Genomic DNA, 144,179 nt, shown 5'->3' with positions numbered 1-144,179 from the left:
GGGTCACGCTGAGTGTCACACCACCTTCCTCTTGGGCTCAGGGAGGACTCCGAGCACACTCACTTCCTTTTCCTTATTTTATATAATATCAGAAAATCCCCAAGAGACATAGGACAACTGGCATTTTATAAGATAATTTTAGGTGGTGTATGAATAAACACTTTTTATATTAATAGTTACATATTTTATCTTATTTTTTTAATGATTTCATTTCTTTATTTGAGAGAGAGAGTGAGCAAGAGAGAGAGAGAGTGTGAGCACAAGTGGGGGGAGGGGCAGAGGAAGAGGGAGAAGCAGACTCCCCACTGAGCGGGGAGCCCGATGCGGGGCTCCATCCCAGGACCCTGAGATCATGACCTGAGCGGAAGGCAGATGCTTAACTGACCGAGCCACCCAGGCGCCCCAATAGTATGTAAATATTTTAAATATTTTTACATATTTTAAAATGTATATTGGAGAGTATTCAGCCTTTGAGGGTGACTCATAATTCCCACTTTACAGCTGAGAAAGCTCAGACACAGAGAGGTAACCTGTGCCATGCCCCAGGTTACCCAGTTGGACAATACCAGAGTTACAACTCAAACTAGGCAGTCTGGCTGCAGAGCCTGTTCTCTTAGCCACTGTAGTTCCCTTGAATAAGTATTTAAGTAGAGAATTATTACAGTGTAATGGTGAGATATACAGCACCTTTATAATTTCTTTATTTCTATTAATTTTTTTAAAGATTTTATTTATTTATTTGAGAGAGAGAGAATGAGAGACAGAGAGCGTGAGAGGGAGGAGGGTCAGAGGGAGAAGCAGGCTCCTCGCTGAGCAGGGAGCCTGATGTGGGACTCGATCCCGGGACTCTGGGATCATGACCTGAGCTGAAGGCAGTCGCTTAACCGACTGAGCCACCCAGGCGCCCTATTTCTATTAATTTTAAACAAGTATTTATTATTGTTCATGCATTGGTGAACTGCCGAGGGTCGGCGGACCCCAGGGCAGCTCTGCTCCATGTGAGGCGGCCCCTGACCCTCCCCTTCTCCTTCCCATGGGAATCAATGTTTCCAGTTTCTTGGGTATCCTTCTACTGGTATTTTGTGCATAAACAAGTAAAAAATATCCCCCTCCCTTTTAAACACAATTGTTGTATACTTTACACACTGTTCTGTACTTTGAAGATTGATTTTAAAGGAAAGTTAGCGAAAACAGTACGGAAATTCCTCAAAAAAATTAAAAATAGAATTATCTTATGATGCAACCAGCCCACTTTGGGGTACATATACAAAGGAAATGAAATCAGCATCTCAAAGAGATATCTACACTCTTACATTTATTGCAGCATTGTACGCAGTAGTCAAGGAAGGAGAAAAGCCTAAATGTCCGTTGATGGGCGAATGGATAAAGTATGGTATAATTTATATACAAAGGAATATTATTCCACCTTAAGAAAACAAGGAAATCCTGTCATTTGTGACAACATGGATGAGCCTGGAAGACATTAGGCTTAGTGAAATGAGCCAGATGCAGAGAGACAAATACTGCATTATCTCACTTATATGTGGAATCTAAAAAAGTCAGACTCATGGAGGGGCCCTGGATGACTCAGCAGCTTGATCATCTGACTCCAGATTTCAGCGCAGGTCGTGATCTCAGGGTCGTGGATCCAGCCCTGCATCGGGCTCCACACGCAACACAGTCTGTTTGAGGATTCTCTCTCTCTCTCTCTCCCCCACCCTCTGCCCCTCCCCCTGCTCTCTCTCTCTCTCTCTCTCTAATAAATAAATAAAATCTTTAAAAAAATAAATAAACAAGTCATACTCACGGAAACAGAGAGTAGAACATGGCTGGAGTGGGGTAGGGGGGTGGGAATAGGGAGATGTTGGTCAAGGGGCACAAAATTTCAGTTAGAATTTAAGTAAGTTCTGGAGATGTAATGTACAACACTATGACTACAGTTACCCATATTGTATGGTACACTTGAAATTTGCTAAGAGTGTAGATCTTAAGTATTATCACCACACACACACACACGCACGTGGAGACATGCTATGGCTGCAGGAATTCTGAGTCAGGGATGAAATGGGGTCCTGAACGTGTATTTCTAAGAGTTCCTCCATATGATTCTGTTTCCTGGATTAATCTGGGAATGATTTCCTACTGATATTGAGAGCCTCACACTCCCAATCACAAAGTCAGCTCAAAATGTGTGCATCTATTAAAATCTATCTCATTAAAGAATACTTAAATAGGTAAGTGACAGGAAGGAGAGAGACAGGACAGTGACCAGAAGCGAAGGAACTACCAGGCTAGGGGTGTGGCCTCCTCTTTGCTTTTTCTGGGACAGGGGACACTTGGACCTGCAGGATGTGAAAAGGAGAGCGGGGTGGGGGGTAGGGAGTAAACCTAGAGAAGGAAGGAGTGTGGGGCAGTGCGCAGAGTGGAGAGCTGGGGGGCAGGCTGTCCCCCACCATGGACAAGTTGAGAGACATAGAGAGTTACTTCACCGTTCTTGCCGGTTTTACATCCATTGAGTGGGGGCAACGACCCCTATCTGAGTGCGTTGCTTTGAGCGTTAGACTCGAGAGAAGGTAGGTAGCGTGGTCAGGGCTGGGCCAAACTCTAGGAGGCGCAGATAAGCTGGAGCTGTTGCTGCTGACAATCCATGGATGAGGGTCCTCAGGATGTGGAAGGGAATGTCCAGGGCTGGCGGAGGGGCCCTCCTGGCAGGGGGCTGGGGTTGGGGGGAGGCAGGTTCCCATCAAGAAGGGCAGGGGCAGGGCAAGGACTGGTGTCTCCCCATTGCCCAGAGGGGCTGTTATCAGGTGACAGGTCATCGACACCCCGAGATGAAAAATCCTGTAGGCATTAGTCTCATTTTACTCTTGTCTGTTTCTTCCACATTGCTTCTGTTCTTTAGAAAAATTCAAAATAAAGTGTAAAAAATACACATCCGAGGGTTTCACGCAGTAGTTGCAAATCCAGATTTGAATGTGTGAGGACTACAGCGTGTGCCTAGCGTTGTGCTCAAATCCCAGTCATTCCTGTGGCCGTTTTAAAACTTCAGCTTATTCTCAGAACATCCTGCCTGGGAGCAGAGTGTCGTTTGCCGCCCAAAGTCCGGGCTTTGCCTCTGAGCCTTGGTCAATAAAGTAGAGCAAAGATAACGTAGGGTGGGTGGCCCATGGGGCATGGCTCAAACACTGGGGGATTTTTCAGAATGTCTTGGCTAATCGGGAGGTCGTGTGCCCTCTATCAAAGTGTTCCCTATTTTTGGTGGTCTCTGAGCTCCCTACGGGCTGGGGAGTGTGCTGGCCACACAGCCTGCGTGGAGCGGATGAGTGATCTATGCCACATTTCTTACTTCCCGGGGCAGACAGGCAGCCATCTGAAAATGCCCAGTGTGGTGCGCGTGCTCCCAGCTGCTAACGACACGACCTGAAGTGCAACCATGCACTCTAGGGCCCAAGGAAAGGGAGCTTCCAAAGTCACTGACAAACAACAGAGATGTCACACGGTGATCAAAGCATTTACAGACCCCCTGGCTGCACCCATCACCTCTGGTAAAATGGAGTGTGCATTGAGGTCCTTTCAGAAGAACCACTGGGCCTGTCGTATCATTTCTTTGTGCCTTTTCCTCTGTGTCTCTTTTCTGTAGAAAAGAGAATTGCATTCAGCCTTTGTGACCTACCTATTTTCCCTTACAATGTCTGTTCTGGAGGTATTGTCCATTGTCAATTTCAGGGTTTAGGCGACTGCCTGGGGTTTTTTTTGAGGGAAGGGAAATCAATTTTAGCAAGAAGTGATGTGACAGCAACATAGTAACAGGGTGCAATTGATTAAATTACCCACGGAAGTCACCCACTGGTACCAGGAAGGGGTTTGTACCAAACTCAGGGTGGGGTATGAGTCACTATGAGTCATGAACTACATAACCTCATAGAATTCTTCAGGTTGGGATCACATTACCTTATCAACAGGAAAGGTGTTTGCCTGGGAGTCTGTTTCTCTCTCGACAGAGATTATATCCAGCTCCCAATCAGCCCAGATGAAGAAATGTAGCCATGCGATAGATGGTCTAAAGTGGCAAATAATTTAAAAATGTCTGTGCCCTTTGCTTTCAAATATTGAGTGCTTTTTGGGGAGAGGCTGAGACTGTTTGCCCTGTCAGGGTGTTCAGAGAGAGGAAATCTCTAGAGCAAATGCTCTAAAGGGAGGGTGAATTTAGCCTGTACGAGAAATAGTAGCAGGGTTCATGTGGCCTCAGCAGAACGGAAGGGAAGAGGAGGGACAAGGTGAAGTTGCAGATGTAGTAGGCAAGGGCGTGCTCCTGCTGGCTTCCAGATGGCACTCAAAACCTTAAGACTAGACAAGGTATCACCTTGGGGGAGAATGGAGGGAGGAGGGAAGGGGCGCAAGGGGGGGAGCAGGAGGATCTGACAAAGCCAGCTGAGGAGAGGCCAAGGAGGAGGAAGGAGGGGAGGCGGTGTCAGGGACCCCGAGCGAGGAGAATGTTTCAGGGAAGAGGCAGAGGTAGCTGTGTTGAGCACGGCACACGGGCCAAGGAAGATGGTTCTCGATAAGCGGCCGCAGGATTACTCTAGGTGCAGGCCATTGGTGACCTAGACAAAGGCAGAGGCCGCCCATGGAGAGTTGGGGACAGAAAACTGGCTGAAGAGCGTTGAGGACACATAATGAGACCCAGAAGTTGGAACAGGAGTGTAGAAACTCTTTCTAAAAGTATTGCATTATCGGGGCGCCTGGGTGGTTCCGTCCGTTAAGCGTCTGCCTTCGGCTCAGGTCAGGATCCCGGGGTCCTGGGATTGAGCTCAGCGTGGAGTCTCTCTCCCCCTCTCCCCCTCTTTCTGCCCCTCCCCCCTGCACATGCTCTCTCTCTCTCTCTCAAATAAATGAATAAATCTTTAAAAAAATAAAAATAAAAAATAAAGATCAATAGGAAGATGAGACCGTGAGGTCACTAAGGGTCGGAGTGGTCTTTGACGCAGTTTGAGCTCTCAACCACTATTCTCTTACCGCCTCTCTTTCCACCCCAGCCTCTAATTCCACAGCTGCCTGGGCTAAGGAGTAGCCATATAGGGTCATCTAGAGGAAGAAAGAAAACAAGTGAGGGGAAATTTCTCTTTAGAATGGCGGCGACCAGGGCCGTCTGGAGGGGGGATGATGTCACTGAGCTGGGGAGGTATAGGCCGCACGGTGGCTCTTCCAAGCTTTCCTTCTGCAACTCCACAGCAGCCCATTTGTCATCCCCTTATCTTAAACAAACTGTCGCAAAGTCTAAAAAGAATGACAGCTACATTCCAGAGGATCCCGTTTTGCAGTGTAGAGTATAGACACCATGGCCCGGGCCTTGGAAGAGCCCAGCAAGGGGGATGATTGAAACTCGAGGGGTCTGCCTTTATATATAGCTTTGCAACAATAACATGAAATCTCGGCAATGCCACACTTCCCATCTAAGCTATCCCAGAAGAAAGGAAAGCAGTTTGACCAAGCGAGGTCCTCAATGGGGGCAAGAAATAGGCTAGGGATCGGCACTCTACATATTATTCTAGAAGGAATTACAGATGCATTCTTTCTCTGTAAAAACCGTTGCACAGGAAACATAAGGCTTGTTCTTCTTTTGTAAAAGGTGAACTCAAAAACCACATCAGAGAAGTCTCATCTTCCTGGACAGAGTTTTCTTAAATATCAAATGAAGAGCAAAGATTCAATATCTGGTTTCAGATATTTTTTTTACCCCTAAGCATGGGCTCCTTTTTTGAAACCAAAATTTACATGGCACTCCAATAAATTTATGTCAGTGTGAACAGAATGTGCCACTCCGCCTACATCAAAGAGAGTCTTGGAATATATTCTCCCAAGTTCAAGTACAGAGTCCAACACCATTCCTCCTGAATGAAGGGCCACTTACAGTGCGTGTGGCTTCATGTTCAAGGCAAGCAGCCTCAGGTGGGTCAGGGAGAGACAAACACTTCTGAGCGTTGTGATAGTGGGTTCCTGTGTACCCCAAGTAGCAAGGGCCATTGCCAAGCCTAGAGGAGAAAGGCTATTCCACAATGTCTAGGGTCTGCTAAGAGGGGCAATAGCCTCCTTTGATCCAGAGCTGCCTGGTTAACTAGTGTTCTCCTTGGCAAGGTTATTCCTCAACTCTCCTCCCCCAGAATGGCTGTTTCTAATAGGAGGCTGACCCGGAAGAGGGGTGCTAGCTCTCCTCCCAACCTCCACCTGCAAAGCTTGGAAAAGGACCTCAGAGGGCCCAAAGCAATTCGAGGGCAAGTTACCGGAACCCAAGATCAGAACCTTGTCCTCCTCCTTTTTTTCTGTAAATCAAGTGGGACAGCAAATCCCAGAGTAAGGACTTGAAGGAGAAAAGGAAAAGGGGAGTCCTCTTCTGGAGAGGAAGTGAGGTTGGGAAGGAGGTGACAGCCCGGGGTGGGGGGTGGCTCTTTCTTTGCAGAGGGAAGGAACTGGAAGGGCCATCTTTGGCAAAGTACAGAACATCTAGGCCAGAGAGAGGGCAGCCTGTCCTAGGCAGCTCTGCGGCCCTGACTCCTAGCTGGCCTTTTAGTACAGAATCCCTCCACCACGGCCTTGCCAGTCAGGTCGGAAGGTGGCCTGGAAGGCAGGCTGCCCAGGGAAGCCACGGTTTTGTACCAGTCCTCTGGGAGCGGATCGAAAGGAGCTGGTGCTGCCTGGGCACCACTCCCTCTGCCTGCCACCATATGGACGCACAAGCGCCCTCTCCACTCACCTGTGGTAACAAAGAAGGAGGCACACACTCGAAGTGAAGAGGAGGGGTCCTGCCACTCTGGAGTGAACTCTGATTGAACCATGGGTGGGGAAGCCTCGAGCTGCGCTCGTGTGGCCAAGCTGACTCTAGAAGGCTCGCAGGCAGCGAGCTGGAGGGGCACAGTGGGCACAGCTGTAAGGAGCAGAAACAGCAGAGGGGTGGGGCACAGGCTTCGGAGTCAGGCGGCCAGAATGCAAGTCTCAGTTCCGGCACTCGGGACTCTGTGACCTTGGACAACTTCCCCGGCCTCTCTGGGCTTATTTGCTCACTAATAAGAGAGGGGTAGAACTACAGCCACACGGTTGTTAGGATCGAAGGAGCGTATCTATAAAGGAGTTCCGATGTAAAGCGCTTCCAAGAGGGCCTGGCAGGAGTGAGTGGGCCCTGCCTTGTCTTCTATCGTCTCCATGCAGCACAGCAAGTGCATCGCTGATGAAATTTTATGTCTCGAGAGGTCGAAGGTCTGCCCAGCCTACTATGTGGTTCTACCATGGTTCTTGCTTCCCATCTGGTCTTCTATGGGTCCCCTCAAAGAACCTTTGGAAATCCCCAGAGCTCTGCAAAATATAGTTTGAAAATAACTACACTGGATGATCTTTAGTGTCCCTTTCAGGTTTAAGGGCCCATGTGTGGTCAAGAATACCTCCATAATGTAACTTAGTCTAAATCACCCACTTTGAAGGCAAAGGGTATCCTCTGGGTCCTTCATCAAAAAAGCCACATTCAGCACCAAGCCTAAACAAAAAGGTGTTTTCCAAACTTCCCTGGATCCCTAGTTGGTCCCCTCCTGGCTTGTTCGGAGACACCCTGGCCACCGCCATGCCCTGGTTGTCCTGAGCACCCACGTGGACCTCCCCAGACCTTCTTCTCGTTTCATTTCTTCTGGGGCTGGGCGTCCTGTTCCTCCTCTCCCAGCTCACAGCCACAGTGGGCGGGGCCAGCTCAAACCTGGGATTAATCTCCCACCCCCCAACGGGCTCCCTCACGTCCAGCCCCACATCCCTCAGTGGTCTCCTTCCCAGTGAGGCCATACGGCCTACTCTGTGTAAAGTGTCAACCTCTGCTCCCACCTCCAAAGGGAGGAATAGCAAGGTCAAGCCCACATGGGTGTTTTTCCTTCGAAGTGGTGGCTTCCCTGACCTGGAAAGAGTGTGGCGATCCTCCTTGCTTCCGTGAATATTAAATGCCGCCAAACCCCTCCAGCATTAACATGAGTGGATTTGGAGGCTCTATTTCATAACCCATTTAAGAGAAGAAACACAAAATCAGAAACTGCTCCCAAGGTTGTTAGGGTTTCCTCTGAAGCCCATGAGCCCCTCCCAGAGCTGTGGCATCGCCTCATGAGAAAGGCCTGCATGGGGTGCATGTGTGAATCACCTGCAGAGCTTTGAAAACCACTGATGTCTGGCAGAAGGCTGAGGCTGGGGGAAGCCTGGACAGCAGGGTTGTTAAAGCTCCCCAAGTGATCAAATTTGCGGCTAAGATTGAGAACCACAGACCTAGTGATTAAAAAGTGCTGATGGCTACTGGGTATTTACCCCCAAGATACAAAAGTAGGGATCCAAAGGGGTACGTGCACCCCGATGTTTATAGCAGCAATGTCCACAATAGCCAAACTGTGGAAAGAGCCAAGATGTCCATCGACAGATGAATGGATAAAGAAGAGGTGGTATATATATACAATGGAATATTATGCAGCCATCAAAAGGAATGAGATCTTGCCATTTGCAACGACGTGGATGGAACTGAAAGGTATTATGTTGAGCGAAATAAGTCAAACAGAGAAAGACATGTATCATATGATCTCACTGATATGAGGAATTCTTAATTGCAGGAAACAATCTAAGGGTTGCTGGAGTGGGGGGTGGGGTGGGAGGGATGGGGTGACTGGTGATAGACACTGGGGAGGGTATGTGCTCTGGTAAGTGCTGTGAATTGTGCAAGACTGTTGAATCTCAGATCTGTACCTCTGAAACAAATAATGCAATATATGTTAAGAAAAAAAAAAGAAGAAGAAGAAGGTAGCGGGAGGGGAAGAATGAAGTGGGGGAAATCGGAGGGGTGGACGAACCATGAGAGACTATGGACTCTGAAAAACAAACTGAGGGTTCTAGAGGGGAGGGGGGTGGGAGGATGGGTTAGCCTGGTGGTGGGTATTGAGGAGGGCACATTCTGCATGGAGCACTGGGTGTTATGCACAAACAATGAATCATGGAACACTTCATCTAGAACTAATGATGTAATGTATGGGGATTAACATAAGAATAAAAAAAATAAATAAATATAAAAAGTGCTGATGGGATGCTTAGTAATTATTTGTTCTTCTGAGATAGGCCTGTACAGTAAGTTTTTCAAAGTACCCTGGGAGGGGGTGCTTCTCATGCGCAGCCAAGGTTGATAGGATCATGGCTTTGACCAGTGGTTCTCAAAGTGGGGTCCCCTGTCCAGCAGCATCAGCATCACCTGGAAAGTTGTTAAAAAGGCAAATTCTCTGGGGCGCCGGGGTGGCTCAGTCAGTTAAGCGTCTGACTCTTGGTTTCAGCTCAGGTCATGATCTCAGGGTCATGGGATTAAACCCTGCATGGGCAGGAGTCTGTTTGGGATTCTTTACCTTCCCACTCCTTCCCCCTCTGCTATTCCCCCTGCTCGCACTCTCTCTCTCAATCTCTCTCAAATAATAAATAAATAAAATCTTTAAAAAAAATGCAGAGTCTCAGGCCCCACCACCCCAGGCCGACTGGCTTAAACTTTGATATGTGGTGGAAAACATGTTTAACAGGGGAGACACACCATATGTATTTACAAATCACAACGTGTCCTTGTCTATGCTTTTCTATAAATAGAAAAATAGGGGGACTCCCTATTTTTCCAGAGGCCCCCTCCCTTTTTCACGGGAAACAGACATGCTTCATCATTGACAACAGGTAAAGGAAGGTTTGGCAGGAGACAGATTTGTTGCCCACCCACAGACAAGTGAAGGCTTAGGGAAGGAAAAAGAATTTGACAGAAAGTATAAATGCAGAGGTCTGGGCATTTCAGGTGGCTTTCCTGCTTGTACCTTTTTCCAATTCTGGAACTTTTCATCTGCCAGGCCCATCTAAACATTTAAGTGCATCTGGCATTTTTACGTTTTTAGTGTCAAACTGATTTTCTTGGAGCCCAAGCCAGACTTTCCTGGTAACTAGGTAACACTTCCAAACCACGGGTAACAAGAGATACGAGCCAATGTATCCCGATTGGGGTCTTTCTTTTGCATTAGTACCTTTTGAAACACTACGATAAAAGCTGGGGGAGGAACATGAGGGAAGAAGACACAGAGAGGACCCATGGGAAAAATCCAGGTAACACTATAAACTCTGAAAGCCAAGTTGACCCAGAGCCCGCCTCTGTGAGAGCCTCACGGAACGGGGAGGATAGGGGGTCAAGGCACTGGAAACTCTGCACAAGACCCTGGTCTCTTCCTTCCTTCTTTGTTAAGGGGACAAATCACAAGCGTGGCTTCCAGGATAAAATGGACTAAACCGTGCTAAGATGCATCCCAAATCTCATGTTTCACAAAATCGCAATTAAAGCAAAAAACTGTGTTGACACCCCTTTAGGGATATGAATATCCTCCTTGACGGACTGCTCAAAGACATTCTACAAGCAAAGCCCCTTAAAAGGAGTTTTGACACAAGAAGCTTGTGTTTTGAAGATGGAATGTGCCTGAAAACAATTCTTGAGCCGCTTTGATGCATGGGCTCCCTGATGGTTAGTGAGAGACCTGAGCCGGGACCACGGAGCCCTCTGGTGTCAGAGGTACAGAGAAGTACCTGCCTCTCCTGAATGGTGGGGAAACGTGGTCACCTGAGAAATTCCTTAGGATGCAGGTTCTTGCGTCCCTGCCTCAAAGATACTGATTCGGGAGGCCTAGGCTAGGACTGCGGCATCCACATGTAAAGAAATTTCCCACTGACATTGATGTTGATGGTTTGAAGACCTCCCTCTGAGAAGCAGTGATTTATGTGAGTTCTACAGAATTGGCCCTAAACAGAGGATTGCCGGATTCATGGGTTGTCCCCCAGGCCATGCCAGTGGGGCATAAAATTGGAGAATCGACATGGGTACCATTATCATCTTCGTCACCATCAGGGTCTCTGCTTCTGGCATTCATTTCCCTCCGTGGTGGGGCCTTTCCCCAAAGCTTTCTGGAGCCCTGGGGAGGGTGTCCTCATGTACCTGAGATGATCTACCTGATCTACCTGAGGTCTGCATGTCCTCGTCCCTATTCTGCTCCCCTCAGGGACCCAACCCTGGAGCCACCTAAAGGCCATCACAGGCACGGTGCCAAGGTGTGGGCTGCCACCTGCCTCCCATGCTGTCGCTGAAGCACCTTTGATGTTGGAGAACTGCTAACTCTTCCAGTTTTCACTGGTGACCCCGCTGTGCCCAGGGCCAAAGAGCTACCGCTGACCCACGGCATGAAGAGTGGCTGGAAATCCCTTTACCCACCTTGGTGACTATGGCCCAGAGGAGGAGCACCAGGATCCACGAGGTAGCGCAGAGGCAGAAGAAGCTACAGGCTTGACTCTTCTGCCTGTTACCCAAGGGGATGGGGCAGATCCATCCTAAGGAGACTTTGCTTTGTCAAAGAGAGCATAGGAAGGTGAGGCCAGACCTTCCTTTTCCTGTTGCTTCGAAGAGAAGCTAATCTGCTCTGCTTTAGAAAGTAAAAGGGGTCGAGGGATATTGAGGCTGGCAACACTGAGTATTTGCTCAGCGCCAGGCAGTTAGCCCTGTTATTTCATGGAGTGTCCCCAACAGGCCTGTGACAGAGCCCCTGGTGTTCCACAGCCTTGCCAACAGTTGGGGTCTCAAGACTCATGTGTGCCAGCCTGACAGCTATAAAATGGAGGTGGTATTCGGTATTTCTCTGATTGCTAATGAGGTGAACTCTTTGTAGAGTTTGGCTATGGTTGTTTTTTAGCATTTCCTTCTCTGGAAGAATGTGATGATTTCACTACTAGTTTATCCTGTACTTGATGATCACTGACTTTTGGTTTTCTCCAGCCAGCCTAGGAGAAAAGGGAAGGGGGAAGGGTGGGGATATTTCTAGACTTCAGAGAGAGAGAGAGAGAGAGAGAAAATTGGCAACGGACCGTTCTGAGGGAACCAGAGCGGCCTGGCCATGGGCTAGGGCCAGAAGAAGGCCAATGCCAGGAGACTGGCTTGGCGGACTCAGTAGGACTTTAGGGAATGTGATGCCTGATGTCCAATCATGTTCCTTGCTTAATGATGTAATTCCATTATTACCAAAGTCTTCTGCAAGCTGCGAGCTCTATGAACATAGTTGGGGAGAAGTAGTGTGGAATGGAGAGGGAGTGGGCTAGGTGGAGGCGGTGTGGGGAAAATCCTGAACACAATTTTGGAGTAAGCGGTGAGAGGCCCCCACCAGGCCATGTCAGCAGCCCTACCCCTTGGGACTGTCAGCACTACTAGGTAATATACAGGACATCCCACTGTCAAGGCAGAGTTAGGGCTTGATGCTCAAAGAAAGGGCACCCCAATAGGCTTCAAGGACAAAGTTACATGGGGAAGGTGGGAGTTAGAGACAGATTTATTCTTTGAATCATCCTTCCCCGTGACTTAGCAGACAGAGTGTGCCTTCTTTCTCTTCTGGTAGGAGCAGATCCTTTCCCCAATGGGGGCTCAGTCCCCCAGGCAGGCCAGGCCAGAGTCCCCAGGCAGGCCTGCACATGTCTGAGTCCCAGCAATGAACCAGCATAGGCAAAAGTAGGAGGCTCACCATGGGTTTTACTTTTAGTATATGTCCTTTAAAAAAAAAACAATTTGAGGCAGAATCCACAGAATATAAAATTAGCCATTTTAAAGGTTACGATTCAGTAACATTTCGTACCTTCACGGTATTGTACGACCATCACCACTATCTCATTCTAAGATTTTTTTTTCATTTTAAATAGACTTTATATTCAAAAGCAGTTTTAAGTTCACATCAAACTTGAGCAGAAACCATAGAGTCCCCCTATGCCCCAGCCCCCCACATGCCCAGCCCTCACCCCCCACTATTAACACCCCCGCCAGAGTGGTACATCTGCTTCCACTCATGAACCTCTGCTGACACATCGTTATCACCCAGAGCCCAGGGTGTACGTTAGGGTTCACTTGTGCCAAACTGCAAAGTGAGCAGGAACCAGGCGGCAGACTTAGAGAAGGTGCAAAGCAACCAAAGGAAATTATTTGATTGGCTATGGCTCGAAGACTAGCTGGCCATTTGTGATTAGCTGTCCTTCAGCTTCGATTTCGTAAATTTGAGGCATTTATAGGCTTAGATTTTGGTTTACTTCCTTAGGCCACCACAGCATTAGAGCTCTCTCAGTCTAATGGCCTCCTTGTTTAATTAATTTAACACCCTAATTCCTGACAACCCCTGATCTTTTACTGTTGCCGTAAATTTGCCTTTTTCCAAATATCATTCAGTTGACATCTTACAGTTTGTGGCCTTCTCAGATTGGCCACATTCCCTTAGTTCTATGCATTTAAGGCTCCTCCATGTCTTTCCATGGCTTGATAGCCCATTTCTTTTTAATGCTGAATAATATTCCATTGTCTGCATGTACCAGTTTATCCACTGAGAGGCTGAATATACAAATGGGCAATATATAAAAACAGACCAAACCAGACCTTATATAAACAAAGAATTTTGACTCAAAATGTACTACCTACCTGGGAGACCAACCTCTTTATGTACCATAAACAACCCAGGAAGCCATCCTGCTATGTTAGACTTGGGGAAGCTATCTTCAGAGACGATCCACAAAGCTAAATAATAGCTTCTATAATAATCTGCCCAAAGTGGCTAGGATTTAAAATGACAGTTTTCCTCATTTTTGTCCAGTTTAGAACCAGGCAGAACATGCCAAATATGCACCCCTAATCAATCACAAGGCTGCCCCACTTCTAGTTAGCCCACCTATAGCTTCCTCATGCCAACAACTTCCTCTCAGAACATCCTGAAGCCTTTTTCCACCTTTTTTCCACTTTTTACCTCTGCTTGCCTTTGAGTCTCTGTCAGAATGTAAGTGATGGTGGCCATTTCCCTTGCTGTAGCAAGTTGAGAATAAATAGTCTTTACTCTTCTCCTTTGGTTGGTTTTCTTTTATTGACACACCATTCACTTACTGAAGAACATCTTGGTTGCTTCCGAGTTCTGGCAATTAAGAATAAAGCTATTATGAAGATCTATGTGCAGATTTTTGTGTGGACATAAATGTTCAACTCCTTTGGGTAAATACCAAGGAGGATGATTGTTGGATTGTATGGTAAGAGTATGTTTAGTTTTTTAAAAAACCATCAAACTGTCTTCCAAAGTGGCTATACCATTTTGCATTCCCATTGGTAACGAATGAGCGTTCCTATTGCTCCACATCCACACCAGCATTTTGTGTTGTCAGTGTCTTGGATTTTGGCCATCCTAAAGGATGTGTAGTGGTATCTCATGGTTTTTTAAATTTGCATTTCCCTATTGACAAATGATATTGAGCATCTTTTCTTTTTTTTTTAAAGATTTTATTTATTTATTTGAGAGAGAGAGAGCAGGAGAGGGGGGAGGGCCTGAGGGAGAAGCAGACTCCCTGCCGAGCAGGGAGCCCGATGCGGGACTCGATCCCGGGACTCCAGGATCATGACCTGAGCCGAAGGCAGTCGCTTAACCAACTGAGCCACCCAGGCGCCCCAAGCATCTTTTCATATGCTTATTTACCACTTGTGTATCTTCTTCTGTGAGATGTCTGTTCAGATCTTTTGCCCATTTTTTTTATATAAAAAGAGAGAGCGAGAGAGCGAGTGAGGTGGGGGGGATGGTTGGGTAGAGGGAGAGGGACAGATAGAATCCCAAGCAAGCTCCCTGCCCAGCACAGAGCCCAACATGGGGCTCGATCCCAGGACCCCGAGATCATGACCTGAGCTGAAATCAAGAGTGACTTGATTGAGTGATACTCAACTGACTGAGCCACCCTGGGGCCCCTCTTTTGCCCATTTTAAAAATCAGTTGCTTGTTTTCTTACTGTTGAGTTTTAAGTGTCCTTAGGATATTTTGAATAATAGGCCTTTATCAGATACGTTTTTTTGCAAATATTTTTCCAAGTCTATGGCTTGTCTTTTCATTTTCTTGATAATGTCTCTCACAGAGCAGAAGTTTTAAATTTTAATAACGTCCAGCTTATCAACTCTTTCTTTCATGAATGGTGCCTTTGGTGCTGTAGCTAAAAAATCATCACCATACCCAAGGTCATCTAGATATTCTCCTATAAAACATTTTCATCATCCCCCAAGGGCTATATGTTCTATCCATTTTTACATACAATTTTCATATGCCCACATTTGAGCAGCAACATGCAGATTCTTTTCCCCCAAAGGGTCAAATTTTAGTTTTGGGAGGTAGTGCACTTCCAGGCTTTGTCTTATATTTTTTGTTGTTTTACAAACATGGGAAAAACAATGCTCACTGCCTCCCAGTTTCTGCCTAGGATTATATCAACAAAGAAAGGAGAGTTTGTACCAAGTCTGAGTAGAGCAACTATGCTCCAAAGAGGGTTTTTCTCTTTGACATTTGGACCTTTTCCCATAGGACCCAAGATATGAGAGAGCGCTATGAAAATGCTCTTCCTCTTCAGAGCATTTTAAAATCCAGAGGAAAGGGGAGCAAGAATGAGGTGAACAGGAGAAACCCATCTTAGAGTCATATCATTCCAAGTGTGTTTATTCTTTCATCAGTAGTAAAAAAATCTGCCTAAAGCATTTGTTTCTTTATGCTTCTGTTCTTGTCTTATCTATTTTTCATTAAAGCCTAGATCTTGATATTCCTATGATATGTGGCATCCCTTAGTGGAAAGCAAGTTAAAACTGAGCACATGGGACTTTATGGCAGAGGTTCATGTTGGGGATTGGGGTAACATGAGGGCTGAGAGAGGAGGTTAAGTAACCTGTCTTCACATTTCTATAGAGGAGAGGGGACAGCTGTTCTATTCCCCAGAGAAAAGAGCTCTGGAATAATGTTTCTGGTCGCTCTTCTAACCTTCCGGTCTTCCTTCTGTGGGGAGACTGATTCATCTGGTTGTTGAGATGACTAGAGTTTGACATCCACTGGTCCCTGGATGTTCGTGTTCTGTGTTGGGTGAGGTTAAAGAGTTAGAGGACTCTCTCTTTTTGCTCCTTCTCTCAATCTCCTTAGACTCACAAGCTGTGAGTCTGATCCTCCATGCTGCTTTTCCCATGCCCCAGACTAATTTGTCTGAGGGTTCAGATCATCTCTCCAATCAGCTTGGCCATCAGTGAGTGGATATCTTGCTCCCTATAGAACTCCTATCTACTTCTTAAAGGATTCAGAATCTGGATGGCCAAAGAGAAAAGGCTGTGATTAATTCATACCTCAGAAATCCCATTCAACAGACCTGGACGATCCTCTGTCAGCTACCATCACCTCAAGGCCCTCTCCATGGTCAGTGGCACACTTGTGGGCAACTTTAATTTTCAGCCAATCCTCCCTACCCCATTCCTTCTTGTTTCTGATCCGTTCTCCCCCATCCCTACTGTAGGCAATCATAAGGCTTCAGTTGGCTTTTTATCAGGAAATTCTTGGGAGATTCTTGATTTGCTATAAATATGTATTGCTGAACTTGAAAAAGAGCACCTCTGGGTACGGAAGCCACATCTTACGGGGTTGTTAGGAGGAATTAAATCCGATAATGCATATAAGCTGACTGGCACGATTCCTATGTAGCACAGTGCTAGCAGCAGATGCTCGGTGATTAATAGCTGCTCTTAATGCTGCTGCTGTTGTTGTTATTATTATTCAGCCTCCTATCTGTCGCTTCTCCCCATATGTGGCAGCACTAAAAAAACAAGGCTCTGATCATTGTCTGTGGAGACTTAGACTGCTGGATTTAGATGCCATTTTTGTTAGTTAAAGTCATTCTTCATGACCTAGCTATTTGATTCCTTAAGCCCAGCTGGAAGAATCTGTGTCATTTGAGTTTACCAATGATTGAGGAAGAGGGCTTCCTACAACTTTTGAAAATCGGGTAACAGAAACTGGTCAATTCCAGAAGAATGTGTCCCCCAGAATTCTCTGGACCTCTAAGGAAATTGGAGATCTGTCTTCAAAAGATGGAGGAAATAACCCCACCTTTCCTCCCCAAAAAGGATATTGGGTATTTGAGCAACTTGGAAAGATTTCTCACTTCCACCGCTTTCCCAAAGGTAAAAACGCTTTACCCTGGATGTGCATTTGTGAACTGGAGCCTATTTTGGAGTAAAAATTTCCACTTCTTACGCACAGATTGTGAATAGTCCAACTATTGATTAAGATATTTGAAGCTCTACAGGAAATTAATCAAGTTGACATCTTCCACTGAAAAGGAAATAGAGAAATTAAAGCGCAGAAGAAATGTTTGGATGTGATGTAATCCCACATGTGAGGGGCTACGTCTACTTGTGAGATTGGGGGGCATTTTAGGATTTTGGAAGTAGAGCCCTGTGCTATTCCACACACAGCTCTTCAATCTGGAACTCGGAGGATCACTGAACTCCCTGAAATTGTCTGGAAAGTTTTCTTGGGTATCTCTGCATACATTTTTCTGAGGAGAAAAGCTGTCTTGGCCGAGTTCATTCCTCCGAAGCAGAGCCTAAAACAGGGATTCCAGTGCACAAAGGAATTACCTCAGGGAACAAGGATTAAGGAGAGCAGGATGGAGCACAGGAGAGACCCAAGAGAAGATGTGGTCTCAGCTGAAGTCCAGCTTCAGGTGGCCTTGTGGGGCACTCTGGAGGGTTCACTGCACCACAGCCTTGCTCTTGGTTTTGTCCCCTGTGTCAGTCAGGGCTGTTTATTTTTCTTGTTGCTCATGGGCAGTGATGAGAGGAGGAATTTCTAAGAACTTGTCAGGGATAGTCATGCTGTGCTTCATGTACTGAGAGCAAGGATATGTCTGTCTGCAGAGAAGGACTTAATAACCTACTGGTGGTACGGGATCAGATGCTATTTAAAGAAAATGGCTGTAATATACTCAATAATAATAAATACACATCTTCGGACTACTTGGTGCCAGACCACGAGCCAAGCATTTTCCATATTTATCTTATTTAATTTTCTCAACAACATTGTGAGGAAAGGGGGAGGGTTATTATTATCCTCATTTTGAACCAAAAAAAAAAAAAGGAAAGAAAAAAGTTAATTAATATACGCAAGGTTCCATAGCTAGTATGTAGAGGAGCTAGAATTCATTGACCTCCCCCAAACTCAAGCCCTTTTCCACTCTGCTATCACTGGCCATCCAGTGTGCTAATAAGAAGCCATTTTTCTGTTTCCTTTTGGAGCTGACTTCAGAGCCTTGCTCTAGGCCTGTCTGCTGGGTGATCAGAGACCTAGAGACCATTCGTGAGCTTGGTCCCAGTGCTGGCACTTATCAACAGCTTTCCCTCTCCAGTTGTTAGGAGATACCCAAATGGCAAATTTTCCACCTGGTAGCCCCCAAGAATATGGTAGCACCAATGTATGGATGCCATCTATGGTGATGAGCTGCTGAGGAGCCAGGGTGCAGGAGAAGACCGGGAGTGGAAGCACTAATGATATTAATAATAGTAGTGAATCAGGCTATTGTCCTATTAAGATCCATCCCTCGTTAGAAAGAGCTAAGGCAAGTGATCTATTTACCCAAAGCAGCCACATTAGTGCCAACCTGGTTGTCGCCACCACTGAGCACCACTGGATCTGCAGCAGGGAGAAAACATCTGCAAGAAGAAAATACTTCCCTGAGCTCTTTCTCGTGCTGCTCTGACTTGCGTTTGGCAGGTGTCTGCCCCAGCGGGGCGAGCAGAGCAGGGTCTCCTGAAGAGCGCTCTTTCTTGGGCAAAATGAGGTATTTTCATCAACAAAAACGAGATCAGCCCACCCTGTCAGCTATACGGCAAAAAAGACAGCCAGGACATACCAGGGTAAAAAGAGCCAGGTGCTGATCTAGACTCAAGGCTAGCTCCTTTATCAGAGAAAACAAAGCAAAGCAAAACAAGCAAGATCCTGGCAGATTCTGAGCAGCAAAGAGTAAGGAGAACAGAGCTACTAATTAGGGCAGAAAAAGGCAAAGGGGCCAGCGTTCGTTAACTCCCTCCTTTGTGTTGAACCTGTAGGAACCGCAAGTGTCTGAATAAACAGCAAACTGGAACAGAGGTGAGTCCCCATTTTTGAAAGGTTGAAGATCAAAAAAAAGATTTTGATCAAAATGAGAATAGAATCTTTTAGAAATGTAAATGAAATAGACAAATGTCTGTTATATGTATTAATTTGAAACCCAGACGTATTTATTACAAAAGTTCCAGTAATTTAGAAACATGGCTTTTCAACATTCCCAATCTCACATTCAGGAAATAATCTTTCATAAACTCTGACATCACCGTCTTGGTCCCAAATAAAGTCACTTTTGAACCATCTAAGATTTTTCCAAAGCACGTCGACTTGATTTCCAGCTAAATTGAGATACATTGCTTTTTAAATCCATATAATACGCTATTAATGAAAGTGTACCCTAAGCCCCTAATATCCATTTCTGTAAGATTTAGTACAGTTGGTTTTTTCACTCATTCTCTAAATGTGTATTAGTGATATCTATAAAATAACCCCATCACTTTGCTTTTTAAAGTGATCTATAAAAAACTGTTTTCAATGATATCTTGTATTTGCTATTGTGAAATCATATCCCTAGATTTACGACTAAAACTGTATTATCCCTAGATGACTGTTTTATCCCCTTATGACTGACTCTGTATTAAATTTGCCTCTTTGGAAAAATCCATTGCATCAGGCAACTCCTATAACCACCCCCGACTGCACTGACTGAACATTGTTTCCGAACAATTTGTCTTCCTCAACTAATACTTTATCAAAAAAAAGAAAAGAAAGAATTTCTTGGTGTCTCAGCCAGGGTTTGCCGTACGTGTTGCCACCTTCTCGGGGAATGCAATGGCAGGGAATAGGAGTGAGGGGACCAGGGAGAGAGGGAGTGTTGCTGAGCTGGCCACCTATGGGGATCAATGCAATCAAGTGCTCCATCCTGAAGGACCGCCCTCCGGGAGCCTTTACGATTACTGGAGGTGGTTCAAGGCTCCTGCTTTGAAGTCTATATAATGAAGTGTCAGTCTTCCTCTCACCTTAAATTCTCAAGTTCCCCTGCCCAGAACATGGAAGCCAGTGAGTGTTTAAGACCAGACCTGTTCCTGTGTACACATGTGTAAATAGATTCATGCTGATCGAAGCTATGAACACTGTTCTGTACCTCCTTCTCTCCTAACAACGTACCTTAGAGATCACTTCATATTAGCACATTCTTTTTCTTTTTCTTTTTCTTTTTTTAAGGTTTTATTTATTTATTTGAGAGGGAGAGACAGAGATAGTGAGAGAGAGCAGGAGTGGGGAGGAGAGGGAGAAGCAGGCTCCCCGCAGAGCAGGGAGCCTGACGAGGGGCTCCATCCCAGGACCCTGGGATCATGACCTGAGCCGAAGGCAGACCTCAACCGACTGAGCCACCCAGGTGTCCCTAGCACATTCTTTTTAAAAGCTGCCTGACACTCCATGGTACAAGGAGACCATAATTTATCTAAGTGGCTCAAAAACAACGGACGTTTAAGTTATCTACCATCTTTTGTTACAGTGAACTGTGCCGCAGTCTCCGTCCTCGTACCTGTGTCGTGCCCTGGCTGGTGAAAGCATGACACAACGGATCTTTGACATGCCTCACGTGGGACCTGGCTGGAAGGAAGTGCTCAGTGACTGCTGCCCCATCCTTTGTCCCCTCCTGAGGGAGTGGTCCTCTCTCTAGAGCTCTTTCCCCACCAAGGATGCCTAGTTCTTGGAGTATGGAAATACCAGGAAACACATAACGTGACTTTTTTTGGAATCCAGATGTGCTGGGACACAGATTCGGATCTCCTGCCAGAACTGAGATAATCTCATTCAGTGCCTGAAAAATACTAAGCGGGGTGGGGGGGGGGGTGGGGGGGGGGGTGGAATCCGCCTCTCTTGTCCTCGGACTTAAATCTAAACTCCCTCAGGACATTATCTTCACCTGGGGATGGCTGGGTGGGGCTTGGCTTGGCTTGCCTTTAATGCCATTGTTAAGGTCCTGAGATGCCTTTAAAGGCAGGGGAGCCAGGAGGCAGACCCCAAACACTCCTCTCAGGAGACAAGGCTGAAAATCTGAACTAGTGGTGAGAAGTGCAGAGACCTGCGTGTTCCCTGACGCCAGCTCGCTGGTCCACCCTCCGTGTCTTCCACGTGGACCTAGAAGGGAGCCGGGGTGCAATGCAGGCCTTAGGTTTGCACAGGCACTATTTTCAGGCCCTGGGATGGAGGAAGAATTCCCTGCAGGAGGGAGAAGGTGGTCAGAGCACATTTGTTGGTGAGAATTCTTAGCTGGGTGTGTAGCTTGCTCTTCGCACCTCACTCATCTCCAGTCTCAAAGCAGGTGCGCAATAAATTCTTGGGGCATGAGTTTGGCCTTGACCTGGCTACACTCTGTTCCATCCTAGTTCATGAGGTGCATCATAATAGAAGTGCCGAGTACAATTTGATTCTTGGGGTTTTAAGTAGACTCAACATACACTTACGGAGTACTGTGTGCTGATCAGGGCTTAGAGACAGAATCAGCATGAGCGTAGTCTCTGGCTTCAAGCAAGTAAGAGAAAGGCGGAGTGCCGTAATGGAGGATTGCTGGGGCAGATACAGGTGCACGGAAGAGGGGCCTAGAACTCTAGAGGTTCGCAACTAGACTAGGATCCGAGAAACTTCCTGGAGGACGCACCATCTCAGCTGAGTCTGGAGAGAAGTGAAGGTTGAAGAAAAACACAGGCGGTCCCGGCAGCAGGTGGGGGCACTGAGAGCCCTTAGAGTGGCTTTACGGAGCCCAGTGTAAGGCTGGCAAAGGGCTGGGGTTGGGGGGGCTGGTGACTGCACGGGAGGCAGGCCACGGAGGACCCGTGTGCCAGGAGGAGCCCTGGCTTCATTCGGAGAACCACAGGACCCAACAGGGTTTCAGCAGACAGGGATGCCCCCAGCAACTTGCTGGGCGCTCGCAATACAACCAAGCACCACAGACCTTTTTTTTACCTTCCTGGATGGAACTTGTTTTCTGTGGAAGCAGGGACAGGAGGAAGGTGGCAAAGGTGAAGTCCAGTTTTTCTATCAGGTGCCTGGGTAGCCAGGGGTGACTTTTGCTGTTGTGGGGAATAAAGGAAAAGGAGCAGGTTTTGAAACGCATTTTTAAGTATGGTAACCTGCCCTTACCGAAAGGAGGGCAGCTTGAGCTACTTTGAAAGGGCCTCCCAATGCCCATTTTCCCATTCCCCCAGAATAAGAGAACCATTTACTTTCAGCTGGGCCCACGGCTACCCAGAAGAATACCAAACTACACTTTGGAGCCTACCTGGAAGTTAGCTGTGGCCATACGATTAAGTTCCAGCCCAAGGCGTATAAGTGAAAGGGACATGTGTGACTTCTGGACCTGGTCGGGAGAACTGGGACAGGGCAGTGGACCTGGGGCAGCCATCTACACCGTAGGATGGAGTCACAGGACGTGGGTGGCCGGGCAACGGGCCAGAACGAGCCTGGGCCCTGACAGCTTCGAAAAGGAAACTGCCGTCCCAGTGTGGATTTTCACATCGAAGGCAAGTAAACTTCCATCTTGATAAAGCCGCTGTTGAATTTGAGTTTCTTTTATATTGGCTACACTCAGTATCTTAATAATAGCAGATCTGACCCAAGCAAAACTGTGAACGAGACCAACTGTGAGCTGCATCTCCTTTCTCTCCACCCTCTTGCGTGTGAGCCAACCCCGGGATCTCCAGGATCTTCCCTTGCCCCCAGCTTCTTGTTCGTTAGCCAGTGCCTTCCTGCTTCCAATACGCCCTTGCCCCACTCACTGACAACCTGTCAAAACTTAACCTGCAGGTTACAGGGAACTTTCCTCCTCCCAACTTCCTGGGATGGGGATGACTCTTTGATCTGAAAATACAAAATGCCAATAGCTAATTATAGCTTTATGTATTAGCTAAAATGGGGATGCGGAATCATACTATGGGTTTAAATCTGAGTTCTGCTCCTTCCCAGGGGTATGAGCAAGAGGGCTTTGTGGCTTCAGCCTCATTTATAAGACGGCCATAATACTGGCACTGACTTTATAGAATTGTTATAAGAATAAAATAAGATAAAAATATAGCACTTAGCACAATTCCTGGAAGAGAGTGAGGGTCAAATTACTCGCCTCGCTTCCAGAAATGTGTATTTTCATCCAGGTGCAAGCCATCCAAGGAAGATGGTCATTGATCCTTCTTTTAGAGACCTCTGCGGATAGGGTTTCCACAGGCTCCCACAGCGTGCTTGCTTAATCACCCCTGCAGCTTGGAAATCTTTCCTCATGTCTGCCAACCCCTCTCTTCCTGGCACTGAAGCCTTGTTAGCCATCTGTGGAGGATACGTGGTCAGCTTCCCCTTTGACATTCTTTGACCTCATCCTCTCCAGGTTAAAAAGCTTTGAGTTCCTTATTGTTATGCCATAAAACCCATCATCTGTTTCTGGGACCATTTTGTAATTTCTCTTTTTAGGAGTCAGAGTGAGGTTTTGATGGTATTCAGCTAGGTGCCCAGAAACACGCAATTTATAAAAGAAAGCAAAATATGACCCTATCATAAGCTGGGCTTGTGCCTGTGAAACTCTAGGCCGGTGATTTTCCTAATGCGCTTGCCAGCCAGCAGCATCAGCGTCACCTGGGGGCTTATTAGAAATGCAGATTCTAAGGTCCCACTCCAGACCTACTGAATCAGACCTTCTGGCTGCAGACCAGCAGTCTGGGTTTGCACAAGTCCTCCGGTGATTCTGATGCTCTTAAAGTTAGGGGAGCACCTCTCTGCAAAATGAGAGGGAAAAGGGTTGGAGAATGTGGCCAACACCCGAGTCCTGAGGAGGGAGTCCCTTAGTTTCCTCCAAAATGCAAACCCAAATCTTAGGTGTTCATCACCTTCTAGCTGGCAGCAAAGGAGAGAACCCCCCCCCCCCCGCACGGCCTCTAGAGCAGATAAGAAGAGAGAGTTTGCCAGGCTCCCTCCTGAGCTGGCCAAGACCTCAGGGCTCTCCCCACTGAGAAAGGAGGATGAGGGGGTCTGCCCTGAATCCGTTAACTGCTTCAGCGACACACAGAAAAGAAAGAACCACTCACTCCTAGCATCCTTGTCCCTGGTGAGTGCTAAACATGACCTAGTCACTCGGTGTCTTAGGACCTGAACAACCAGATGAGCAAGTCCCAGGGAGCCAGGGAAGGTGGGAGTGAATGGAAAGGTTTCCCCTGTGGGGGAAAGAGCAGAGCAAACATGTCTCTTCCATTTCAAGATCCTAGAGCTCTGCTCGTTTCTCCCCGCCTCACTTTACTGTGGGAAATCAAGTCCTTTTGTTGTTTTTAATTTATTTATGTTTGGTATGGTGAACTAAAGTACCCTAAATTGTGTGTGTGTGTGTGTGTGTATATGATGTTATGATGTGTGCCGGGAATTATTAAGCAATAGATGCAAAAATTTTCCCATATCAAAAGCTCGGGCGTATTTCCAAGAAAAGAACTTTCCATAGCAAAACATCATCTGTTTTCAAATTACTCTAGAGGTCAGAGGAAATCAGTGTGGAAGATAGTTCGGAGGCACCAACAAGGGACCTGAACTGGTAGCACAGGTCGAGGCCCGTCCCTCTCGCAGCCTTCCACCACGCATGCTGGCCAGTGGGCATCTGTGGGCCGTCGGGCGAGCAGATATTAATAAAAGCCGCTAGTAAGGACGCTGTATTATGTTCTTTGCTTTATTTCTTATTAAAGTATAAAGCTAGAACTCTACTTTCCCCAGCGCTCGTTTTTTCACACATCAGTAATATTCAAAGTTTGGGATTTTTAATACTGAATAGTTGAGATCTTAAGTCTCTGTGCTCTGGATTTCAGCAATGAAAAATATTTTAAGCACATGAAGAGGAAAGTCATAAACGTCATGTAAAAAAGTTTATGAATATTATTATTGTTCTTTTTTTCTTTGGCAAATTTATGCCTTTTAAAATTCAATTGGCGTTCGTCAGAGGCCATGTGCAGCGGGTCACCGGTTTCCATAGCACTGTCGGCTAGAGAGCTGCAGGGTAATTATTTCTCCTATTTTGTCACAGGAAGTGCTCATTCCAACACCACATCCTCTCAAACTCTGCAGCAGCCTAAATGTTTCAAAATAGCTACATTTTGAGGGACCTTTACGTAAATCTGCTCTCTTCTAAATGATGCCCTGTCTTCCTGCCCGATTTTACCTTGACTCATTCATGACGATTCTGTGAAGGGGGCTGAGACACAGAGGATGTGCGGGGGGCAAGGGGGGGGGGTGAATCGATGTCCATGTTCTGTTTCTGAAAATGATTCAAAAGCACCAAACCCCAAACCAGTCTCCACGGAGGTGAGACCCGTCCTTTCCCCCAGGACTAAGCAGCCTGGCAGGTGCGGGACGGGGGGAGGGGGCTGGGGGTCAAAGGCCAGAGAGCAGGAGGTCCCTGCTAACGGAGGCCTAGGGCCTGAACCTTGCTCAGTCGGCAGCTGTGTGCACAGAACTCTGTGTCAGGCTCTGCAGCAAACGCCCGGATAGTACTGCCCTGTCCCTGCAGCAGGGGACCTCCACTGGGTCTGCAGACGCTGGGTCTACAGACTTGCACTCGGAAGCCGCCAGCCAGGGTCGCACCAGGAAGCAACAGGAGACTGTGTCTGAGGGAACGCATCCATTCTGGGAGGTAGTTTTTCCCCCAGCGTGGAGAGGAGGCCTGACCGGGGAAGGGGTGGGGGGCGCCTCAGAATTTCCTTCCTCTGGATTAGTTTGGAGTTCTTTAGGTATTTGGGCAGAGGGCATCCTCTGTACTCCTATCCTGGGCTCAGGTGAGGGTCTCTGGTTGTGACTCACATTGAAGGGACCTGAGAGTCACCAAGTCCAGACTTAACATTGCACAGATGAAGAGCAAGCCCAGAGAGGAGGTGAACCTGCTGAGAGTGGATTCAGCTCACTGTTGGCTCAGAAGGAACTTGCATTTCAGATGTCTCTCCTGCTGCATTCCTCCCCCAGAAGGCTTCTAGAAGACCATCCATGTCATCCCAAACTGTTTCCTTCTGAAAGAGAAAAAGTTGCCCCTCCTGAAGTACAGGACAAAAATCCCAAGCTCTTGTTCAGATGGGAAGCCACAACTTTTTCCCAAATTTCTCTCAGTGAGGCTAAGAAACCCCAACAGGCCAGGGGATGTTCTGGAGTCATTTTAAATAGTTTCCAGGAAAAAGGAATGATCTTCTAAGCAACAAAGTAGGAATTCAAAGTCCTGGTGATGGACCCCCCCTCTCTTCTAGGTTCTGGGGACAATGAGGTCAGGCAGGCCCTGTTCCTAAGAGCTAAGAGTTGAGGGACGCCTGGGTGGCTCAGTAGGTTAAGTGTCTGCCTTCGGCTCAGGTCATGATCCCAGGGTCCTGGGATCGAGCCCCACGTCATTGGGATCGAATCCCACATTGTGGTTGGGCTCCCTGCTCAGCAGGGAGTCTGCTTCTCCCTCTCCCTCTCACCCTACTCCTGCTCATGCTCTCTCTCTCTCAAATAAATAAATAAAATCTTAAAAAAAAAAAAAAAAGATGAGTCTAGTGTGGGAGGCAAGAAAGGAGACCAGCGATACTCTGCGCAGGAGAGCATGCGCAACACTTGGGGCCCCCAGCTGGAGAGGCACCTTTCTCATTCCCCAAGGGCATCAGGTGCTCCAGATTCAGGCAAGACCTTCCAGGGGTTATTTGTGAGCTGGACAGGCAGAGGTAAGGAAGAGTGATTCAGACCAGTAAAGAGATGCAACCAGTTGCAATTCAGGACAATTTCCAGGGTCATCAGAAACTGGAAAAGAGTAATGAACACAGTCTTGGATTGACCAAGATAAGAACTTACTCTTAGCTTCTGATACATGATGTGCAGCCTACAAACTTCTCTCAAAGATGAGCAGTCGACAAAAGGCTAGACTAGGAACTCACTGCAGAATTTACTACAGCTTCTGCAGACTGGTGTTTTGATTTCAGAGATGGATTAGTGGTGGGGATGGCAACACATTTCACACAGCATTACACATAGGAAAGAACTCACAATGTGATATTCATTGAATGGACAAATCACTTTTCTGGACCTTTTTTTTTTTTTCTGAAATGTCATTTGGGAATTTTTGTTGTTTGTTTTTGCTAAAAACTAAAGAAAAAAGATAATATAAAAAGTAAAAATGATCTATAATCCCAATACTCAGACATACCTACTGTTAACTAGTGGTGTTTTGTTTTGTTTTGTTTTCTAGTGGTGTTTTATAATTAAGCTCATACAATTTGACTTCTGCTTTATTTATGTAGCAAAATGTTATAAGCATTTTCAAGGTAATTACAAATGCATCATGAGAATCATTTTAATGTCTGCATAATGTCTTATAACTTATACAGCATTCCTTTGCTGATGTACTTGTAGTTCTTTCTAAAATTTTGCTATTATAAATATCATTGGCATAAGATATTGAGGATGAAGTGTCAAGATATTGGCAACTTTCAAACAGGGCAAAATGCTATTAATAGTTGAATCCAGGCAGACAGAGTATGGGAGTTTGTTGTACTTTTCTTTAAACTTTTCTGTGTTTGAAATTTTTCATAATAAAATATTGTAAACAATAGTGCAGTGATCAACACTTTTGTATATGATTTTTTTTGTCCATTTCTCTGATCTAATTGTTTGATTTTTGTGTTTCTGATGAATTTTTAAAATAGAGCCATTGGGTCAAAAGTCATGAGTATCTTTAAAGACCCACTACACATTCTCAAACTAACTGTGCTCTTGGAGGGTTGCACCAACAATGTGTGAAACTGTTTATCTCATTCCATTCACACCATCCTCAAATTATATGAATTTTTATTAATATCTGCTATTTTCATAGAAAAACAGTATATCACTGGATTTCTTTGGTTACTTATAAGTTGGAACGATTTCCTTATTTTCATTAGATTTTGTATTTCTTCCTTGAATCATAACCTTGACCCCTTTTTCCATCGAAAGCTTATGTTGACTCATGTCCTTGAATGAATATTTTAAATTTAATGTTTATTTTTTCTGGGTAATATATGACCATAATTTAACATTTAACAGTTAATTATAATATGAACTACTCGCAGTTCCTGCCCTACCCATCCCCATCACCAGAGAATGCCTCTTTAAGAGGTTTCTTTAAAACTGGGCGATAGGCATTAAGGAGAGCACGTGATGTGATGAGCACTGGGTGTTATATGCAACTGATGAATCATTGAACACCACCTCTGAAACTAATGATGTACTGTATGTTGGCTAATTGAATTTAAATTTTAATAAAGCTTTTTTGGCAAAAAAAAAGAGCCATTTCTCCTAGTTTTCTCTAAGTAACATGCTTTATTTCTGCCTTTTTCAAATTCATAAAGCTATAATTTACACATAATAAAATGCACATATTTTAACTGTACTGTTAAATTTTAACAGTTCAATGAGGTTTTTTAATGGAATAAAAAAACATAACATAAAATTTACCTTCTTAACCATTTTTAAGTATAGTTCAGTGGTGTTAACTGTGTTTATATTGCTGTGCAATAGATCTCTAGAACTTTTTCATCTTGCAAAACTAAAATTCTATAAGCATTGAACAACTCTCTATCTCTCTCTCTCCCCCACCAGGCCCTGGCAACCACAATTCTACTTCTGTTTCTATGACGCTGACTAGATATCACATATAAGTAGAATCATACTTATTTGTCTTTTTGTAACTGGTTTATTTCACTTAGCATAATGTCCTCCAGGCTCATCGTGTTGATGCAAATGGTAGAATTTCCTTCCTTTTTTAAGGCTACATAATATTCCGATGTATGTATATACCACATTTTCTTTATCCATTCATTCGTTGGTAGATACTTCGTTTGTTTCCATGTCTTGGCTATTGTGAATAATGCTGCAATGAACATGGGTGTGCAAATATCTTTTCGAGATCCTGCTTTCAATTCTTTTGAATATATACCCAGAAGTGGAATTGCTGGGTCATATGTTAATTCAATTTTTAATTTTTTTTTTAAAGATTTTATTTATTTGTTTGACAGAGAGAGACACAGTGAGAGAGGGAACACAAGCAGGGGGAGTGGGAGAGGGAGAAGCAGGCTTCCCATGGAGCAAGGAGCCCGATGTGGGGCTCGATCCCAGGGCCCTGGGATCATGACCTGAGCTGAAGGCAGATGCTTAACGACTGAGCCAACCAGGCGCCCCTCAATTTTTAATTTTTTGAGGAACTTTCATAATGTCTAAGTAATTTGCCTTTACAAATATTTCTTACTTTTTTTAATTTCAATTTTATAGACATTATCTACTGACTTCATACTCTGGAATATAAGCTTTATTATACTTCTCTCCCATCTCAATTTCCCTTTACTATTGTCTTCCAAATATATTTATATCCTAAGTTTTGGTTAACTTACTATTTTGTGTTTATACTTTTACAACTATGCAAGTGTTGTTTATTTAATTTGCTTTGTTATAGGACTTCTTGTTTTTCCTGGAGTTGAGGATTGTGCTGTTTTTAGTCTCTTAGGGTTTTTAAAAAATTTTTAACCAGATTCACTTACAGAGCTGTAAAATTCCCCTCAATATGGTCAAGCACATCCTGACCTATTAATTATGCTTTTCTTTTGGAGACGACCACTGTACTTTTTCTCCATCTCCTCTGGTTTCTTTCTAGGCAGAGCAATTGTCCTGAAACTAACTTCCACCATCATGCTGATTATTCTCTTCATCTCTTTTCTGTGTTGGAGGAAAGCCTGGAGCCTATGACTTAGCTCTCCTCAAGTCTGATGATCCTTGGCTGCTTATTTATGTTTAAGAGTGGAAGCTGAATGTTTACAGAAGGATTGACAGTGAAAAGACCAATCATGTAGCATATCCCAGGCACTATGGAGCCCGTGGGGCTTGAAAGGGCAATAAGACTCCAAAGGAAATAAATACAAACACACAATGATAAATCTAGAACTGCTGATGTGACTACACAGTATATATACAAGGGTGAGTAGTGGCACAAAGGAAGGAGGAATCAGCTGCTCTCGGGCAGCTTTCCCTTCTGAAATATACTAATAATGATAACAATAGTGGCAGTGACAATAGCTAACATTTGGTAAATGCCTACCCTGTACAAGTACTATTAAATATCTATTTAAGACCAAAACTTCCTTTGGTTTTATAGTGATGACTTTTTCTGAATTTTCTGAATAGAATTTTATTACCCTGTGAAGAATGAATCATACATCAATAATATTTGAAGAATCAGCACAGGTTGACAAGTGGTGTTTTGAATGTCTGTTTCTCCTTCAATCTGTATTCATCTTTTAAAATGAAACAAAGTTACAGTTTCATTAAAAGAAGCACGCTGGGGGCGCCTGGGTAGTGCAGTCGTTGGGTGTCTGACTCCTGATTTCAGCTCAGGTCATGATCTCAGGGTGGTGAGATTGAGCCCCAAGTTGGGCTCTGCACTGGGCGTGGAGCCTGCTTGGGATTCTCTCTCTCCCTCTCCCTCTGTCCCAACCCCCACCCCACGTACTCTCTCTCTCTCTCAAAAGAAAAAAAAAGAAGAAGAAGAAGTGCCCTTGAGCAGGGCAATATGTATATCATTTGTGTAGAAAGGGATGTATGATACATACTTTTGCATAAATTGCGTGTTTGGCAAACACTTTTCTAGAAGGACAATAGAGCAATCCCTGGGAGGGAGGAGATACACACATATATGTAAGTTGGAGGAGAGTTTTTAAATAAGCTTTCTGGGCATCTAATCAGTGTGAACTTTTAAACTATGTACATTTATACTGCTCTTATAATCAAAAACTAATTAAAAATAAAATAATCTCCTCATGTAAACATGTAATCATAACGTGATAATAGAAGAATGATTATAGTGGAAAACCCTCCACTAACATAATTCTCCTCAGTGCTGTTTTCAGGACCAAAGGGCTCAGGCCATCCATCAAGAGCAGTGACAGAATGCTGCATGGTCAGGGAGGGGAATGAAAGAAAATGTGGCCAGATGCCATGAGGGCAGAGTTTTGGAGAGTCTCCACGTATTGATCAGCCTGTCAGCTCTCGGCCCCTCACTGATTGCAGCCCATGGGTGGAGGCATGTCTGTGGGTCAGAGCTTGAGTCTGTCCAATTCCACCCGGTGGTCACCTCTCTCTCCCTTTCCTCCAGAGCAGTGCTCACAATCTGGACTCAAGCCAGGGCTAGTTCACTTGAGTGTTGGGGCTGAAAACTGGGTCAGGGGTCGAAGAGAAAAAAATCATAGACTGACCAGGCCAAAACAAACCAATCTGACAGCAAAACCAGTTGCTCAAAGCAGGAAAAGCCAAGGTCCTGGCTACATCTGTGAATGCAGAAACCCAAGCAAGGGTCAACACCAAGGAGAAGCAACAACAAGAACACCTCAGAAGGTGTCACGCACTTCATCGTCCGTCCCTACAACTCTATGACATCGATAACACTCTAACTGCCATTTTATAGATGCAGGCTCACAGAGATGTTGTGATTTGCCCATGTCATACAGATGGCAGGTGTTGGAGATAAGATTTAAATCCTAGTAGTTCAGCTCTGGAGCCAGGAACTATGCTAATAATGGGGATAAAACACTATGTTAACTACTTACCACCAATAAACGTCTGATCACAAACTGGGTTGAAGAGAAGCAATGCAACCTGAAACTAAAATACTTGACCTACACTTCAGAGTTAGGTAAGGCTTTCCTGGTGAAGAAAACTGGAACTGAGATCTAAATATTGAGTTACTTAGATAAAAAGCTGGAGGCTGAGGAGTCAGCAGAAGAGAGTCCCAGATAATAAGAGCATGTGCAAAGGTCCTGTGGCAAAAGAGAGAAAGCCAAGTTTGAGGAAAGCCAACATAAAAAGTGCTGACTGGTCTTGGGGACAACATGAGGCAGTGATAGAATGTCTTGGAGGTTTGTGGAGATTGATCAAAACCTGGTAATTGCCTTCACACTTAGGATTTGGGGTAGAGAAGTGCTCTGGCATGAAGAAGCCAGGATTTTTGTGGGAATTTACTGCGATCATGTGTATCAGCATCAGGCACAACGCTTGCCCATGCACTGATATATGCTAGTTTTGTTCTTCCTCTCCCAGGCCCCCATTCTTCCCTTCTGCTACATTTCTGACTCTGTGGCTTAGACAGAAGTGTGCAACAATGCCCGGCTTGCACAAAGACCTGGGATGTGGTGGCCCTAGTTCCTCCGCCCTCTCTGTAAAGAGGCCTCCTCCACCCTCCCTCCCCCGCCACACCCACCACAGCCCAGTGGAGAATGACTCACCATAAGCAGACAGCTGAAGTGCATTTGGCGAAGACCAATAGCACATCGTGTTGCAGAGTCTGCTGGCTTTCCCTACCCTGAGCTTTCAAAACAATTCAAATAAGAGATGAACCAGGTGCCAGGGTCCATTGATCTGTGTCTGTGAGAACTGAGGTGGATGTCAGCCGTGTCCCCATTTGGCACTTCCCTTCTAGACTGTGCCAGGAAGGTGCTAGAGAGTGCCTACTGGGTAGGTGATGGAAAGCGAGCTGTCTGGCTTGCATGCTCTTTGTTTATCTGGGTCTCTGCACAGTGGCGTGGCCTCCATCCACCAGAGACTTGCCATGCTCAGATTGTTTGACTTTGGCATCTTCACTTGTTTTTCATTTCCATGAGTAAAAGATTATTCACTTAATAATCAGAGGGCAATTGGTTATTCAAGAACATCCTGTAAGCATTACCGGGATCAGTCCTTGACCCTGAGGAAGAAAGGGAACAGACATTCCTCAGAATGGTGGAGAGATCCAGCTTCGGGACTGCAGTGAAAAGAAAGCAGTCAAAGCAGCTTTGGGGGGTTCATCCAAAACTCCCTGGAAACTGGACTGGCTTGACAGAGCTTGGGGTTGTTAACAGCAGAGTTGTTTCTCTACCTGTATGGAATCCTAAACACTGAAAAATATCTGAGAGCAATACCTACTAATCACACACTAATCACTACTATTAATCACCTAACATGAGCCCAGCCCTGTTCTGGGTCCTGGGATTCCAGAAGGAGGGGCTCCCAAAGGAGTGGGGACAGATGTTGACAGTCGGTGACCTCAGGAGTGCCTCCAAAGACTCTAATGGAGGATTGCACAAAACATGCTGAGAGCAGAGCAAAAGCCAGCCACGTTTGCCTGGAAAGGTCAGAGACAGCCGCAGAAGGTGGCGATCTGGTCCTTATACCCCTCTTCTGGAGGGCCTTGCTTCGAAGAGAGTTTGTTTACAACACTTTACGATTTTAGGGTTCCCTTCTCTCCTTCGATAGCTGTCATCACTGCTATGTGTCGTTTCTGACTGGGCTCCTGGCTTAGTGGTAATAGTGGTAACATTTATTGAGTTCTGATCAGGAGCCAACCAGGAGCCAGTAAGCCCTAGCTCATTCAATCTTCGAACAATCCCAGGAAGCAGCTTTTATTCCCAACCCCGCTTCTAGACATGAAACCCAAGGCTTGGAGGGATTAAGTAGAATGCCTACAGTCCTGCAGTGAGAGGCACAGAGCTATAAAATGGGCAGTCTGATGGCAGAGACCTTGCTCTAAACCAAGAATCAGCAAACTCTCGCTAGTGGGCCAAATTTGGCCCACTATTTGTTTTTGTTAATAAAGTTTTATTGGAACATAGCCATGTGGTTTTTTTTTAAAACTATTGTCTATGGCTTTTCGCATGTTGCAAAGGTGGAGTTGAGTAGTTATGACAGAGACCCCATGGCCCACAAAGCCTAAAATGTTCACTTTCTGACTCTTTTCAGAAAAAGTTTGCTGAACCCTGCTCTCAATCACTACGCCAAACAACCTACCTTCCAATTAAATCAAAGTCTCCCAGAGGGCACAGGCTGCCTTATTCATGCCTGCCAGCCCCTCAGCCTCCAACCTGGGACATTCCATTATTGATGGTTACACTTCAGTGGGCCTTAAAATGCTTGCTCAATTAAATGGATTTAATTTGTATTTAAGCAATCCTCATCCTTCTAAAAATGTAAAACTTCAGGCAAAAATCATAGTCGTTGCAACTTTCATTAGGTGAGACAAATCCCGGAGGTCAAGACCGACGGCTATAACAGCATAACAAGGACAGCCTTAAATTAAAGTGCACGCTACATCTGCAGCAAGCTCTTGTAAGATGTGTTATTCTGTGAGTGGCTCTGCAATAAGCTGCCCGGTTAAAAATAAGGACAATATATCTTTCAGCATTTTAGAAACTGGAAAGTACACATAAGCAAAACCTCAGGGAGAAAAGAATAAATAAAACCTATGCTAAGTCTCTGGCGTCTTGCAGGCAGCCCAGGAAAAAGAAGCCAAGGATGAGGGTTGAAGTGAGGGTTCCCTTCCGGCAGTGGGGAGGGGATATGGCCAGTCGGACCTGGAAAGGGCTGTCTGTGTTGGTGGCGGGGGGGTGCCTCTGAACCAGGTGAGACCACACACCACAACCCTACTCAGTGTTTCCCATGGGGTTTGCTCAGTTTGGGGTCACCGGGGCAGCAGGTGTGGGACGAAGAACATTCAATGGGGATGGGAGGTCTGGGGTCAAGTCCCAGCTCTTTTATCCCCTGGTCACTTCCTGACCCAGAACCTGACACTAAGCGGGTAAGTCATGAATGTGTGTTGAGTCTAGTGAGATGAGCACAGTCCTGGAGCCGGGTGGTCCCATATTTAAATCCCCACCCCGCCTCTACTTGCAGTGCTTTATACAAGGGACTTCTGTAATAGGCTAAAAATTCTTTGGAGGCCAGGATGACCTGTCATTCGTCCTTGTATTCCCAGCACCTAGGAAACAATAGGTGCTCAGCCCCGAATGAATGAATCGCTTTGAACCTCAGAGCTACTGTGGACATTAAATGAGAGAGTGAATGTCAAGCCTAAACCTTTAGCAAGCGCTCCGTAAGGAGTACGGAGATGACAGTGGGAATGATGACAGCAATGTGAATCAGCTTTCTTCATGCCTCATTTCCTCGAACATAAAATGGAATAATAACAATTGATAGAATCACATGTTCATAAAGAATTAAGGATGGAATGAATGCAAAAACAGTTTCTTCCTCTCACGGAAGTTTTTGCTTCTTTTAGCTACATGACAGTCACCTGTTTCCAATTGCTTTCTCAGCACAGTAACTGGAAAATAGTAGGTGCTTAATAAGTGTATGCTAGGTTGATAGCTTTTGCAATAGAGAGTAGCATAAGCACAAAAAATGACACTAGACAGACATAACTTTCAATTTTCAATGTAGTGAACACTCCAGTAATGCTGTAAAGAATCTTTATAAACAGAAAGCAAGTGGTTTACAAATTACATATTTCATGCAGTGCATACATTAATTAATATTCTCCTGTAGTTGCCAATTTCTGGGGGTTTTCCCATCTACAGAGTCAGCATTTTAGATCAGTGTGCCTTCTAGATATTGGTTCATATCTTTCCTGAAGTTGAAAATAATTTTTGGTTTTTGTCCAGGATTCTTCCATCTTTGATATCATTTGAATTATTTCACCTTTGTCACTAACATTTCCAAATTTGGTTAACTTCATAAATCAGTGCACTGGTCTTCCAGGTCATATATAAAGATGGTTCCCTCACAAGCACCTACTAAGCACCTCAAGGCAGTTAAGACATTGCCGCCTATCACCTTCTCCCCTCCAGCCAGTCGTCAGGTCCCATAACAACCTTAGCTGAACCAATTTTATGAGCAAACATTCTAAGAATCTGTATGGAACAAGATACAGCTAACTTACAGCATTTGTAAATTTTGCTAAAAAACAAAACAGTTAAGGTCCTCCCACCGACAGTAAAAGTGGACATTTAAAGGAATAAGACTGTGCCAGCCCTGTAGAAAATGTCAAGCATGCTCAGGCTTGGATCAGCTCAGGGTCAAGGTCACCAAGACAGAGCTTCCTGCCTCATTGTTGGTAGATCAATCAGTTGATTGGTAGATGGCAATCAGTCAGACCAGACCAAAGTTCTGAATCTCCTTTTTTTCCTAGGTGACATGAAACAGTATGCAATTCCAGTTGCATTCTCTGCAGCTCCATTCTTTCCCCCGCTCCTGGAAGCACTTCCAAATGCAAGTGTGTTGGAATAGCCATTCTACTGGGAGAACCTGGAGACCACTCTAATTTATAAGTTAGCCATTGGCAATATTAGTGTATACTAGTAACAAGTTAATAATTAATTACCATCCATCCTGCACTCGACTGCAACCCATCAATGTGTCATAACTCTGTAAGAATCTTCAAGAAATGTTGAGATAATTGAGTAGAATCGATAGGGCACCTGGAACGCTCAGCCTGCAGCCAGTCCATTTCACCTGGAGGGTGGATATTCATTTCCTCTAGGGACCATGTTTGTCTGGTTTAACCCAAAGTGTAGGTTAAATTAATGGTTTTAAAAATCCACCTGCCTTGTATTTTGTTATACAACCCAGCCACACTAGTGGACTTGGTTTATCTACTTTTAGTTGGGTTCTTAGAAACATCTCACAAGATATTATAACAAGTGCAATAGAGTCATGAACTTAACCTACTCTATAACTTGAGTTTGCACCAAAAAAAACCACAAAAAAACTAAATCATTTCAGTTAGCTCCTCTTATGTAACAGACCACCCCCAAAATTTAGTGGATTCAAAGAGCAAATATTTATTATTTCTCAAATATTTACTACTGGTTGAGTGGTTCTTCTTATCTGGGCTGTCTCCGTTGGAGTTAGATGGTCTAAGATAGCTTTACTCATGTCTGGAACCTCAGCTGGGAAGGCAAGGGTTGTGGGACAGCATGGGGTCTGTCAGAAAGAAACAAAGCCAGACATGGTTAAAAGCGGCGAAACAGATTTTATTCAATATCTACTGCGGTAGGGAAAAGAGCAGAGCTCCCAGTTTTGGTTTGCACAGGAGTGACCGGGCATATAAATGGGAAAATGAGGGAGTTGGGAGCTGGGCTAACGCAGAGTCAGGGAGGTGAAAAATTACCAAAAGCGGGTAGGAAGGATAGTTGGTGTAAATGTGGTTACGCAAAGTGTCTGCTAACTGGGCTTAGCGAAGTTAGCTTCCTACCCTCCCACAGACTGGGAGACAGAGGTCCTGTCCTTCCTGATGATTTCATTTTAAAGGAATGACTTTCAAGTCCTTGAGGAAGATACTCTAGACTTGATGAGATGTCTGTACATCAGAAAGGGAGGGTGGAAGGATTCACAATCATATGCTTTTTTAAATAAATGCTCTGAGAAAGGGAAGTCAGGGACCTATCTTCAGGTGTTGGCTGAAGCAAAGGGTCAATTCTTTTGGCAGCCTTGAACTTTTCTAGACAGGACCTCAAGGGGAACAGGAGGCTGCTAGAAGCGAAGCTAGTGTTTGGTCAAGTCACATAGTACGGGGTTTGGACTGAGTCGGTTGTGCGGAGAGTTTTCACGATTCCCAGTTGTCTCTGCAGCTTTCGTCTCATCCTCTGATGGGCTCACCTGGCTTGCTCACACGGTGTCGGAGGCCCTCGGATGAAAGCGAAGGCGAGCCCCAGTGCTTGAGCACATTTTAAGCTTCTGCTTGCTTCATGTTTGCTAATGTCACTTGGCCAAAGAAAGTCAGACGGCCAAGCCCAGACTCAAGGGGTGGAGAAAAATATTTCTTCTCTAGATGGGAGGAGATGCAAAGTCACAAGGCAGAGGGGCACCCATACAGGGGTGGGGAGGGGGCCTTGCAGCCATCTTTGCAAACCATCTACCAAAGATTTTAGTCTCGCACCGGCCTGGTTTCCCCCCAAATTCCTATTCTTTAAGCAGGAAGAATAAAACATTTAATCATATGGCTATCTCACCTTAAAGCTTAGTGCATTCTGGTCATTTAAATAGTCCATTTAGGTAGATTGAGTCCCCCTGGAATCATAATGCATAGAGACAGCCTAACTCTTCCTAATCCTGAGATGGTACCTGAGGGTAGGGATGTGGCCGGGAAGAGACACGGCATGGCTGCTGTGGTTAGTCTCTTTGGGTCTTGAACCAGGTGCCTCAGTGTGGTGGGAGTGGGGGTCTCCTTCTAGCCCATGCCCTGCTTGCCAAGCCATGACCTGGCTGGAGCTGCACCAGCCTGGAGAAGGGGCACCTCTTTCCAGTTGGTCATCCCAGACGGATACCCTTTGTCTTCCCTCTGCCCACAAAGACACCTTCTTCTAATGTGCATGAAGGCCCCACATAGGCTAGCACTTGTGTTGTCTGCCTCCACCAGTCCCTCGGGGGGCATCCCTTAATTAGCTAGTTACACCCTGCGCTCTTAGCTCGTGTAGCAGGAGCCTGCGGCTGGAGAACCCATGTGGTCAGGACACGGCCCTCTCACAGCTTGCTGGGATCCAACAGCTCGTGCCAGCCAAATCAGTCCCCTTCACCTCTTACATCGTTGAAGACCTCACTGAGGCCTGGTTGTGATCCCCCGTTAGAACCTTTCTGGGCAGCTGCTCAAGGAAATGATTCTGGGTAGTATTCTTGGACGAGCTATCTTGATCCTGCTACGTATGGGACCAGTCTCTCATACACTTCTGGGTCCCATCTATGCCAGAGCAGAACCACAAAATGTGATCGGTGCCTCCAAGTCATTGTGGCTACTCCTCAGACTGTTCAGGGCAGGCCTCTGTGGGTGGGCTCTTCCCAGAATCCCTTAAAAACAAGTATTCCTTGCCTTGAGCACTTCCCTCTTTTTATCTTACACCCTAGGCTGGCGCTCAGCAAGCAGCAATCAGGGACACACATTTCTCTCATTTTCCATCTTCTTCCTACAATCTCTGGGCCTGGAATCAGGCAAGGCTTCCCCTTATCATATCTTCCTTGCTCTGTGTTCCATCTAAGTCTTAATGGTAGGCAGGGCAATTCCCTCTACTCTGTAGACAGGTGTATCTGCTAAGTGCTTTTTATGTGCTAAAAGAAGAGACAAATTCCCAGATATGGAAAATGATTTCTCAAGACAGTAGTATGGTTTGTAAGACTGCTGTCTTACTGCCTAATTTTCTTTGCATAGTGGAAGCGGACCGCGATCTTCCTGCTGGTTTAATCTCCACCACCCTCTCTCCCGGGATAGACGGATGGGCGACTGGAGGAGTGCTTCCATAAGCCAGGTCCAGCAGCATCTGCATCACCTACAAACTTGTAAAAATGCAAATCTGCAGGTGCCACCCCAGACCTACTGAATCCGAATCTTTGGGGGTAGGGCCCAGGAATCTGTTTTAACACTGCTGGGAAATTCTGATGCCCACTAAAGTTTGAGAAACACTGGGCTAGCATATAAGGCTCATACTATACTCAAAAATGCAAGTGAGAAAAAGGCATTAATCATGCAAATTAGGAGAGGTTGGCAACTCTTGTCACAGCATGGCACCACTGCTCACCATTATTCCACAGCTGCAGGCTTGTCGTTCCGTTCAAATGGAAGGAGCATCTCACCAGAAATCTAGGTCCCCAGAACCCGGCCCTCCTATTGCCACTCAGTGCGTGTCCTGGGCAAGTCACATAACCTTTCCAAATCCTGTTTCCACACCTAGAAAACCAGCATTTGGAGGAGACCATCTCCAAATTTCCTCCCAGCCTCGCACCGTGTGATTCTGATCATTCATTATAGTCTCCAAATGTGACTGTTCCTTTTTAGTGCTAATTACAAAAATATGAGGCTAAAGTGGTTGATTGACTTCTATGCTGGTTGGTACCTCTTGACAACACAGGAGAGCATGAGAAGTTGACATCACAGGAATGGAGTTAGGACTGCTACTTCCAATTGGCCGTAGAACAATTTGCCAGAGGGCTGAACCTGACCAAGGGCTGTAACACTCAGAAGTCAAGTCCAACCACCAACTTTTCAGCATTTTCAATCCAATCTGCATCCAGATACTGTGATACAGAAAAAAAAAAAAAGCTATTATTCTGTATCTATCTGCTCACTCTCATTGTTCTTTCACCATTGGAGTTTGGGAAATAACTGTTTTTTTTTTTTTTAAGATTTTATTTATTTATTTGACAGAGAGATAGAGAGCGCAAGTAGGCAGATTGGCAGGCAGAGGGAGAGGGAGAAGCAGGCTCCCCGCCAAGCAGGGAGCCCGATGCGGGACTCAGATCCCAGGACCCTGGGATCATGACCTGAGCCGAAAGCAGACGCTTAACCGACTGAGCCACCCAGGCGCCCCGGGAAATAATTGTTTTGAATTAAGTGGTCAACCTATCTGCCAGAAAGGGCTGCTCATCCCTGCTCCCAAACTCAGAAGTCCTTAAACCTTTACACATTTCCAGCCTGTGTTTTATCCAAGCCATGCCACTCTCTGGGCTGCCGAAAGATCCTCAAAGACCTGAGAACGAAATATGTTGCTAGATAAGAATAGTGCTCCCCCCCAACAAAGACCTCCCATCCCAGTCTCCGGAACCTGTAAATGTGTTACCTTACATGCAAGAGACTTTGCGTATGATTAAATCAAGGATTTTGAGATGGGAGATTATCCTCAATTATCCGGGTGGGCCCAATGTAATCACAAGTGTTCTTCTAAGTGAGAGAGGGAGGCAGAAGAGTCAGAGGAGACAGGAGGGTGGAAGCAGGGTCAGAGTAACATAGGGCCCGGAGGAGGAATGTGAGAAGCCTCTGGAAGCTGCAAGCAGCAAGGAAATAAAGTCTCCCCTCGACCCTCCAGAAGAACATCTTGATTTTAAGACTTCTGGCCTCCAGAACTATGAGATAATACATTAGTGTTGTTTAAAGCCACTAAGTTTAAAGTAAGAATAGGAAACTAATAGAGGTGCCTTCAACTCATTCTTTGTTGAGTGCTGACTATGCCCACAATGTCTCTGTGTTCACTTTACAGGCTTTATTCCTTTTCATCCTGAACAAGATGTCATAGCTGTCCCAAGTCAACAGCTAATCGTGCAGTCTGACCCAGAATCTGAACACAGGACCATTTGCCTCATTATCTGTTTGTGAAAATAAATGTTTTTTGATGAGGGTGGCAATCTTATGTTTTTATTACTTTAAAGATAGTTTTGTGAATAACTAAAAGTGACTCCATCATAACATCTGCCATAGCACACAGAGAACAGAACACTTCTTAGACATTCCTCCACCCACAGTAATCAGAGCACAAAATGAAATGCAAATTTGTCAAGGAAGGGCCACTTCTCTCTGGTTGACATAATTAAGTGGATAATTTCCTTATTATCAGTGGAACTGGGGATTTGTTCATTCTCAATGAGATTATAGATGGAGCCTCATTTCAATTTGGTGCTTTAAAGATTCTCATGCTCTTCTCATGGAAAATTCTGGATCATTTGCGATGAGGATCACTACAGTGCTGCTTGTTAGTGACCGTCCATTCAAGAAATGTACCACTTCTCGATAATTGATTCCACATGGCAAATGCAATAAACAAAGGATCTTTCTCTCCCTTCTGTGTAATGGTCTCCCTCAGGATAAAAGCTGATAGGAAAAGGAGGTCAGACATAATCCAGTGGATTTCAGTTACTCAGAGAGAAGATTATGCTCCCATGATTATTCATTTGCCCTCCTACCCTTCTATTTCTGTCCTACAGAATCCCATGTGGGAGAAGGACAAGGGTTTTGGGTAATCAGGCCTTACCCAGTGCTTATGCAACACGTGTGCAGAAAAGCCCCAGGCCCGGAGGCCCTGCTGTCTCAGACCTGGGTGCTGCTTTTAAGCAAACAAACCTAGTGGGCTTTGAGCCTGCACAGCAACCTGGATCCTGGTAGGTCTTTAAAAGTACAGATCCAGCCCGCCAGGAGTTAATTCTGCATCCAGATGCTGCAGTTCCATTTGGGATGACTAGAGGGCAGCAGAGAGTCAGATGCCTCGCAGATGGCTGGGAGGTGAAGGACTCTACCTAAGGAGCAGGGAGTTGCAGGCCAAGGTGGCGAGGTCAAAAAAGCTGGCAATGACGAACAGGCCATGTCAACAGACATGATGAAAACACAGGAAAGAGTCCAGGGCAGTTGCTGAAATATCACTGGGAGGAAATTTTAGAGTCCAGAGCAAAAGTCTCTGAGCTAAGAGAAGCCAGAATGGAGGTTTGACATGTAGAGAGAGAATGAGACCCGTCAGCCAGAAGGAGACCCAGGCCAGAAATAACAAGCTAATTCCTATCCCCGATGGTGGGCAGTGTGCTCGAGGGGAGGGTGTTGGGGAAACCTAGCCGTAAGAGCACGTCCGGTTCCTCACATGGCCTCGGTCTCTGAATCGATCCATCAGTTTTGTCCCCAACAGTCAGCTCTGTTCCCACTGCCAATTCATCTAGTTCACCCTAGAAGGCTAAAGATGAGTGAGGCAAAGCTCTCAAGCAGATCTGAAGTGGAGGTACCCACATCGGATGGAGGCTGTTGCGCGCCAGCCAGCACCAGGCAGAGGTACCAACCTGACAACTGTCTTTGGGGTCAAGAGGAGAGGAGAGACCTCCAGGGAAGGGGTAGCTCTGCTGTTTGAGAGGCACTCTCCGGAAAGGTGGTGCAGGGGTTCATAGCACGCACTTGGAAGGCCAGGGAGAAAGCTCACAAGATACATCTCCTGTGTCCTTGTGTTACGGCATTGTGGGGTACTGGGTTCTGAAGCTGTCTGTCACAGGGGTGTGACCTCCGGTGGCCACGGCCTTCTGCATCTCCTTAAAGGGAAGATGATCCTTCTTGTGCCAAAAGCTCTAGCAAACACCGTCTCCTGTTTTCTTTCCCACCTCCCTCAACAGCCTAAGAATATTGTGGCAAGCAAGGGAACATGATCTTACACATTGCGTACTAGAACAAGAAAGAAAACCAAGGAAGGCATCACCTCTAAATAGTACTGCCAGGAAGGCTCCTTACAAATGACAACAAATGATCTCAGTGACAAGAGAAAGTCTGTTCAAGGACAGAGCCCTCTGAAGAAGGCCGGCTGGAAGTGCGTCTGCACCACGGGCACATACCTCCCTCCCACGTCCAGTGACATCACACGGAGGATGGAGCAATAAACAAGGCGTGAGGGTCCCTGTCAGTACCAGCCAGACCCGCCGAGAGCAAAGCACGCAGCTCTGACTGTCGGCAGGAAAGCCTACATCAAATGTTTATCTGACGTTTTTGTTTAGCTTTTCAGGGACATTTAGGATCTGTACACAGAACCTCAGAGCTCCTAACCAATTAAGTTAATGCAGTAAGAAGAAGAGCATTGGTCTCAGGGGACAAAGTAACCAAACCAATTCTTTGATATTCTATTAGGAAAACAACCATTACATTTTTTTTTTTAGGTTTTTTGTTGTTGTTGTTCTTTTTTGGGGGTGGGGTTTTTGTTTTTTTTTTTTTGGTTTTTTCAACCAAGTGTTTGAATGTCTGTTTTGGTATGAAGTTATCAGAACATATGGCACCTACCAAATTCACCCTGTTTTACTTAACTAGGAAGTAGCTGTACCCACAAGTGGAATACTATGCTGTTACATAACTATGTATTTGCAGACATGGGAAAATACTTAGTTGAATATTATTAAATGCAAAAAAGCAAATCACAAAATAGTTTGCATTGTATGAGCCCTTTGTAGGAAAAGACAAAAATATTTAGAAGGATATGAACTAGTCTCTTAATTAGGCGGGTAGGACAGCTTTTCTTGTTTTCTTCCTTTTACTTGTTGACTTCCAATGTTTATAAAATTTTTATAAAAAGCCTCCATATCCTTTTGTAAAGTTAACAAAAATAATCATTTTTTAAATATCATAGCATCAGGGAAAGGGCCACTGTTAGAGAATTTTCCAGAGTCGTGACATAGTCCAACATTGCTTCACAGACTAGGTCTCAACTATCAGCAGGCACTTATAAAAAAAAGTTATTTCTGGAATAGCAGGAATACTTCTTGTAATAAGCCAGAAGCTCAAGGAAGCCTGAGAAGCATTTGAGAGAGAGCACATGTTTTAAAAGTCAGACGGGAAGCATGCACTCTGAGAAATGTCAACAAGTTGGCTCAGGGGGACACCTGGAAGCCAACAGCCCTGCCTGTTTCCTGTCACTCTCCGGAGCCAACAGTGACTGGGTCCCCAGGACGTGCCCTCAGAGAGTGGCTTCATTTTTGGTCTTTTCCTGATTCACTGTGGCAGTTCACTCTCATTGTTCTTAGGAGCCTTTTACAAGACCAGGACACCGGCAGTGGAGACCAAAGTGGTGAGAGAAGGGGTGGGGCTGGCGGCAAATAGACCTAAGGTGGATGGAGCTTCTCCGGTGCTAGGTCAGGCCCTGGACCAGGTCCTCTCCTTATATATGTTATCGGGTTTCATCCTTTTGTGATCCATGTGGAGCCAACTGGCTTTTGCTTCCCCATTCTATACTCAAAGAACCATAGATATGGAATTTTAAAATTGTAATGTACTTTAAAAAAATTCCTTGTAAACTGCTGAATGGACAATCCTTGAAACATCTCAGAGATGGTATGAGTAGCTGCCTTACAGGGATGTTGGGACTACTAACTATTTAAAATAAAGCATTTAGCATAGCACCCGACATATAAGTCATATGATCATAAATGCTAGCTGCTGTTAAATGTTATTTTAAAAGACAACTTAGGGGGGGCGCCTGGGTGGCTCAGTTGGTTAAGGGACTGCCTTCGGCTCAGGTCATGATCCTGGAGTCCCTGGATCGAGTCCCGCATCGGGCTCCCTGCTCGGCAGGGAGTCTGCTTCTCCCTCTGACCCTCCTCCCTCTCATGCTCTCTTTATCTCATTCTCTCTCTCGCAAATAAATAAATAAAATCTTTAAAAAAAAAAAGACAACTTAGGTGTTACAAACAAACTTTATTTAACACCTCAGGAGGCAGTCAGTCTCGGTTCCCAAGAGTTCAGAGAACTGCAAAATAGGGCAGAAAGTAGGAAGTTTTTATAGGATAAAGAATAAGTAACAAGAAAGAGAAAAATAGAAAATGAAGGAACAAGGAACCAAGGCTAGAGCCTCGAGTTGGCTTGGCATTCAGGGTTTGGCTGACCAGATGTATACGATGAGTTTCCGGTCAAGCAGAGCATTGACAAGGATTCCGGAATTATCTAAGTTTTGGTTTGCTGATGCAGTACCCCGGGGCAGGAGTGGCTTCATCTCCAGCCTAGAAATTTATTTCAACACTGCTAAGAGTGTCTAACTTAATTTTTTCTTTTTTTTTAAACACAAAATAAACTTGCTTATATTCTAAATCCTGCTTATTTTGAAGAGTTAAAATGTTTGTTTGATGGACTCTTGTCCTATGGAGACAGAGAGAAAGAAAATTCTCAATCATCCAAGAGATGATGATTGAGCATCTCAGTCATGCTTAATTTGAGTCCCAAGGCATAAATTCCTTTCTGTTTCAAACTGATCACCCTACTTGATTTCACCCGGGGCTCAGAAGTTTGGAGAGTCCTTGCAATGCTACCTGGTTCTGCCAGTCTTAAAATGGGTCTTTGTGTGCTAGGAATGCAGGAGGTTCAATCTTACTGCTTTATTCCTTTCAACTTCCATTAGTGTCTTTCTTCCTTTTGAGATCCTGTAATTGTAACCTACTTGGATTCTGGATGGGTTAGCCCAGCGAAGTTTGCTCCAGAAGAAGACTGTTGTTGATGGTCTGCTCTCTCCTAACTGCTGAATGATATAGGAATGAGACTTCTAGAGACAACCAGCGAAGTCCATAAATAAAAAGTCTGAGCAATTACCAGCAGTGGCATTCCATTCCAAAGATGACTCCAAGTGACAGCTTAGGCAAGTGTTAGGCAAGTGATGGATATGTTTTTTGTTTGCGGAGGTCTCTTGGGAGAAACAACCCTCCCCAATCTCAGTCCTTGTGGTTCAGCCATCTGTGACCTGGGCCTGTCCAGAGTTCTCCACTCCCCTGGTCACAGTTATTATAACTCAAGCAGGATACATCGGAGCACACTGGACTTTTTCTGGAACTAGTAACAAAAGAAGCCCTCCTTTCTTTTTTCATTAGGATCACTAACTGTGAGAATTATGTAAGCCTAGAGCTGCTGATGGCTCTCTTTGCCTTTACGCGGAAAGGTGGGGGAAACATACCCAAGAATGAAGCTAACACAGAACTGAGAAATGGAAAGACAGTCCCCTGAGAGAAACTTATGGGCCCCCAGGTTTAGCCCTACAGAATCAACCTTTGTCCCAATCTTCATAGTTGTATGAGCCCATGAAAGTAAGTCTGAGTTAGTTTCTGTTGCTTGACAACTAATTACTACAAAGTTTATTGAATAATATTTATTGATACCCGTCTTTGTGCCAGGCATCGTGCTGAGCTCTATCTTGAGAAACTTCCATTCTACTCTGAGGCAAATGAAACAGAAAATCTTCAACAATGATGAGTCAGCTTCCAAGAGCCCACGGAACACAGAAATACTGCTTGACCTAATCCCTGGATATTCAGTGAATCTTGAAATGTCAGAGACGTACTTCCAATGACACACTATCATGTTATTTGGTTTAACCAAAAAAAGAAAATCACATCTGAAGCATTGCTGTTTCCACTGCAGAGCTTCTACTGCAATGCACCGTAGTGTGGTACTTTTAAGAATTCTCAGCTGAACCTGCTCCATCACCTTGGATATGGAGTTCCCATGAAAGGATACGGAGTTCTCCAGGAAGCCATCCGTATTAGCTTCCTAGGGCTGCCTAACAAAACAGCACAAACTGGGTGACTTGAGACAACAGAAATTTAATCTCTCACAGTTCTGAAGGCTAGAAGTCTGAAATCAAGGTGTCTGCAGGGCCATGTTCCCTCTGAAGGCCCTAGGGAAGTATCCTTCCTTGCCTCTTCCTAGCTTCCGGTGGCTCCCGGGAATCCTTGGTGTTCCTTGGCCCACAGCCACATCTCTCCAGCCTCCATCTTCACATGGTCTTCTTTCCCTCCATGTGCTTCTGGGTCTTCACATGGCCTTCTTTGGATATATATATACCCATCATTGGATTTAGGGCTCACCTTAAATTGGTATAACCTCACCTTAACTAATTATATCCTCAAAGACCCTATTTCCAAATAAAGGCATATTCTGAGGTTTCAGGTGGACATGAACTTTAAGGGGAAACTATTCAACCCAGGATACCATCCTACAAAAGCTCTCTGTGGAACCAAACTTTCAGATATAAGGGCACAAGGAAAATCCCTTCTGGTGAGATTATTTCTCTACATGTCACAGAAATTAAAGGTAAAATTTCTAATAGAATTCTATGCTTTTAGAGTGAACAAAGAACTCTCACAAACTGGGCCAGCAGAACCTAAGAAATATAAACTCTATTATACCTGCATTTATAGTTAGTCAAACTAGTTTCTGCTCAGTCAACAAATAGTTCTGTTTGCAGATTGTGGGAGAGAAAGGATAATCCTGAGAGAGATTTTCATTCAACATAATTACTCATCATGGAAATACAAATTGGAACTCCAATGAGATACAACTGTACACCAAACAGAATGGCTAAAACCAAAAAGAATGACAACATCAAGTGCTGACAAGGATGTGGAGCAACTAGAACTCCCAGTTGCTACTGGGGGAAGTGCGTAATGGTACAGCAATCTGGGAAAACTGCTTAGCAGTATATACAAAGTTAAACATATGCTTACCCTATTACCTAGCATGTCTACCCTAGGCATATACTGAAGAATGAACGTGTACGTCACAAAAGGACTTCTCCAAGAATTCGTAGCAGCTTTATTCATTGTGGCTAAAACTAGAAATGACTCCAAAGTTTATCAACAGGAGAATGGTACATAAATTGTGATATATTAGTGTAATGGGATATTATATACTAGTAAGGAAAAAAGCTAAAGACATAGAAAGATATGAATGAACCTCAAAAACACTTATATTGAGTTAAAAAAAAATCCAGACATAAGAGAGTATGCATACTGTCTGTTTCCATCTATATGAAGTTCAAGAACAGGCAAAATTAATCTGTAATGATACAAAATAGAAATATTGACTAGGAAGGGACATAAAAGAACTTCCTGGAGTGGTGGAAATGGTCTATATCTTAACCTGGGTAGTAGATATGTGGGTGTACATGCACAAAAAAATTTCCATCAACCTATGCACTTAAGATTTGCATATGTTTATATAGGTAAGTAATACCTCAAAAATAATAACACCAATAGTGAAGGATATGGTTCTTGCCTTCTTGGAGCTTCGTGATGGGTACAGGAGATGAACATTAACAAATTAAAGACTCAAACACATTATTATAATTATTATAAATGCTATGTTGAAAAAGACAGTGTACTTTGAGAAAGAGTAACAGAATACAATTTGGATTGGGGAATTATTTTCCAAATAACTCCATATGCCCCTATTTCTGCCTCAGATCTCTCTTGCAATCTCAGATAGTGTCCATTATTTTCAGGCATACTAAGTAGTGCTTGAAATCCAACTGACCCTGGTCTGTTTATTGGACCCCAGGAACCCTGGATCCAAACACATTATCATTTCCAACAGTGAGTCAGCGTTTCATTCCAGAAAGTTTAAGATATTTGCAAATGAGAATCTTATACCAATTGTCACTGGCACATCTCCTTTCCTTGAGCCAAGGTGAGACAAGAGGGAAAGGTCACTTGACTGAGGGCTACTATGTGGACCTTTGGAGAGAACTGGATGAAATGATGTACATTATTCTCTTATTAAACATGCTCATCTACACTCAACCAAAGTATTAATTTTCACTGAATTATTTATGGAGCAATATGTCAAGACATAACCACTTATAAGAATGTTAATAGTGAAGGGGATGAAGTGGTCACTGACTTACCTAATAGGAAGTTATTGATTATTAATTACATTAAATACTTAAAGAAATGAAAAGCACTATAGAATTGAAATTAAAAAAAAAAAAATACCTCCTTGGGATGCCTGGGTGGCTCAGTAGGTTAAGTGTCTGCCTTTGGCTCACGTCATGATCCCAGGGTCCTGGGATTGAGTCCCACATTGGGCTTCTTGCTCAGTGGGGAGCCTGCTTCTCCCCCTGCTTGTGCTCTCTCTCTCTGACAAATAAATAAACTCTCTAAAAATTTTTAAAATTTAAAAATATGTCCTCAGGGCACCTGGCTGGCTCAGTGGGTTGAGCCTCTGACTCTTGATTTCAGCTCAGGTCGTGATCTTGGGGTCGTGGGACCAGCCCATGTCAGGCTCCCACTCAGCAGGGAGTCTGCCTCTCTCCCTTTCTCTCTCCCTTTGCCCCTCCCCATGCTTGCTCTCTCTCTCTCTCAAATAAATAAATATATCTTTAAAAAAATACCTCCTCATAAAAGGTATAAGAAAAATGAAACTAAAAGGCTAAAACTTGAGAAGGTCATATCCTTGTAAAGGGTTTAAAGAAAAGGAAACTTAAAATATCAGATAAAAAGTCCCAGCAAATGGGAGGCTTGGAAAATCTTATAGGCAGGACAGATGAAGTCTGTCTAAAAGAAAGAACCCAATCCAAAAATGCTAGTCTGATTACTAATGTCTGGGGTGGAAGCAGTATTGAACCTCAATCAAAAGTCTATTAGCATCTCATAATCTCAGTTGTTCTAAGGCGCCCCTCTGCGTCCTGGATTTGGTGAGTAAATCCTGTGAATCAATCAATTCAATATAATATGTCTTCAGTGCCTGCTTTAGAAATGGGTGGTGTCTTGTTTTAATTTTGTGGAATCTCTGTAATTTTGTGGAATTCATACATATGCACATATATGTCTAATTATATTTATTGAGTTAAAAATGTTCATTAGCTACATCTAAGTGGACACCCCAAGGGGAAGCTAATGAATCTGTCACGAGGACTTTTGGGGCCAAGAGAGATGTGTTCTGGGTGCATTCTTGTCCTAAGATACTGCTTTTTTCCCCTACAGGTGTGAGGCTTGTTCTTAACCATAGAGTTAGGTAAGCAAGAGTATCCTTGCCTCTACAACCAATACTCCTGACTAGTGTTATATGAGGTCAGAACACTGATAAGGATGTGTGTCACCATAGTGATCAACTTCAAAGGCCACAGAGACCTGCCCACAAGAGAACCCCTGGAATTTCTGTTGGTTGGTTGGTAGGTTTTGTTACATTTCAGAAGGAAGCAACAAATTTCTGAATACCTCTTCTCTGTCACCTGATACTTCTGTACTCACTAGAATACCATCTATGAAATTAGAATGAAATGTCCAATTAATAAGGTTGGTTGCACCTACATTTTTTTTTATTTATCACGTGTACAATTACTATATTGTTGTCTTGGGAATAGATACCTATGGCAGAACTAAATGACTGCACACTAACATCTTCCTTCAGACTTCCCTTGAGCTCACCAGCTCTTACATCTCGAGAGTATACTTTCTCTTTTTTTTTTAAGATTTTATTTATTTGAGAGAAACAGGGTGAGCATAAGCAGGGGGAGCAGCAGAGGGAGAGAGAGAAGCAGATTCCCTGCTGAACAGGAAGCCCAACACGGGGTTTGGTCCCAGGACCCTGAGATCATGACCCAATTAGAAGGCAGACGCTTAACTGACTGAGCCACCCAGGCTCTCCGAGTATACTTTCATTTTAATAAACTTCCCTGCTTGCACTGTTCATCCGCTGTGTCTGGTCTGTCCTTGAATTCTCTCTTTCAACGAGACCAGGAGCCTCCAGTGACATCACTGGGATGGGCTGGTGGAGGTCTCAGGGCCCAGGGTCTCCCCAGTTCACCTGGCAACAAAATGACTCTGTATAATCCAAGGCTATTCAAGAAAGATTTCCTTAAGATGAATTTTGAGCTGCGTCTTGAAGGAAGGGTGGAAAAAAAATGGTAGGCAAAGAGAAAGCAAAGACAGGTGGAGAGAACAGTACAAGGAGACAATGAGACCAGAGAGAAGAGTGGAGGAATCTACTGTGGGAGATTAAGAGGACTGCCATCAAGGAGGTATTATGGGATGCTGTTTTCCTTTACTCCCAACTGGGAAACATGAGGAACGTGTCTTAGGAGCAGGCATTTGAGCCAGATGGGCTTGTAAAAAATAACCCATTCTATGCTTTGGAATGTTCTAAATTGGAAACCCATACCCAAGAATGGATTATGAAAAACAGTATTTTGCTATTTTTAGAAGCAACCACCCTCTTTCTCTGAGTAATAAGCCTAATGCTCAGACTTATGACTCAAGAACTACAGGCAAATGAAAACTATATCAGATTAATATTTTCAAAATATTGTTCCTGTTGTCTTTGCAGTTCTGCTCAGGATAACTCTGTCAAAAAGGATTTTGTGAATCATGAGCACACGGTTTCATTTGCTGGGTTTAGCAAAGAAAGAGGAGTGAGGGCCCTGGGGGTGCTGATGTAGGCAGAGAGCTTGCCAGCTGCTGGGCCGAGCTCTTGCAGCTATAGAACCACCTCTGAGGGCTGCTGCCAGGCCCTCTGCTCCCCAAACACAGCAAGCACAGTGGGAGCCCCCCCGCCCCCCCCGCCCCCCCACCCCCGCCCCGGGTCAGCTTCAAGGACACCTGTGCCCAATGAAAGTCTTAAGGAGGTTTCGGGATGGTAATGATGTAGGGTTTTTGTCCCCTCTGTTGAAGTCTTGTCCCACAGTGCTGCTTGATACCAGAAATTGCCACCTTTTTAGAATGTCCATAGGATCACACATCTGGATCTTGAAGCAGCTGGATCCAGAATAAAGAGAGTTTGATGGGAGAAGGAAAAAAAGAGAGCAGTAATGCTAATGGGTACCATCAATTTAGCACTCACTACCTGTGCTGTTGTGATACAATAAGAAATACGTATTTGGTCTTTGTTCCTTTCCTGGCAAAGAGCTCCTAAAACCCTTGTAATTTCCTAAAACCCCGTGTTGGGCTTCCTGTTCTGCTTCTCCCTGTCCCTGTCCCTTATTTACCATAAGTGATAAGTGCTATAAAGGCTGGAGGGCAATCTTTTGTTATACATAACAAGTCCCTTTCAACCACATCTGAGTTTACGTTAATGAAGTGATTTTTGGAAAGCCAAGAGGATGGGGGTTGGTTGCCGAGGGAACCAACCTTGTGATTAGAGTGTCGGAACTTTGAGCCCCACACAACCCCCACTTCCCAGAAGGGGAGAGGAGCTGGAGATTGACTTTAATCACCAATGGCCAATGATTTCATCAACCATGCCTATGTAAGGAAGCTTCTGTTAAAACCCCTCGAGTACAGGGTTCAGAGAGCTTCCAGCTTGCTCAACATGGAGGTGCTGGGAGGGTAGTAAGCCCTGAGAGTGCGTGGAAGCTGCACACTCCTTCCCTCGTACCTTACTCTCTGCCTCCCTTCCATCTGGCTGTTCCTGAGTTGTATCCTTTTATAATAAGCCAGTACTTTAATAAGGAAACTGTTTTTCTGTGTTCACTAAGCCACTCTAGCAAATTATCAAGCCCAAGAAGGCCAGGGTGAGAACCTCAGATTTATAGCCCAGAGGCACCGATGATAACCTGCGCTGGTGATTGGCATCCAAAGTGGGGATTGGGGACACTCTTGTGGGACTGAACCCTTAACCTGTGAAATCTGATGCTGTCTCCAGGGAGATCGTGCCAATAGAATGGAATTGAGTTAAATTTGTAGGACACCCAGTTGGTGTCCACTAAGAATTAGAGAATTGCTTGGTATGGGGGAGGGGAACCACACCCCCAACACTTGGAGTACAGAAGTATTCAGTGAGTAGTGAATATAGGGAACAAGTGTTTTCCTTTTCATTACCATATTTCTTTTAACCCTCACATAACCCTGATGGGTTCATGGAATCCTGGCAGAGGAAACTCTTAGTTGACCACTCAGCATCCATTTTTCCCTCTCCTTTATCGGTGTCATGTTTTGTTTTTGTTTTTGTTTTTGTTTTTTATTTATTTGACAGAGAGAGAGATAGCGAGAGCAGGAACACAAGCAGGGGGAGTGGGAGAGGGAGAAGCAGGCTTCCCGCCGAGCAGGGAGCCCGATGCGGGACTCGATCCCAGGACTCTGGGATCATGACCTGAGCTGAAGGCAGACACTTAACGACTGAGCCACCCAGGCGCCCTATCGGTGTCATGTTTTGTTTTTCCCTAGCGCAGCTTCAGGAAAACCAAAAGTATTCCTGATCCAATGAGGGGCTTGATTTATCTCAGAGTAAGTCCACCCCTTCCTGGTGGTTGGTTCAGGAATGGCTACCTTAGGGGCCATTTGTAGGCAACAGGCTTGAACAACGGAAACCTGAGTAAGGTAAAAGGGCCCACAGTGACCCCAACCCCCTGGCTGAAGACAGGCCCAGCAGGTGACCCACCTCAAAATAGCCATAAGCCCTAACTGACCAATGGGCTACTTACAACCAGGCACAGTTACCAAAAAGGAGAAAATTCCACAGGTCCCGATACCCCCTCACGTTCCTCCTTTAAAAGCAGCCCCCACCCACCGCTTCATGGCAGACAGCCTCGCCTCTGCTGTCCTGCCCACAGCTCCCTTGTGGTGGGTCCAATAAACTTCTACTCCTTTGTTCTGCCTCACATGAATCCTTTCACCACCCGTGCCACTGGCTTCCCTCACATTTGGGGGCCCCCATCCGATCAGAGACCCCTCAACTTGAAAGTGAGTTGAGAGGAGAATGCTCCTGGGGAACTTCTTAGAAAAGTTTCCTTAATCTTTGATGCTTAGATCACCTGCAACCATATAGCTAACAGCTTGGGCAAAGCCAGCATGAGGATGACAGAGCTGAGAGAAGTCAAGACCAGCTTCCTTGATAGTACAATTGAATTGCTGAATCAGAAGAATTCAGAATCAATGTCCTTACTGCTTAAGCCAGTATGAATTGGATTATTTTGCTACTTGTGGCCAAAAGTATCCTAACTGATACACTGCTATATTTTCCCACTTGGAAATCTTGACTCAGACAGCTAAGTAACTCAAGCAAGAACTGGAGAGCAGACTGAGGTCTCTCTGACTCTGATGCCAAGCTCTAATCTGCTGACTAACCTGAGAATGGGCCATTCATGGCCGTGGAGGAGAACCACAGGAACAATGAGCCAGACAGTGGGGGCTGCAACAGCAGAAGGGAGCTAATGTGATTCTTCTTCAAATGTTCCTCCCCAACACAGGGGGAGGGATCTGAGGCAGAGTCTCCTAATCAGCAAGAGCGGTGTAACATACTAGACTTAAAAATAACATTTTCTCTCTCTCTCTCTCTCTCTCTCTCACACACACACACACATAGCATTATCACAGTGTTTTTCTGTGTACAAGGTGCTTTTCTGATACACAGTTTTAGCTGATCTCATTCTTTTAAGGATTCTGTTGAGGCATGCAACCCACTTTAGAGATGAGGAACTGAGGCTCTGTGAAGTTACCGGATTTGCTCAAAGTCTCTCCCCTACACGGTAGATTTGCAGCTTAATACAAAGTCTGATTCTAAATCCATGCTCTTTCCATGTGTTTGTCAATATGACTCTTGTTCCTACAGATGACATGCTTGAAACCATGTACTTCAAAAACATTCTTGGCAACACCTTGGGGAATGGTGGCCTGCACAGTTCATGCAAGGACAGAGTGAGAGGGAGGTCTGCACACCCACCCGTTCAGAGTTCCCAAGCATACTTCAACCCTGGAGCCAGGAATCTTTTTGTCTAGAAACAAGCCCTTTAAGGAAGGCTGGAAAACCTCAAGCAATGAGCCTTTTAGCCAAACCTCCTGCAGGATTAGAATTCTGCAGTGCATTGACCTTTAATTGAAAAACTCTTTGAGGGTGCCTGAGTGGCTCAGTCCATTGAATGTCAGACTCTTGAGCCCAGCTCTGGTCTTGATCTCAGGGTCATTAGTTCAAGCCCCATGCTGGGCCCCATGCTGGGTGTGGAAACTCCTTTAAAAAAAAAAAAAAAAAGCAAAGCTCTTTGCTCTCCACTAGTACCCTTAGGCCATGGAAGAAGACATTACCAGTATCTACCTCTCATGGTAACTGGCAAAGGAGCCATGCTGAGACAACCTGTATCATAAACCAGAGAAGAAATTCAAGCTCTTGGTCTCCTAATATTACTGGCTGAGGGTTCTCTTTGGTTGTTTATAAAGATGATTATAAATTGGGTTTCCTCAAGCAAGCACCCACCCACCCAGAACTCTTCTGTTGTCTTCACTAGCAGCTATGTGCACTGGGGGATTCTGTGTAGAGCCCTTCCCTGACATTGCCATGGGACGGCACTAACTCCATGACTTGCCTATATGACAAGGGTAGCAAGAGCAGATTTTGTGGCAAATCTTGTTTATGAACCATCAACTATGCATCCATATTGTGCTAGCACTTGGTAGAATCAGGGTTGCCAAAGATCTGGTCATCAGTGAGCTTCCAGTCCAGTAGAGACAGCTGTTATGGCAGAGACTTCTGGTTGAAATCTAATATTCACTCTTCCCTTCTTCTAGAGAGATAGAATTTTTAAGTTGGTACATGACTACCAAGCTAAATGCTGTATTTCTCAGCCTCCCCTGAAGCTAAAGATGGCCCTGTAACAAAGTTCTGACCAATGGGATATAAGAAATGATCTGTGCAACTTCCCTGTTGTGCCTTTAAAAAGAAGCGATGTCTTCACCCTTTCCCCTTCTCTTCCCTCCCACTGCTTAGAATGCAGACATGATGGCAGGAGTGTGAGGGGCCATCTAGAACCATGAGGTGAAAGCCACATATTAAGGATGGCAGAGCCAGGGTGCCTGGCTGGCTCAGTTGGTGGAGCATATGATTCTGGATCTCGGGGTTGTGGGTTCAAGCCCCAAGATGGGTGTAGAGATCACTTAAAAATGAAATCTTTGGGGAAAAAGTAAAAGTATGGCAGAGCAGCAACATAGGAGTAGGTAAGGCCCTGATGGTGAAGCTGCCATACTAGCCCTGGACTATCTCCCTGAACTTTTACCCATAAGAGAAGTCAACTTTTCATTTAAACCACTGTTCTTTAGGTCTCTTTGTTGAAGAGGCCAACTTTATATGTCAATGAATATAGATGTGAACACCAATACCTGTAAACCAATGTCTAATAACTCAGTAGCCCCATCTGTGTAATGGTAGAACCTCAGCAAGATGTTCTCCATTTACTCCAGGGAGCCCTCAGAAAACTTCACAAGTGACCTACAACCAGTGTGTGGATATGCACACTTGCTCTGTTCTTCCCTTTCTACTCCCTGTCATTGACATTGCCTTCCATGTGGCAAGCCTGGCCACAGTCACAGCCCATCACAAGAAGGCCATCACCCAGGCCAAGAGTAGTATCTCGTCCACTTCCAAATCTCTCAGGCTTCTGGGTGAAGAGAGGTCCAGAAGTTCTGGCAAAGGCCAGAGGGACTCTTTTACAATTCTGGTCACTCTGTGTCTGCTGGGGCATCTGGGCAGCTCTACCTAGAGCCCCTCCCAACACTCACATTAGCTTTGGATTCTCCCTCTTCACCATAGTGCACACTCAGCCCAAAAGGCCATCCCTAGAGGAACAGATACCACATTATCCCTTCCAAGCAACTCCTCCTCTTCTCCCTGCCCCCACCAATGCCTCCTCCATGGCTCACCAACCCAAAGTTCACAACCACATGAATAAAGGCAAATAGACTCCAAGATGCATTGAGGGTGTGTGTAGGGGGAACACTGACAATAGGCAACTGAAGTTAAACCATATATCAAAGGTGTGTGTGTGTGTGTGTGTGTGTGTGTGTGTGTGTTAGGATTGGAGATTCTGTTATCAGCAGGAGTAACTATGGAGGAAGCATTATCTCCAGACCCAGGCCAGTTATAGGGACCTCAGAGAGACTTCCAATTTCCCATCCCCTCCAAATTCTTAACAGGTAGCCAGATACAAGAGCCAATAGGTAAGTGGATGGATAAACCGAAGAGTCTGTTTTTCCTCAATCCAGTTGCTTTGGTTCATTCGTCAAGAGTTCATAAAACAAAAGTGCCTAGAGGGACCATAAAGAAAATGTCAATGAGTAAAGTGAAAAACATATGTCCCACCCAAGGGACCGTGGATGCTCAGATCCTGCTAACTGTTACCATGTAGGAATGGGGACCCAGACCAGATTAAACCAGACTTGTCAAAGAAAATGACCAAGACATCCTAGTTTTTTATGTGAAATATTCCAATTTAAAAAAATGTTTTTTAAATATCCCAATTTTTAAATACTGATCCTTAACTCAAATTTTTTTAAAATCACTAAGTGGGCCAAATTAAATACATCTTTGGGCCATATTCAGCCTGCATTCTGAATTTTGAGACCATGTTTATATCTGTACTTAATGTTTGCTAAATACTTGTCTTGAGCAGGGCACTGTATTAGCTCCAGGTTGTATGTGTATATATGTGTGTGGGGAGAGGTCTAAAAACAAGGTCATTGCTCTCAGGGAATTTATAATCTATAAGGACAGATACGAAGATGTGACACAGACACATGCAATTGCGGGGAGGAAGAAGTCCCATCTTATTTGGGGAAATCTGAGACAGCTGCCTGGAGAAAGCACTACTTCCTGGAAGGGAAGCCAGAAGAAGGAGAAGAAATTTGGGAAGGGTGAGGTGAGTCAACAATACCAAATGCTACCCAGAGATTAAGGAGGACAAAATCAGGGAAACATATTGACTTTGACAATCAGGAGGCCATAGGTCACCAAGGAGTAGGTATTTTTAAAGGGTAATAGGACCAAGGTGATGAAACTACCTGTGATACCATTTGTTGGAGAGACTTGATCGCCGCAGGAAGGGAAGAGGACAACAGCTCAAGGACTAGCAAGACTAGAAGAGACAGGGAGTCAGTGAGATTGTGGGAGGAGGTCATAGGAGAGGGAGCCATGGGTGATGGTGGGACAGAAGACCAAGAGTAGACTCTTGGAAAGGAGGGAGCCAAGGGCCTGGGTAAGGGGTTAACCTAGGTCAGAGAAGGAAAGCCTCTGTGAAAGGAAAGAGTCATTGCTCTGAGGACATCACAAATCACAAGACAGTCCCCAAAGGTCCCATTTCTGAAAAACATCAGAACAGAAATCCACGCTGAAGAGTTGTAAAGAAGAAAGGGGGAAATGATGCTTAAAATTATTTCCATGGAAGTTCAATTAAAGAATAAATCTTTTTGATTGCAGGAAACGTCTTTGAGAAAATAAGAACTCAGTGACAAGTTTTAAACAGGGTTGGAGGCAACACAAGTAAAGATGCAAAAAAATTCACTTTGGCTACAGATGAAATCAAGGGCAGGGTTAGCGTTAAGTTTATCTTGGGGAATGGAAAAAATGTTCTAAGAGTCCATATTAATAGAGTGGGGTTATCTGGGAGGCAGAAAGAAAGCCAATGACTCTCCAGTCACGAAACAGAAAAACAAAAGGATTAGACCACTGAAGATTATTTTAGAAAGAAGTGGGGAAGTCTGTTGCACAGTCATCCCCTTCACATTCTCTTAGACTCTTCCAGCCATTGTGAGAACTCGGCGCTCCTTCCTCTCCCGAGCTTGCCTTTAGTTGTCCATCCACACTGGCCCCGAGCCTGACTTGCACTTGCTGCTTCTCCTCAACGGCTTCCTCGAAAACCCATCACTGCCTCCCCTGGCGTGTCACTACCCCACTAACTTGGTTTCAATAAGAATATTCAGTGCTTTTATTTGTGCTACTTCCCTCACTCAAGAACCTCAACAGGTTTCTATAATTGTGTCTAAGGTGATATCGTGGGCAGAAGGTGACCTAGAAATAACACCTAGCACGTGTTAGGGCACACACCTACTATGTGCCCAGCAGGGCTTCCCATACAGCCATTATGGCCTTCAGTCCTGACAGTAACCCTCTATCCAATCTCTGCCCCTTGCCCGCTGTGTGATCAAAGGGAAGGTTCTTACCCTTCAATTCCTTTCTCATAAAGTGCAATAATGATAATAATAATAATAAAGTCTATGTCATCGAGTTGTGAAGATTAAATGAGTTTGACATATTTAGTGTGCTTAAAATAGTGTTTGGTATGTAGGTCACCTGGGTGGCGAAGTGGGTTGAGTGCCTGACTCTTGGTTTTGGCTCAGGTCATGATCTCAGGGTCGTGGGATCGAGCCCCACGTCAGGCTCTGCACTGAGCGTGGAGTCTGCTAAAGTTTCTCCCTCCCTCCCCTTTTGCTCCTCTCCCTGCTCACTCTCTTCCTCTCCCTCTAAAATGGATAGACAAATCTTTTTTTTTTTTTTAAAGATTTTTATTTATTTATTTGAGAGAGAGAATGAGAGAGAGCACATGAGAGGGGGGAGGGTCAGAAGGAGAAGCAGACTCCCCGCTGAGCAGGGAGCCCGATGCGGGACTTGATCCAGGGACTCCAGGATCATGACCTGAGCCGAAGGCAGTCGCTTAACCAACTGAGCCACCCAGGCGCCCGACAAATCTTTTTTTAAAAATAGTGTTTGGTATGCAGTAAGCTCTCAACAAATATTCATTATTATGATTTTTAAGGAGGGGCCATTGTTATCTTTATATTACTTGTGAGGAAACTGAGGCACAGCTTGTTTAACTTATTTCCCCAATGTACACAGAGCCAGCTGGGAATGATGCAAGAGTCTTCCTTTTTTTTTTTTTTAAATTTTTTTTATTTATTTATTCATAAGAGTCAGAGAGAGAGAGAGAGGGGCAGAGGCAGAGGGAGATGCAGGCTCCCCACCTAGCAGGGAGCCCGATGCGGGACTCGATCCAGGACCCTGGGATCATGACCTGAGCCGAAGGCAGACGCTTAACCATCTGAGCCACCCAGGCGTCCCAGAGTCTTCCTTTTTATTCAAGAAGCCAGTTAGAATAGTGAGCTAACAGAACTCCCTGCGTGAAGAAGGAAAGCTAAGTCGGCCAGTCATTTAGGAAGGGTGTCTTCTGTGTCCATCCTTAAGTCCGTAGGGCCACCACTCTTTGCTTTTAGGTGAGAGACTGGCTGCAAACTGATCTTTAGCAATGACGTAGTGGTATTTCTTGAGATAAAAGAAAGAAACCCAGGTCTATTAATACAAACTCCTGACATAGTACATGATGGCAGGAATGTGCTTGGCTGCTGGAGGGCCTCAGGTCCACGCCGGCTGTCAGCCAGAAACATCAGGGTTTTTTGTCATGTGACACTCCCTTCAGGGCAGCTCACAATGTGGCTTCCTCCAGAACAAGCAAATGAGAGAAAGAAAGTGAGAGGACAGCCTGGGAGAAGAGCCACCGAATTTCTGTTACCCAGTATCAGCAGTGATGTCCATCCTCTCTGCCAGATTCGATTGACTAGGATCGGGTCACTAACTCCAGCCCGCACTCATGGTCGCGGGGGCACACAAGTGCGTGAATGCCCCGGGGGCGGGGTGGGGGGCGCAATTTCAGAGACTGCCTACTGAATGAGTCTCGGATGCAAACTATAACTATTATCATCCAGATTCCCCTGTGTCGTTAAACGCACTTGACCCTTACCGGTCAGGTTTCCAAGGCACCTGACTACATTTGACCTTGTCAACGGCTCACTCTTTCTTACAATTTTCTCCTTTAATTTTTGGCAACACCTCAGTTTGCAAGGTTTTGTCTTACTTTTACTTAGCTGCTGTTTTTATTTTCTTTCACAGGTCCATGTTACTCTGCCAAACTTCAAGTTTTCAGTTATTCTCTTCATCAAGTGTCATTTGCCCAAGGATGGATGCATCACTGAAATGACCATTTCCTGAGCATCTACCATGTGTTAGATGCCCTGACATTAACTACTCTAACTGGCAGAATCATTTACAGATTAAACTCCTTTGAATCAGTGGCCCAGGACTTCTAGATTCACATTACTGGCTCTGAGGATAAACATACCAGAGATTTCCTTTGATTCCACTTCTGTATTAAATCTGAAATCATTTGTATAAGCAGGTGGAGTAAAAACAGGCCATTCTGCTTTATTGTTTTCCATTTTGCTTTTGGAACCTATGATGTACTTTAAAAAGTTGGTAATGTTTGTCCCGAATTTGCTCATCTGAAAATGATTTCAGTTGAGAAATTTAATGATTGGAACATTTCAGAGCTTTTTCCAGGGCACCAAAACTCTTAACATGGTTTATGAATTCTGCAGCCCTCTCTGGCTGACTGTTCCCAGCTGTCTCTCTGTAACGCCACAGATCTGGCCTCACGAAGGGGTTTTCATACCCTTTATTTTCTTAAAATGTTTTCCACTTGATCTTAGGATCAGGTTCTGATCATGGTAAAATACGAGAGACAGAAATGATCCTAGGTGGGTAAAAATCATTGTAAACATTTACTTAGTCATCATCAGATCGAAGAGTCCTTGAGCCTGGAGTCTGGGAACATCCAAGATTCCTTCGGAAGACCTGACAGGATTCTGTTGAGCAAGACAATTAACGAAGAGAAAGCTGCAGGAACAAAGGCTATAGTGGATGTTACCACGACTTACCACCGGCTTCTTAGGGATAAAGAAATAATAAATAGTCATTTGTGAATAATGCATGAATCTGAAGAAGATGATTCTTAGCTAAATTCAGAGCATCTGAATTCTGGGAGTCCATATCATGTCAGCCACCAAGAGGACTCTTTCGATAAAGCTCCCATTGACAAAGCAGCTTCACCAGGCGCTGTCAGGGTGAATGCTCCCTCACCCTCAACAAATGTTTCCTTCCTTTTCTCTCCCTCACTCTGAGCATTCGCCATGCTTCTTTTATATTCTAGACAGAATTTTAAAGCTGTTTTGAAGAGCTGGACATATGTCAAGAAGAAAACTATTCAGGGCAGGGTTCCAGAAAATACATACCCAAATGATTTCATTCCTAGCTCCATCACATGGTGTTGTCCTTGGCTGAAATGTGGCGATTAATATTCCCTTCAAATTCTGAAATAGCTAGAAGCTTCTTAAAGGGTTGAGGTTTGTGGAAAAGGGTTTCGCTTAGATTTTTAGATTGTTGTTCCATTATAGCAGAAAGTTATTTTTAGTTTATTCTTTTGTATTCTTGTTCAATAATGTCTAATCTTGAGCAAGGAGAGGCTCCCCAGATTAAGTCACAGATCAGTTAAGGTTAAAATGAGATCTCTAGGTTCTTTAATAGTCTTTGACAAGGAGGACATGGATTTTGGTTTATATGGTTAACAGGTGACAACCTTTGGCTCAGGTGAATTGAGGCAACTTGCTCTGCTAAAAAGAGCAGAGAACCAAACTTCCAGAAGGTCTTAGAACTCTTTGGTTTAATTCAACATCTACCAAGAAGTTGTTCATTGAAGATTCCTTGCTGTCAGCAGAATTGCAATGATAATAAGACATGGTCTCTTGCCCTAAAGGATCTGAGAGTGTGTGCTGGGTGGGGCGGGGGGCAAACACATGAATAAATCATAAAAACAAGACTTGATACTCTATACAGAGACATCCTTCTAGAGAAGTAAGATAAATAGATGTCTGTTGAACATCAGGCAGAACATGTATAAAATGGTAACCAGTCTTTTTTAAAATTATACTTTGTTTTTATTTTTCCCTTTATTTTCACACATAATATCATAATCTTATTTCCACCTTACTTTTTCTATTGTTCCTTCTAAATTCTATTAATTCTATATATACAGTCTTTTTTTAAAGTTTTTATTTTAATCTCAGTTAGTTAACATACAGGGTTATATTAGTTTCAGGTGTACAATGTAGTGATTCTACACTTCCATACATCACCCTGTGGGCTCATCACAAGGGTCCTCCTTAATCCCCATCACCTATTTCACCCATCCCCCCACCACCTCCCCTCTGGGAACCATCAGTTTGTTCTCTATAGTTAAGAATCTGTTTCTTGGTTTCCCTTTCTCTATTTTTTTTTTCCCCTTTGCTCATTTGCTTTGTTTCTTAAATTCCACAGATTAGTGAAATCGTATGGTATTTGCCTTTCTCTGACTGACTTATTTTGCTTAGCATAATACTCTCTAGCTCCAACCACATCGTTGCAAATGGCAAGATTTCATTCTTTTTTATGGCTAGTTAATATTCCCTTGTATTTATATATACACACCACATTTTCTCTATCCATTCATCAGTCAATGGACACTTGGGCTGTTTCCGTAGTTTCCATAGTTTGGCTATTGTAGATAATGCTGCTATAAATATCAGGTTGCACATATCCTTTTGAATTAGTATTTGTATTTGTATTCCTCGGGTAAATACCTGGTAGTGCAATTGCTGGATTGTAGGGTAGTTGTATTTTTAACCTTTTGAGGAACCTCTATACTGTTCTCCAGAGTGGCTGCACCAGTTTGCATTCCCACCAGCAGTACAAGAGGGGTCCTTTCTCTCCACATCCTCGCCAACACGTGTTGTTTCTATGTTGTTGATTTTAGCCATTCTGACAGGTGTGAGGTGATATCTTATTGTAGTTTTGATTTGTATTTCCCTGATGATGAGTGATTGAGCATCTTTTCATGTGTCTGTTGGCCATCTGGATGTCTTCTTTGGAAAAATGTCTGTTCATGTCTTCTGCCCACTTTTTAATTGGATTATTTGGGGGGGTTTTGGGGTGTTGAGTTTTAGAAGTTCTTTATATATTTTGGATACTAACCCTTTATCAGATATGTCATTTGCAAATATCTTCTACCATTCCATAGTTTTGTTGATTATTCCCTTCACTGTGCAGAAGCTTTTTATTCTGATGTAGTCCCAATAATTCATTTTTGCTTTTGTTTCCCTTGCCTCAGGACACATATCTAGAAAGAAGTTGCTACAACTGATGTCAAAGAAGTTACTGCATTTGCTCTCCTCTAGATTTTTTATGGTTTCAAGTCTCACATTTAGATCTTTAATCTATAAAGACCTAAAAAAAAATCTTCAAAATGTATGGTGTGGAAATCAATGAAATTCAAAGTTCTGCAAGTACATAATTCAGTGAGTGAATCAAATTATGTACTCTATTCTATCTCTGTGTGGGAAAAAAATAACCAGGAGTAGTTGACTGAAGACACTATAATTGGTGAGATCCATCTCTACTTCTAAAATCCTCAAAGGATTTCTAAAATAAGGGCATCTGAGGTCCTTTCTGGACACTAGAAGTCATTTAGTCCATGATGCACAGTAAAAATGAGAACAGAATCCATGATGGCTTCCCCAAAACATCCTCATTCCCAGGCTGAGAAGCCATATGAAAGTTCAGTCCCAATATTGTGTTCAGTCTCCCAAGGGGTCCCACAAAACACCCCAGGGACAGAAGCCTGGACAACTGGCCATCAGGACCTTAGCCCGCGTTCCAACAAGTAGAAGGAGAGAACGGTATAAGGAAATCTAGGACAATTCCAGATACTGAAAATGAAGGTGCTTCAAACCTGCAGGGAAGAGAAAACTATTTTTTGTCCTCCCACAGACTGGATTTCCTCCCCACACTGGTTTTTCCTCCCTGGCTGTCCCTGTCTCTGAATTCTGCCTGTCCTGTTCAATGCACACATCAATCTCTCCATTCTTTGAGCAGCTGAGCAGCTAACTCTTTTCTGTGTCCTAGACATAGATCTTGGCTCCACAATCAGATTCTAAGCTAAGCCATTCATGCATTTAAAAACTGGAGCATCTACTACACTCCAGGCATCATGCTCAGTGCTGGGACACAGCAGGGAACAAGGTCTCTGCCCCTAAAAAAGCAGGCTAATAGAGGACACAATTATCACACTATGAAGAGCATTAGGAAGGAAATTAACAGGTGTTATGATAGAAAGTAACAGGCAGGACATCTCAGAGGAGGCAATCTTTACACCGAGACCAGCCAATGTTGTAGAATCATTAGCTACTATATGGGATGAATAAGTAAAAGAGCAAACTAACTTTGACAGCCTTGGGAGCACAGGCTCAGCTCTGCGCCCCCACTGGTTGCCTCCGCCCCCACCTTTGCGATCACACCCCCAGTCAGCGACCGAGACAACAGGGGCTGCAAAGCTGGGTGGTTCCGATCCAACACAGGCTCCGACGGACAGACAGTCTTTGCTTTGGGGATCGACATCTGCCCCCCCACCCCCACCCCGCCGCCGCCAGACTCTGAAAGCCTCACCACGCAGAGGCCCCACATTCTTCCTATCCATCTTCCTTCCTTCCTCTCTTCTTCAACAGCTCTCAAACTTCTATCCTGCTCCGGGGCTCCCTTTCCTTCTCTTACCCCTCACAGGCCTGTCCTCCCATCAGTCTCTTCCTTGTCTATTTCCACCTTGGCCTCTGCGTCGCGGAGGGTCTCCTGGAGAACACGCCAGTGCCTCCCTGGACCCACGCGACACTTCTGCCTCTCCTGCCTAGACAAGCATGGTTTGGGCCGCCAGAGGACAAGAAGCAGAGCTGAGACGATGTGGAATAGCCCAGGGAGAAGGCAAACCCGCTGGATGCCTTACCTCCGTGCCATTCGGCACAGGCTATGCCCGGATTTCAGCGAGCTTGCACAAGGCCACGTTCGCTTCCTGAGGAAAATCCCTCCCCACTCGGAGGCCCCAGGAAGGCTCACTGAAACCCCACTGTAAAAGGCAAAACTAAGTGGGGACCCTCAGCCACAGCCTCTCTGCTCCTGCCCTGCAGTGGACTTGAAAACCTCGAGAATATTTTCCTGGTTCTTCTTGTCCTCCATCAACCAGGCCATGCCTCCCTTGGGTTGTGTCTGGGCAGAGCCACCAGAAATTCTGTCGTGGGGATCTTTGCTTGGCCAGGAGCCAAAGAGGCCCAGTTTTATATTCTGTTACCAAGAATAGATTCTGTTTCCTCCCTTTCCTGTGCTTAATTCAAGAGTAACTAAAAATGCTAGGTAAACACACAGGCTATTTTTATCCGCACCTCCGGTGTTCACACCCTCCTCCGTTTCCAAATGTAGCCTTTCAAATCCTGGACTTATACATCAGCCCAGTTGTTGTGATGGAAACACTGAAAATGCTTTCTCTCAATCAGATGAACACTTGCTTCTGTGGCCTGCTCCTTCTTCGCTTGTCCTTCCTGTCTCATTGCCCACTCAGCTGCTTCTCTCAGGACCAGGACCACAGGGGAAAAGAAGGCTTTGGTTTCTGTCCAAAGAAACCAATGGCTATTGTAGACAGATAACTCTGGAGGCTCAAGGACGGCTTCTGCCTTCACCGGGGACATTACCAGGCCTGCACTCCAGGATCAACCCCGAACCCTAGAAATATCTACCATCTCAAGAGGCCTCGGTGCCTAAAGGGCCCAGATGGCTTACGAACGACTAACGCATAGCACGGACTCAGGAAATCATTTTGAAATGTCAAATGGGGCCTGTAACGTGCCAGTGTGTAAAAATGGAAAACCAGTAAAATGGAAAAGAATTGTTTGTGTTATAAAAAACGTTCGTTTTTTACATGGTCAGTAATATTTCTTTACTTAGCCAACTCTCCAAGCACAGACACAAGAGGGTCACTTTAGGCAGACACGCCTTTTTAGAGTAATGTTTGAGAGCTGAATCTATGGCGAAAAGTGCGGCATTGGTGCTCCCTGCCCAGCTCTGGCCTGCGGACAGGGCTGCTTTCCTGCAGCTGAACCGGCTTCTCTCTTCGCTGCTTCTCGGTTGGGGTTCTCAGGCTCCCAGGTGATGGCAGAATGACCTGGGTCTGGACCCACCAGGCTGCTCTTAGTTGAAGGGTCTCTGTGGGCCAAGGAATGACTCTCCTGCCAGTGCTAACCCCCCACCCCCCTGAGCTCTGGGTCAGGTCCGTGTTTGCACCTGGGAATGGGTCTCGGCAGGGCTGGTTAGGATTGAAGGTGCCCAGAAAGTTGAAAGGACTGGGGAGCCAAGGTTCTGAAGAAGAACACTGATTGAGACCCTAAAAACGATCACATTCCACACCACCCTGGTACTGACTATGCCCTCTGGGGATTGTCCAGAATAAGGGTCCTCAGCTGGGGTCACACATTAAGATTCACTCAGAGAGAGTTTTTTTAAATGCTGAAGTTATGGCCCTCTGCCCGGAGATACTAATTAATTGGGGGATGGGGCCCCAGAATGAGAATTTTTTGTTTATTGAAATTGAATTAACCAACATATAGTGTATTACTAGTTTCAGAGGTAGTCCAGTGATTCATCAGTTGCATATAACACCCAGTGCTCATGACATCATGTGCCCTCCTTAATGCCCATCACCCAGTTACCCCATCTTCCCGTCCACCTCCCCTATAGCAACCCTCAGTTTGTTTCCTATAGTTAAAGTTCTCTTACGGTTTGTGTCCCTCTCTGATCTCATCTTATTTTTCCCTCCTTTCCTCTATGATCCTCTGTTTTTTTTTTCTTAAATTCCACATATGAGTGAAATCATATAGTAATTGTCTTTCTCTGATCAACTTTTTCGCTTAGCATAACACCCTCTAGTTCCTTCCGTGTCGTTGCAAATGGCAAGATTTCATTTTTTGATAGCTACATAATATTCCATTGTATATATATATATACCACATCTTCTTTATCCATTCATCTGTCGATGGACATCTAGGCTCCTTCCATAGTTTGGCTATTGTGGACAGTGCTGCTATAAACATTGGGGTGCAGGTACCTCTTCGAATCACTGTTTGTATCTTTTGGATAAATACCTAGTAGTGCAATTGTTGGATCATAGGTTAGTTCTATTTTTAACTTCTTGAGGAACCTCCCTACTGTTTTCCAGAGTGACTGCACCAGCTTGCATTCCCACCAACAGTGTAAGAGGGTTCCCCTTTTTCCGCATCCTCGCCAACATCTGTCATTTCCTGACTTGTTAATTTTAACCACAGAATGAGTGCTTTTGAAAAACTGCCCCAGGTAATTTTAACACGCATCCACTGAGAACCCCTGTAGTAGACAGCTGGTCATCCAACAGCTGACCACACTTCTTGGGACTCAGCCAGAATGAGAGAGGCTTTTGTGAGGAGAAATTTAGGAGCAATGCCAGTGCATGTGGTGTTTAGGGAACAAACATATCCACTGTATGGATATCTTCACATGTGTCTAAAATGTATATTTAAATGTATACGTGTGTGACACATAGGGATACAGGCAAAATCAAAAATAGCATTAGTCTTAGTCTCCTCCTGAGATAACTTTGAGGTTTGAATTCTATTTTCTTTTTCTTTCCTGTTACTATTTTAAAACATTGATATTATGGACAAACATGGTAGGATTCCATTTATATGAGGTCCCTAGAATAATCAAATTCAGAGACAGAAAGTTAGAATAGTGGTTACCAGAGGCTCAGGGGAGGAGGGGATTGGGGAGTGATTGTTTCCTGGGTAGAGTTTCATTTGGGAAGATGAAAATGTTCTGGAGATGGTTGTTGGTGATGGTTACACAACCATGTGGATTTACTTAATGCAAATGAACTGTACACTTAAGAATAGTTCAACTGATTTTTTAAAAGTTGAATTGTAAGATACTGTATCTTTTTGGATAACTTTTAAGGTTCCAAGTTTAACAAGCTTCCATGATGCATATAGCATGGCACAGAATCCTGGAAGTGAATTGGTTCCTTCTTACATTAGATACATCAGAAGTCATCTCAGCTTCCTGACTGTGGGTTGTTTAGACTATGGAGCAACACCTGGAGATCTCCACTCTTAATTTACTGCTCCCCAGAAACTTCTGAGACATTCTATAGAGCTACTCACCAAAGCTGCCATCTATTTCTCCCCCCTCCACCCTCAGTCTCACAGCTATTTCTTAACCATGCAGAACTCCTCAGGGGATTTTTTTTTTTTTTAAGATTTTATTTATTTATTTGACAGAGAGAGACACAGCAAGAGAGGGAACACAAGCAGGGGGAGTGGGAGAGGGAGAAGCAGGCTTCCCACGGAGCAGGGAGCAGGCTGAGGGGCTTGATCCCAGGACCCTGGGACCATGACCTGAGCCGAAGGCAGACGCTTAATGACTGAGCCACCCAGGTGCTCCTCAGGGGCTTTTTAATTCACAGACCAGTCAGCTCTGAGGACATTTGCATGGAGCATCAGGGTTTGTATGTAGGAGGAAGAAGGGTGGTGAAGTGGGAGTTTAAGGTGTCTTTGAGGATACAGTAGGTGAACCCAAAGAATGAATTCATTCCAATTTTGTCAAATGGGTGGCACTTAAGTGACAATAGCATGAGTGGCCAAAATGAATCAACTATTTCACTTACACATTCTTCAAAAAACTATGGAGGAAACACTATGAGCCAAGACTTGTCATAGTGGCATTGAAAAGATTCTGAGAAGTCTCAGACTAGTTGCAGAGATCAAAAGATCTCTAATTGTAGAACATGAGAGGGACCATATGCAAGGTTCAAATACCATTCTTTTTGTTGCAAGGACCAGAAATCCATTGAGCTTTAAGCAAAAAAGGAATGTACTGGCTCACAAGATAGAAAAGGCCAGGGCAAGGTTGCCTTCAAACACATCTGGATCTTGATACTCAACATCTTTTGAATTTTCTCCTCTTATCTCTTGACTCTACATGGTCCTCGTTCAGGGGCAGGCTCACCTTTTGTGGTGATCAGAATGCTCTAAGTTTACTTCCTACTAGTTTAGCAAATTCCACTTAAAGAGAGCGATTTTTAAGAGTTTCAACTAGAATTCTAGAAGTTTTAGTGAGATAAAGTGCCTATCTCTAAAGCTGGAAGGATGAGGAAACACAGGGGGTTGGCTCTGCCCAAAGAATATAGGTAGGTGAGGGGAGGAAGAAATGTTTCCCTGTGGAAATAGAACTACTAGAACTGGTAGAGGAAATGGATCTTGGCCAAACAATCTTTCTCACCACAGCATGGAAGTTTAGATGAGGTAATGACCTGGTCTCCTGTAGGAAATCTGAGGTTTCCCAAAGGGACCAGCATTTAAACTGCTCTTTAAGACCTTAAGAATGGGTAAGATCTGGTTGTGGAAGGAAGAGAAGGTTGAGAGAAAGGGCCAGCCCGGAAAAAAAAAAAAAAAAGAGCAAGAAAAATATGAATACTAATCAAAGATTTTAGATGAGAAGGTTCTGTGCGATCAACCTATTATTAGGTGGTACAAATTGGTCCAGAGAGAATAACACTGAATTGAAGAAGGATAGACCCCTGAACCTACCTCAGCAGACTTGCCTTGGACTACTTTGGTCTTTCAATAATGATAATAGGATTTCTTGAAAATAATGCAATGATGCATTTTTCTGTGACATAAATGTCACATCATAGCCACTCTTGGGCAAAAACACACAAGTTAGGGGCGCTGGAGTGGGTCAGTCAGTTGGGTGTCCAACTCTTGGTTTTGGCTCAGGTCATGATCTCAGGGTCCTAAGATCAAGTCCCGTGTCAAGTTCCATGCTCAGCAGGGAATCTGCTTGGGATTCTCTCTCTCTCCCTCTCCCTGGACCCCTCCCCTGCTTGCCCGTATATTCACTCTCTTTCTCTCTCTCTCAGATAAAAAAATCTTGGGGCACCTGGGTGGCTCAGTCAGTTGGGCATCTGCCTTCGGCTCAGGTCATGATCTCAGGGTCCTGGGATCAAGCCCCACATTGGGCTCCCTGCTCAGCGGGGAGTCTGCCTCTCCCTCCCCTTTTGTTCCTCCCCTCTGTTTGTGTTCTCTCTCTCAAATAAATAAATAAATAAATAAATAAATAAATAAAATCTTTTAAATAAATAAATAAAATAAAATAAATCTTTAAAAACAAGAGCACACAAGTAAAATACTTATTGAATTTACTGATAAAGTTAGACTATTCTTTGGGTTGGGGTATAACTTGTGAAGTAAATTTGCTTTTGGTGCTCTTGGATTTTGGTTTTTGGGGGGGGGATTTTTTTTTTTATTTTATCTTTTAATGTACAGTGAGACAAGGGGAAACCTTACCCATTATGAGGTTTTCAATGAGCCTCATGTGAAAAAACAGGTAAAAGAGTCTGAAGCACAAGATATTACACAAGAAAGCAATACTGAGGTCTTAGAGTTTGGATATTTTCTTTTGCTTTAATTTTTTGCCTATAAAAAATACAATACAAGTCCACAAAAAGGATTATTTATGAAAAATAGAACTTCATGGCCTGCTTCAGCTACCATTGTAAGAGCACCTTTGCAGATACAAGTTCTTTTCCAGAAAACTCTTGAAAATTCTGAGAGGCTTTGTAATGTTGAATGTTTTCAAGGTTCAAAGCATGGGCCAGACAATAATAGTTCCAGACCTAAAAATGCTTCAAATATCTAAGGTTTTCTTATTCAAAATATCTGTCTTGAACCCAACCTATGGTCCTGAAAGCAGTGAACTTTTATTTTATTGTAGACTCCTCCTTACAGACTAGCTCTACATGGGAGGCAATTCTGGTCAAGGTTAAGTAATCATTGTTTACCAGATATTCCCTCAACAAATGCAAAGAACCAGGAAGCAGAGCCAAAGAGCCCAAGAAACAAAACCACAGTCAACATTTATTCTTGATTTTTGTCACTACTTTTTCCATGTATTCTTATTTTCTTTCACTGTTAAATATACAGCAACCAAAACTTTATTAACATACACATAAGGAAAACATGTGCAGAACATAAGCATGGTAGGTAGTAAGTAAATCTGGTCAGTGGTTGGTTTCTGCACCAAAATTTATGGAAGTGGGCCTGTGTGGTCTGTGGTAGACTTGTGCCATATCCAAGTGGAAGAATCTCAAACGAAGAGCAATATGAGCCACAGTGAGTTAAAGAAGGCTAATAACACAAAATAGTTTCTGTTCACACCAAGGGACAAGGCTTCCATTTTATTTTTTTCTTGAGACTTAACTTTGTTCTTTTCTCCAACGAATGTTTTAAAATTAGTGCAATACCAACTGAGACATGAGGAAGGAGACACAGGATGGAATTAGAGAAAGTATAAATGGAATCCAGGAAGTTCTGTGGTGGATGACTGATAAATCTTGATAAGGAGAAAATGAACAGAATATTTCATCAGTCCATCTTTCCCTAAAGGGAAAAAACACATACATTTTTTTGTTTTGGATAAATAGCTAAAGCTTTTGCAGAGGGGAAAGTGTCATGGGAGAATGGGAAATGTCTCTAATGTCTATAGCACACAAAATATCAAAGAGTAATAAAATATTAAAGGGCAAGAGGGTATATCTGTAAAAAATTATAGTGCACATGCTGGATAAAAAAGTAAAATTATGGGATTAAGTGGCTGTGTTACTGAAATAGCACTCAGTACATAAACTCAAGCATTCCTTTTCAAATTCAGTTTTTCAGAGGTTGGGCTTCAGATGCCTGAGCACTTTCGACATTATCTTTGCCTTCATTCTTCTTTATTCGGATAAACACAACTGCTAAAATTATACCTAAAAGAGAAAATGCAGGGTCAAAGAGATGGAATCTTAAAATGTACTATCACATTCGTTTTAAAGTAGTACTGTGGTAGGAAAAAATGACTCATGTGACTTCATTTCTTTCTGTGGTTCAACAAAGTTTTGTTGTCCTGGTGAATAAGGGATTCTAGGCATTGGCTTTCTTGGATTCGTAAGCTTATCATTTATTTTGTTGTCAGTATGTATCAACTCCCAAATCATATCTAAGCTGGTGGATATCACTGGGTCTTTACCAAGGAATATAGGATCTAACATATGCTGAAGACGATGTGTATAAGCATCTGATAGAGTTCCTGATCTTTGGACATAGTCAATAAATGTCTATTCCAGTCCTTCCTCTTCTTTAGAGGAAATAGTCCAATCAGAACAACCAGAAAGCTGTTCTCTGACCTGTTCACCTACCTAAAGCTTAGGTGTGTCCACACCAGATACCACATTTTCTTTGGTGCCTTCCTCATGGCTCCAGCTCTAGTAGACTCCCTAACCTTTCTGGTTTCTCTTATCTCTGAACTCCTACAAAATTACATCATGCATTTTAGCACTAATTGCATACTATAAACCAGATACCAATATGGAAAAGGGGAGTTGTTTGAAGGAAATTAACCTGGCAGTAAATTTACAGGAGGAATCATGGCAGAAAAGACTGGATGCTCAGAGACTGATTAAGAATCTTGCACTAAGGGGCGCCTGGGTGGCTCAGTCAGTTAAGCATCTGTCTTTGGCTCAGGTCATGATCTCCAGGTCTTGGGATCAAGCCCCACTTAGCAGGGAGTCTGCTTCTGCCCCTCCCCCTGTTTGTGCTCTCTCTCTCTGTCTCTCTCTTTCTCTCTCTCAAATGAACAAATAAAATCTTTTAAAAAATTTTAAAAAAAGAATCTTGCACTTATCCCAAAGCTATTTTGAAAAAAGTAAGGATATGAAACTGTAAGATCCTATTACTTCTATCTTTAGATATCCCCAAACTCATCCAATCTTTAATGTGTGGCAAAAATTATGGGATTAAATTGTCATGGGAGAAAACTATTTGGTGCATAAGCTCAAAAATCCTTTTAAGATGGGAGAGCGGACAGAGTAAGAAAAGGCCTAGAAGGCAGAAGGGAGCTTAGTAAGTGAGTGAAAACTCAAAAGGCCAGCTCAATTAGTATGAAAGGTGTGTACCAGCCTGTGGTCAGGGATAAAAGATGATCCCCATGCACATGTCAGGATGGACTGTGGCTACGTCACAAAGGTCCTTCCCTGTCGTGACAATGAGAAACTTGAATGGAATGGTATAAGGAAATGAGATCCCTTTTAGACCTGTGAATCAGAGTCCAATGTGACAGATTGGGTCGTGGCCGAAAAGACCAGATGCCAAGAGAACAATGAAGAATTCTTAGAAGAATCCCAGCCCTCCTTTTAAAAGAGAAAGGATGTGAAATGGTGTAAACCCCTTCAGTCAAGTGGATCTGACTTGATGAAGGATCTATCTTTAATATTTAACTTACGGTGAGGAAAACAGTTGAAAGAGGACGATTACCACAGTAAGCACTGCGCTTTTCACAAAAAAAGAAGATGGCTAGAAATGGGGACTCTGCTGTCTAGCTTGGCCAGGGGCCAAGGCAGAGTGAGGCCTGTGATAAGCTAGAATTGTTCTGGGGTAATAAAGAATCAGAGTCTACAGTCATGAAAATATGCAACATTTCAGGTATGTGAGCATCTCCACTGGAAAGCGGATTCTACCTATTCCAACAATGGTAGACTAGACTGTGAGCTCTGTTGAATGTAGGATCTGGTATGTCTTGCCCATCACTGTATCCCCCACATCGAGCACAGTGCCTGGCACATAGCAGGGGCACATCACCTGCATTTCTTTCTCCTTCATCACAAAACCTCAGTAACTAGGCCCAAAATATAACAATTTATGCTTTAAAGCCTCTTGTGTTATATTTCCCAAACCAACCAACAAGGCAATGATAAGTAAAGGGTTGTACGAAGGCAGCAGTCCTCAACTGGGAAAGTCTCATAATTTGCTAGTGATCTGTGTTCCTGGCTATTGCATAGATTGCCAGTGAGCAGCCATCAGACCAGTCCTGAAGAGAGACCCTGAGGTAAGGGTTTCAAAGACCCAGAGCAGGAATCCTTGAATCTGAGAAATTATACTCACCAATAACCAAAAAGGTGGTCAGGAGTATACCAACTGCCATGCCCACGGTGGGCATTCCAGACTGGTGACCTGCTGGCCGGAAACAGCTTCCTTCCACACACTTGCAGAAAGTAACTGAAAAGCAGAGCAGTATTCAGTAAAATACATTTTCAAGTAAACAGTTGCAGAATTCCTTATTAAAGATAAAAATTCTCTCAAACTACCCATGGTGACAGACATTATCCCAAGTTGCCTGGGGGATAATACCTACCTGGTAAAGACACTGTTCCTATCAAGGGTGGCCGACCACCATCACTGATGTGGATTGGGATGTTGTAAACTCTCTCCTCAAAGTTCGTGTGCCTGGTGGAAAGTTTGGCATGAGTTCCTGTCAGAATAGGGAAAAAAGAATGACATGAAAACACAACCTCAGAACTATGTATCAACGGGAATAAAGCTCATCTTTGCAGTACATACTAAGGTTGACCAGGAAAAGATTCGATGTAAGTATGAGTTAAACTACCCAAAGTATTACCACTCTACGTGTACTTTTCAGAATGTCAAACAGGATGCCAAAGCATCCTGTGATTTCTCGATCATGACTTCTCTGTAGAATGAATACTACTGAATATAGCTGGTTATCATTATTCCCTATCGCTATGATTTTTCATAAAGTTAAACTGAATTAAACACTGAATTAGGAAGAGAAAAAGTATTTGAAGAAAGAACTGCCAACTGTTTTTCCAAATTTGATGACAACTCTAAATCCTCAGATCCAAGAAGATTAGTAAATCCCAGGAAAAAGAAAAACAAACAAAACTACACTAAGGCATGTAATAATCAAATTGCTTAAAACTAGTGGAAAAGAAAATCTTAAAAGCATCTGAAGAAAAAAAGATACATTACATTTAAGGGAACAAAAAAGAACAATGCAATCCAAAACACAGTAAAAAAATATCTTTAAAGTACTGAGAGACAAAAGTCCCAATAAATTTAAAAGTATTCCAGTCAAATGTTCTCTGGTCACTATGAAATTAAGTTAGAAATCAATAATCAGAAAGATGTGGGAAATCCCCATATATTTGAAAACTATATAATACACTTCTAAATAACCCATGAGTCACAGAAGAAATGTAAAAGGAAATTAGAAAGTATTTTGAACTGAATGAAGATGAAAACACAATATATCAAACTTTGTGGAACACAGCTAACATGACACTAAGAGATAAATTTATTGCACCAAATGCCCATGTTAACAAAGCAAAAATTTCTAAATTAATTGCTGCAGCTTCCACTTAATAAAAATGGAACAAGAACAACAAATTAAATACAACATAAGAAGAATGAAGGAAATAATAAAGATCTGAGCACTGAAATACAAAACAAAAAATAGAGAAAAACCTATGAAATCAAAAGCTGGTTCTTTGAGAATATCAATAAAATTAATAACCTCTAGCCAGATTGATTTGGAAAAAAGAGACAATTTTCCAATATCAGAATGAGGTGATGATATCACTACATATTCTGTAGATATTAAAATAATAATAAAATAATATGGCAAATAACTTTGTGCCAATAAATTAGACAAATCAAATGAAATAGATAAATTATTTAAAAGATACAAACTAACAAGTTCAACCAACAAGAGATCTATAACTTAAATAGCGCTGTATCTATTAAAGAAATTGAATTTTTTTTTTTTTAAGATTTTGTTTATTTATTTGACAGAGACAGCGAGAGAGGGAATACAAGCAGGGGCAGTGGGAGAGGGAGAAGCAGGCTCCCGGCCGAGCAGGGAGCCCGATGCGGTGCTCGATCCCAGGACCCTGGGATCATGACCCGAGCCAAAGGCAGACACTTAACAACTGAGCCACTGAGGCGCCCCGAAATTGAGTTTTTAATTAAAACTTCCTATAAAGACAGCTCTGGGTCCAGATGGCTTTACTGGTGAATTCTACAAAACTTTAAGAGAGAAATAAAAAACAATTTTACATAAACTCTTTCAGATAACTGAAGAAGTAGAATACTTCCTAACTCATTCTATGAGACCAGCATTACTCTGATACCAAAACCAAACAAAGACATTACAAGGAAAGAAAAATATAGACCAATATTCCTCAAAAATACAGATAGAGAAATCCTTAAAATTTTAGCAAATCAAATCTAACAATATATAAAAATGCTAATATTTCACCACCAACTAGGCATTATACCAAGAAGGGACTGGTTTAAGATCCAAAAGTTAATTGATATAATTCACCAATCAACAGACCAAAAAAAAAAAAAAAATCAACAATACAATCATCTCAATAGATGCAAAAGAGGTATATGAAAATTTTAGCATCCATTCCCAGTTTAAAAAAAGAAAGAAAGAAAACCCTCTCTGCAGGGCGCCTGGGTGGCTCAGTTGGTTAAGCGACTGCCTTCGGCTCAGGTCATGATCCTGGAGTCCTGGGATGGAGTCCCACGTCAGGCTCCCTGCTCAGCAGGGAGTCTGCTTCTCCCTCTGACCCTCTGACTCTCTGACCCTCTTCCCTCTAGTGCTATCTCTCATTCTCTCTCACCCAAATAAATAAATAAAATCTTTAAAAAAAAAAAAAAAGAAAAGAAAACCCTCTCTGCAAGTTAGCAATAGGAGATAAATTCTTCAATCTGATAAAGGGCATGGACAAAAAAGCTACAGCAAACTTCATATTTAATGGTCAAAGACTGAATGCTTTCTCCCCATATCGGGTACAAGCCAGGTTATTTCTACTCTCACTACTTTCATTCAACATTCTACTGATAGTTTTAGCCAGTAATAAAAAGCAAGATAAAGTAATAAAAGGCATCCAGTTTGGAAAGGAAATTAAAATGTTACTATTCACAGACAACAGGATTGCCCACATAGAAAATCTACGGAGTCATAAAAAAAGGAAAAGAGAGAGCACAGCAAAGTGAGGTCTGCAGTGTCATAGGATATAAGATCAAAACACAAAAACAATTATTATATTCCCATATCCTGGAATTACTTAAAAATTAAAATTTTAAATGCCATTTAAGATAGCATCAAAAATATGAGATGCTTAGGGGAAATTTTGCAAGAACTATACACTGAAAATTAAAACACTTTGCTCAGAGAAATTAAGGAAGACCTAAATAAATGGAGATATATAGCATGTCCATGGGTTAGAAGATTCAGTTTTGTTAAGATGTCAATTCTCCCCCAGATTCAGCTACAGATTCACATGATCCCAAATCACAATCTCCACAGGCTTTTTTGATAGAAATGGACAAGCAAAATTCTAAAATTTATATGGAATGCAAAAGACCTAGAATAGATGAAAAATTCTTGAAAAAGAACACAGTTGGAAAAATTACACTATCTGATTTGAAGTTTTATTATAGTGTAACAGTCATCAAAACAGTGTAATATTGGTATAAAGGTAGGCAAAGAGATCAGTGAAACAGAAAAGTCCAGAAATGGATCCATATACATGTGGTCACTTGATCTTTGACAAAGCTGCCAAGACAATTCAATGTGAAAAGGATATTTTCAATAAATAATGTCAGAACAATTAAATAGTCCTATTAAATACAATGAAACTTGACCTTAACTACATATCACATACAAAAATTAACTTGAAGGGCACTGGGGTGGCTCAGTCAATTAAACATCGGACTCTTGATTTCGGCTTAGGTCATGATCTCAGGGTCATGAGATCCAGCCCCATGGCGGGCTCCATGCTCAGTGAGGAGTCTGCTTGAGATTCTCTCTCTCTCTCCCTCTGCCCCTCCCCCCCCGAGTTTTCTCTCTCTCTAAAAATAATAAATAAATAAAATTTTTTTTAAAAATTAACTTGAAACAGACCATGGTGCTAAATGTAAAAGCTGACACTATCAAACCTTTAGGGGGAAAAAAATTAGAAAACTTTAGTAACCTTGGGTTTGGCAAAAATTTCTTAAATATTACACCAAAAAAGTCACAAATTACATAAAATTTAAAAATCAATAAATCAGATACCATAAAAAATTTTAAATTTGTTCTTCAAAAGGCGCTGTTACAAAATGAAAACACAAGCCATGTCCTGTGAGGAAGTATCTATTAACATATTATCTGACAGGGACACCTGGGTGGCTCAGTCCTTAAGCGTCTGCCTTCGGCTCAGGTCATGATCCTTGGGTCCTGGGATCGAGTCCCACATCAGGCTCCCTGTTCAGCCAGGAGCCTGCTTCTCCCTCTCCCACTCTCCCCCTCCCCCTCACTCCCTCTCTGAAATAAAATAAATAAAATCTTAAAAAAAAAACAAAAACATATTATCTGACAAAGAATTTGTATCTTGGCTATAGAAAGAATGCTAGGAGTCAACAATGGAAACCAAACAGCCAAATTTTTCAAATGGGCACACAATTTGACCAGACGCTTCACCAGTGAAGATACATGGGTGGCAAATAAGCACATGGAAAGATGCTCAACACCATTAGTCTTTAGGGAAATATAAATTAAAACCAAAATGAAATGCTACTGCACTCTCACTAGAATGCCTAAAATCAAAAAGACTATGCATAACAAGTGTTGGGGAGAACATCGAGCAACTAGACTTCTCATGCGCCCATAGGAATGGAAAATGTTACAAACTGGAAAACAATTTGCCATTTTCTTAAAAATTTAACCATGCAGCTACCATATGGCCCAACCATTCTACTGCTGGGGATTCAACCAAGAAAAATGAAAGTGTATGCTCTTACAAAATTCTTGTTCACAAATGCTTATAGCATTGATGCCAGGTGAAAATAGCCGACAAAAAAGAATACATACTGTATTACTGTATCTAGATAAAATTCTTGAAAATGCAAACTAATCTATAGTGACAGAAAGCAGATCAGTGGTTACCTGAGGATAGGGGGTGGAGGATAGGCAGGGTGGGGTGGAAAATGGGATTTGCAACTGGAGCATGAAAAATCTTGGGGGGTGGTGTAAGTGTTCTTGTCCTTATTGTGCTGATGGCTTCAATGATATCTACATTTATCAATTTTTATGAAATTGTACACTTTAAATATGTGCTGCTTATTGGATGACAATTGTTATTTCAATGAAGCTGTTTTTAAGAACCATTATGAAATCTGTTTCTCAGCTGCCATTGGAAATTTTGCAAATGCTGTTCAAATTGTTCAATTATCCAATTGTCCAATGTACACTAAAGGGGATGCTGTGTGTTAATCTTTCCTCCCTCCAAAGCCCAGGGCTTTCTTCCCTCTGAAGAGCTCCTCTCTACAAGTTTTCTTTCAGAGCATGTACCTGCAGCATGGAAGAAATGCAAATAAAAACTAATTTTAATCATTGATCAGTGCTTGTTTGATGTACTTTTGACAACTTACCATTGATTTTGGAAACTTGCCAGTCCTTTTGTAAGATTTCACTGCCAAGAGAAAATTCAAACTGTGGACCCCGAAATGACTGCTGGTCATCATCAGTGGCCTTGAAAATAACACTTCCGGTTGTTTGGAGGGGATGGCACAGAAACAAGCCTGAGTTGTCCTTGGCTAGCCGAGGGGGGTTGTCGTTCACATCCGAGAGGGTCAGGTGGAAACTGGCTATGGAGCTCAGGGAGGAGCCACCTAAGGCAGTGAGCGATTGAAACATGGTATCAGCTCTCTCATTTTCCTCTTAATGGGAAAAAGATACTTCTTTTTCTTAAAAAAAAAAAAATACACACACACACAGTTCAAGCAGTTGGGTGTACTGAGGTAGTAGGAAGATAGCAAGATTTTAGAATCAGACCTGGCTTCATTTCCTGGTTAAAAAGTCTCAGTGATAATAATAATAACTAAGATTTATGTGCTAATATTTTTTTATTTAAATTCAAGTTAGTTAATAGATACTGTAGTATTAGTTTCAGGAGTAGAATTTAGTGATTCATCAGTTACATACAACACCCAGTGCTCATCCCAACTAGTGCTCTCTTTAACGCCCGCCACCCATTTAGCCCACCCCCCCCCCTTCCAGCAACACTCAGTTTGTTTCCTATAGTTAAGAGTCTTTTATGGTTTGCCTCCCTCTCTGTTTTAACTTACTTTGTTTTTCCTTCCCTTCCCCTTTGTTCATCTGTTTTGTTTCTTAAATTCCACGTATGAGGAAAATCATATGATATATGGCTTTGACTAACTTATTTCGCTTAGCATAATACCCTCTAGTTTCATCCATGTCATTGCAAATGGCAAGAATTCGTTCTTTTTGATGGCTGAGTGATATTCCGTTGTATATCTATACCACATCTTCTTTATCCATTCGTCTGTCGATGGACATCTGGGCTCTTTCCATAATTTGGCTATTGTAGACACTGCTGCTATAAACATCAGGGTACATGTACCCCTTCAAATCTGTATCTTGGCATCCTTTGGATAAATACCTAGTAGTGCAATTGCCGGGTCATAGGGAAGTTCTATTTCTAACTTTTTGAGGACCCTCCATACTGTTTTCTAGAGTGGCTGCACCAGTTTGCATCCCCACCAACAGTGCAAAAAGGCTCCCCTTTCTCAGCATCCTCACCAATACCTGTTGTCTTCTGAGTTGTTCATTTTAGACATTCTGACCGGTGTGAGGTGGTATCTCATTGAGGTTTTGATTTGGATTTCCCTAATGCCGAGTGATGTTGAGCGTCTTTTCATGTGTCTGTTAGTCATTTGTGTGTCTTCTTTGGAAGAATGTCTATTCATGTCTTCTGCCCATCTCTTAACTGGATTATTTATTTTTTGGGTGCATGTGTCCCTTTGAATCAGCACTTGTGTATCCTTTGGATAAATACCTAGTAGTACAATTGCAATTGATTTTGATGAGTTTTTTATAGATTCTGGATACTAGCCCTTTATCCAATATGTCATTTACGAATATCTCCACCCACTCTGTAGGTTGCCTTTTAGTTTTGTTGATTGTTTCCTTCAATGCGCAGAAGCTCTTTATCTTGATGAAGTCCCAATAGTTCATTTTTGCCCTTGCTTTCCTTGCCTTTGGTGATGTTTCTAGGAAGAAGTTGCTGCGGCTGAGGTCGAAGAGGTTGCTGCCTGTGTTCTCCTCTAGGATTTTGATGGTTTCCTGTCTCACATTTAGATCTTCCATCCCTTTTGAATTTGTTTTTGTGTATGATGTAAGAAAGTGGTCCAGTTTCATTCTTCTGCATGTGGCTGTCCAGTTTTCCCAGCACCATTTGTTGAAGAGACTGTCTTTTTTACGTTGGATATTCTTTCCTGCTTTGTTGAAGATTAGTTGACCATACAGTTGAGGGTCCATTTCTGGGTTCTCTATTTTGTTCCATTGATCTATGTGTCTGTTTTTTGGGCCAGTACCATACTGTCTTGATGATGACAGCTTTGTAATAGAGCTTGAAGTCCAGAATCAAGATGCCTTCGGTTTTGTTGTTCTTTTTCAGGATTGCTTTGGCTATCTGGGGTCTTTTGTGGTTCCATACAAATTTTAGGATTGTTTGTCTAGTTCTGTGAAAAATGCTGGTGTTATTTTGATCAGGATTGCATTGAATGCGTAGATTGCTTTGGGTATACATTACTTCAAAACAACTCCGATGTGTGTTTACTGATGACAAGACTGAGGTTCAGAGAAGTTGTGTGACATCCCAAGGTCACACAGCAATAGAAAGGCTTCCACCCCAGGAAGTCTGACTCTAGAGCCCACAATTTCTCTTCAACACTGACCTAGGCATATTTGTTAAGTTTTCTACACATCGTTTTTTCAGCTATAAGATATGTGACTTTGTGAGGATCCCACACATAGTGTTTGTTGAAAATAGTAAAGGGCTGCACAAACGTTATTTACTATGATGTAGCGGTGAGAGATTTTAACTCTGTAGCCTTAACAGATGGTAGCTGTGTGATTGTGAGCAAGTTACTTCACTTCTCAGTGCCTTGACTTCCTCATCCATAAAATATGGTCAAGAATAGCACCTACCTATAGTGTTGTATGAGGATTAAGTTATTACACTAAGTGCTTAAAACCAGGGCTGCCAGTGCAATGTAAACACTGACTCTTCTCATTCTCCCTGACGTCAATCAGATACAAGTTCCACAGTTTCCCTGACCCCATCTTGTTTTAATTCCAGTGAACCTTGTCCTCTTGCTTTGCTTTTCAACTGTCTTCCATGGCCCTGACAACACATAACCAAAGGAGGAAAAGCCACGGTGCTCTTGAAGTCATTTCATCTATCTGCACCGTTTCAGAACCAACAAAGGGAACAGGGCTTGGGATCCTGGCTTTGATTCATGGAACTTCTAAAACGTGAGAGGTCTCTAGGACACATCCAAAGTGAAGTGTTGATCTCCACAGTATGTTGTAGTGGAATGTGAGGCATAAAGGCTCAGCCGGAAACTTCCTACTGATTAATCAGGAGCTTTTAAATCAAGAGTTCAATGTATACAATGTGAGAGTGGAACGTGCTCGTCCGGAAACAAGCAGGGGAGAGAGCGAGTCCCTGATCCGCCTCAGCAAGGCGTGTCTGCTTGCACACAACTCTTCCAAATTTGGCACAGACTCCAGCATTTCTACCCTCATTGGCTTAACTTGACTGTGGCACTTTTGTTTTTCTTAATCCTTTCACATGCGGGGGCCATTTTTATGATTCCCATCCACTGGAATGTTCCCCATTCCACCTCCCAATTCCTGGGACTCACATTTGGAAGTTTATTTTTTTGGTCTAAAACTGTATTTATTTAGTCCTAATTTGTTCCATTCTCATTTTTCGGTAAACCGGGCAGATGTATTTGCTACTCAATTAGAGGATTCAACCAGCATAAGATCAACAGAATTTCTATGCTAAGTTGGAAAATTCCATTTAAATGCAAAGAAACCTAATGTTTTATCACTGGTAAGCATACTATTCCTATGGGTGTATGTTTATTTTAATTTTTCAAGTTCCCTGGAACTCCACATTCAAAGTCAGAGAGGAATATATATCACCATGACCAGATTAAGTGGGATGCAAGGATTATAAGGATGATTCAAACATCCTTGGCTTATCTATATAATAAGTCTTTCCTTTCAAAAGCTTACCCAATTTCAGCAAAACAGAGATACCCAGGGCCACCCAAACCTAGTGAATCAGAGTCTCCAGAGATGAACCCCTTGTATCTGATCGAACAAGCTCCCAGGTGATTCCGGCACATATGGAAGTTGAGAACATGGCATAAAACATTTTCTGTTTCAGAACGGATCAGCCCCGAGCCACTGCAATTTAAGGCTGAAGGAGCAAGTCATAGCCTAGGTCAGCAGGGCAGTGGTTTGGCCCTGCTCTCAGGAGAAACCCACAACCGCCTTGGAGGAAGGGGATGTAGTTCAGCAGAGATGCAGGAACCTTCCCCAAAGCTGTAGCCCCCACAGGAAACAAGAGCAACCGGAAAGAGCACCCCTGCAGCCTGGCCAGCCTGCAGGTGCACCCTTGCCGGAGAGATGCCGGTGGATCCCCCCCTGCACCAAGCCAGGAAGGTGTGAGCACTTCCCTCCCCTTCGGTACCTTTATCATCCTTCCACTAGAAGATATTCTGACAATCGGATCCAGTGAACTTTCCCACCCACCTCACCTTCCCTCCCATGTCTATCGGTGTAGCCCCTAATCGTTCGTTACTTTTTTTCCTCACCTATTTCGGTGGCCACCACTTGCACCCGATAGACACTCTCAGCTTCCCTGTCGAGCCGAGCCACAGTAGAGATTTCACCCGTGACGGGGTCAATTTTAAGCCAGCCTCTGCCATTGTCTCTCAGGGAATAACTTCATAAGGTGAAAAGAGCAAAAGAAAACCCACATTACTCTGTGCGAAGATGCGAAGATAGTTTAAGATCATTATGCTGTTCTAAGAGCCTCATCCCTTGCGTATCCCTTACAGCATATTTAAAGGATCATTATTTTATATTATTGATGCTTTACTTGCATACCGTCCACCTTCAAAAGGAAGATTTGCGCATCCTTACAGAGTCGTAGTTATATTTGTTTTATTAAAAAAGGTATAGTCACAAACTCCAGAGGAAAAAAGTTCAACTTTCCTGGAAATCAAAGGATTCCAATTAAAACAACCTGGAAGCATCTTTGAAAACTGATTAGCCAACCACTCCCTCTAAGAAAACTCGGACACCCAGGGGTGGAGATGTTAGGTGAATGGGTGGATACTCAGGCTGCTCGTGGCACAGTGAATTAATTGCTCATTCTACAAACATCTACTGAGTGCTTAGCAAATATTGCGCATTAGAAAAAGAGAGGAGATTACCCAAAAAGGGGGGGGGGAGCTCTTAGGCCAGTGGAAGAGACAGACACAGAAATAGATAGTTCCAATAAAATGTGGCAAATACAATGAGAGGGGCCCTGCGGTATCCCGGAGAAGTCTTTCTGAAGCCGAAGATGTTAACTAAGGCAAGAAAAAGAATGCTCAAGAAGGAACAATTGTGTGAGCTAGTGCGGAAGAGGCCAAGGACTAGCCTGGTGGTGTGGGGGAGTCGGGCATTCCAGCCGTGTTGGGATAAAAATGGGAAGCAGTGGATGGCAAAAGATGAATGAAGCCAGGGAGGTGGAAGGAGCCAGATCATTGGAAGCAATGGGCAGCAACAGAATGCTGTTAAGCAGGAAAGTGTTCTAGTCATATTTGTGTTTTCAGTGGAACTCATTGGCAGGTGTACGAGAGATGAATCTGAGATAAGACTAGAACCACCAGAACACCCCAATTAGTGCAGCCCTTTGGGAAGGAATACAACATAGCCATAAGCATGTCCATGTCTTCAGACCACAGAATACCACCTCTGGAAATTGTCCCCAAATAAAAAACAATTTAATTGAAGTTAGAAAAGAATTACATTCATACATAGATTCAAAATATTTTATACAATAAAAAAAAATACTGGAAACAACCTACATGTCCAAAAGCAAGAGCATGATTAAAAAGTCAGGATGTGTTCTTTCATCAAATTAATTTTTTTCATAATATTAGTATGTTCTATATGCCAAGCACTGTTAGGCCGTGTGTACGGGTGATGAAGAAGAAATCCTATGTACTTGGGATTTCATTCTGAGTAAGATGGGAACTCTTTGGAGGGTTTTCGGAGGAGTCCTATGATCTGATCTACTTTTTTAAAGGACCACTGGGTGCTGATGGATTATGAGTTTGCCGAACTGAGAGAAAAAGAATGAACTCAGGCCAAAAACGTGGGAGTCATCCTTAATTCTTAACTGACTTATTACTAGCATCAGAACTATTGATTGATTATTCCTCATTCTTGAAAGCCTCTTTTCATTTGTCTTCTTACAGGACACTCCCCTTCTCTGTCTTCATCCTCATCTTCCTGATTTCAATTTAATAGGATTTTTGGTATACCTTTTCCTTGATCCAAGAACTTTTCTTAAATGTTTTTGTTTTGCCCACTCATAAACTCAAATTTCTATTTACTTGTCTTTGATGATTTTTATAGCATTCTCGTGCAGAAGGCAGAAGCATTTGTTAAACAATAAATGGTTGTAAATTATAAACATGTTGTGCCCCATCATACTTTGTGACTCTGATGTATACAGTAGTATCTACTCTAAACCACACAGCGTAGCCCCCACTATTCTTTCTCTCTTCCCTTTGCCTTTATGGAACATAGAGAATGAAACAATAGGTAGGAACTTTACTCCCTGACAAAGAAAAAGGTCTTAGAGGTGATTTCACATGCCTAAATGACAGCTCACTGGGAGGCAAGACTCCCCTGAAATGTTTTGAGGAATTTCAGGAATTGGCATTCGGGACCATATGCAATGGGTTAAGCCAATGGTTTAGGCTGAAGTATTCGTTAGGCCACGGACAGTAGTGCCAATGTGATAAAACAGAAGCAAAATATCCGGGCTCAAATCCTATCCGTGTGCTTATTAACAAAAAATCTCAAAGAGGTTATAGATATTGATGTATACACAACATATATATCTTGGGCAAATTATCATTGCACATGTTTAAGACAAATCTGTGTAGGTCCTATTGCACTGGGGAAAAAATGATGGAGAATTGCTAAGATGGAAAGATTTGCACATTTTGTTTAACCACCTCAGCCTGAGCACTAGCCTCTCCAGGGGTAGGCTCTGGAATGAGTCTTGTCACCCCAGACCTGTTGTCTGGAGAGCCAAAGAACGTAGGCACTCTACATCCAGAAGATTCCCTTAACCCTATCAAGTGGGTGAGTCTGTCCAGTTGGGCTTTTGCTTCATTCTCTCTGTCTAGAAAGAACTTCTTCAGTCCACCTTAGGGGTTGGACAGCAACTCTCCCCCAAACCCTGGCTCCCATGGCTGGTACAGACACAGAGCCTGGCTTTAGGTAGCCCAGTCTCTGGACCCCATCTCCTGAACTCACCAGCCGTCAGCTGGGATTTGTGGTGAATGGGCTGGGATGGAAGCTGACATGCTTCCCACTTGCCTGAGCCTGATTTCTCATTGATGCCCCCAGGGTACTGATGACTGTTGGAACCAAGGTCATGTCCACTCTGTATCCTGGGATACAGCTTCAGATCACCGGCTGCTTTCTTAGAGGAGAGCACTGGAGTCAGACCAGCTTCTCTATCCCTCCCAACCCTTCCTCCTCCCCACTGGCCATGGTCCCAGCACAGCTGGGCCTACCCAACACTGCTCTCCTCTACCTTATATCCAGATTTTCCGGATCCCTGGCAGTCACATTGCCCACTTTAGTGCCTATAGCCACATCTTCACTGACTTTTGCTTGGTATACGCGCTCGGAAAATTCTGGTACTTCATTCACATCTGTCACAATAAGTCTGAACGTGGCAGAAGAGCTGGTGTTGTAATTTACACCAGACACCAAAGGCTCATGATTTTCCGCTTGGAACACAATATCGTGAATGGCTGTTGTTTCAAAATCAAGAGGCTGTGTAGGGGGAGAAAAAAGAGGAAAAATTAATTTGGGGGATGATTGGCTCCCTTAAAAGCTTCATTCCCAATGGTCCTTTAAAAACGTTCTTACAGGGGCACTTGGGTGGCTCAGTCAGTTAAGCGTCCAACTCTTGATTTCAGCTCAGGTCTTGATCTCAGGGTCGTGAGATCGAGCCCCACGTTGGGTGTGGAGCCTGCTTAATATTCACTCCCTCTCCCTTTGCCCCTTCCCCCATACACTCTCTCTCTTTCTCTATAAATAAATAAATACTTTCTTACAGAGCAGCAGTTCCCAATTTGGTATCAGCAAAAACCTACTTGTCAGAATGATAACAGAGCCAAAGTCTTTGCTGCAGGACTTATCAGAGCTTTCGATGTGCTAGATGCATTATGACTCTCCTAGAAGAGGAAATCAATGCAGCGTCCCTTAAATTTATGTAACCCTGGGATACTTCATTCACTGAGCAGAAACTTACTAGTTCTCTCAAGAAAATTCTCAGAAGACAGCTAGGGAAAGGCTTATATACAGACATCCACATTGTATAGAGAATGATTTCCCAGGGACCTCCGAATCCAAACCCCAAAATAAAGAACTTACCTGCATAAAAGGTAGGAGAGGTTAGCAGAGAAAATCGAAAGATAGAGGGTCTGCTCTTGTGACAGACTATGCTGGACAGAGCCAGGAATCAAGAATCAAGAAACCAACTTGAGTGTAGTATGAGGAAGAATCCAGCAGGGCTACCCAAGACAGAAGGAGTGGCTTCCAAAAACAGTAAATTCCCAACTCTGGTACCTTTCAAGAACAGGCTTAAACAACGTGTGACAGGCCAGCATAGAAAGGACTTCCGTAGCATTTCAGCAACTGGTTTTATGTGACTTTTAAGGTCTCTCTCAAGACATTGAGTCCATGATTCTCTGAGGGGAAAAAATTCCTAGTCCGAAAGGCCTAGTTGGGCTTCTCATCTGGGATTAAAAGGCTTCTGGGAATCCGTGAAGCCCTAGAAACCAAAACCTAAATATTTATATTATGCGCACAAGTGAGTATACAGTCACGGTCTCAATGGTACCAAGGACCTCAAAAACAAAGGAACCAAAGCGAAGCCCAAAAGGTACTTTATGGATTATGGATTATGGAAACTACATTATTTGATTCACTCTCCCAGGCCTATAAGACCCAGGATCTCTTGGTGAGCTGTCAGTCTTTTAACTTTAGTTTATATCAGTTTCTCATCGGTTGAACAAAAATGGTAATATCCATTCACGAACAGAAAAACTCGCGGAGGATTTGACACATGATTGCATTAGCTTGGCCTGCCCTTCCCTAACATCTGAAAAAGTTCTCCCCCTCAGGCAGGAGTTGGCTCAATGCTGTCCTCTCTACATCCAGTCCCCATCTGCTATCTCCAAATGGACAAGCTCCATGTCCTCTGTAATCTCTCAGTTTCTGACTCAAGACTCTAATTGTTTGGTTATCTACTTTAGATCCTCACTAAGCATAAGCTCTCTGTGTTATACTGATCTTTGCTTCTCCCCTCTTCCTTGGCACACAGTATCCATCGTGTATCAGTCAAGAAATAGAAAGATGAGAAAGACTCGGTCTTCATGGGCCCTTGAGGGCTCCAGTGGAAAAGACATTCTGGAGAAAATTCCCACTCTCCAGAAACCCCTCTCCTCCATGCACACACAAACACACACAACATCACAACCCAATTTCTAGTTCAAATAGAAAGTATGATAGAAAGGTTGTTCATATGGAAGAGAAAGAATTATGTGTGAAGATTCAAGGCCATTTGAGATAGAAAATAAGAAGCAATGGACAGGATATAATATAAAGGATATAAAATTTTGTAAGCCAGATGAGATGTAAAAAAGAGGTTGCTCACAGAGATAAGCACCCACTGTCTGCAGGCCATGGCCCCATGATGACATTTTGATCACCACCAAGTGGTCTGATAGGTCTCCCTACCTGGGGGTGGGATGCAAGCTGGAGCTTTTGACTCCCAGAGACCCACTCTTCATCTCGGGGAATGAAGGCAAGGGCATCAAACCGAGAAAGCCTGGTAGTTGGAACAGAAAGACAGCAGCCCCCAGAGCAAGCCTGCACTGTGGACAAAGGAAGCACTCTCTGCTCCTTGCTGGTCCAGACAAGCCCAGGCTCAGGCAGGCAGCTCCACTCTCTGGGTGCTCAGACAGAAGAGGTGCATCCCATCCTCACACCAAACAGATCTTCAGGGGCCTCCCTGGCTTTCCCCTCCCATCACTGAGGCCCCCAGAGGTGGGCGATAAAGAAATGAGACACTACGTCTGCAAATGGGAAGCAGCCTGTATCATCAAGATAGAATGCGTGATGCTGAGACAGAGAAGACTGTGCATCCAGCTAAGGAGCTGGAACGTCATCCTTGAGGAGCAAAGGGAGGCACAAGGCACAAGAACTGATGTGGTCAGATTTTTTTTTTTTTTTGGAAAATAACTCTGGGAGCAGCCACGTGAGGGGTACCCACCCTCGACTGGGAGACCAGTTAGGAGAGGGCGTCAGTGCTCCTTAAACACATACTGAATGGAAGAACAAAGGAGAAAGAAGCAGCCTGTCATTGATCGGAGTGCTTAACTTTCACACCAGGAAAAACACTGAGCCAGATCTTCCAGGGAAAAAATCAGAAATGAAAGATGCTAAATTAGCAAATGATCATCAGCAGAACTTAATCAAGGAGAAGCCTTATCAAACCCTGTGTATCGTCGTTCATAACACGGGGATGTGCCTGCAAAGCCAAGTCAAGAGACCTATCATGGCCTCCTGGGATGGTTGTGGGTCCCATCTGATGAGATACAGTCATCAAATGAGCTCACAAAACATGCTCAGGCCACCTTTCCTCTTCAGACAACTGCTTGAGTTAAATCAAACCCAGTGATTTAGATTCAGCCTGGAGGCAGAGATAGAAGTGCTGAGAGAGAGGAGTGCAGACTGGGGATATGTAACATTGTCACCAGTGATCACTGATGAGGAAAAGTGCGTGCGTTACTTTTCCAAATGACACTTAAGCTAGTTAAAAACAGGTCAAGGACTGAGAATTCAAAATGACCAGCCATGATAGAGAAGTGACAACGTTTGCATTTAAAGAAATTAAAGCTGAAACAAAACCCCAAATTTCAAAAAGGGGATCCCATAGGGGAATTGTCAATAAGCCAGGCAGGACTCAAAGGAATAGACTTGCCGCTCCTGATACCCACTTGGCCCCAAAACTATTGTGTTCTACCGCATGACTGGCCAGAGCTTTGGGCAGCAGTAAATATTGAGGAGGACAGCATTTCCAAAACTTGTTTAATCCTCAACATCACGTTGGAATGTGAAGTAATAGAAAAAATATATATTGTTCTCTGCCCCTGGTTCCTGACACTGAGCTCCTAAATCCCTTGGAATTTCCTGGGTGAGAGGAATACCTTTTGTTCTAATGAAGCCATTCTTGATGGGCTCCTGGGTTGCTTCGGGATGGAGGCTGCTCACCAGAAAGATCAAGCACTTCTGGCCCCACCTGCACCTCCCAGGAAAGGGAGAGAAAGCTAGAGATTGAGTTAATGATCAACCCTGTCTATACGATGAAGCCTCCATAAAAATCCCACAAGTTCAGAGAGCTTCCAGGTTGGTGAACATATCCCATGTTCTGGGAGAATGGGGCACCCCAACTCAAGAGTAGGAAGAAGCTCCAGCACTGGGGAAACTTTCCAGACCTTGCCCTATGGATCTTTTCATCGGCTGTCCCCCTATGTCCTTTATCATATCCATGATACAATAAACTAGTCAATGTCCATGTTTCTCTGAGTTCTGTGAGCTATTTTAGCAAGTGGTGGGACCCAAGGAGGGAGTCACAGAGCCAACTTACAGCCAGTCGCTCCAAAGCACAGATGACAATCCGCGATTTGCAACTGGCTTCCAAAGAAGGGGCAGTCTCGTGGGACTGAGCCCTTACCCTGTGGAGTCTGTGCTATCTCCAGGTAGATAGTCCCAGAATTGAGTTAAATTGTAGGCCTTCAGGCCGGTGTCAAAGAATTGCTTGGTGTGGAAACGCACACATGTAGTGTCAGAAACGAGAGATGCTAAATTAGCTCGAATTAATCAGAATTAAAATAATGCTGGACATTTATTAAGTTTACTCTGTGCCGGGTGCTGGGCTAAGAGCTATATATGTATTTTCCCGTTTAATTCTCCGGCATCCTTTTCAAGAAGGTGCCACCATTTTGCCTATTTTTACAGATGAGAGACCTGAGGCTTTGAGAGCTGACCCCCTATGGTCAAGGTCGCAGGGCTAGTAGGTGGCAACACAAGGCCTCAACAGAAACCATCTCCCTAATGGTTTCTGGTTTCTGGTTTCTGGGGTCAAGTTCCCAGCTCTGCCACGGCTGGGAGACCTGAACCTCATCTGCACAGTGGAGCTTAGCTGTGCCTTGGCTGAGGTCAGGGTGGAGCACTAAGGAGAAGGGATGCAGACATGCTCCGTAAAGTGAAGTGGACTACAGTCGGGCAATAGGGCTTCCTAGGCCAAATCTGCCCACAATTAGCATATCTGTAATTCAGGTGAACAGTTCCTGATAGAAAGGTGACTAAGAAGCTTAGTTTCTGGATAGGACACCCAAAGCACAGGCTGTAAAAGCAAAACTACACCAGTGGGGCTACATCAAACTGAAAAGCTTCGGGAGAGCAAGGGAAATCAGCATCGGCTTGAAAAGGCAACCTACAGAATGGGAGAGATTATTTTACAAACCAGGTATCTGATGAGAGGTGATATGCATCGTATTAAGAAGAAACTCCTGCAAATTGCTGGCATAAAAAACCCAAAATGACCTGATTTTTACCTAGAAATGACTAGGCAAAGGACTTAAGTAGACATTTCTCCAAAGAAGACATACAACTAGCCAACAGGTATATTAAAAGATGCTCAACATCACTACTCATCAAGGAAATGCAAATCAAAACCACACCTGTTAGGATGGCCATTATCAAACTTAAGAAAGAAGTGCTGGCGAGGATGTGGAGAAACTGGAACCCTCATGCACTGTTTGTGGGAATGTCAAATGCTAGGGCTGCTGTGGAAAACAGCCTGGAGGTTCCTCAAAAAACTGAAAACTAGAACAACTATATCCAGCAATCCACTCCTGACTATTTGCCCCAAAGAACTGAAAACAGAATATTTGCTCTCCCATGATCATGCAGCATTAATCCCGGTAGCCAAGAGGTGAACACAACCAAAATGTCAACTGACAAATGAATGGATAAGGAAAATGTGGTATATACACACTATGGAAAATTATACAGCCTTTTCAAAAGAGAAGAAAATCCTGCCATATGCTACAGCATGGAAGAAACTTGAGAACATTAAGCGAAGCCAGTCACAGAAGGACAAATTATGTTTGCCTTCATGTCTTTGAGCTACCTGGAAGAGTCAAACTTACAGAAATGAAAAAGCAGAATGGTGGTCACCAGGAGCTGGAGGGTGGGGGAAAAGGGGAGCTGCTGTTCAAGGAACATAGAGTTTCATTCTTGCAAGCAAAAGAGATCTAGAGATGCTCTACAACAGGGGCATATAGAGAAGGTACACTATAAAATGTAAGAGGATAGATTCCATGTTATGTGGTTTTTTTTAAAGATTTTATTTATTTATTTGACAGGGAGAGACACAGTGAGAGAGGGAACACAAGCAGGGGGAGTGGGAGAGGGAGAAGCAGGCTTCCCGCCGAGCAGGGAGCCCGATGCGGGGCTCGATCCCAGGACCCTGAGATCATGACCTGAGCCGAAGGCAGATGCTTACTGACTGAGCCACCCAGGCGCCCCTATGTGTTTTTTTTTAAACTAGTTTTAAACATTAAAAAATTATTAACACAAAGGTTCAAAAGCAGTGGTAGTCCCCTAGCAGCTTAATTGTGTAGGGAATTAGAAGCCTAAGTCATACACAAGTAACCACATTATAGAGTCTAATTTATTTAAAACACTGAAAACAGTATAAATACATGCATCTGTCATAGTGAATACAGACATCCTAAGGGCGGCTGGTTAACATTTGGGGTATCCTAATCAAGAATCCACACCTTAGGGTCAGTTGTTGCTGAGCGTTGAAGAGATCTTAATCAGAGATGCCCGCTCCAGAGGCAGCTACTGCAGGCCTTGAGCGACTAGCTCAAGCAGCACTGGAAGGTTTGTTAATTGGCAGAGTGATCTTACAAAGAGAGGAAGGTGGTATCCTTCCAAGTGGTATCCAAGACATGCGGTTTGGTTTAAAATATACTATAATCTCTCAGTCATCACATGAACGAGAGTGTGAGCATCTGGCTAGTCCAGCAGCCTATACCCTTCAGAGTTCTAGAGCTCCAGTTCTGTTCTGTCTCTGTCTCGGATCCCTTTTCTTTGGACAGTCAGACAAATCCTTTCACTAGAATACTATTATCACAGTGCCCGAAGGACAGAGAGCTAGGATTTCACAGGCCTAAAGCACAAGTTGGATGACTGTTTTTGTGCTTGTCTGTTAATAACTGTGTATAGGACAGAATTCAATTATTTATTCAGCCAACCAATACTTATCAAACTCTCCTATGTGCCAGGCAGCATTCCAGACACTAGGAATACAACCACAAAACAAAAAGGATATGACAAGGATTTTGGTCAGAAGCCTGCTGGATTGTAACATACCTCCTCATGTCAAGGTTGTGTGGAAGACTACTCACAGCTCGCACCCACCACTAATCATTCGGGGTTACCAACATCTCCCTAAAGGTGCCCATTAGCCACAAATGGTCCAATTAACTTAAGTTGGCTCCCAACAAGCCACCACGAGAAAATGTTGACATGTGGGAATCGTTCGTACCGAGATGGGCAGGCCTCTATCTTCTCTTAGATGTCTAGAGAGCTCTGGTCCTGGGAGAAACTGGGAGCTGTCTGCCCCCTCCTGCTGGGAAAGGATCCAGCCTGCTGCTTGGACCACCCACTGCCAACTCTGAAAACTGCCCTTTCCTTTATCTGATCCTTCTGCAATTCTTCTTCTCCATGTAGACAGCCATGAACAGGGTGGGGGGAGTCGTCCCTAGTCCTTTTCCAAATGTCAGACTGACACAGGATCCTAATGGTTTCAGTTGGTCCTCACACAAACTTCACTGCCGGAGCCCCATGAGGCCCTTTGTTGGAGGTGAAGTGTATGGTAATAATAGGATCAGAATCCCGAAACTCTGCCCCCGGGCTCGCGTTGGCACTAGCACTTTTATCCCCGTGCCTCTATCCATCCTCTGTGAAATTATTCCACTTCATCTTCCTCTTCAGCTTTCCTTGATTCTGGTCTAAAACTTTCCTCCTGAGCCTTTTTTGCAGCCTCTAGCACACCACACCATAAAGCACCAACACCCAACCATGCCTACGGACCCACTATTGCTGTAATTCTGACCCCTTATAAATCCAAATATATCAGATGACATTGAGTGATGCTTCCTATAGAGTCATCTGGTAAACCATTTACATGCTGTAAAGCATAGATGAGGCAGCCATGGAGAAAAAGGTCAAGATTTAGGTGTATACGGTAGGCGGTGGGAGAAGACTGAGGGAGGGCTAGAAAGATCCTGCACAAAGAAGCAGGGACTATAGTAATCAAGACTTTGGCTCTAGACTTCCTAGTCCTTACAGAAGGTAAGATAACGTGAGAGCCAGTGAGTTTAGCAATATCAGAAAAGATGAAAGTAGGGGATTGGCAGGAAGGATAGGATGAAAGGATAAGTCTATTAAACCTTGAAAAGAGATCTATGGCTGACACATTGGAGGGTCTACAGCCTTAAGGGCTCATAGGGCTCATCCAGTCTAATAGCCCACATTTGCAAAAGGAGAGGTAAAGCCCTCAGCAAAACCTCCACGCTCCCAAGATTTAACAAATAAAAATATAGAACACCTAGTTAAATTTGAACTTTAGGTAAACAACAAACAGTTCTTTTACTAGAAGTATGTCCCAAATATTGCATGGGACATACTTTTTCTAAAAAATCATTTATCCTATATTTTACATATTTTATATGGCAACCCTACCTCCCTCCACAAAGGTTACTTGCTCAGCAACAGACCCAGAACTAGAATCCTGGCCTTCTGTCTTTCAGGAGGATGAGAATGAATGGGTGCTCTAGGAGTCCCTCACCACACCTGAAAGGTAACGGCTAATCCACTATCTCTGCTTATCGATCCTTGCACTGTCATAAGAAACTTGATTTATAAAAAAGAAAAAAAATCCATTAAAGAGGCTCTTTACCCTTTTAATTATGACATATCCAGCATTGGTTTGGGGATCTGTGTCAACCCCCAGTCGTCTGTCACTATCTCCCTGTGTAATACGATACAGGATTTTAGAACTCCCAGTGAATGGCTCATCAGCATCTGTGGCCTGGATGGTTAAGATGGTGGACCCAACGACTGTGTCTTCAGCAAGGGTTAGGCTTCCATACTAAGAAAAAAACAGGGGAAGGAAATGAGAATGTCCGTTGTCATCAAGCATAATCTCCAAAGGGCAAATCTGTCTCTTTGGATTCACAATGAACACAAATCATAGTTTGCATCAATACTTACCAAGCATGTTTTCCTACCAATAAATATGTGGCCGTTGATTTTGACATCAGTCATCCTCGTAGACTGATATCCATTGCACCAAGAAACATGTCTCGGGGAGCTACTGGTAGGATTCTAAAACAGATTCCCCTTCTCACATCCAATATGTTTATTAACTGCAGTTATTATACTAGTAATGATATAAATAAATAGCTACTATGTGTTGAGTACCTAAATTATGGCAGGCATTTTACATATATTATTTTAGTTAATCTGTAATCCACCAAGGAAGAGAGGTTAAGAGGTTGAACTTTGGAGTCAAACAGCCTGGGGATGAATCCTCAGCTTGCCACTTAGTAGCTGGGTGACCTGAAGTAAGTCACTTCATTTCCTCAAGTCTCAGTTTCATCATCTGTCTTACAGAAATAATAGCAACACAACCTATGTCTTGTTTGCTGCGGGGATTGAGGGAGATAAAGCATGTAAACCCCCTCAATGCCTGGCACATGATAAGGACTCAGGAAAGATAAGCAACAAAGCACCCTATCAAGTAGCTATACTGTCATTTCCGTTTGGCAGAAAAGCAAAGGATTGGAGAGGTAAACCGCACCCAGGAGCTCACAGCTGGTAAGTCACAGAATTGGGACTCAGGCCCATGCTTGTCCAACTCCAAAGCTTGTGTTCTTGCTCACTGGCCCGGACCAACCCCCACCTCTCTGCTGAAAATCTCCCAGGTCATCCCTATTGGCGTCATGATCTTAAAGATGGTAACAGGCAGGGCCCAGGGGAGGCCTGGGGCAATGACAGACACCCACTTGCTCTCTCTCAGGTACAGTTTGCATTTCCAACTCCCAAAGCAGGATCTTCTTATCCTCAATGTAAAACCACTGTCTAGATGGAACACAAGAAAACCACAACCCAAGGAAAGGCTCCTGGAGACTGAGAAGGAATGGGCTCTTTATCTCATGCCTGTGGGGCCCCAGCGCCTGCTACCCCTTAGGTTCAGACACACCTCTTGCCGCCCCAAACCCTCTCATAAATCAATTCCCTTTGTCACAGCTTCGTCCCTATTTTGATTTATGATCATCATCACAGGGCTCTGGGCTATCCCATAAGTGACTTCAAACATGACAGAACAATCTAGTCAAATGGACTTCTCTCTGCTCCAGAATAGAGATCTCCCTTTTAAGGGAAGCAGTGGTAAAGCCACCCCCAAGTTTAAAGCCCATATCAAAATAAGTGAACGTTTTTCTTGATGTTCTCTCAACTGATCTTTTTTCCCCTGCTCTTTCTGCCCGATTTTCCTAATTCTTGCAACTGTCTTAAGCACGTTCTTCTTTGGCTTAACCGAGAGGTCAGTTTTCCCTTTCTCTTTCTCTTACCCAGTTATTGCAAACAGAGTTTAAATCACCAGTATTCCAAATATTAAGTTTTTGACTAAAAATGCTTGTTTGAGACCTAGTGGTAATCCATTCACTGTCACAAAATATATAAGGACAAAATGCAAGTAGCCATTCAAATCCTTTCAGTTTGACAAAGCTTGTCATTGCAGCTTTTAAGCAAGCCCTTGGAAGAAATGAGCCATTGGGAGGAGTTTATAAACAGATGTTCCCAGATACTCTAACAGTGAATGCCGTTGTTCCCTGAAGATTTCCAATGAAAATGGTGTCTGGGTTTGTTACCAGTGTACTGACTAGAAAGTTACCTTTAAAGTCTGGAATTTTTCCTAACTACCCGCTGTGTCTTTATCCCAGAAGTAAGGGTCAAGTAATACGAACACAGCAAAGATAAAACAACAGGTGAAAACTACTCACATCTGATTTTTCGAAGATGGGGATCTGGTCATTGATATCAATAACATGGACCTGCACATGACAGAGGGTTTTGAAATCTGAAAATCAAAGTCAAATCACAAAAATATTCATTAAACATCATGTGTTAAAACCAGAAATCTGCAAGAAACACATTGGCAAGGGAAGTGACAGTCACAGCCACAACCCTGCTACTGACATGCAGTGTTTGTGGGGACAGGATCCTCTGCTCCCCACCTGCACCCACAAGAAGGTCAGCAAAAGGAGGCTGGAGAAAGCTCTGGGAGAAGCTTCCCTGGCTGTCCCACTGTCCTCCAACCGCTCCTTCCCAGGTAAGACTCGTTCCTCATCAAGACTGGTTGTTTGGTTTGTTTTTTTTTTTTTCCTGTGAAGCAACCTCTCTTTTCTAACTAGTGAAACTTATGTAACCTTCAAAACCTAGAGCAAAACTATCTTTCCAGAAGGCCTTCCCTGAGTCACCCAGCCAGCTATCTTTCCTTCTCTGAGCACTTCTGGCACTAACCATCTTGCATCTCCTCTGTCCTCCATGGTGGGAAGGTTGGGTGCCTATTCCTCCAAATGAGGGAAGAAGCAGTACAGTTAGCCCCCTTCAAGAGGCCTGGCTACCCAGACTGTGGGAGGCAAGAGGGGTTCAGAAGTAGCTCATGGAACCCTGGGAAAATGACACAGGCTTTGAGGGGTGGGTTTGACAATTCAAAGATCTAGTCCGAGAGAGCAGGTTCAAGCAAGGTCCGAGATGAGCGTGGAATACAGGTGGGGATGGGGTGCCAGGGATATATCCAGAATGAGAAACAACATGACAGGTTCTCTGTTGGGGTCACCATGGCTCTAAACCATGATGTACTGTGTTGTATAATAGCTAAGACTCAGGGCTCGGGAGTCCCACTGTTGAATTCTGACTCTGTCCCTTATCAGATGTGGGAGAGCTTATCAGATGTGTGTCCCTCCAGGTCTCTGCGTCTCAGTTAGTTAATCTATGAAATGTAGATAATAACAGAACTGGGGTTCTTGTCATAATACAAACTGTCAGCACTCTCTGTGTACCAGGCCCTGCATGAAGTGCTTTACCAGCATTACTCATTTCATTGTCATACAAGTTTCATGACGTAGATACTATGATCGTCCTCATTTAGTTCATGAATGAGGAAGTCACAGGATAGAGAAGTTAGGTAACCAGACTGAGGTCACACAACTAACTAGTGGTCAAGCCAGAATTCAAATCCTTGTGCTCCCTTTGCCTTCTCTGTCTGCTCTCCACCCTTCCACCCCGCTCCGTGTCCTGGGAAGCTGACCTCAGAGACTGCATCCGGGCACCCTGGCTGCTGCCAGGGGATGGGAGGAGGGGCAGGAGGAGAGAGGTCGGGGGATAGTTCCCCCCAGCAGCCTCTTCTGTAGGCAAAAGTAGAGGGCTTGTTCCTTCGTGGAATGTTCCCTTCAATCGCCCCTTCACACCTCCGTGGAGGGAGGCTGTCCATTGCACTTCGTGCCTCCAGTTGGTTTCCCTTAACCCTGCCCACAACCTTTTCAAATAATCTCTTCTTTAAACTCTTCTTGGTTATTCCTTGTTTCCTGCTAGGATCCCGACAGATACACTCAGGCAGTCTAACTCCAGAGATGGTGTCCAATGCACTGGACATGAGGCCAGGCTTGTGATCTAATAACAATTGAATTATAATAATGGATGCTGATAAAAGCTGGGGTCAGTCTCCAGAACATTTGAGGACAACAAGAATGGTTAACAATGGGTCGGGGGTAGAGGGGGGGTGGTTTGCCAGGACCTGAACTCGCTGGCTCCCAGCTCTGCACAAACCTCACTTGGGCCAGTAGTGTGGCCTCCTGGGTAGCGAGCCCTCTCCAATTTTATGTAAAACTATGTTAATTAAGCCTAGTCTCTAGGCTATATTAGTGCACAATTTAATGTTTAATTCCATCTGCATGCATATATGTTTATGTATAAATCTATTTTGTTATCTGGTCCCTGTTCTCTATAGATGTACTCACGAACATAGACAATTTGTAATCTGATTTCCACCTTATGCTCTTATAGCCTCATATTACTTCAGGTCTCCCTGCATTTGTAGATGGAATTTCTTCTCCTCCATAAGCTCTGCACTATTTCGTAACTTGTCATATTCATCCTTCAAAACTCAGCTCAATGACACCTCTTCCAGAAAGCCTGACCTGCTCTCTCCCTCCACTAAGTCATATCCTTCATGGGTTACCTTGTACATGTTTCTTGTAATTTATTCATTCACATGTCCATCTCCTTTATCATGAATGCTCCTTGAGGACAGACCCTGGGTCTTATTCACCTGTGTATCTTCAATACCTTGAATGGTGTCTCATGCAAGGTAAGTGCTCAGTAACTGTTTGCTGAAAGAATGGATGGTTAATGGTGTGAAATTGTTAATTCACCATAGGCAGGGATGATTTATTATACTCACTTCTGTTGTACCTCTTAACATAATTCTGGACATATATAGTAGGCCCTCACTATTTGCCAAATTACTAACTTCCAAAAAGCCTGTATTGGGGGCCTGTTAAACCCTAATTCTCTTCGGTATGTCAACATCTGTACAAAGGGGGAAATGTGAGGAGTGGTGTGAAATGATGCTCTTTTCTTCTCCATACCTATATAATCTGTGACTCCTAGCACAATGATTACTGAACTATTTGGTCATCTGAGATTGGGTGCTCATTAACTCAGAGAAAGATTGTTAACCTAGGAGTGTGTGTGTGCCCCCAAAATCAATCTGGCTCTGAATACATGTGTTTTTGTGTGTCTGTGCACAATCGTCCAAAAATGCATGCATTTGTTAGAGAACGCACAGTTTTCATCAGATCTTCAAAGGGTCTTGTGAGCCAACAAAGATTAAGAACGACTTGCTTTGAAATTATATAGGAGTCAGGAACAATGTCTCCTGACGTCTCATGGCCAAGTGAGGGGTGATAGAAGACAGACCTTCCCCAAAGATGCATTTCTCCTCCACTTTCATACAATAGAGTCCTTAGACTCTTTCATACAGTAAGAGTCCTTGGAGTCCAAAAGGGAGAATTGGAAAATACGATTAATGTTCTGGGTCATGATCTCAGTGGCCATGAGAATAGGCCTTGCCGACCTCCAACAACAGGGAACTTAATTGATGATGGCTCCCTGCTGTGCTCTGACATCCAGCAGCACGTTTGCATGGAGGACTTGCTTCCCATGGGCTGCCCCTAGCCAGTGACTAGGCAAGGCAGGCAGGCCAAGACAGCCATGTTCTAGGAGATCACAGACTCATTCGGTGGACAATTTTGGACTTCCCAGGGGCCTTGGCCAACTTTTTTTTGACTCTCTGCGGTCTATGGTACTCCCACCAGCCTTCCTTCACTCAGGGTTAGGCTTGTACTGTGGTCTGATGGCTCCCCCAACCTTCTCCGGACATCCCCCCCCCCATTTTTTTCTCATGGGCCTTTCCCCTAATAAAATCCTTATACATTTAATCCCCTTTTGGCATCTGCTTCTCAGAGGACCGGAACTAATACAATAATGTTGCCTGAGCTGTAACTCTGGCCTCTACCGCATTGGACCAACTGCCTCTGTGCTCCATGTGTGTCTTACGCAGGAAGCAAGAGCTCTCGGATGGCATCCTGTAATACACCCAGGCATCAGAGCAGCCTAACAAAGCACAACTAGAAGGAAAACAGGGATTTTCCTTTTGACAGTGAACGTGATACCAACCTTTGTCAGCCACCTCCACAGTCAGGTTATACTGAGGAGTGTCTTGCTTCTTCAAGGACCGCTCAGCTAACTGGAACACTCCTGAGTAGGTTTGGACCAGGAAAAGTCCTTCCTTGGGAAACGTGGGGATTTGATCCACAATTCTGTATATTAAAACACTGTTGGCAGTGTTTTCTTCATCATCGTCGTGGGCAGTGAAAGTCCCTATATTGCTCCCTGTGGAGAAAGAATAAAAGGAATCCATCCATTACAGATTCTATTTAATCTACTGTATTCAAAATGGTTTCACTGGATAAGCACATCCCTAGAAAGTACTGTAAATCACTTTGAGTAGCAGACTACAGTTCTTACATTTATTTGGTTCTTCTAACTCTTTCCATAATGTAGTGTGTTGAGCAGTATATTATTAGTCTGATAGGGCCAGCATAACAAAGCACCACAGATTGGGCAGATTTAACAACAGAAATTTATTTTCTCACAGTTTTTGAAGGCTAAAGGTCTAAGATTAAGGGGTTGGCAGGGTTGGTTTCTTCTGAGACTTCTCTCCTTGGCATCTAGATGACTGTCTTCATGTGTCTTCACCTGGTCATTCCTCCAGACGTGTTTGAGTCCAAATTTTCTCTTCTTAGAAGGACATTAGTCATATTGGATTAAGACCCGCACTAATGACAGTATTTTACCTTAACTACCTTTTCACAGACCCTAGCTCTAAATAATAGTCCCCCTTTGAGGTACTGAGGGTTAGGATTTCACCATATGCATTTTAGGGGGGACAGAATTCAGCCAATAACAAATAGCATCCTACAAAAATTCATGTCCACCTGGAACCTCAAATATGACCTTATTTGGAAATAAAGCCTCTGCAGATGTAATTAGTTAAGGATCTTGAGATGAAATCATCCTGGACTTAGGGTAGGCCAAAATCTAGTGATTGGTGTTCTTATTAGAAGATCAGATGACACAAGACACACACAGAGGGGGTGGCCATGTGAAGGAGGAGGCAGAGACTGGAGTTACGCCATAAGCAGCGAGGAATGCCAGGAGCCACCAGAAGCTAGAAGAGGCTGGGAAGAATTCTCTCCTAGCTGGCATCTTGATTTTAGACTTCTGGCCTCCGGAACTGTGAGAGAATACATTTCTGTTGTTTGAAGCCAAGTTTGTGGTAATGTGTTACAGCCACCCTTGGACACTGATAGACAAGACAAATGGTGTAACTCGACAAGGAAAAGCCAACTGTGGCTTGCTTCTAAGCAACTTCATGCAACAACTGCAGAGACTGACCCCACCCCGCAGATAACACAGGGCAAAGAACAGGCACACATCCCCCGCCTTGCTGCGGGTTATGGCCCTATGTATTTTATTCCTGTGAGTGTTTCGGTCTGGGGAGTTCCAGCAGGCAGAGGCTATGACTCACTGCTCCCTCCAGTTCTGGGTGAGTTGTAATAGGTTCTGGATCATCTTGCTCTGTGAAATGAGAATCGTGGGTTTCCAATAGGCAGCAAGAATCCCACCATGGGGCTAAAACTTGAATACATCCCAGTTGTGGAGTTAGGTTTCACCCCTTCCCCAATCAATTTGCATTCGCTGACTTACATGGAAATTTGGAGGTGTTGTCTTTTCTTTTCTTTTCTTTCTTTTTTTTTTTTTTTGAGGGGGGAGGTAGGGAAGTTTTTATGTTATGTCTGTCATGGAGCTAGACACATGTAGACGTGTCCCGTGGGCTGGGAGGGGGCATCATGACCAACAGGGCACAGGCGAATATTTACCCAAGAGAGTAGCAGCTGCTTTTGCTGAATCCACTACAACCAAGTCACCTTTGTGGCATGCATCTGCCCTTAAGTGTCTGTGTGTTGGGATGAAAGAGTATCTTACTGAATCCTGTGATCCTCTGGGGTCGGAGAAGCCCTGCTTTGGACCTCTCCTCTCAGCAAGTTAAGTGTAACACAGAGGACACTGTTCTTCTCCCACCTCACAGGAAAATTCCAGCTGTCAGAGGCACCATAAGGACTGTTGACATCAGTGACCAGGGAAATTCCAGCAGAGGATGCCTCTTTGGTGGGAGCAGAGAACTTTTTGGACGCGCCAGAAGGAAAAGGAGGGCCAGGTCTCTGAAGAACAAAGGCCAGGAACGAGTGCAGCCCAAACTGATTCAGAGGTATTTACAGCAGCTCTTGGGGTACTCAGAAATACTTTAAGGAGGTGGGGCTTTTACGAAAAGCTAAACTTCCTGTATGAACACATAGGATTTGGTAACAAGTGGGATTTCAGAATTAATATTGGCACTGCTAAAACTTGGGGACGTGAGTCCCACAAGATTCTAGCTAATCAAAGACACCAAAGAGGAGACTATCAACACACTAAGGAATAATTTAGTATTTTATTGAGCTAGACAGTAAGGCCCCCAAAGGGCAGGGACATGGTTTTGTACCTCTTTTAGGCTAAATATAAAGAACAGACTCAATCTCTGTTGATTTATAAGAATTCCTGGTCCATTAAGTCTACTATTCGACACTTTGTGAGACATTGTCGCAAAATAAATTCTCACCTTTACAGAGGCAAATAGCTCCCTGGGCCCCTGAACAATTTATTCTACCAACAATGACTTCCTCACCAGTCTCAGAAAACTAGTACTATCCTCTTCACAAAGGTAGGCAGCTTCTAAAATGGTTCCCAGTGATCCCCCATATTGGAGGTGTAACCCCCTCCTTCTGAGTGTGGGCTGAGCCTAGTGACTCACTTCTAATCAATGGAATATGGTGAAAGTGACGGATGCCACTTCAGAGATTACATTATAAAAAATACTGCCTTTCATCTTGCTCACCATTTTTCAAGGTCTTCCTGCCCGCCCCCCCCCCCCCCACCAAACTTTCCCTCTGAATCAAAGGTATGCATCAGAGCTGCACTCTGATTCCTGACTCACAGAAACCGTGATATAATAAATGTTTGTTTGAAGCTGCAAAGTCTGGGGACTGTTTGTTATGCAGCAATAGATAATGAATACACCAAAATGTTAGGCCCTATAAAAGAGACTTGAGGGATCATCTGGAAAGTTCTTCAAAGGTCTTCTGCCTTCATTCAGTATCACAGACCAGAAATCTGGGAGGTTTTCAAAAAGGGTGATGCCACAAGTATTTCTTGGCTATTGTCACTCATTCCATTGTTACACAACATCACTGTTAGAAGATTCTTCCTTGTAATTAATTAAAATCCTTCACGCTGTCATGTACCCCTTCCTGCTGCAGAAACATTAGAATAAATGAAAAAGACAGGCCCTAAACAAAACACACTGACCACAGGCCACCTATATAGGACTCCTGACAGCAAGAAAAAAAAACAAAAACAAAACAAAACAAATAAAACATGCACATTGAGCAAACAAGCCACAGGAGCAGGGCCCATCATGCTGCCAGAACAGCACCCACTGTGTCAAAAATGTGTAGCAAGAAGAGTAGAGCGATCAAAGAAAATGATGAGAGTCTCCACAAGGCATGGGAGAGAGGATCTGCTCACAAGGACAACAGAGCCCGAAGAGTGGCAGTCATAAGAGACTGCTAACCTTGTAAGCCTCTGGAACTTGCACAAAACAACAGACAAACACATGTCAAGAAATACCAGCCTGTTCAATCAACGGGCTCATCAGCACAGGGTAATAGACAAGAGTTGTCCCAAATCCAGGGAAGTCACAAAACTCCCAGAAATCCTAATGTCCTCGTAGTAGAGGTCCCCTGTACAAAACTAAAGCCACCATTCGACACAGTAAAAGGCAACACAGCAGGTCAAGAAGACTTGCAAGGACAAAAAGAGGTAGGACTCGAACTTCATCTACCAGCTTCCTGAACTATTATTTGACGCCTAGAGAGGGAGGATCAAGGGTCAAAAGTCAACTTCCATTTTTGGTGCTTACTTACTGCAAGGTATCTGACATTGGATGTAATTATTCATCTAAATTATTTAGCAAATTTCATGAGATTTTATCTGTTACTGAGGTTGTTAGAAGGCAAATAAGAATCTATGGGAAAACCTTGCAAATGAGATAACCTTATATATGTATTCAGGATATGGGCATAAGTGGTTACAGTGCCAGGGGTAGTGGAAAGGGTGTAGAAGTAATAGTAGTAGTAGTAGTAACAGTAATAGTAGTGGGAGTAATCGTGGTAGCAGTGGTGGTAGTAGTTATAAAAGCTCCAATTTAATTGTGCAAGACTGTTGAATCTCAGATCTGTACCTCTGAAAAAAATAATGCAATATATGTTAAGAAAAAAAAGAAGAAGAAGAAGATAGCAGGAGAGGAAGAATGAAGCGGGGGAAATCGGAGGGGTAGACGAACCATGAGAGACGATGGACTCTGAAAAACAAACTGAGGGTTCTAGAGGGGAGGGGGGTGGGAGGATGGGTTAGCCTGGTGGTGGGTATTGAGGAGGGCACATTCTGCATGGAGCACTGGGTGTTATGCACAAACAATGAATCATGGAACACTTCATCTAAAACTAATGATGTAATGTATGGGGATTAACATAAGAATTAAAAAAAAAAAAAAAGCTCCAATTTAAGAACACTACCCAGATATTATTTGAGCCGAAATACTGTATCTGTGTGATTCCCAAAGTGCGTTCAAATCTCTCTCCTGTGCCAGACATGCACAGATGATCCCCAATCACACTTACCTGCCCATCTTTTACCTGGTGGAGAGGAGAAAGGGATTGCGGACGTAACATATGGAGGACAATCACATGGCTTTGAACAGCTCCCATTTCTTACCTATATTTTCATTCTCCTGGACCTCAAATACGGTCACTGCAGATGGACATGTAGGTGGGTTATCATTAATGTCTTTAACTTTCACATGAATTTCCAGTGGGAATGAAAGCACTTGTCCAACCTCATCCTTTGCCACAGCATAAAAAACATACTACAACAGGAAGATCAGTGTTAAGACAGGACTCCTCCATCATCCCATTAAAAGGCAAAGAAAACAGCTATTTAATTTACCCCTTTATTTTCAATTTACTTTGAACTGGGAAACAAGAAAAAATGAAATGGGTCAGATCTGTGGGGTGCTCTCTTGTCTTTGAAAGCAAACATGTACTGGGGTTCAGGACCAGTTTGGGGTTTTTGTTGTTGTTTTTAAGTAAAATCAATTCTGCCCTGAGTTGTCCATAGGCACAGGACTCTGTCTTTGTTGCCCTTGAAACTCTTCCCAGATTTACTCACCGAATCCTTTTCTTCTCGGTCCAAGGGCTGAGTCACATAAATACCTCCTTCCTGGTCAATTGAAAATGGGAATCTTGGCAGCTTCTCCTTGTCAACTAAGAAGTATTGTGCACCTGGCTCATTCCACTGCACCTGTAAGGGCCACAGTGAGTTGTCAGGAGAGATATATCAAGACCAAGAGAACTGGAAAGGAATAAACACTTTTCTCGTTCTCAATCTGAAATTTCTGACAATCTCGTTTGTATGTCTGTGGTTTTCTATAACTACTTCATATTCAACCAAAAATAAGTCTTTTTTCCTTCTTTTTTTTAACCAAGTTATAGCGCTCAAAAAAAGCACACAGGGGTATTTTTCTTCTCTAAAACAACTTTTGTGAACCCTCTAAAGAGGCTGTGGGTTGTTCTTTTGGAAGTCTGACCATGGAGTCTTCCTACTATCCGTGCAACATCAATTTAAGGAACAAAATGTACTTTACAGCTGGTACTATCTGAGAACAAAGCCAAGAGGTATGACAAGTTTCTATAACTCCCCAGTGAAGATGATAAGAGCAATAGGAGACACTCTAACCTCATCTCCATGCCATGATTTAAGTAAGACAGATAGTTCAAAAGTAAAACACGTTCCTCCCCTGAATATTTAGTCTTAAAGAGATAAGAATAATTGCCAACTCCTAGTATTGTTTGTAAACAACTTGGCAAAAAATAAAAAAAACTCAGTAGTAAGATCAGTCCACTTGCTAGAGACAGAGCCCAGCCTCTCTGATATTCTAATACTAATAATAACATCTACTGGGGGTTTGCCATATGCCAGATGCAATTCTAAACACTTTTAAGTATTATCTCATTAAATTCTCAAAGAGCCCAATGAGGTAGAGCGGTGGAGACAATTGTTATACCCATTTTATGAATGAGGAAACTAGGGCACAATGTTTAAGTGACTTGCCCAAGCTCCTATGGCTATCTGAAATTTCCAGACTGAACTATTCTCTTAGACCAGCTCGGGAAGGGTATCAAGGAGCCTCCCTCATCCCTGGTTAGTTATTTAAGCACCACCCTCTTGTCCAAGCCAAAGACGGTGTTCTTGGTTCTCAGGGAGCACTCCTGTGTCCTAAAAATTCAGTCTGACTTGTTTTCTCTTGAGCTGTCCCCCTCGATTCTTCTTCTTGGGTTTCAAGACACCCAAAGCACTTTCCCCCAGGCCTGGGTATCATGTGTAGCACTCTAGAATTTCTCTACTTCAACAACCTTGAGAGCAAATAAGTATGTTTGTTCTTTTTGGCATTTGTAAGTCCTTATGGAGATAACCTAAATAATAAATAAGACTTTAGTAAAGACCTAAGTCTGAAATTCTCATGGCTGTGAGTCCTGACACATTTTCTTAGCTGGTAAAGCAAACTACCTCTTGCTTTCATTCCTTTTTTCACCCTGAAGGTGAGGTTCATTAATTCAACATTTCAACAATTAAATATCCTTTTAAGATAGACAATAGATATGATGGGATGGGCCATTCCAGTGCCCCTTAACAACACCTGTGCAGAAAAACCTTAGGGGAACTACAAACTGAGACTCATAACATTAATACCTTTTATCCCCTTTCACAGATACTACCTCTGAGTTAATCTCCACAACAACCAGAGAGGTGTTGTTATCCCCATTTTATTGATGAGAAGTTGGGGCTCAGAAGAGTTAAACAGCTTATTCATGATCGATCATTAAAATAATGGAGCAGGCACAAGGTTTTGGTTATCTGCTTCTAAATCCAGTGCTCTTTCATTAATCCACAGCTTTCATGTCAAGGAGCTCCTGATATTCCAGAAAAGAAAAGATCTGGGTGGAGACAAGAGCAGATTTCCAGGATCTAAGGTAGGAGGGGACCCAGGGTAAGAGCTCCAGCCATGGGGAGGGGAAGAGGGGGACATGTGAATGAAGAGGAGAGGCACATATAGGAGATGGAGTTGCAGGAGGGTGGTCTCCAAGGGTACAGGTTGCCTACTTGACTCCTACTCTTAGCCAGTCCAATGTCTGTCCCTCAGGCTATGATGGGATGAGTCTACTGGATAAAGACTTTCTCACAAGAATAAGAAGAAGCCTTTCAAAAATATTTACAGTTCCTATTCAAATCATGTATATACACATGATTTGTGCACCATATACAACCCACTCCAGTGCAGCCAAATCCCATACTACTGACAGTAAACAGACATTAGTGGTATCTACTTGGAAGCTGAGGGTGAGCGAAGTTCTCTTTTAAAGCTTGTGTGTGTGTGTGTGTGTGTATCTGAATCCAAGCTGGTAAAGTCCAGCGTTTACCCATGATAATAAACTAATAAACTCCAGAGACTTGGGGCCAGAGACTTTATCTACTTAGTTTGTTTTATAATTATGCTATGAACAAATGTACCAAATAAATATATCAGTGAAGATCATGAGAGTGGGCCTCCACAAAGCGAGGCCATTTATCTACTAGTCTCAAGACACTCCTTGGGCACTACCTGAGTGATTTTGATGGGGTGAGGATCAGTTGAGTTTTCTACGATCTCCACAGGTTTTGGTGCTTTCCAAATATTCTCCTTCACCATAATATCCACAGATGTGCTGTCACTGAAAGAATTCTCATTCTGGCCTCCCATGTCCTTTACTGAGACCACCAGATTGTAGTTAGGATTCTTACTGGGATCCAGTGCCCGAGATCCTATGGGAAGTAGGAGAGAAAAAGAAACATCTCCAAAGGTAACACAGATCTAGGTCCCTTTTTCTGACTCAGACAGTCTCACGAGCGCATCACTTGACTTACCTTCTAGGGTAAGTGAAATCGCCCCCGTTTTGTTGTTGATCTGAAAGTACATGATGTTGTTGATCTTGGGAAGCTGAATGACAATTTCATAAATAAGCTGACCATTGGGAGTGGTGGGATCATCCAGGTCTGTAGCATTGACATACATGAAGGGTTTTCCTGTTTAACAAAGTATCCCCAGAGGGGAAAAAAAAGATGTTAATTGAAATCCAAACCAACCATAGCCACTTCTTTCTTCTAAGATAAAATTCTTAGGGGAATGGGGGAATTTATACTAATGGGGAAATGAATCTTTATTCTACTTCCTTCCACTAACATGGGGTTTCTCAAAGTATGGTCCAAGGATTTGTAGGGGTCTTTGAGATTATTTTTAGGTTTGATGGAGTAAAAAACTCATGCATGTGTAAAAGATCCACTGAAGCACAAGATAATTCAATGGATTTTAGCACAAAGGAGTATCAAAAAAAAGACATTGATATAGTTTTAGATTTCACATTGCCATCAGCCTTTAAGAAACCACCACTTGTTGAGTTCTGGTATAGTATCAAAGAATATCCACAGTTATCGGAAAATGCTATTACAATACTCCTCCCTTTTCCAACTGCGTATCTGTGTGAGGCCAGTTTTGCTTCATATGCTTCAACCAAAACAGCATATGGCAACAGAATGGATGCAGAAAAAGACAAGAATCCAATTGTTTTCAGTGAATTACTCCAGTCACTAAGAGATGTGCAAAGATTAAAACAAAGCCACTCTTAATAATTCCTTTTGTCTTTGAAAATAGTTATTTTTCACTAAAATATGTTGATTATTACTTACCATGAATTAAATTTTTAAAATTCTAATAAAGTAAATATTGGTAGATATAATCAGTGAAGTACTGGAGCCAGCTCATGAGAGCCAATGGTTGAATTTCCAGAAACTTTGTGAGCCAATTATTAACACCATTGGTAGCTTAAAATAAGCCATCGTGGCAGTATTTATACCACAGAAATTGGAAAATCCTACACATCAGGGCTTTTCCCCTCAGAGAGACTGCTATTAAACATTTACCCACACATCACTGGATAGAACCCATATATTTAAAAAAAAAGTTCTTTGGAGTTACTAATAATTTTTAAAAAAACACAGGAGACCAAAAAGTTTGGGAACCACTGATCTAGAAGAGCCTATTAGTAAAGAGAGAAAGAGTAAGACTTGGAAGATTCTTATTTAGCAGAATTCATAAGTGAGTCTTTCGTTGTAAGCTCAGGGATAGAGATGTTCCATGTAATAAAGTGGAAGGAATATTCTCCCCGAGTTATTGGAAGTGGGCATTGGAGAGAGAGATAAAGAAGATTAAGTAACATAGAGGGAAATTTGACAGTGAGTTGGCAGAAATGGCCAAGAGTTTTTCTGAGAACTCAGAAGTCTAATATTCACATTTATTTTCTTCATATTCATATTATGACATAATGCTCCCTCATATCCCCAGATCTTCAATAGAGCCACACACCTATGCCTTGATGAGGGGCTTTTATGGAAATGAAGGGTAGAAGCAAAGTGAAGGGATGAGCTGTAAGTAGGAGTTGCAAGTAAGAGAAGAAAAGGAACTGGGAGCCAACAGTGACCATGAGCATGAAGATTTCTGAGAGAATTTAGGAGAATGAGTTCACCTCTGCAGAGTATTCTTGAGTGTCCTAGAGCTCTACGGTGTTCTAAAGCTCGTTCTAGAATCATAGTTCTCAACCAGGGTGATTTCGCCCCCCACGTGACATTTGGCAATGTCTGAAGGCATCTTTGTTGTCACAGCTTGGGAGGAGGGGTTGCTACTGGCGTCTGGTGAGTAGATAGATGTCAGGGATCCTGCTAAACACCCCACAATGCACGGAAGAGCCCCTGACAAAAAGAGAATGATCGGTCCCAAGATGTCAATAGTGCCAAAGCTGAGACGCCATGTCTTAGAGCCATGAGGATAATAAAATAACTCCTAGAGGACTGCTGTGAAATTAAAGTATGAAAGGAAGTGCTGAATGAGTGATGCTGCAGCTGTTAGCCACCCAAATCTGCCCCTTCTGCCTGATATTCTTCACCTTTCCATAAATATCTCCGGACTCCTGCCTTTTACCTGGACGAGAATTCTGTCTTACTGAGCCTTCATACTCTTTCTGGAGAAATGTGGGTCGATTGTCATTGATGTCCTTCACTTCTATGGTGATGGGAACTGGGCCCTCCACTATAGCTCCTTGAGCATCCAGGGCTGAGACCTGATGAAGAAAGGAAAAGGAAACCACCTTGATGAGTCTGATCTTCATATCACACACCCAAAAGTCAGTTGAAGGAAATTAGAGCTCAAAGACCCAATAACCTGGTGACTGTAGGGGAGAAAGACACCCATAAAAGCCCCATACTGTGAGCTACTAAAATAGGGACCCAATCAGTTAAACTCTGCTAATCATGTCTGTGTTCTCTCAGCAGTAAGGTATGCTGGACACTGGACATGCTTCTTTTCTAAATATAAGTCAGTGAAATAAGAACATTTTGACCCTTAAGGCTATGGAGGTGCCGTGTGCTCTGACAGAGCATTTTAGTAGTCAACTTGCAAAGCCAATAGAAGTTACTAGATGGGAAGTTTTGCTTGCCCTCTTTTCTACAATTAGCTCTCTACCATTCCTATGTATTCAGATGCCAACCATAAAAAACTAAGGAGGACAAAGAGGGAGAAGGGTCTCTTTAGTCAGAGCCTCTGAACATTGGTTACTTCTGCTTCTTGCAAGGCCCACAGGAGTTCCATCGCCACACTGATGCGGCCTTCTCTGTGGGTCCAAAGCCCACACAATAGCCACAGGCAGATACCACTGAAATATCAGAGAAGCACTGGCTTGTTTTGATCCAGGTGTTTGAGCATGGCCAGACTTGAACAAGTAATGCCATCTGAGGGCTTTGGCAATTCAAATTGAGTTACTCTGGTTAAAAGGCCTGAGGAAGAGGGTATCTTTGCCATACCCAAAGGGGTATCTCTTTGTAGTTGGTAAAAAATGGACAAATGAGATTTGCAAAGCATGCCATTAATGTCAAGAGAGCTGTAACAGGATTCTACGGAAGAGATGAATGTGCGAGTGATACTTCTAGGACAAAGCTAAAGGATGCTCAGAGAGGTTGGAGTTAGGTTCCTTTGACTCTTCTCAAGTCACCTGGAGTTTGTGAACAGCTCTTGTTTCTCTATCCAAGGCTCTGTTATGATATAGAAGTCCATCTGGTTGTATCTGAAATATGCCATCTGTCTCTCCAGTTAGTTTGAAAGTCACAGCAGGAGGACTGGCCTTAAACTGGGAAAAGGCAAAAATCAGATTAGGTTGTAAGGAAACACAATGTTGTAGAAAGTCGCCAATTTCAGGTAACATTTTCATTTGTATAATCACTAAATAAGATCTGAGCTTTTAAAGTTATACATTCTAGGGGGCCTGGGTGGTTCATTCGTTAAGCGTCTGCCTTCGGCTCAGGTCATGATCCCCAGGGTACTGGGATCGAGCCCCGCATCGGGCTCCCTGCTCCATGGGAAGCCTGCTGCTCCCTCTCTCACTCCCCCTGCTTGTGTTCCCTCTCTCACTGTGTCTCTCTCTGTCAAATAAATAAATAAAATCTTTTAAAAATAAATAAATAAATAAAATTAAGTGATACATTCTAGGGGCGCCTGGGTGGCTCAGTCAGTTAAGCGTCTGCCTTCTGCTCGGGTCATGATCTCAGGGTCCTGAGATTGAGCCCCACATCAGGCTCCCTGCTCAGCGGGGAGTCTGCTTCTCCCTCTCCCTCTGCCCCGCTGCCCCCCATCCTCTTTCTCTCTCTGTGTGTGTCTCTCAAATAAGTAAATAAAATCTTAAAAAAAAAAAAAAAAGTGATACACTCTGAAAGTTTGCTTGAACATTAACTATTTAACCTTTAAAATACATTTCCTTCAAGAAACAATGTATGATATAATTTAATACATTGACAAAAGCCAATTGATGCTTTAAATTGTAGCTGGAGTTAGATGAGATTTTTTTCTGAGAATATCTGAGAGCTTTAACATTGCTAGCTTCTAAGAAACATTAAAAGAAATAACTTTATTGCTAGGATAAAAAAAGATGTCATCTGGTACTTCTAACCATTGTGACAAAGGTCAAGAGACATTTTAATATTAAGGAAAACAATTTCGAAGTGGCTTTAACTTGATAAAATTCTATATGACAATCTCTTAATTATGTTTTCAGAAGTGAAGAAAATATCAATAATTATTCATGGAAGAATTATAGCACTTTTAAGACCACAAGAATAGAAAATTCACATAAAATAAAGCAGACATGAAAGTTTGTTCAACCTCATTAATAATTTTAATACACATTTATAATTTTTATTAACATTAAAAATCAATAACAGCCAATGTTGTACAGGACATAAAGAAACACATATATTATTGATGGAAGTGTAAATTAGCACAAATTTCCCTTTGGAAATCACCTGAGGCATAGAATGTAGTCTTTGATAGCAAACATCACTTAACAGAATTTATCCTAAGGAAATATTTCTCCAACAATAAACTACATGCTTGTAGTATAAGTAGCCTTATTTACAATGCTGGAAAGTTGAAAACTCCTAACGAACAAAAACTAAAGATGATAATATTATTACAGCACATAAAGTTGATAAAACAGTAATCATTAAAATGTTCATTCTACAAATTATGAAGCAGCATAAGAAAAAATGATATTATGGAAAGTAACAAAAGGAGACTATAAGAGTAAATCTAAACTATGATTGTAACAGTACCAAAAGCATTCATGTCAGTGGGCAAGATATGGGAAAAAACTAGTTAATGTGCTAAGTGGGTAGAACTGTGAGTGAATACTTTTTTGTGTTTGCTTGTTGATATTATGTTGTTTATATAATAAAGAAAAGTGTTACTATTTTGTGTTTTAAGGATATCAATGGGAAAGATGGAATAAGGATCTGAAAAAAAACTTTTCCTCCATAAAAGCAATGAAAAACTGGAAAAAAAATTATAAATAAATATCAACTTTTTCAGAACCTTGGAAATTAACCAAATGCTTGCAAGATCCAAGAAGTGTTTAATTAAGAAAATTACTATCAATAAGAACCAAGTTTTGTTATTACTTTGACTTGCCCTAATTCCATTGTCTTTTCTCAAGATATGCATTAACCTTGAAATCCAACAGCCTCACAGCCTCAGTACTATGGAGGGGGCAGAAAGGGTTTGGAGTTTCCCAAAATCCCCATTCCCAGACAACTGCTATTATCTGACCTATCTGGAGTTCCCTGGAAACACCTACTCAAAAGGCTTGGCTTTATCTGACCTCAGAGTTCACTCACTGCAAATGGTTTTTCTCTTGGAGAATTTGTCAAAAATAATCATCAGCAATTGTTTAACATTGCAGCTACCTGAGGCAGTGATAACAGTTGATACAAACAAGAAGCTGACCAAAATACTTAAAAAGTTCCTCTGGGAAGTAAGATGACCCTAGGGGGCATTGAAAATCTCCAATATAGGGGTGCCTCGGTGGCTCAGTTGGTTAAGCATCCAGCTCTTGATTTCAGCTCAGGTCATGATCTCAGTCCCGAGATTGAACCCTGCATCAGGCTCTGCACTCAGCGAGGAGTCTGTTTCACTCTCCCTCTCCCTCTGCCTATCCCCCTGCTTGCGCTCGCTCTCTCTATATAAAATAAATTAATAAATCTTTAACAATAATTAAAAATAAGAAAAAAACAAGATTGAAATAACTGAAATCAGGAATGTAAAAGGGAACATTGCTACCAACCTTACAGAGATAAAAAGGGTTAATGAGAATATGATAAGTAATTATTTCCCCCATGAATTAGACAACCTCAGTGAAATGGATGAATTCTTACACAGGCAGAAACTGTCAAAACTAACTAAAAAACAAATAGGAAATCTGAATAAAACTATAACAAGTAAAGAGATTGAATTAGTAATTAAAAACTTACACAAAGGAAAGCTCAGTACCAGTTGGCTTTACTGGTAAATTCTACTTAACACATAAAGAAAAAATAACACCAAATCTTCACAGATGCTACCAAAAAGTAGAGTAGGGAATACTTCCCAATTCATTCTAGGAGGATAGTATCATCCTGATATGCAAATCAGAAGAGACAACCCAATAAAACTGCAGACCACTATTTCTTACGAATATAGATGCAAAAATCTTCAACAAAATACTAGCAAACTGAATCTAGCCACATATAAAAACAATTATATGCCATGACCACGTAGAATTTATACCAGAATATGAGGCTGGTTCAATATACGAAAATCAATTAATTTAATACCCTATGTTGATAGAATAAAGGACAAAACCAAATGAATATCTCAATAGAGGCAGGAAGTCATTTGACAAAATCCAACATTCTTTCTTGATTAAAAAAGAATACTCAACAAACTAGGAATAAAAGGTAATTTCCTCTGTATCTTTGGGTTAAATACCTAGTAGTGCAAAAATACAGATGTAGTGAAAAGAAGGGGCACATGCACCCCAATGTTCATAGCAGCAATGTCCATAATAGCCAAACTGTGGAAGGAACTGAGAGGCCCTTCAACAGATGAATGGATAAAGATGCAATACATATATATAATGAAATATTACTCAGCCATCAGAAAGGATGAATACCTACCATCTGCATCGGCATGCATGGAACTGGAGGGGATTATGCTAAGTGAAATAAGTCAATCAGAGAAAGATAATTATCATATGATTTCACTCATATGTGGAACATAAAGAATAGTGCAGAGGACCACAGGGGAAGGGAGGGAAAACTGAATGGGAAGAAATCAAAGAGGGAGACAAACCATAAGAGTCTCTGGATTCTGGGAAACAAACTGAGGGTTACAGAAGGGAGGCGGGTGGGGGAATGGGGTAACTGGGTGATGGGTATTAAGGAGGGCACGTGTGGGATGAGCACTAGGTGTTATATGCGACTAATGAATCATTGAACACTACAACAAAAACTTATGATGTACTACTATATGCTGGCTAACTGAACATAATAAAAAAAAAAAGAAGGTAATTTCCTCAACCTGATAAAGGGCATCTAAGAAAAACCCACAGCTAACCTTATAATTAATGGTGAAAGAATAAAAGCTTTCCCCAAAAGGATTAGAAACAAGAAAAGATTTCCCAATCTTGCCACTGTATTCAAGGTCCTAGGCAAGAAAAAGAAATAAAAAGCATCCAGATTAGAAAGAAAGAAGTAAAACTATCCCATTCACAGATGACATGATTTTATATATGGAAAATCCTAAGGAATCTAAAAAATTTATTACTGCTAATAAACAAGTCCAATAAGGTTGCAGAATAAAATATCAATATAAAAAATCAATTGTATTTCTACATGCAAGCAAAGAACAATCTAAAAATGATATTAAGAAAACAATTTCATTTATAACACGATTGAAAAGAATAACATACTTCAGGATAAATTTAACCGAAGAAATATAATATTTGTAAAGTGAAAACTATAAAACATTGTTGAAAAAAATTAAAGAAGATCTAAATAAATGGAAAAACATCCCATCAAAATTAAAAGCCTTTGTGCTTCAAATGGCACTATCAAGAAAATGAGACGAAAATCCATAGAATGTGAGAAAATATTTGCAAATCATATATCTGATAAGGAGCTTGTATGCAGAATATATAAAGAGCTCTAACAACCCAATTAAAAAATAGGCAAAAGATTTCTCCAAAGAAGATATACAAATAGCCAATAAGCACATGAGAAGATACTCAACATCATTAGTCATTAGGGAAATGCAAACCCAAACCACAAAGAAAAAAATAATACCATTTCACCCCCATGAGGATAGCTGTAATAAAAAACACAGATAATAACAAGCATTGGCAAGGATGTAGAGAAATTGGAACCCATAAACAATGCTGGTAAGAATGTAAAATAGTTTAGTTGCTTTGAAGAACAGTTTTACGGTTCTTCAACAAGTTAAGCACTGAATTAACTATGATCCAGCAATTCCACTCCTAGGTATATATCCAAAAGAGTTGAAAACATATGTCCACAAAAAGTTGTACATGATTGTCCATAATAGCATTATTCATCATAGCCATAAATGTCCATCAGTTGATAAATGGCTATTGAAAATGTGGTATATATCCATACAATGGAATATTATTCAGCTACAAAAAGGGAATAAAGTATTAATACCTGCTACAATACAGATGAACTTTGAAAACATGCTAAGTAAAAGAAACCACACACAAAAGCCCACATGTATGACTCTATTTACATTAAATGTCCAGATAGGCAAATCTACAGATACTGAAAGTAGATTTGTGTTTACCAGGGGCTGGGAAGAGAGAATGGGGACTGTTAATAGATAGAGGGTTTCTTTGAGGCTCGTGAAAATGTTCTGGAACTCGATAGTGGTGATAGTTGCACATCTTTGTGATATATTAAAAATCCATGATTTGTACATTTTAAGAGTAGACTTTATGGTGTGTAAGCTAAATCTCATTAGAAAGGGAAAAACTGACCTAGCTCAGATTTGTATCATACTATCTTATGATCTGGAAACCCCTAGGGTACTGAGCTAGTTGTAAATCCTCAATGAAAGAAGTCTGTGACTGTTTAATTCTTTTTTTTTTTTTCTTTGTTCTGTTTTTTAAGATCTCTTACCAACCCAAGGACCAGTCTCATGGGGCAATGAGCTCGCTTTGTGTCTCCCAAACTCCAGGCAAGAATACATCAAGCGGTGCTAAAGGAAGGGATCTGTACAACTCCTCCCACCACGGTAATGAAGAGTTCAAAGTGCATCTTACTACTAAGTTTGCTGCATCCTCTCCACATACAAAGATGGAGAAGGCATGGTCTGCTTGACTAGGAGTCACGAGACCTGTTTTCTAATCTCAGCTCTGCTATTAACTTATTTAAGCCTCAGTTTCCTTATCTGTAAAACAAGTGGTTGGTACCGAAAGTCTCCTAGGTCTACAGAGATTCTGAGATCTTAGGAAGGAAATCCCCTTCATCTCCCACTCCTCTACTCCAACACACTCACCCATAAATAAGAAATGTTCAGCCATGACAACTGGCCAAAAAGAGATAGGCTTTGTAGGGTGGTTAATGGAAAAAGAACAGAAAAAGAAGTAAAGCAACTCAAGGAATGGGACCCTCAGAGACTGAAATCATCCTATCCAGCCAGTTTCTAGGTCTGTGAGGTGTGCAACTTTGGGATTGCCTCTATGTGGTCCTGATTCTGCTCACTGGAATGTGGACCTGTGCTCACAGAAAACCTATTCGATATTGCCCATCCTTGGTACATGCTTTTCCCTCTGGCAGCACAGGGCAGGTGTTCAGCAACCCTCCATTGCTCCCACAGTACCTGGGTGGGGGTCATGCGCACACCCCAAAAGCTCATCAAACCATCCTCAACCACTCCAAGGCCAAGTGGGCTCCCCCCAGAAGATTTCTGGTAAATGCAGGAGTATGTTTTTCTCCCTCCCCATTATATTTCCAGGATTTTTTCAGTGTCCTTTATAGCTGGAGTCTCTTATTCCCATCTACAGGCCACCCCTCAGTCTGATGCTTTTCTCAGTTATCTAACTACAGAAGATGACCACCTCCCAGCATGGCCAACCCATAGGCAAGGGCCCAGGGATGGGTTCAGAGGAGGTACTAAGGAAAAGCACACCATTCCAGTGCTACTCCAAAGAACCTGCATCTTCCAATGCTTCAAGCAGCATACTGATTGGATGGACAGTCAGGTGGCCATTCCACTCCAGAGGCTTGTTCCCTTCCCACCCTGGGGGAGAAGCAGAACCTATAGGTACCAAGCTCCCCACCCCAGGGAAGGGAGCACTCCCTCCAGACACAGTTGAAGAAGTCTGAATGAGAATGTCATGCACAACCCCTCACAAGACCGAGGCACCCATCTCTCTGTTTAACTTAGCTTCTGAACTCATTCTTGATAATGAGATCTGCCATGCCTCCATTTTATTTCCTTCTATACAGTAGATTAAGGAGTAAAGTCCACTGCAAGAGCCTGTAAAATCAAGATAACAGTGATCAAGAGGAGCCATTACCTGGAATATGACTTGACTCGCTTCTTGGCCTTCAAAAATAGAAAATGTCTTGGGTTCCAGGGGTCCACTAAACTTCCCCTCTTGGCTATATCCAATTGTCTGTTAAAAAAGGAAAGACAAAGAGAAAAATTGGCATACCCATCATTATGAATATATACGTCCCTCTTGCTGATTTTATTAAGGCTTCCAGGACTGATATATGAAACACAAGATTCTAAACTAGCTCAAAACAATGCAAAATGTAGTCAAAACAGGTAGAAAGAGATTTTTGATATTCTTGAGCTTCTACTATGTCAAGATGGCTTGCCACGAGCCTTACACTGTCTTTCTCATTTGACCATTCCAGCAACCACCGTATGGGGAGAATATTAACACTCCCATGTTACAAAGTGAGGCTCACAGAGGTGAAGCCACTTGCGCAGAGTAAATTCCACAAGTGGCTGACAGGGCACACACAGGGGGTTCTGACTGAACCAGTTTCTATCTTCCCACAGTGCCACTCTGCCTTCTAAATACCACACAGTTTTATACCAGCTTCTTAAAACACCTCTCCTCTACTCCGGTTAGTTTAGAAGAACATTTCTGGCAGATTGCCAGCACCCCACAGTTTAGTCACTTCAAGGACAACTGAATTTATAAGGGAGAGAAATATGTAGATGTGTTGAGTCCAGTGCTTACTCTGCACACCATTACATGGTACATTTTAGTCAAATCTGAATCTGAATTTGAACTGCGACTTCAAGAAACACTTCCTGTTTTAACATTTGATTAGCAATCTATACTCATGTAGGAAAAAAAAAAAAGAACAAAATGTTTACTTTAAGCAGTAGCCCTACGATATTTCTAAAGTCCAAAGCCCCTGAACTTGAGAGGCAAGCAGCCTCTGCAGACCCCCAAATCCAGGCTGGGATAGCAGTACGTGGTGGCTGCGACAGGGAAAAGAGGAATCAGTATGCGGTGAGCTCAGTCCTGAGCAGTTAATCCTGACAACAACTTGGGGACAAATTCTGACAGTTAGCTCTGTTTTACAGGCAATGAGACTAAGATGCTGAGAGGTGAAGCAATTTGCCCAAGTTGGGACGGGAAGCAGGATTCGAACCTATGGCTGCGATGGGTGCTCTCAGCCACTGTGCCCCACTACCCATCAGAGGGAGCAAAAATGGCCAGGACAATCTGGCAGGAAAACAGGAGCATCAAGGATGTGCAGGAGGGTGTGACTCCCACTGTCCCCAGCCCAGAAGGATGAGGAGCCTACTGCAGCCCCTGCCATCCCTCCATCTTCCACCATGACTGTGCCTCTAAAGGAAGCTGAGCACAACATGCGGCACACGCAGGGACAGCCAGCCATCAGCCCACCCACAAAGGGCACCCTCTAGAACGAGGGACTTAGCACCCATACCCAAAGCTGGTGTCCCCTCCTTCTTGTGTGATTCTTCAGGTCTCCAACTTGTGTAGAAACCAGGGGTGGGATAGGTTAGGATCAGAAGTATAATATGAGAAGTATATGGTTTGGGAGCTAGAGAGGTAAAACCAAGAAAGTAAGAAGAACTAGGGGGAAGAGAATTTGGTGTTTTCCACTTCTTTAGGGAGAGCAAGTACACTCTTGGGATGGACATACTGAGAATAATAATTGGGATAAGAGTAGGGGGGAGAAGCTTCCACTATGCCCCTTGGTTCACTGAATCTCGATTAACTTGATACCAGTTATCTGGCAAATGAAAACACAGAGGGCTTTGGAATCTGGTCCCCTCACCCTCAGAGTTGTAGCAGGCTCATGGACTAGCTGCCCCCAGCCATCGCCCACCTCTCTCCCTTGGGAAGCCATCAGGGCAGCCAAGTGACCCAGTTTGGGCTCATGAAACAAAAGGTGAAATCTGCTGGGGGAGTCCTGGTCAAGCTTTTACTCTCCCAGTGAAAAAAGACAGATGTGGCTGGATTTGCCACCCCCTTCTCTGTTGTTCTTGCTCAGACAATAGACCTCATGTCTATGGCTGTGGTGGTTGTCATGAAACCATGAGGGGACAAACCAACTCAAATAATGGGGGAGCAAAGAGAAAGAAGCTCAAGTCTCTGGTCACATCACAGAAATGCAAAACCCGCCTTGGGATGCCCACTTCAGGCTTCTTGTTCTCTGAGGAAAAGAAACTCTCCTTACTAAGTTGCTCCAAAGTTGAACTTCCTATTCCCTATATTGAAAGCACTCTTAACTGACACAATAATTCGATAGACTTCTAGCTCATCAGTTCCTTTTAAGGACTATCTTCCTCTGGGCGCTCTTGCTCCCTTATACTCCTTTTCCACATCTTCTCTGGAGGACGGGACACAAGACCTGGAGGTAGACGTCCAGGCACTGCCATGGTCGGTACAAGACAAGGGTGGGGCTTTCTGTGAGGCCGCTACTTAACAGCAAACTGCCTTCATCAACTTTGTGCTCACGTCAGCAGGGGCCAGTCTTCCAGCAGTTCACACCAGTGATGGCATCCAGAAGAAACCCCCATTAGTCAGTCTATCTCAGTGGCAAGGTTCAAAGTCGGGTTCTCATAACAGGACGGCAAATCTCCCTTTGTGTCATTAACGTGGTTATTGAGGCTATAAAGATTTCAAAGTGCATGTGCATGTCATGAGTCATCAAGCCATACCGCCAGAACTGGGAAAGACAGTGTGGGGGAACTGGTGAAACGAAAAGAGGGTCCATGCAGGAGTTGGAGGGATAATGCCCATCATCATGCACAAAGAGGTAAAAGGAAGGGAAGGGAAGGGAACTGTCATTTTTTAATGTTCCCTGTGCAACAGCTGTGGGACTAGACCCCCCACACACACACACATATCATTTCTTCTGATCCTCAACAAGATCAGGGAAGTGTCTCCAGAGAAGTCCCACAGCGGAGACAGAGAATGTGGGATGAAGCCAGCTCTGTTGGACCACCAAGCCCCAATTCCGAGCCACACTGCTACCCTGCCTTCCAGGCCAGCAAAGGACACATGCAGCTGCCAGATGTGCCTGCCTCGTAGCCGTCCTCATCATACTTTCCAGCAAGACTTCTCTGCAGGGATAGATAGTATTTATGCCAAACTCTTATTCCTTCTAGAAGAAGTATAATCCCAGGCAAAACTCTAGAGTAGGTGGCTTCTCCTTGATTTCTCTGCCTCCCTATTCAGCACACTTTCCCAAACCCAGATCACTCACTCGCTTTCTCTTCAGGGCCCTTGCAATATATTCATGCAATATTCCTCACCCTCTCTGGGAACCAGTGCTCAGAAAAGAACAGGAGAACCACTGGCAGTCTGGGATAAATGACTGGCAATCACTTCACATCGCTATCTCTGCTGAATAAAGCCTTATGCTGAAGGAAAGCTTCAACTAAACTTCCAGTCTTCACAGGAGAGGGTCTGGAAGCAGGGGTGGGTGGGGGCGGGAGAGAGAAGTGGCTCCATCCTAATGCCCCTGCAATCCCACCGCACAGGTAGCAACCCGCCCCCGCAACCAGACACAGCTGTGCACGTGGCTATCTCCTGGACAAGGCTCTTGCTGCCAGCAGGAGTTTGGGCATTATTTCTTACTCTAGGTAGAAGTCCCACTGGGCTGAGATTAGAGAGAAGGAAAAATGATTTCCCACCTTTTATCCAGAAAAAAAATTATGCATGTCCCATTCTCAGACAAGATAAGCCCACTAATATCAAATTATCATGACAGAATCTTCTCTTAAATCTTGTTGTCTCCTAATATAAGTCCACAATTATATATTTAATTTCTACTCTACTCCTAGCATGGTGCTATGTGCTGAGGCTACAGACATGACTAAAAGATAGTCCTCCTCATGGAAGTCAAAGTCCATATGAGCGTAGACACTGAATATTTAAAATGCTATAGTAAGGGGTGCCTGCGTGACTCAGTCAGTTAAGTGTCTGACTCTTGATTTCAGCTCAGGTCTTAATCTCAGGGTCGTGAGTTCAAGTCCCACATTGGGCTCCAGGCTGGGCCCAATATATGCAGTAGTAATAGCAGCCAATAATAAGAATAGGCAATATTTATGCAGTGCTTAGACTGTGCCTGTCACTGATCCCAGGGCTCTATAAATGCATTATCTCATTTAATTGTCACAACTACCAAAAAGGCAAGTACTCTTATGAGATCCATTCCACAGGGCAAAAAACTGAGGTTCAGGGCTTAAGTAACTCACCCAAGCTCCTATCACTAGGAAGGGGCAGTGCCAGTTTTGTACCCAGGTCTGACTTCACTACCAGCCTGTGATAATAGAGATGGCAAAGGGCATTTGAAGGATGAGAAGAGGAGAGAAGCCAAGAGGAGATGTTTGACCTAGTCCTTACGCAGTCTTGGTGACAAGTTTTGAGCCCCGGGTCTGTGCAGAGGCACCTTGCTCACAAAATTTGAACTGTAGCTTCCCCTCCTCCCCCAAGAAGAAGGCTCTGGTTAGGTTTACAAGTTTGGCTCTATTTCATTCTGTAAATATTCGGGACTGTGAGGGTTCTAGAGGGCTCTCAGGAACTCAGAATTTGATGTTATTTTGGGGTCCCAGAAGAAAGGAACCAAGATCTGAGGTGTGAAGATCTAGTAACGTCCTTCTAAGGAAGAAGCAAATGCTTCCCCATAATCTTGCTTCATAATACAACAGATTGTTGGGTCAGTATATGATCTTTTATGAGCCTAATGAATAAAACAACATTGGCACCCCACTATCTACCCAAGATCGAGGGCTGGGTCTCTCCAGGTTCCATCCAGCTCCAACTTGTAGAAGCCTGTCAATTGAGAGGGTTGGCTTAACAAATGGCTAAAGACAACTCTGACCAGAAAACTCCAAACCACATATGGGAAGAAAAGCACAGAGCAGAGCAGGGTTGAAAATAGAGAAAATGCTTTTCTTAATATTTCGGTGGTAATTTTTCACGGTCAAAGTAAAAAAAAAAAAAAAGTCAAGATTAAGGGACATAAACTAATATACACACATATACCTAGACTATAGATACATATATACTGTATACAAAGACCAATATAGGCTTCAGTATACTTTTCTTTCCAGATTTCCTGAGCTATACATGAAGGTCTAAATATGAATAGACAGATTTGTTTTAAACCTTGTCCATTAAGTGGTACTGGCTTTTAAGAGCTGAGAAAAAGTACTTCCCTGGTTGCAGGATAGACATATGACTTGTAGCCATTTCACTGGGCAAACTACGGGTCCTTTGTAAACAATTTAATTTTGATAGACCTTTTTTAAGTCATGATAATCATTGTTTCCCTGGTATGAGGTAGAAAATGTCAGAAAATATTCTAGTAAATAAAGAAAGAATATCCTCTTACCAAATACAGTATAAGGAGACACAAGCAATGCAGTTGGGCTTGCATCATTGCCGTTTTCTATATTGAAACTCCTGTGAATAAACCAGAGAATAAAAGTGATTAGTTACCAGTCTGTTAAAATCATGTCTTTCCAGCCAGAAAGGATCATTGGACAATATCCAGTTATAAGCCTAGTAGAATGGGATCATTAAAGGCCAGCTTCTTCTCTTTAGGGAACAACCCAGTCTTCCAGAAGCTTCATGATACCTCATCCAGAGGAACACACAAGTCAACATCTCAAAAGAAGCTCATGGTAATTCTATTTCTTTACCTGCTTCGCTTTATTATAATCGTCTCCACTTATAGGTCTTAAATGATAGAAAAGAAGTATAGTTTTCACTTTTATTATATGCATGGGAAAGATATGTTTGGGCAAATGCCAGGATAACTAGATATTAACATTTTAATGGTTCTGATTCAAAGCGGCAAATACATGAGATTCCTCAAACAGAAAGAACTCAAGAATGTTCACAGTCCTTCATTCAAAGACCTCACCAGCCAAACTCTGATCTTCTAAACATTGTTGTTAACTAGGCAATATGCCTAAGGAAAAGGTATACTTTTTATTACTCCAAAAGCAACCAAATAAGAATACAAACTCTGTTCTTATTCTCTTCTGTTCAGTATTATTTTTCCTTTCTTTCTTGTGGCTTCACATTTTTTAGAAATTATAACTTTCACCCTGAGACACATCATGACTAACTGATTTTAAGATCTGATATAAATTTTCCACATGGCCTGTAAGGCAAGGCTGTTGCCTGTCATAATACTGGACTGCCAACCAAAAGATCAACAAAATGAAAAATGCACTCATTTCACTAAAATTCCAATCGCTTCATTATCTCTAGGGACTAAGGGTGATCCTGGTTTACCGTTTCATCTTTTTCTTTCTTTCTTTTCCTTTTTTTCCCTTTTTCTACATTGCATTTATCTCACTAATATACTCAGCATGAAAAAATGGTTACTGAAATTCGAACCACTCTAAAAATGTAGTCCCTGAAATTTTTTAATTCCTTACATTGGATAGCTTATATTTGAACTTTAAAAAGGTAAAAGCACTATCCCATTTTAGCCTCACAAATGCTACAAATGCCCTGGGAGATAAAGATCGAAATAAGCATTTATTAAGTATCATCTAGGAGGTAGATTTGGGGAGGGGCTTTTACCAACAGCATAACAGTGGTGTAGACAATGGATTCTGAGTCCGAAAGCCTGGACCAGAAACCCAGCTCTACCTTTCACTAGCTGTGCTGCCATGGGTATTACCACTTAATTTCCCTGCGCCAGTTTCCTCAAACAGAAAATACAACACAATTGCTCAATAATAAACATGTGAGTTTCTCACGGACAGGATGAGTTGAGAAACGTTATACTAATTTTATATAGGAGGACACGGAGATTCAAAGTTAAGCAATTCGCCTAGTACGTAGGTAGGAAGGGACATTGCCATGCTTCCAGCCAGATCTGTCAGAGCCCAAAGACCCAAACCTCTTTTAACTCTTTCTACGGTACCGTAGGTAGTGAGGGAGCTGCTGAGATACGGATGTAGGCCCAGAGAAACAGAGATATGAAAAATGTATATATTGTTTCTACATGCTAAATCCGGGAAGCAACCTTTCCCAAGGTTCTATAGCTATTTGAAGGAAGAGCTAGGATTAAAACCCTTCAGGACAGTCAGAGTCATAAACTCGGTGAATGTTTAAAAGTTAGCTTTTGCAACAGAATTAATTTGGTCGTTGTGTATAAACATCATTTTAGAATTGGCTCATTATCCTAAACACAAGACATTTTTCTACAGCTTTCAACTGCTTATGTGGTGTGGAGACCCATGGAAATAAATAACAATGGCCAGCTCTAGCATATTGCAATATCAAATAGGTAAATGAATAAATTATTAAGTCTAACTCGGTTTTTGTTTTTTTTAATCTAGCGAAATGCACATGATCAGCTTGTAAGAGGAGAAATACAGACGATAATGGCGCATTTGGGGATCATTCTCCTCAAGCTCTTCAGCATTCAAGAGTTTTCAAGTACTGGTCCCCAACTTACTCTTCCAGCCTTATCTCCCACTCCCTTCCCACACTCAGTAACTCTGTCTACCCGGACGGACTCTGTACCCTGAGCCTTCCTGCCTCCACTCTTTGGCACTTGCTGCCCACCCCACCCAGCATGAGGCCAGCTGGAATAAATGGACAGTCAATATTTGCATCAGGAAGTTGGAGGGAGGTTGTTCTTCCTCACCTCTACATGTACTACAGGTCATACCTTACCTTCTAGGTCCAAATTGTTCATTGATTTTAAAAGCACTGAATTACTATAAAAAGCTTCTCTCATATGACAGATCCTGTGCTAAGAAGTGGGATAACCAAATAAGGGGTAGAGAGTCTGCCTTCATGGAGTTAGAACCCAAATCCTACTTCCTTCATGAAATCTTTCCTAATTTCCAGCCAGAAGTGTCTTCCTCTCAAAGCCCCTCCTGACTGCATTTTTTTAAATCATTTATTTATATATCTGTGTTATTGCCTGTACTAGAAAACAAAATCCTTCAAGGCAGAGGCCTTATTTTTAAAAGTTTTTTGAGCCTCTCACAGTTTGTCAGGCGATGCTTTGCATATATTAATCCCTCAACAGATGTTTGTTAAATTCTAAAACATTTTAATTATCTAACAGTGATATCCTATGAATTTGTCCAATCTATAAGAGCTTTCGGAATAAACATAATATGTTCAAGGAAACTAATTTGAGATTTAAAGATTTGTTTTGATGCAAAGTAATAAATTTTTATTGTCGATGAAAAGGGTCTCTTCTCTTTTAAATACACTAACAGATTTCTGCTCAGTAAATAGGTTAAAAACTGGCTGATACATATCATCTCTTCTTAAACTGATTTTTTAGTGCTTTTAATCTCCCAAAGACATATACATTGAATGATAGAAAAACAAATAAAAATAAGATAAATGACTTATTTTAGTCAGATGCTCAGACAGGCCACCATCTGGGATGTTTTAAGGAATCTGAAAAGTGAAAGTAGCAATGCACTTATCCTTTATTTTGTCATTTACACTTAGTCTTATCCCTCACAGAGAGGTTTCCAGTGGGAAGTAGAAGTAATTGCTTTTTCCACCGCCATGCCTAGGGTTCCATGACTCATTTGTAGACTGATGTACCCCACGGTGCAGCTGTTGGGAGCACGGACCCTGGAGTTCGACCAGCTGGCTCCTCCACCGACTTGTGTCTACTCAACCACAAAGCAAGGATGATCAGAGTATTTACCTGTGAGATTTATGAGGTTCAATGAGTTCATATTTTGAACAGTTTGTTAAATAAAAATTCATCCAGCCACCCCCATGTGCTTCGTCTGAACTTTGAACATTGTCCTACAGGACGTCTCCTTTCATAGTCCCTGGCTTTCGGTGGCCCAGATAACGAGACTGCTCAAGAAGCAGCCTTCCCAGCAACGTCCTCACGACCAAGTGAAGCAGTGAGGCAAAGCCTTTATACCCGTGCGTCCAGGCAAACCGCGCTACTGCAGGGATTATGCCAGAAGGGGACTGTAGCCTCTCAAACAAGTCTTGCTTCTATTTCCTTTTTGCATGGACATAATTCCACTAATGACTCTCACATCCTGGATCATACTATTGCTGGAGGGAAAGCATAGTTTATAACTGAAACTGCCTAAAAGCACCAAGCCACACACACTTGATAGATTTCCTCATGAGCACTACTTGGAAAAGGATTGGAGCACATTTCTAGATAATTCAGTGACATTCTATCTGAACTACCTGAAAAGGTTGAATACAACCATGTGCTTGGAATGTGTGCTATTTGTTGGGGTTTCCCTCAGGCACAAGGACTAAATTCAGACAGTTTCTATGGCAACTATCTGAGAGGCCAAGCACATCCTTAGCAACACAGGTCAAAGGTTTTTTGGGGGGGGGGGATTTTTGAAAAGCCACCACCACTTGCTTTTAACCATGAACCACTGACAAATACAGAATCAGGGCTGCTGGCCTTGTTGCTTCAGGCTGATTCACCACAGCCCACAAAACACACATCCCCCCACACCCTGCATCTGTGTCCAGCTGGAACAACAATGCAAAGGCAGCTAACACTTACTGAAAACAATTTGTCACGCACCTGCTAAGACTTCTATATGCATTACCTTATTGATTTCTCATAAGAACCCTATGAAGCAGGTATTATGAAAATCTACGTCTTAGCAAAATTCAAAAGATGAGGGTCAAAGAAGTCGAGAGACTTGCCCAAGATCACACTGCCTGGCTCATTCTATACTTATGCTCTTATTCATAAACATAATAAGACATCTAGTATCACTTCATCCATTACACATCATCCCAAAAATTCAAAAAAGTTTTTCTTTTTTCTTTTTCTTTTTTTGAAAGAGAGAGACAAAGATAATGGGAGTAGGGGAGGGGCAGAGAGAGAGGGAGAGAATCTCAAGCAGACTCCACGTTCATGGCAGAGCCCGACACGGTGCTCAATTTCACGACCCTGAGATCATGACCTAAGCAAAACTTAAGAGCGGGATGTTTAACCAACCGAGCTACCCAGGGGCCCCATTTTTTTATTTTATTTATTTATTTATTTATTTGAGAGAGCACGAGCAGTGGGGCAGAGGGAGAGGGACAAGCTGACTCCCCACTGAGGAGGGGAAATTTGAATACAGAGACACACAGGGAGGGAAGACAATGTGGACACATGGGACAAGATGGCCATCTACAAGCAGAATGGAGGGGCCCCAAACAGACCCTTATGGCCTTCTGAAGGAACCAACCCCACGGACACCTTGACTTTGGATGTCCAGCCTCTAGAACTATGAGACAATACATTTCTGTTGTTCAAGCAACCCCATCTGTGGTGCTTTGTTATGCCAGCCCATCAATTTAAATACCCCAAGGAACACTGGTTTTGACTGAGAAAGACACCGCCATTCCAGAATAGAGGTGGCCTCCAACAAGGCTATGTTCAGTTATTACACATGCCATGCCCACAGCATCTCAGGGGTCCACTCGAAGCTTGATTAATTCTCCTGCTGGGTTCCATTTCCTCCAAGAGGCATTTTTAGACACTCTTGTCATTTCCCCATTTATCTGAGTAAGGACATGTAATTTCTAGGTCCCAGGTCTCCAAACCTTCAATAACTCAACACACAAGCATCGATTTCTCCCCCTTGCAAAAAGCTCAGTGATAGGCAAACCTTAAATAGAGTTAGTCATCTCTCATCCTTTAAAAAAAAAAAAGGCATTAAGGTCTTTGAATTCAAATATTTTCCCTGCTCAAAGGTTGAACTATGCATTTCCAAAGAACAAAGAAAGTGCAGGAGGAGAGGACTAGAAAATTTGTTTTCAAATATCATAGGTGATGTGGGCAGGAAAGGATGTGACTAGAATTCATAATACCGCCAGGACCAAACAGCGCTACATACCCTGTGTGCCCTTTATCATGCCTCTGCACTGTATATTACTAAGAGCAGCATAAATTACAAAGCAAGGCCAGATATGAATAAAGATCAGATTAAAAGCCTGCTCGCACCATTGCTCAGCAAGTAATGTTCAGATCAATCATGCCCATCTTTTTGGTCTCACTCGCAAATCTCTGGGACCACATTTCTTCAGGTTTAGAAAAATCACAGGAAGATCTGACCGATTTGCAATCTTGACAAATTAGGGACCCAATTAAAGTGGCCAGTAATAAGCTAGAAATAAACAGGCAGGCATAAAAGCAAGGCTGTTGCCTTGTATTTCAGACTGATTTAGGAGGAAGGAAGGAAGACAAGGAGGGATGGATGTCCCCCACCCCAACACACAAATATAAGCACTCTGGGGGCGCCTGGGTGGCTCAGTTGGTTAAGCGACTGCCTTCGGCTCAGGTCATGATCCTGGAGTCCCGGGATCGAGTCCCACATCGGGCTCCCTGCTCGGCAGGGAGTCTGCTTCTCCCTCTGACCCTCCCCTCTCTCATGCTCGCTCTCATTCCCTCTCTCTCAAATAAATAAATAAAAAATCTTTAAAAAAAAAAACAAATATAAGCACTCTGGTCTCTCACTAAGCTTTTGTAATGTAGATATGCCGATCTTTCAGTATATGCAAATCTGGATTTACACACATACAAAACTGAGGGTGATTATTTGTTTTTATCGATCGGTTCATGGTCAGATGAATGGGCTCATGAGAGATACATGCCCCCCCCCACAGGACTTAAAAAGTTTTAAGTCTATACGATCAATTTAAATACAAATTACTACCATAATTATTCTTATTAAAGAAAGAATGAGCTCTAAGGAATATTTTGAGACCTGTGTTTAAGCTTATTCCTGGCTAGCCTTCATTCCGCCCAACACTCCCCAGAAGTGAGTAAAGGAAGGGGGAGCTCCCCTCAGAGCCACACACAATGCCCAGCCCTGAATGAAAGGCGGGGGCGGGGGGAGGTGACAGGGAAGGGAGGCCTCCTCATGAAGCAGGTGGCTATCTAGCCAGGGTGCTTCCCTGACGTCTGGAGCAGGCAGGCAGCAAGGACGTCAGCGCTGAATGCCCTGTGGTATCCAGGTTTACACCTCAGAAACCCCAGGAGGAAGGGAGGGAAGAGTTTGCTTTTGTTCATATCTGTCAGAACATCATAAGGGCCTTCCCTGGCCTAAAGAGGAGCATAGGAGTCACTATTTCTCATAAAAGATGGCTTAATTATTTTTGACAAAGTGTTTCCTCATGTATTATACAACAGTTATCTGTGTCTTATAAAGCATACAGATCAGCATTTTGTCAAGATAATAAAATCACACATTCTGTCCTTAGAAATTCAGTATGAGGTAAATCTGAATTAGATTTCATCCCATTGGGTTTAGACACAGAGATTAAAACAAAACAAAACAAAAATCCCCCAAATACTTGCTGTAATACTAGCTCATTTATAAAGTAGCCTGGAGGCAAGGATTCTCATGACAAAAATGTACAGTTATGCAGTGTGGCAGGTTCACTTCTAATCCCTGTAGTAAGATCATAATTGACAATTGTGGTGGGCAAGTGAGTCAAAGAAAAATTAATTTAATTCTGTCTTCATAAAGAATACCATGCCACTATGATATCTCACTCATGAGTTAGTTTTCTTTAGTTGAAAAAAAAAATTTTTTTTTTTAATTAGCTAGTATTTTATGAGCATTTACTAAGTTAAGCACTCTGGACAACTTATTTCATTTAAATATCACAACAGTCGTGTAAGGTAGGTCCTGTCGTCATCCTACAGGGAAGGAAATGGAGCTCAGAGAGGTTGAGGACAGGGTGCCTATTTGACTGCAGAGACCATGCACAGAACCCTCCCTGTGAGGAAGAGGTGTTCATCCTTAGTTTAAACATTCTTTTTTTTTTTTTTTAAGATTTTATTTATTTATTTGACAGAAAGAGACACAGCGAGAGAGGGAACACAAGCAGGGGGAGTGGGAGAGAGAGAGAAGTAGGCTTCCCGCGGAGCAGGGAGCCCGATGCAGGGCTCGATCCCAGGACCCTGGGATCATGACCTGAGCCGAAGGCAGACGCTTAACGACTGAGCCACCCAGGTGCCCCTAGTTTAAACATTCTTAAAGAGCACAAATCTACCATTTTGACTTCTCTGTCTCTTCCGCAAGAACACAAGTCTTAATGTTTGAAGATAATTAAAATATGGTAAGAAATTATTGATTCAGACTATCAGAGAAGAGAGAATTCAGTCTGTTAGTCTTCCAGAATCTTTTAAGAGAAATTGAGTTTTCTTTGTGCCATATACACAATAAGCAGGTATAGCTTGGGCTGTTATATATGTTTAAGTGAAAAATCAACTTTTTAGAATATGTCAACCACCAAGTAAATATGTTTTTATTACACTGATATTTAATGTACCTCCGTAAACATTTCTGTTTGTTCTCCCAAGTAACAGATAGACAGATATTCCTGTAACAAACTAAGCTACTTTTCTCTTGTTGAATCAATGAGTAGACCACAGAATGAGTCCCAATCTAGGTTCGAGACCAGGGATTTCTGAATGAATCCAATTTTATGCCAACAATTAAATCTCTTTATGCCTATCCATGTAAACTAAGACCCATAAAAGCACTTGTTTGCTGGCCTTTGGAGAGACGGGCCTGATGATTCATGCTCAGCTTTCCTTCTCAGAGTCATCTCTCTTAATGTGGAAGAAAAGTGGGGGCACATTCTCCTTTCCAGAGAGTTCTTTTGACAACTGAATAGGAAGTTGAGTTTCTGCCACCATATATTTTGCTTTTTATAAAAAAAGGGAGGGGGGCGGTGCCTGGATGGCTCAGTTAGTTGAGCGTCCCACTCTTGATTTGGGTTCATTTATAAATGTCATGATTTCAGGGTGCTGGAATTGGTCGGACTCCATGCTCAGCAGGGAGTCTGCTTGAAGATTCCCAACTCTCCCTCTGCCCCTCTTCCCATTCTCATGCTCTCTGTCTCTCTAAAGTAAATGAATAAAATTTTTAAGAAGAGGAGGAGGAGGAAGAAGAAGAAGGGAGGAGGCACAGGAAATGCAAACTTCACCTGGAACAACAATGACTTTTCCCAGGGGTCATCTAGGCAAGTTTCAAAGGATGCCACACCCACCCCTCACCAGAAGACTTATCCAGTTGTCCCTTAAACAACTCAAGGGTTAGGGGCACTAAAGCCCTGTGCAGTCAAAAATCTGCATAAAACTTCTGACTCTCCGAAACCTTAACAACTAATAGCCAGCCTGCTGTTGACAGGCAGTCCTACTAATAACATAACCAGTCAATTAACACATATTTTCTATGTTATATGTATTATATATTGTATTCTTACAACAAAGTAAGCTGGAGAAAAGAAAATCTCCATCTCCCTCATGACCCTGAGATCATGACCTGAGCTGAAATCAAGAGTCTGACACTTAACCAACTGAGCCACCCAGTTACCCCTAACACTCGAACTTTCTAAAGGAGAGAGCTAACATTCATTGAACATCTACCACATGGCAAGCAATATTCCGAACTTTTTACAAGCGTGTCTAATTTAGTCTCACAACTACTTGGTTAGGCAAGTATCTCCATTTTATAGATGAGAAAATTAAGGTTCAGGGAGCTTAAGCAATCTGCTCAGTGCTCGCTGGCTGGCAAATGATGAAACTGGCCTAACCCATCTGCCCAACCCTGAAGACTCATAAACTCTACACCCTGCAATCTGCAATAAACCCTCACTCAGCAAAAGACACTTCCTTTCCTGGTGAGAGCTGAATATTGTCCATTTTCCTTGTCACCTAAATGTGCTTTCTTTTTCTTTTAAACTATTTTTCACTTGCTAAGTTTTTAAAGAAAAATAAAAACAAGAAAATGTCAGAGGCTGCACTGCCTTCCTAATCTCCTCCTGAGCATCCCCCATCACAGAGAGCATCTGTTCCCAAAAAGTCACCCATAATAAAGAAAAAACCAAGACCAAGGCAGAGACTGGACCTTTGAAGACACAATAAACTGTACACAACTTGACATCTCAAAATGATCACTTGTTAGCAAATGGTACATCCACCAACAAGCTGGAAAGAAGCATCAAAAGCTGACCAACACACACAGCAAGTCTTGCTCTCTCAATTGGGAAGGCAGGTCTGTCTCTCAGTTTTTTTTGTTTTTTTTTTAAAGATTTTATTTATTTATTTGAGACAGAGAGAATGAGAGACAGAGAGCATGAGAGGGAGGAGGGTCAGAGGGAGAAGCAGACTCCCTGCTGAGCAGGGAGCCCGATGCGGGACTCGATCCCGGGACTCCAGGATCATGACCTGAGCCAAAGGCAGTCGCTTAACCAACTGAGCCACCCAGGTGCCCCTGTCTCTCAGTTTTCAAGTCTTATATTCAATACTTTTAAGAAAGGGTTTCTTTTCTCCTATGCATTTCCCCTCCCCCACTGTGTCCCAGACAGTCCTAACAATCCTAAATTGAATCTCATTCTCTGAGAAATAGATAGAATGTTCATTTGTGGAAGACCACATCTGAGAGATGACACTTTGTAAGAATGAGATTCCAACTGTGATTTTTAGAATACAGAGCCCCAGAGCATCTTAGGACTAGGCACTTTTATATTTTAATCACAAAGAGTGGATATAACACTCATTTAAACAACCCCAACTCCATCATTCCTTTATTTCCACTGTCAACCTTGATCCAACCAAAGTCACTTCGTTAAATAAATTTATAGAATGGGGAGTCTAGTGAAAAGAAACCAAAAAGAAACTATGCTCCATAAGCAAATCTTATCACACTGAGAATAAACTTCCCTCCCCTTCCCAGCCACATAGCACCCTTCAAGGAATAAATTTGTCCAGCAACTTCTTAAGTACTCCCCCTCCACCATCTATTTTGTCATTCTTGAAGAAGTACATTATCAACATAGTTAAGACATGTCAACCCTTACCTTTCCGTAAGTAAATAACAAAATGGTTGTTAAAAGTTATTTTCTTCCATTCAGCTGTTGAGACTCTTGCTGGGGCCTGAGAATCTCCCGGGAGAACACTCCCTTTGCACTGCTCTGCTTCCCCAGCCTCTCCCTTCACCTTCAGTCAAACATTAACCATCAACTGGTTTTATTGATTCTCAGGAGCCATCAGATGTCATAAAAGGTATCATTATAATCACTACAGAAAAGAAGTGGGTTTGTACCAAAAGAAGCTAATTCACACCCAATACATCTCCAAGCAGGTGTCTGAACTTTTGAATGCAGAGAAGTAAATTAGAGGACAAAAGGAAGTTATAGTGGGAAAACGTTCTATGTATTCACCTGCCTCTAGAGTTTTAGCTCCATGACATCAAGACAGTTTGTCCATATTTTGTACACCTGACATTTAGCATAGTGTCTGCATAGAAGACACAATTAACAAATATTTGTAAATTCCATCTCAAACACAGAGCGCAGGGCACGAGGTCTGAGCAATGACGCAGTTCACTGATAACGACTGGAGAGACGTAAGAAATAACTCAGAAGGTGTAGCCAAAGATGCAAACTGGGGGTGCCTGCTTCTGAAGTTCAAGGGTCCTCTTCAAAGTCTGCATGAAACAACCAGTTGTCACCTTCCCCCCAAACACACACAAGTCCTTCACAATTCTGAGAATAGATTTACCTATAAAGCAAGTTACTTACACTCAAAATGAGGTTTCCAATTAAACAAAGCCAATAGCCCCAGATTTCTGAAGTCAAGGTGTCCTTGAGACTGATTTCTGATTCCCATCTCTCAGTCACTCTGGAAATCCACACTGGAGAATCAATGTCACTTTTGTGTCAAATGTGTCACACTTCATCCTGTTTCTGTTGACCTTCTGATATTCATTTCTGGGCTCCTCCTGAGCTGTGTTGTGCTTTCCATTTGTCTCTAGGTGTGCATCTAGCATAGTGAAAGAACAAGAGCACAACCCACTGTCTAGATGGACTTCTTCCTTCTCAGATCCCTTAAGAAGCCCAGGATTGCTCTAAGCCTCATTTATCTTGAGAACCTTGAAAGTGAAACCATCTCATCATACGCCAGTGGTTTAGCATGCTCAGTGGATCAGCAGGGCTAGGAAAAGTCCTTTTCCTTTGTCTGACAGCCAACATAACTGTTTAAGGAAATGAGGTCAGTGAGGCTAAGCAATTCTCAAATTCACAACACCTCTGCCCTCCCATTAGTTAAATAAAAGGACCTTGTTCTGTAAAATCAAATAGCTTCCCTTGTATGTTTCACTTCCTGAAATCAATGACAAGACTCTCACCTGCGGCATTGTTCTAAAAGGAGTTTGCTTCTTTACAAACTTTTAAATAATGTATGTAAAAAAGAACTTTTAAATCTATAAAGTGTTTTTTTAAAGATTTGTTTATTTGAAAGAGAGAAAGAGAGCACACAGGCACACATGAGCAGGGGCGGCGGGGTGGGAGTGGGGGGGTAGCAGCAGACTCCCTGCTGAGCAGGGAGCACAATGGGGGTGGGGGCTTGATCCCAGGACGCTGGGATCATGACCTGAGTCGAAAGCAGATGCTTAACCAACTGAGCCACCCAGGCGTCCCTCTATAAAGTGTTTTTTTAAAGTATATACACATATGTATCACTTTTAGTCATCCTTTCTCAGCAGTAATATACTACTATGGTCATGACATATTGGTTTATTAGTTTAAAAATATGTTTTCTCATTTAATCTTTACAACATGTTCACAAAATAGATTCCATCTTATAGAGAGAAAACAAAAGTTTTACCTTTTGCCCAAGTCACAGAGCCTGTGATTAGAGAATTAAGACTCCAACCCTAGTCTGTCTGATTCAAAGTCCAACCTATTCACCACAACCATAGAATCTGCGAAATTATTGTCCTTCTAGTTCCATGTGAGTAATAAGGAAATCCATGGGAAGAAAGGCTCCTGTATGACACCTTTCCTGATGGAGGACAGCCAAGGTCCTAAATTGGGCTTCCCTATACATTTTATGCTACTTCTATCCTCTAGCTTCCAAGTCAGAGAAGCAGGTTGATTAAACTCTAAAAGGCCAAAACCACCCATCAGAAAAATCAACAGGTGATCGCATCTCTAAATTATAAAGGCTTTTCCTGTGCTCTCCAGGATAATGGTTTAGCATGGTCTGAGAGCTGTGTGTTTCATCATTATAAATTATATATATTTATAATTTATAAAATTGCCTGGATTTCATCATTCCATATGTTCTGCCCTGTGTTTCAGGATGAACACCACCGCATCTTAGGAATTCATTTTCATGCAAAAATGAAACATTGCTAGTTCAATAGTTTAATACTGACTCAGTAATAATGGGAATAAAGAAAATTTAATTGGTAAATTACTGATTCCCTTTATCAAAGCAAAGGAGATATAAATGATTTATATGACAGAAACAAATGAAGTATTGAAAAGATTTGGGAAGATACTTCTAACTAACAGATTCATGGTGTTTAAAACATTTTAGCACTTTTGTCTAATGTTTTAGCCATTCCTTGGACATTAGCCCTAGAAAATGCATCAGTAATGTTGCAATTTATCAACAATGCGAGTTAGCAAGAAATAAAGTTAGGATTGCCTCCCAGATAAAAACTCCATGAAAATTTGGAATTATTCTTAAAATTCTAAGTATGTTACATTTCTAATATTTTTACTCTTGACAACTCAAAGTAAATGAAATCTATGAATGCTAAGTTTTTCCATCTTTCATGAACTTGCATTTTAACATCTACTTTGTGTGTTACATAGCATGTATTTTGAGAGCATTTTATCACGAGTTTATCAACATACAAGCCTCACCGAAGAGAAGTGTACAAAAATATTTTTTAATTACTTATTTAATATCTGTCTTGCTCTTGTTAATGATGGCACAAACTTTGTCTTCCGTGAGCACTCAGTAAATACTTTTTAGAATCGAACTCATTTCAGTCGCTTAATTCAATAATTCCAAATAGTCAGGACTACATGGAGGCTCCACCAACGCTCACAGGAACCCAAACAAGTAAAGGATTTCGCACCCTCTCACCAATATTTTACACCTTTTGTTTCAAATTCATTTAGTGAAACGAGGAGAAATTAATTTTCTGCTAGTGAATGTTTTAGGCAGAAGCAAGATTTTCCCTGGTTACTTTCACTGGCCAGAACAGTGTCCATTTTCTGATAAATTTAAGCAACACAGCTCTCTTTTATGTAGCTCCGATCCTTGTCTCTGGGTTTGTTTGAGTGCGGGCTTTTGTGTTGTTGCTGTTGTTTACAGTGCCGGTGGAGGGGGGCAATTTTCCAAAGCAGAACACTTTCAGGAACTATTAAATGATTTAAGACTCAGCTCAGATAAATCACTAATTCCAAGTAGGAAACACTAAACCAAAAATCATGCTGTTGAAAAACTTAGCTGACAGCCACCTGTGCTCCTCCTAAAAATATTCAAAAAAGACAGTTTGAGGCTAACAAAGGTTGGTGCATTTCCCCTCACTACTTAGACAGATGTGGACCCAGTTTGCGGTTGTTTCTTTCAAGAATACTTTAACTCCATCTGTAGCTGGTTGCTCCAGGCAACGGCCCAGTAGAAGAGGTCCTTAATCTGGCTCTAGTTACCGTGTTGTGAAACTGCTGACGAATCCTATAAATGGAACGGTTAGTAAATATCCCCATCATCAGCCGTACAGTGGACAAATGTCTTATAGAGCTTTCTAAACCTGGAGAGTTTATGAAAACTGGGCCTTACACCATGAGATCCTAGTTCGGTAGGTATAGGATGCATCCCAGGAATGAACATTTTTTAAAGCACTCTGGAATTCTGATGCAAGGGATCACAAGAACCCTTGTGTGAGAAACACAAGCTTAGGGATCCTGTGCTTTATCTGTTAGTAAATATTCTTTAGCAAAGCCCACACTTGAAATTAATTTTCCCCCATTATTTAGGATCCATTTCTGCAGGATCTGTCTCAGACAACAATGCCGTTGGTTTGATACGTACCTGCAGATCGGATCCAGCAGATCCAAATATGCACATCTTCCCTCAGACACTTTTTCTTGATCTATGGAACTTTTTGTTTGACCTCAGATTTTCTTTAAATTCCAAGAAATTACAATAATCTTGTCGGTTTTCTGAGACCTAGCTCTATCTCCCTTATCAGATTTCACCAATGTGAGTCTTTGCACATATCCAGTTCACCCTTCAGACTGTAGCAGCTGGCTTCCATCTCCTCTACCCCACTCTATCCCACCTCTATCGCCATTCTCTGTTTGGTGGGTCTCTCCTTAGACACCAAAATGTTGGGACTGCCTCTGAAAATTTTGTCCTTAGGAAGTATTTCCTGGGGGTGGGGAGAGTAGTCTTTTTTACGGTAATCAAACAACTGGATATCCACATGCAAAAGAGTGAAGTTGGACCCCTACCTCACACCAAGTCAGAAAGACTAACTCAAACTAGATCAAAACACTAAATGTAAGAGCTAAAACTATAAAAGTCTTAGAAGGAAACAGTGGTAAATCTTCATGACCTTGGGTTTGTCAATGGTTTCTTCAAATAACAATAGAAATAAACAAATTGAACTTACTGAAAATTAAGAATTTTTGCTTCAAAGAACAGTATTAAGAAAGTGAAAAGAACTCACAGAATGGGAGAATATATAACAAATCTCTTATTTAAGAAGGAATTGTATCTAGAACATGCTAAAAAGATCTTTAAAAAAAAAAAAAAGATTTTATTTATTTATTTGACAGAGAGAGCACAAGCAGGGGGAGCTGCAGGCAGAGAGAGAGGGAGAAGCCAGCTACCTGCCAAGCAAGGAGCCCAGTGCGGGGCTTGACCCCAGGATGCTGGGATCATGACCTGAGCTGAAGGCAGACACTTAACAACTGAGCCACCCAGGCGCCCCAAGAATATGCTAAAAAAAAAAATCTTACAATAAAAACCCAATCAACCATCAACAGATGAAGAGATAAAGAAGATGTGGTATATATATATATATATATATATATATATATATATATATATATATACACACAATGGAATATTATGCAGCCATCAAAAAAAAATGAAATCTTCCCATTTGCAATGATGTGGATGGAACAAGAGGGTATTATGCTAAGCAAAATAAGTCAATCAGAGAAAGACATGTATCATATAATCTCACTGATACGAGGAATTCTTAATCTCAGGAAACAAACTGAGGGTTGCTGGAGTGGTGGGGGTGGGAGGGATGGGGTGGCTGAAGGATGGACATTGGGGAGGATATGTGCTATGGTGAGTGCTGTGAATTGTGTAAGACTGATGAATCACAGACCTGTACCTCTGGAACAAATAATACATTATGTGTTTAAAAAAAAAAAAAAGATAGTAGGAAAGGAAAAATGAAGGGGGGTGGAATCGGAGGGGGAGACGAACCATGAGAGACTATGGACTCTGAGAAACAAACTGAGGGTTCTAGAGGGGAGGGGGATGGGGGGATGGGTTAGCCTGGTGATGGGTATTAAAGAGGGCACGTATTGAATGGAGCAATGGGTATTATATGCAAACAATGAATCATGGAACACTACATCAAAAACTAATGATGTAATGTATGGTGATTAACATAACATAATAAAATAAAATTTAAAAGAAACAATCAAAATGGACAAAGGATTGGAACAGATATTTTTTTAAAAAGGTATACAAATAGCCAACATGCACATGAATTGAGGCTCCACATCACTCTGCATCAGCAAAATGGAAATCAAAACCACAGTAAGAAACTACTTCACACCCGTTAGGATAGCTATAATAACAAAGGCAGACGATAACAAGTATTGGAAAGGAAACAGAGAAGTCAGAATCCTCATACACTTCTGGGGGGGAATGTAAAATGGTACAGCAACTTTGGGAAATAATAATGAACGTTTCCTCAAAAACTTAAACATAATGTTACCATATGACCCAGCAATTTCACCCCTAGGTATCTATCCAAGAGAGATGAAAACGTATGTCCACACAAAATCTGGTACATGAATGTTCACAGCAGCATTTTTCATAATAGCCAAAAGTGAAAATAACCCAAATGTCCATCAACTGATGACTGGTTCAAAAAAATGTGGTTCATCCAGACAATAGAATATTATTCATCCACAAAAAGGAATGAAGTAGTGATATGGGCTACAACATGGATCACCATTAAAAACATAATGGTAGGTAAAAGAAGCCAAACCTATGAGGCCAAATACTGTGTGAATCTATTCATATGAAATGTCCAGAAGAGGCAAATTCATAGAGGTAGAAAGTACATTAATGGTTGCCTGGGACCAGGGGTCAGGGCATGAGGTTGGAGGGTTATAACTAAAGGATTTGGGGTTTCTTTTACTGGGGATAAAAATGTTCTAAAATTCTTTCCAGCGATGGCTTCACAACTCTGTGGATATACTAAAAACTATTGAATTCTATGCTTTAAATGTGAACTTTATATGAACTTTATCTCAATAAATATGTTACCAAAAAAGGGAAGTATTCCCTGCAACCAATCCCACCCTGATAGGAATAATCAAGACATGGACTAAACATTTTCTGTCACCTCAATCCAGTCCCTTAGAAACAGATCATTTGGGTTCTACTATTGCAGATACTTTGGGATATTTAAATAAAATTTTATTTTCATTTAAATATATCTGTTTTACTTATTATTTTATCCCCCTCTTATCTCCCCCACAGGGCCCTTGGGTCGGTCTCCTAGTGTTTCGGCTCAGCCAGTTCAACACTGGATAAACATCCGACCTCACCACTGCCTTTCTACTAAGCTAGTAACTCCAGAGATGAAGAGGAGAAAATTCTCCCTTCTTTGGTCTTCCCGCTCAGGATGACATTAAGCCTAGTCTCACTAACAACTCAGGAGAATTGCTGGAAAAAAACCCTATTATCTTAGGCCTGAAATTTTCCAGTTGCTATATGAGAAAATACAGGAACTGAAGTCTCACATCTGTGAATCACTGAATGCCCCTGTGGAGAGCCGGGCGGACAGGAGTTGCCCACCGTGCAGAGGAAGGGCATGGAGGGGAGGAGGGAAGGATGGAATCTACTGGAGAGTCTCCGGCCTCATCAGCAAGTGCTCAGGGTGCCAGATCGCCCTTCTAGCAAAGCATGGAGTAGGCCCAGCAGAGCATCCTAAATGGCTGGAGCCTGCTTATCCACCTGCCCCTGGTTGAAATCTGAATGGCTTGACCACTCCGGACGGGCTTTTCTACTCCTAGATCTCCCCAGTGCGGCTCCCTAAGCATGAGAAACAGGGAGAATTGCCTGGAACCAGGACTACAGCCAAGCAGATTTACGAGACGTAGCTGTACCTTCCGTAAGTGGCCACTTTATGCAAAAGAAAACCAGGAACAGTTAACAACACAGGGCTTGACATAAAGTCAACCAAAACCCATCATTCTTTTTTTTAATCTCCCAAAAGAGTTTTCTGAATACAAATAATAAATTTTAGGGCGCCTGGGTGGCTCAGTCAGTTAAGTGTCCGACTCTTGATTTTGGCTCAGATCATGATCTCAGGGTCCTGGGATGGAGCCCTGCATCAGGCCTTGCACTCAGTGTGGAGTCTGTTTGTCCTCCTCCCTCTGCCCCTCCCTCCAGTCTCTTTCTCTGTCTCTCTCTCAAAGGCGATTTTTTTAAAAAGAAAAAATAATCATAAATTTTTAGTGCAGGGGTTCTCACACCTAGCTGCAGAGAACCGCAGGGATTCTGATCGGTGGGTCTTTGGCGAGAGCTACCAGCAATCATTCTGGAAGTCGTCCTTGGTGCCAGGGCCCAGCTGAGGTGAAGCCCCACCGGCCTGACGTTTGCATGCCAGGCCCTGTTCTAAGTGCTCCCTCTCTCTATTAGCTTGCTTAATCTTCACAACAACCCTGAAGTGGCTATTATTATTACTTTACAAATAAAAAGATTGAGGAACAAAGAAGGTAAAAATAGATTCTCCACGGTCTGAATCCAGGTAAGAATAGAAGAAAAAATCCAAGCACTTAACAGCTACCCTCGGCTGCCGGTTCCCGCCTGCAGACCACGTCTCTGCACAGCTCTACTTACCCACAAGGTACAGCACTCAGACAGGTTCAAGTTCACCAAGCAGCCAGATCAGCTCACAAATCCACAGCCAAAATAGCAGCCCTTGCACCCCGATACAGTTCCCACCAGCTGTCCATCCCTTGCCACCTTTCCTGAGAGTTACTTCACCGGGAATCCTGTCCCAGCTGAGCAACCTGCCCAGGGGCCATTCCCATTAAGAGTAACACCGACCACTGTATCCCATAGAGCGTTTTCCACCTGAATCTTCTCCCTGCTGATGGCCTCTCAGGGTTCCTCCTGACCTCCCTTGTCGTGGAGCGCTAGTATCCCCTGGCTGACTCGGATTCAGTCGCTCTCTGTCAACTGCTCTGCAGAAAGGTCCCGCTCTCCCAGAACTAATCAGGAAGTGGTTAGCTTTTACTGTAGCTCAGCTCAGACAAGCCAGGCCTAGTGACCAGTATTGCTCAGAGTCATACTTAACGCCAGGCCCACCTTGCCCCCAGCAATAACTGAATTATCCCTGATTCAGTGGGCTTTCTAAAATGTACCCTCCCTTCAGTGACTGAATATTCACGTGGCTCCCAATTCAACAATGCTGACTTGTGGACCTTCGTTCTGGAATCTAACATGAGTCTACAGGGACTATGGGCTCTGAAAATTAATTTTCTTCTACTTTGGAATACAAAGCTCTTTGGTTCTTTTCCTTTTTTGGTCATGAAGCAAAGGAATGTGGGGAGAATTCCCGGAGACCCGTCCTGGGGTCACAGTGCCAGTGGCACATTTCCCAAGCCTGACACAGACAGTGAGAACTTACTTCTCCTCATCTTTATCCAGCTCCATGATAAATTAGTGTACCATTCTTTAAGGCAGAGTGCTCAAGACCACAGACTTTGGAAACTGGCAATTTGGGATCTGAATCCCAATTCTAATGCTATTCTTTGACTTCTGTATGTATCACCAGAATGAATTTGGAAATCTTAGACTAGACCCTTGATACCACA

The 144,179-nt window shown here is 43.0% G+C and overlaps 1 protein-coding gene and 1 long non-coding RNA gene across 2 annotated transcripts; one reads left to right on the top strand and one right to left on the bottom strand.

The window, feature by feature from the left end:
• Positions 1 to 70,716: 70,716 nt before the first annotated feature.
• CDH17 (cadherin 17) lies at positions 70,717 to 143,746 on the bottom strand. Its single transcript, XM_064588124.1, has 18 exons — positions 143,200 to 143,746; positions 124,633 to 124,703; positions 119,313 to 119,411; positions 112,407 to 112,541; positions 111,341 to 111,479; positions 109,234 to 109,392; positions 108,932 to 109,131; positions 106,441 to 106,572; positions 105,988 to 106,138; positions 101,230 to 101,445; positions 97,491 to 97,567; positions 95,384 to 95,575; positions 86,867 to 87,111; positions 83,856 to 83,986; positions 79,593 to 79,832; positions 74,506 to 74,622; positions 74,256 to 74,369; positions 70,717 to 72,085 (listed from the first exon to the last, which is right to left on the bottom strand). The coding sequence occupies exons 2-18, from the start codon at positions 124,678 to 124,680 to the stop codon at positions 71,985 to 71,987; spliced, it is 2,496 nt and encodes an 831-aa protein (XP_064444194.1). The 5' UTR covers positions 124,681 to 124,703; positions 143,200 to 143,746; the 3' UTR covers positions 70,717 to 71,984.
• On the top strand, positions 102,440 to 108,287 carry LOC135364091 (uncharacterized). The gene is made up of 3 exons (XR_010410585.1): positions 102,440 to 102,661; positions 103,205 to 103,384; positions 108,224 to 108,287. It is a non-coding gene; the product is annotated as an uncharacterized LOC135364091 (long non-coding RNA).
• Positions 143,747 to 144,179: the final 433 nt, after the last annotated feature.

The sequence above is a fragment of the Mirounga angustirostris genome, unplaced genomic scaffold (genome assembly GCF_029215605.1).
Source record: "Mirounga angustirostris isolate CCGP_5_RB_7025 unplaced genomic scaffold, mMirAng1.0.hap1 SCAF_4, whole genome shotgun sequence".
In the NCBI taxonomy this organism is placed as follows: domain Eukaryota; kingdom Metazoa; phylum Chordata; class Mammalia; order Carnivora; family Phocidae; genus Mirounga; species Mirounga angustirostris.
The sequence above is the reverse complement of the archived record's forward strand: the minus strand, read 5'-3'. Positions and strand labels throughout refer to the sequence as shown.

Excerpts from the sequence above, each read along its gene's own strand:
- CDH17 (XM_064588124.1), bottom strand. The coding sequence starts at position 124,680 with ATGATGCAAGCCCAACTGCATTGCTTGTGTCTCCTTATACTGTATTTG. Across the intron at positions 119,412-124,632 it reads GTCTCCTTATACTGTATTTG|ACAATTGGATATAGCCAAGA; the intron begins GTAAGAGGATAT and ends CTTTTTTAACAG. Across the intron at positions 109,393-111,340 it reads AAGACAGAATTCTCGTCCAG|GAAAACCCTTCATGTATGTC; the intron begins GTAAAAGGCAGG and ends TTTGTTAAACAG.